The sequence below is a fragment of the Battus philenor genome, unplaced genomic scaffold (assembly GCF_028537555.1).
Source record: "Battus philenor isolate CCGP_79_NKW_IND1 unplaced genomic scaffold, ilBatPhil1.0.hap1 SCAF_9, whole genome shotgun sequence".
NCBI lineage: Eukaryota > Metazoa > Arthropoda > Insecta > Lepidoptera > Papilionidae > Battus > Battus philenor.
The window spans coordinates 9,177,315-9,297,837 of NW_027181759.1; the positions used below are offsets into that span (position 1 = coordinate 9,177,315).

At 31.5% G+C, this 120,523-nt stretch overlaps 10 protein-coding genes, 1 long non-coding RNA gene and 1 other non-coding gene across 14 annotated transcripts; 3 read left to right on the top strand and 9 right to left on the bottom strand.

The window, feature by feature from the left end:
* Nucleotides 1–687: 687 nt before the first annotated feature.
* Nucleotides 688–3,970, bottom strand: LOC137932363 (D-erythrulose reductase-like). Its single transcript, XM_068775968.1, has 5 exons — nt 3,862–3,970; nt 2,838–3,090; nt 2,584–2,698; nt 1,627–1,829; nt 688–822 (listed from the first exon to the last, which is right to left on the bottom strand). Exons 1-5 carry the CDS (start codon nt 3,911–3,913, stop codon nt 711–713), a joined length of 735 nt encoding a protein of 244 aa, XP_068632069.1. The 5' UTR covers nt 3,914–3,970; the 3' UTR covers nt 688–710.
* Nucleotides 3,971–4,450: 480 nt separating this feature from the next.
* On the bottom strand, nt 4,451–7,763 carry LOC137932364 (D-erythrulose reductase-like). The gene is made up of 5 exons (XM_068775969.1): nt 7,599–7,763; nt 7,255–7,507; nt 7,060–7,174; nt 5,916–6,118; nt 4,451–5,296 (listed from the first exon to the last, which is right to left on the bottom strand). Exons 1-5 carry the CDS (start codon nt 7,648–7,650, stop codon nt 5,185–5,187), a joined length of 735 nt encoding a protein of 244 aa, XP_068632070.1. The 5' UTR covers nt 7,651–7,763; the 3' UTR covers nt 4,451–5,184.
* On the top strand, nt 4,981–5,730 carry LOC137932365 (uncharacterized). Its single transcript, XR_011109081.1, has 3 exons — nt 4,981–5,105; nt 5,174–5,307; nt 5,582–5,730. It is a non-coding gene; the product is annotated as an uncharacterized lncRNA (long non-coding RNA).
* A 1,892-nt stretch (nt 7,764–9,655) lies between the features above and the next one.
* Nucleotides 9,656–13,486, bottom strand: LOC137932116 (L-xylulose reductase-like). Its single transcript, XM_068775691.1, has 6 exons — nt 13,410–13,486; nt 13,248–13,305; nt 11,442–11,694; nt 10,809–10,923; nt 10,291–10,493; nt 9,656–9,809 (listed from the first exon to the last, which is right to left on the bottom strand). Exons 2-6 carry the CDS (start codon nt 13,297–13,299, stop codon nt 9,698–9,700), a joined length of 735 nt encoding a protein of 244 aa, XP_068631792.1. The 5' UTR covers nt 13,300–13,305; nt 13,410–13,486; the 3' UTR covers nt 9,656–9,697.
* A 2,295-nt stretch (nt 13,487–15,781) lies between these two features.
* LOC137932174 (uncharacterized) lies at nt 15,782–36,894 on the bottom strand. The gene is made up of 5 exons (XM_068775765.1): nt 36,723–36,894; nt 19,468–19,742; nt 17,518–17,594; nt 16,356–16,515; nt 15,782–16,067 (listed from the first exon to the last, which is right to left on the bottom strand). The coding sequence occupies exons 2-5, from the start codon at nt 19,652–19,654 to the stop codon at nt 15,967–15,969; spliced, it is 525 nt and encodes a 174-aa protein (XP_068631866.1). The 5' UTR covers nt 19,655–19,742; nt 36,723–36,894; the 3' UTR covers nt 15,782–15,966.
* LOC137932517 (U1 spliceosomal RNA) lies at nt 28,325–28,481 on the bottom strand. Its single transcript, XR_011109089.1, has one exon. It is a non-coding gene; the product is annotated as a U1 spliceosomal RNA (small nuclear RNA).
* Nucleotides 36,895–37,894: 1,000 nt separating the features above from the next.
* On the top strand, nt 37,895–43,825 carry LOC137932297 (uncharacterized). Its single transcript, XM_068775902.1, has 5 exons — nt 37,895–38,020; nt 39,757–39,903; nt 41,343–41,539; nt 42,345–42,503; nt 42,955–43,825. Exons 1-5 carry the CDS (start codon nt 37,895–37,897, stop codon nt 43,823–43,825), a joined length of 1,500 nt encoding a protein of 499 aa, XP_068632003.1.
* Nucleotides 43,826–43,845: 20 nt separating this feature from the next.
* On the bottom strand, nt 43,846–46,034 carry LOC137931978 (dopaminechrome tautomerase-like). Its single transcript, XM_068775501.1, has 3 exons — nt 45,838–46,034; nt 45,090–45,268; nt 43,846–44,825 (listed from the first exon to the last, which is right to left on the bottom strand). Exons 1-3 carry the CDS (start codon nt 45,987–45,989, stop codon nt 43,930–43,932), a joined length of 1,227 nt encoding a protein of 408 aa, XP_068631602.1. The 5' UTR covers nt 45,990–46,034; the 3' UTR covers nt 43,846–43,929.
* Nucleotides 46,035–49,798: 3,764 nt separating this feature from the next.
* Nucleotides 49,799–56,055, bottom strand: LOC137932050 (dopaminechrome tautomerase-like). Its single transcript, XM_068775608.1, has 4 exons — nt 56,002–56,055; nt 52,965–53,116; nt 51,822–52,000; nt 49,799–51,067 (listed from the first exon to the last, which is right to left on the bottom strand). Exons 2-4 carry the CDS (start codon nt 53,114–53,116, stop codon nt 50,181–50,183), a joined length of 1,218 nt encoding a protein of 405 aa, XP_068631709.1. The 5' UTR covers nt 56,002–56,055; the 3' UTR covers nt 49,799–50,180.
* Nucleotides 56,056–62,743: 6,688 nt separating this feature from the next.
* LOC137932488 (dopaminechrome tautomerase-like) lies at nt 62,744–76,202 on the bottom strand. The gene is made up of 4 exons (XM_068776117.1): nt 75,962–76,202; nt 66,871–67,042; nt 64,471–64,652; nt 62,744–63,739 (listed from the first exon to the last, which is right to left on the bottom strand). Exons 1-4 carry the CDS (start codon nt 76,200–76,202, stop codon nt 62,805–62,807), a joined length of 1,530 nt encoding a protein of 509 aa, XP_068632218.1. The 3' UTR covers nt 62,744–62,804.
* Nucleotides 76,203–79,974: 3,772 nt separating this feature from the next.
* On the top strand, nt 79,975–87,918 carry LOC137932298 (UPF0764 protein C16orf89 homolog). The gene is made up of 6 exons (XM_068775903.1): nt 79,975–80,173; nt 80,898–81,047; nt 83,847–83,999; nt 85,844–86,137; nt 86,799–86,968; nt 87,755–87,918. Exons 1-6 carry the CDS (start codon nt 79,975–79,977, stop codon nt 87,899–87,901), a joined length of 1,113 nt encoding a protein of 370 aa, XP_068632004.1. The 3' UTR covers nt 87,902–87,918.
* A 3,043-nt stretch (nt 87,919–90,961) lies between these two features.
* LOC137931950 (dopaminechrome tautomerase-like) lies at nt 90,962–114,368 on the bottom strand. Of its 3 annotated transcripts, none has more exons than XM_068775443.1 (7): nt 114,187–114,368; nt 98,093–98,341; nt 97,464–97,633; nt 95,997–96,161; nt 93,380–93,548; nt 92,233–92,414; nt 90,962–91,993 (listed from the first exon to the last, which is right to left on the bottom strand). In XM_068775443.1, exons 2-7 carry the CDS (start codon nt 98,307–98,309, stop codon nt 91,556–91,558), a joined length of 1,341 nt encoding a protein of 446 aa, XP_068631544.1. In that variant the 5' UTR covers nt 98,310–98,341; nt 114,187–114,368; the 3' UTR covers nt 90,962–91,555. The 3 variants fall into 3 exon arrangements, with proteins under 3 accessions (XP_068631544.1, XP_068631545.1, XP_068631546.1); XM_068775444.1 differs by lacking the exon at nt 114,187–114,368 and adding an exon at nt 106,444–106,542; XM_068775445.1 differs by lacking the exon at nt 114,187–114,368 and adding an exon at nt 99,080–99,242.
* Between the last annotated feature and the right edge of the window lie 6,155 nt (nt 114,369–120,523).

Here is a 120,523-nt window from a genome sequence, read left to right on the forward strand (position 1 = left end):
TTTTTAGCGAAAAGGCTTGAAGTGTCGAAGTTGTGTGTCGGCGAGTGCGCGGAAGGCTCCCGACAGAGGCCGGTCACGAAGTGTCGTTACATCTAATCGACGAAAGACTTTTCGAATTTAATTTTGTATATAATAATTGTAAGTTGATTAGTTAAGCCGACACACTGTTTTTTACAATATACTAGGTAATAAATTACATACCTGTTGTAGAGTATATAGTCATTATTTGGCTAATTTCTTCGCATACTTATTTGCCTCTGTTTTATGTAGTGGAAAATCTTGTACAGATTGAATGTTTCTACGAATGGACCGTTTCAAGTGTTACTCACAACCGGGGCGGAGGGAACGAGGCATTAGTTGTAGGCTAAAGGTAAATAGAAACGATTACAGCTTTTATTGGTTTATGAACACTTGTATATTTAAGAGAGTGGAGGTGTGCTTGTTCCCTCCAAATGTTGAGTAAATTATCCTAAAAATGTGACTTATTATTCTAGTGTTGTACCTACGTTTATTTGCATTACGACGTGAAAGTGTTTCTTTGTACAACTGTCTGTGCGGGCAACTATAGCTTAGCATATAATTATGCTTCTATTATATAAATTGTTAATGCTTGCATTGTTTTCTATGTCCAGTATGTATTAATTCCTTTGGCACAATAAACCGAGTAAAACAAAAGGGTCGGATTTTTTTAAATGGTTTATTTTTTATACTCATGCAGCAAGGAATCCTCCGTCGACGGGCAGCTGCACTCCGTTTATCATGCCCGCCTTGTCACTCAGTAGAAATATTATCGAGCTCACGACTTCCTGTACTTCAGCGAATCTGTAAAGTCATTCAATTGTTAAGAAGTAACCACTACTGAAGCGAACAGTGAGACTCGCGATTTACGCCCGCAAGTCATGCGGGCGTAAATCGCGAGTTCAATTCCCGGGATACTCTCTTATATAATTCACTCTTAGTGCAGTAATCATATAGAATTGCAACTGCTCAGAAGTTTCCAGAGAAACGTTCCTATTTTGATATATCCCCCCAAAGGTACTCTTGAAGCAGGCCTTGCCAAATTCGACGATTTGGGGGTGGTTCATTAAGTTCGCAAATTGGCGAGCAGAGGACAGCTAGTTAAAGTATAAATATATACTTTCGTTATAAAGTCTGTTCGACCTGTTACACAGAAAAATCATGTCTATCGACTTTAAAAATGTCTAAAATAATAGTTGTGATGCATTAGCCGCAATTACTGAGAAAATGAAATTTATAATGTGTCTAAAAATATATAAATAAAGGTGACGAATGCACAGATGTCTTTAGAATAGAAAACTATATAGTTTATTTTTGGTAAGTCCTTTAGTATGATCAGCAACTACAATTGTGTCTTAATAAAAAAACAATTGACAAATAAGAAAGGACAAAGAAAAAAAAAACGAAATATATTGCCAAAACCGAAAAAAAAATTGTCGCTGTGCATATATAAAGTAAAAAGTAAGTATTTGGTGTTTGATTTAACCACGATACAACGGAATTCTTGATACAAACGAAGATTCTACTTACACGTATTAAAAAATAATTATATTACTAGAATTAGTTCGTTGTTAATGTATCAATTAAATATGTAAAACATATTTGTACCTGCCGAGTGGAATTTTCGACATCATTTCTTGCGCTTTTTTTTGATCCGCCCATACCTCTCGGCCTAGTTCTGTTAAAACCACTGTAGGATTGACAGTGTTAACACGAATGCCATGTGGACCCAGCTCCAACGCCATTACTCGGGTCATAGCGTCTACTGCACCTTTAGAGGCGGAGTAAGCTACATGATCTTTGAAACCTGCCTGAAATATACAAGCTGTATGAATTACAATACTACCTGTGATTAAATAAATTATTAGATTTGCTAAATTGTCTAGATAGAGGGTACTTTGCTTTGCGTAAGTAAACTTACGGATTTGTCGAAAAAAAAAACAAACATTATTCAGTTTCACAGTGCTTTGTAGTAAAAAGCTGTGCTGTTGTGCTCAAAATCTAGTAATTGCTCTCAAATAAAAATAATGATTGTTGGTGTTATAATGAGAGTCTGATGCATTATTAACCAATGTATTTGACTGAATAAATCCAAGGATAAGTAAAGAAATATTTTGATGTAACTCCAATGCGAGCGTCTTGTGTACAACACATGTGAGATCAACTTTGAAACTTCTTACATTATGCGGCATTACATAGTAACTGCAAGTGAATTCTTGAACTGTGGTGTAATCAGGAGTTCGCTGTGTTGTAGCCAGCGTTAGTCCTAGTCCTTGAATGTTCTTTCGGAACTCAGTTCACGCGCTTTGTTTTTCTACAATAATGGCGCCAAATACCTATCGCCATAAGGCATTACGTTTAACCATGATATACATAAAGTTACCATACTAGAATCTACGTCTATCATACTTCAGTTAGCCCACGGGCCCGCGACCCGCTGCCGCAACGGATTTTGATACACAATAGTGTTCCATTTCATAGTCAGTATACTTACCACAGAAACTACCTAAAGCATTGCTTTGTTAATTATGATCCACACGTATATAACGTATAGTGAATTCATACCTTCGAAGCCTGCGACGAAATGCTGACTATGGAACCTTTTAATTTATTATCAATCATTTTCTTTGCTACGACTTGACTTACGTTAAGAATAGCTTTTGTATTGATTAAAATAGATCTGTAAAGAAATTGTTTTATTTATCAGAAAACTTCAGCAAATATTCGTTGTAATAATTTTTTTGGATGCATATTTAATGTTTTTTTTTTAAGTTACTTGGACAAGTATACCAAAAAATATCATGTACATATTAACTCACTTGTCAAAAGTGGACGGCTTACATTCTAAAAATGGTTCCATCAGACCAACTCCGGCACAATTAACTAATCCATGAAATACTCCCAATGAATCTACAACGGAACGCGTCGTATCCCAGTCACAAAGGTCAACGCAAGCTGTTTCAATAGAAGGGTATTCGCTTTTCAGCTTATAAAGGTTTTCAGCCTGATTTGACAATGCGGTAACAGTCGCGCCAAGTCTCCAAAGCTCTAAAACAACGCCTCTACCAATCCCTAAAAAATCACTAAAAATTACTCCAAAAAATTATAGACTTCAGAAACTCATTAATCATGCATAAGTAGGGACAGTAATTTAAAATTATTAAAAACTTTAATATATATATTTATATATATACTGCTAATAAATGCTAAATGCTGTGAAATTATAACCGAATAAACGAGTTTTGTTGTTGGGTTTTTATTTGGTTCACTAAATTGTTGATTACAAAAGTATAAATAAGAAAAGTATACATCAAAAATTAAACTGGGTGTACGACATAGTAGTAGCGAACACTATGTACAATAAAAAGTGAAACTGATTCTATATTGCACTGATTAATTTAAAATCAAACGTTATGGAAAAGCTACTTTAATTTTTTTAAATTACTTTTTATTTAATTTAAGATATTCGAACATGGAAGCTATTATAGTAGTATTTATACATACGCCAAAACGGCTCGCCGTGTAGGAAAGTTGACTGTCATGCAGACGGTTATAGAAGGCAATATTAAGTTTCATAAGCAAATCACGTCATTTGAACATCTGCCTTTGTCGAGATTATTCAGTAGACGTAATTAAGTAACACATTTTTACTTACTATGAGTAGAATTTTTGAAAACAATCACTCTCATTAACCATCTTGGATCGTTAAGTTTATCGACAAAAAATTTAGTTTTTACTATTCCTTTATATAAAAATAACTAGTAATATCGTTAAATTATTAACTGAAAAATTTTGCATTGTCAAAGAAATGGTATAAAGAAAAAATAGATAGATTTTTTTTACCTGAACAGCCGCCTGTGACCAATATTCGTTTGTCTTCAAAATACTTGTCCATTTTATTGAACAAATTGGCGTCCACTCTGCTATGATAAGTGCACAAATGTAATGCTTATCTTAAACAACTATAAACATTCTTATCTACAATCTAACTCAGTGGACAGTAAAGTTTTTGCTTAACTATGATAATTGTTGTTTTGTTATAAATTTTTGTAGAGGTCAGTGAATATTAGCAAAGAATAATATTATAAACGTATGCAAAAAATGATAACGCGCAAAGTATTAAGTTTTTAGGATTCAAAGCATGACTGGATACCAAATGCCTGTATATTTTCATAAATTGCCATTACATTTTCCTCTGAAGGAAATACGTGAATAAATGTAGAGCTCTTTGATTACATTAAGAAAATGAGATAAGGTAGATGAGCTTTTAAAGACTTTTCTATTTAAAGGATGACATTTTATTTGAATAAACATGAAACACATACTTACGTATTCCAATCTATAATTATAACGGATTGTGGATGATAGTAAAAGAATATGGGGAATTGTTATTAACAAAATGTCTTTATTTTCAATAAATTTACCCTTTATGGCTTACATACAATGGCAAAATTATTAAATACAATTTATTGCAAGTTAATTATTAAAAGATTAATATTATATAATTATTTTTCGACAGTAATATTCCTTTTAAATTAATTACATATGATTGTTGTTGCTCTTATTCTATAAAGCACTTGTTATGAAATTATGCTTAAAAAATTGCTTAAATGAGGCTTAAAAACTAGCTTTTTTATTTAGTCTTAGTCTCAGTATCACTTTTAAAGTCCTTGATAAATAATATTACAAGTCAAATTATCAATTCTAAAATATCATTCCAATTAAAACAAGAAACAAAAGTAATATTGAAATTCAGTAATCCAAAAATTTTTTAATTGCTTAGTTTGAGAAAATATTCGTTTTGTATTTTTATTATATGAAGGTCACCGTAGCTAGTCAAATAATTTAGTTAATAATTATCATACACATTTCAATGCTTTGTATTATAAGATAAACATGTTAACAAAAACAAAAATAACGAGTTAGAGGACTGGCAACATTACAAAAAGTTTATTTCGTAAAAACAGATCAGTAATACTCATTAAATACAAAGTTAGTAAAATATTAATCACTGACATAACTATGTAATTAGATAAATTCTTTGGTACCTAAAGTAACAGATTACATACACAATTAACAGATCTTAGGTAGCTGTTGTACATCATTAAACATTTAGAATAGATGATTTAATATTGTTAATGATGTGAATTTATAGTTTTGCAGAAATTATGTAGCTAGAAATCCCCCATCAATTGGCAATTCTACACCATTGATCATACTAGAGCGCTCACTCAACAGGAACACAACAGCGTTAACAACTTCAGAAACTTCTCCAAATCTGTAAACATGGTAAGGCAAATAATAAATTTGTTTATAACAAAACACCAATATAGTCATGAACAGGTTTGACAAATACCTTTGAAATAAACAAGAAATAATTAGGTAGAGATTGATTAATTAATAAATTAATAATAGTGTTATAAATGCATCAAATTATTTGGAATGTTAATTTTTTCTTAGTATAATAAAAATAATTCACTATTAATAGGTGCAGCAAAATGCAAGATTCTAGACTTTAGTCAATTAATAAATTCTAGAAATCCTAACAATAAAGTGTTTCTAGAGATATGTGGATTCAACCAAAGGCCATGATATGGATATCAACAAAAAACTTCTACTATGACAACTTACTAACAATTACCTGGTTGTGTGTTTAAGCATGCCATAGTATGGACCATTAAACAGTAGGGTAAAAATTTGGTTTAACAAACATTATTTTAAATTAAAATTCATCTTATTTTTCATAAAAAGGTAAGGAAAAAAATATTGGTGTTTTTATAAAAACAAAATTGTTATAAATTTATTTTTTATTCCCCTAACTAAAGACGTTCACTTTTAAATATTACTCTTAATTAAACTTATGTGGTCAATTATACAGTAAACTGTTAAAGACTTACCTTCCCAAAGGTATTTTGGACTTCATCTCTGCTGCTTTAACTGGATCTGACCATCCTACTTTTGCCATTGCAGTCATGATAACCGTGGGATTAACAGCATTCACTCTAATGCCATGAGGACCTAGTTCTAATGCCATTGCACGAGTTAAAGCATCCAGAGCAGCCTTTGATGCACTATAAATAGCATGGTCTTTTAGGGCAGCCTAAAAGACAATGTACTACATTAAAGAGACTCAAAGCCTAACTATATATGTATATATTAAATCTTAGCTATATATATATCTCACTTCTTTATATATTACAAATCATCTTTCAATTTCCAAGTAAAATAATTTAGTTTAGAAATATGAACTGTCACCTGGGCCATAAATAATTAGATTCTGAATATAAGAAGAAGAAAGAATATTTGAATATAAGAGTAAAACCTTCAAAGAGGTGAATATATAGTTCATTTGCTCTCAATTAATATATAGTACACTCTATCCAACAATCAATGGTTACAAAATTGATAAAGAATGTAATGATAGTACACTTAAAAACATTTTTAAAATTCAGATTACTACATGCATTAAAATAAATAAATGAATGTAACAAATTTCATAGTAACTTAAAACAGATGATTGGAAATAGATATAAACCCTTTTTACACCTATATCCATATACATAACAGAATTTTAATTATTTATGGTCCATGTGAAAGAAAATATTATATGGTGCGAGATAATATTCATATCAAACTTTTGTGATCCAATCACCCCATACATAACCAATTAAAAATTTTGTAAACAAGTATATCAGATGTAACTGATATATTATGGATATTTAATAAAATTAAGCCATGAACATGATGGAGTTGAATTGACATATTCAGTTGTTATAATACTAGTGCAAAATAAATATATTGTGTTCAGAACAAGTTTGCTTTTAAGTAGTTTGTGATAAAAGTCAATGAACTTAAATGCAGCACAAAACTGATAACAGTACAATGGAAAATAAGTCATGGTGATAAATGTGTTTTACACATATATTTCCATTAAAATAAAATTATTGATATCACCTTTTTAATAATAATATACACACATAATGAAAATAAGTCACACTGTTCACTCACATTTCAAGTTTCACGTAAAAGAAAAAATCTTACCTTTGAAGCTTGAGAAGATATATTCACAATAACACCATGAGTTTTGTTTTCCACCATTTTTCGTGCAACTACTTGACTGATATTAAGAACAGCTTTTACATTTATATCAAATGTTCTGCGAAAATATCAACAGTTGTAATACTGATTTATCTTATTAAATAATATAACAGATTTGGTAATGTTCATAATATATACTTGTCGAAATCTCCCGGCGTGCAACTGAGAAATGGTTCGCAAATTGCAATAGCGGCATTATTTACCAAAGCATCAAAATGTCCTAATGATTCAATAACAGCCCGAGTTTTTTCCCAATCAGCTAAATCCACATCAATAATATCGATGGAAGGATATTCACTTTGCAAGGTTTCTAAGTGCGACCTAGTTCTCGAAAGCGCTACTATATTGGCACCGGCTCGCCATAGCTCCACCGCAATGCCTCGACCGATTCCTGTAAAATATCAATGAAGGAATTATATACTCAATTACTAAAATACATCATGTTTACTAAAATATATCTATTTGAAGTGATAAAAACTAACCTTGTCCGGCGCCGGTAACAAGTATTCTCTTTCCTTTAAAAGATATCTCCATTTTAATTCTTTAAAAATACTAAATAAAATTCTGACTAGTTTACAATAAATTGGATATAACAATGTGTTAGCTGTAAAATGGAGCCGTATGACAAATTAAAAATATTATCATTACAGCATATGATGATAACTTTTTTAATTTTACACTAGTGCAACACTGTCTACATGGTTTTAAGCCAAAATATTTTCACTTCAACTGGTAATGTTATTTAAATAAAAAAGTACATGATATTATATTAGTATATTAAAAACATTCATAAATATACATATTTCTACCTAGTTATACATGTTGTATACATAAATATGTTGAATAATTTTCTAACAGTAAAATTTTAGATGACATTGTGGAGTAAAAAGGGTTGAGATTAAAGATTTTGTATTCAATGTATTTTATTGTAAATAATTTGATGCCTTTAAACGGCTAAATTATTGTAAATTGGATTTTACCACAATTTAGTCCTTTCCTATACATGCAAAATTTTTTAACAACACTTTTTCACTCACACACTCGCTAATTCTTGTCTTAAATATAACGAATTTATTGAAATTAAAACGTGCATAATGAGTAGAACATAATTTTAAAACACTGTAATTCTATTAAGACATGTAACGTATTTATTGATGATGTTAACGGTCTTTTTAGTTATACTCATAATGCAGTTATGGTATTTTAAAAAGGAATTATACTTTTATGCTAATGTAACTTATACTCTTTGATACAAATAATAATTAAATTATTTTAAATTTCCCCGACTCTTTTCAAATAATTTTTTACGCTTTTTCGAAATAACTTTTATAAATAAATGGATTTTGTTTAATTAATAATATTTCTGTGGTAATTAAGCGTGTAACCGTGCGGTAGTCATTTATTTCATTTTTAAAATGATTACCCTCTATTATCATTGGTTAGTTTTAATATGATATAAGAATAAATACACTCTCCGTCTGGTATTATGCTCACACCGTCCAAAAAAGAAACGACGCCGGCCTTCTGGCGTCGCCGCCGCGAACAGCGTGGGCGATCCGAGATAGGATCAGTATCCTACCTTAGATTGCCGAGTGGTCCACGCTGCCGTTAGTACATAACTCTTCATGCATCACACTTCAGCAACATCGATTATACACGCGCACTAACCGTGCGTTCTACCGGCCAGCATGTCCGCGACCGACTGTGTCTTCGAGGGGCCGACCAGGTTGTTCCTAGGTTGTTCCCGTGTTCCTGAGCATCATCGTCGTCGCTCTCCATAAGTCTCACCACCGTCCCTGATACGAGTTCCGACACTCAAACTTTGTTAAGTTTTAAAGTTCACGGACCCCTCCGTTCCGTGAACTCATACAGATGAAGCTGTAAAAGCCGCAAGGCTAACAGCAACAACTTCTCCAGAAACAATACAACAATACAATACGTATTATGCATTACACATGCATTATCTATGTTTTCTATGTTTCCATATTGCCTATATGTAATTGAATTTAAAATAATTTATTTAAACGGTCTTCCCAGATTTCCCCATAAGAGAAATTCTCAATAATCCAGAACATACATAATGCGACCTCACCTTTGTGATATTCTGGTTGTTATCGTTTTGAACACAGACAACACTAACTTTAGTGTGGGCTCTTAGTAACCAAATAGAAATAATTTTGTCAAACATTCATAAATATTTGATTAACTAATATGTAGTATTCATAGTAGTGGTTTGTAGTCCGTGTTTGAACTTCCCAAAATCCCAAATCATTATCCTATTTTTTACAAAAAATAAGGCACAAGAAAAAAAGGAATTTTGAATGAATTTAGAAAATAGAACCAGAGCCCTAAACAAAGTTTCTTTCTATGATTGTTAAAAATTTGGAAGACTAAAATATTATTTAACTATTTTTCCTTGCGTCTCGCTACTTTTTTTACTATATATGAATTTTATAGAACTGCATCGTGAAACGTTCTTTTACCTCTGTGCGAAGTGACTAACATCTGATCAGGATATAGGGGAAATAAATAGATAATAATTAAAAAAATAATTTATTAATGTTTAACAACTTAAATCGTTTTACGTAGCAAGAAATCCTCCATCTATTGGTAGCTCTACTCCGTTAATCATACTTGCTCTGTCGCTCAGTAAATAAAGCACCGCATCTACTATTTCAGACACCTCTCCAAATCTAGGAAATTTAAAGTTAATTACATTTATTTTATGGTGTTTAGTTTTTTAGTTACTTTTTTGTTCAATACAATCAAGACGATACAATTTTTTTTTTCATTCACAAATTTTCTTTTTGAAAATTAAATGTATCGTGAACAAATAAAATAAGGCTGTCGTAACAGAGTCAGAACATGTGGGGCCAAATTTTGAGGGTTGAGACTTGATTGGTGAATTTATAGATTTCAGATATTAATATTTTTTGATAAAATCAATTTTTTTAGTAAGAAATATTTTTTTAATGTATAATCTTCTTTGTTGTGTACCTTTGATTTTAATTTTTTTTACATTGCACTAAATTGGTATACTCTTGTATGAAATGGCGCCACATTCTGTTTTGCCCTGGGCGGTCAAAAATCCAGCCATGTACAAAGATACTTTGTTCGTTTTAAAAAAAAATTTAATATTGCCTAAATTAATGTTGGTTATATAATAAACATTACCTTCCCAGTGGTATCTTGGAAAGCATCGGTTCAGCTTTCTCCGGATCTGTCCAGCTAACCCGACCCATAGTAGTCATGACTACGGTGGGGTTGACAGCATTTACTCTGATGCCGTAAGGTCCAAGCTCAAGTGCCATAGCACGCGTCACCGCGTCTAAGGCCGCTTTCGAGGCGCTATATATTGTATGGTTCTTAAGTGCTGCCTGTCAGAGAAACTTCCATTTATATATCGATTATTAATATATTTCATATTAATAATCGATTTGTGTATTAAATATATTTACTGCACAAGCAATTTATTTTATTTAATAGTCTGTAGAATCGTAGATGTGTAATAACTAAAAAAAGTACAATGGGCGGTCTTATCACTGAAGGCAAGTTTCCTTGTTCTATGTCCCTAAATGTCATTAAAAAGTATATACTAATTTCAATGTTTTAAAATTATGTAAGTACAAATGTAGTACAGAACTTAGTGCCGCCTGAAATTTGGAATAAAAATTTTATTAAAAAATATTAACCTTGGAGGCTTGTGAAGAAACGTTAACAATGGCTCCTTGCGTTTTGTTTTCAATCATTTTCCTTGCAACCACTTGACTGATGTTGATGACCGATTTCAGGTTAATATTCATTGTGCTAGATTTCAACAAAGTGTAATTAATTTGTTTGTTTTATTATAACTATTTTTTAAAGATTTGTGGATTGTATATACAGCTTGATTGGAATTAGGTTAGTATTTGTTAGCTCGTTTGCTGTCTATTAATGTGTTATACATTCTTTTCAAAAGGAAAAAAAGGTTTCAGAAATAATAAATATCGTAAATAAACATTATATAAGGTAATTTTTTTCCAAAATTCGGAGACTGTACCGCATGAAGTTATTAACCTGTCGTATTCCAATACAAAAATAAATTAGTGTAACATATTTCAATGTGATCACTTTATATAGGATGATTGCAAATAGGCGTAAAAGCTTTATTGTTCAATCGTCAGCAAATAAGATTATACTATCTATTCCTAATCATCCTGTATACATTAGATAAAGGACAGAACAAATTGCATACTTATGTTAAATTTTTATGTATGTATAGTGAATTAGTTATATGTAATTATTTAAATAAGCGTTTATTAGCCAGTATTTCAAAAAATACTTACGAATCAAAGGCTTCTGGTGTGCACTCGAGAAATGGTTGATTCGTACTAACACCAGCGTTATTAACAAGGGCGTCAAAATGGCCCAATGACTCGATGACTTCTCTTGTCTTCTCCCAGTCACCAACGTTTAATTCTACGATGTCGATGGAAGGATATTCGTTCTGTAGTGATTCTAGATGAGATCTGGTTCTCGACACGGCGACAACTTTTGCCCCGGTTCGCCATAGCAGTTCCGCTATTCCACGACCGATTCCTACAAAATGCATTTATATAATTCTAGAATGTTTGCTCTAATCAATGAATTTTCAACAAATATAATACAAAATTGAGCTTCACTTGTGGAACCTATATAATATTAACCTTTATATTATTCGATTCTCTAGAACTTCTTTATGATAGCCCAACGTTTCACGACATTCATATGTATGAAGACTAGCTGCGTACCGCCCGCTTCGCGTGTGTCCACACTTCCTTTTGTAATTGTAATTTCATAAAATTTCAATCACTTCTGGTTGGGTATAGAAATATTCCTACCGATTTTACCTAGGTGGAAATAACTTCTATATATCTTTCATATGAAAAAAAAATTAAAACTTGAATAGAAACTTCAATGAATAAAAAAATGCTTTGTTATAAAAGGTATATCAGTAATTTCTAGAAAGGTTTTTTCTACAGGGCACTATGTTGCACATTTTCTGTAGCTGATACGTAAACCTTTACATTTTATCGGCCGTTTCCCCGACCCCGATTCACAACCGTCGCCAGAAGTTACGCCTGAAGTACAACAGGACTATAACTTATGCGTCGCGCGATTGGTGATATCTGTATACTGTATACTGGTATTATTCCCGCAAATGTAAAAATAGTCATGTAACTCATGCGGATTACTTCACATCCCAGTTTTTTCTCTCAATTAGAATAAAAACTGATCTTTACTACTAAGTTTCTCGAATTTTAAACCTCTTAACCAGGAGTCGTAAATGGTAGACATTATTATTAGGTACCAATCGGTTTCCTACGGGACGAGATAAACGAAAACTTTTTTGGAAAAAAACCACCAGCGATACAAATTAGAATTAATAAAAAAAAATATCGTTGTAGTAATTTTATAAAAACTCAACAAGTAGATAATTGTGCACAATGACGATAAAAAACTCGACAAGTCAATAAGCGTAGACAGGTTCGTGCAAAATAATCTGTTCGAATATAAATCTGTGAGGCGCGTTTTGACTTTTTAAGTATTATGACACGATTTTTTGATTTATTGCTCAAAATAGTTTATCCCAATCCTGATTCCTGATCCGATCGATTTAAGTAATGAACAACTGACGTGCTTATGTACATTGATCATTTATATGAATTGAATTGCATATCAAGATCCGTATGAAACAGCGGCAATAATTCTCTCATATGTTTGCGCTTAGAAAAAACACGTAAGCAAAACACCCTAGCGTAACAGATAAGTATTAATACAAAATATATTTATTTTTTTGTGTGTATATTAGTATTAGTATATATATATATATATATATACACATGTGTGTGTGTGTGTGTGTATGTATATTTATGTACATATCGATACATGTATGTATAATATATATTATGAAAATACAGTTACTTATTTAATACAATAGTAATAACAGAACGGAAACAAAGAAATAGAAAATTAATGCGATAACCTTAAAAATTTATCACAATAAGTTTCAAAGTCAAATGAAATGGATTTAAATAAATTAATAAATATGTATACATTCATATTCTGCAGTCTACTTCACTGGTGATAACATACATGTACTCTCCTCTTACCTTGACCTGCCCCCGTAACAAGAACTCGTTTTCCTCTGAATGATATATCCATTATTATCTAAAATTAAGAGAACGTAAGTTTATTTAAAATAAATATCTTTTTTATATAATTCAAACACATTTGCCTTTAACAAATCAGATATTTAAGATAAAATATCTTGCCTTTCTTATCGCACAGACACTATTTTTCCGAATATTCTTCGCCGACTAAGCTTCGTATCTGTGTACGTGGTTAGAAATTTTATGACAATATTATAAAATATCTTATCGCTTAACCTTAAACTTTGTAAGGTTAAGTAATCTAAGTGACATAACAGTTTTATAGTAAATCTATGGTGATTTAAATGTGTAATTAATGTAATTTGTCTTGAGGCAAATTACAAAATATGTAATTCGATAGATATCTAATATAAAGAAGATAATATGTTAGACGCTACTTTGAATACAGAAGGAAAGAATTTTCTTGCGTTATTACAAAAGACGCAGTTTTCTTCAAACTGGTCCTACTGGAAATTTATGGAAGTAGCCTATATCCACTAGTGGACATGCTATTGCTGAATTGATAATAATGCTGTATAATTTTCTTTATAATCGGTACATTTTCAAAGTAATAAATTAGGTTTTAATGACATTTTAAAATTACGTATGCTCTTTAAAATGTTCTTTTTTTCAATTATAAAACTTTATGGCGATAAAGGAAAGAAATAATTGAAATATAGCACAAGTTGTTATTTTATAATCGTTATATTTTTTATACATAGACAGACAGTTAACTACTCCATTTAAATATACAACATATGGATATTTATTATTTTAATATATATACAGTGCTGACATTTTATCAGCGCTTTCATTAAATGTGATTGAAAATAAGTTTTATTGAAATAACGTATCATATAACGGTGTACACCAATGAGCTTATTGTGGAGCTTTTAGCTAAGAACGTTTGTGTGTCAGCTTTTTATTTTCTATTTTAATAATAATTTATGAATGTACCAGTTGGTTTCCTTTTAAGGTCATTGTAGCAGCTGCGTTCCTTTGGTGTATCGCCATCATGAGATGGTACTCTGTTACTCACTATAGAGAAATGGACATTGCCTTTTTGATAAATCTGCCCATCGCATCGTCATCGTCGTTTGGTATGGCGGAAAATAGCGACTACGGCATGTACGACGGTGTTATGCAATAAGACTTCTTAGTTTTTACTATTCGAACGTGATTGTAACTCTTTCCTTAGTGAATGGTTAAAATCTTTGAATCATAGCTAAGCACTAGCTAAGGGCTTACTTTTCCTCTTGTGTATATATGTACTAAAAGAGTTTGAATTGACTGCGCTTGTGAACCCAGACATTGTTAGTGACTTTAGTTCGAGTCTGTTCGAAATTTCCATTGTGTGCATCGTAATAGGCAATCGCTATGTCTTAAAGGATTTCTGTTTGCATAGCTGGTTGATGGTGGCCTACCAATCTACCACTTAGGTAATTATTATATGTGGGTTTAACACAATTTATTTGTTAAAGGACTTGTACTTGACTCAACTGTAAGTAATTTATTGGAATAATTAATTTTGTTTGCGTTACTGAAAGTAGGACCATAAGTTTTACAATAGTTTTTTTTTTGCTTGTAAATTATCATCATTTCAGTCTTAGAACGTTCACTGCCAGGTATAGGCTTTCGCCAAAGTGGATAAGACCGATTGAAAGCGGTCTACATTCCATTGTCATCCGAGGACTTTAACAAGGTCATAAGTCCATCCTATAGGTGAAGTTCTGCGCTGTACTTGCCGCTCCGTGTTCTCCATTGCCGTACCATAAGCCCATCGCTGTCTCCATGGAGTTAGATTCGTTCATAAACGAATCTCCTCATTCTAGTATATTCTAATAATAAATATAAAAAAAATGCAAAATTAGTTTAATAATTTAATCATGAAATAATTTTTAACTAAATAGTTACAAAAATAAGTAAATAACTTATATTTACAATTTGATTTGATGTTTTGTGGTTGGTAACTTATTCTTATAAAACATCAGTAGAATCATATTTATATAATACATGTTAAAAAAAATATGAAAATATTTTCATCATTTCCGTTTACACTGTATTGTGTATTTTAAATAATTAAATGCAGTAATATTATTGAAAATATCTCATCCGCTATTTATAGGACAATCCTATAACTTTTTTAAACAATCTTGTATTAGTAAAAAATTGTTAAAACATATATAATTACATTTTAACAAAATCATTTGATAATATTAGAGAACTTCGTAAATTTATGTTTATTAATTTTGTTTAGAAAATTACAATAAATGTGCTTTTTATTATAATTCTACAATATTTGTGCTTATATACTATTTAAGGCACGATTAAGCGTTGTCACGATATTTATTATGCTGTACTTTTATTTTCGTATTTGTTTTTAATCTTTGTTATTATTTTAATAGTAGTAGATTTGACTTTTAAATGTACTTAACTGTATGATACATAAAATCATTGGGCTTTTAAATGTATCATTGTTATAATGCTATTTTTAAAAATATTATTTTTCGTCAAGTACGTATGTAATTGTTCATGCAAAGTTAATTGTCATAGATATCAAACGCTACCGGAGCTCGGTTTAATTACAATTATTTTTATTCAGTCATATCAATATATTAACTTATTGCATTTGTACTGCTGACAGTGTACGATAATTATTACTATGCTAAGGTCATCCTGACTAGCGTTTGTATGGAGCCTTACTGTATCGACCTCGTTCTTCCTCATCACGTACGTCCAAGTAGTGGCTGAACACAACTGCCCACAGATATAAGTAAAGACCTGAAATGAAATAAAATAAATATTAAAATTAAATACTATAAAAACAATTATTTTCTTTTACAGATTAGCGTTGCAATGACTTAATACTGTAAAACTTTATCAAGAATGAACTTTTTCAAATTATAGATGAATGATAATGATCCCTGTGGTCTGCAGTACATCCAGAGCAAGCGATTTTAAACTGTATTTTTAAGGTGATTCGATATAATGTACTCTCTTTTATATGTGGTAATTCATAGCATGTACAATTAATCGTATTTAGATGTTAATATAAATAAAGATACTTACATAAATATAATAGTCCACCAATTAGAATGATAGTCGCAAGAATAACGTGATCCTGTTCATCGAGATAGTATGTGATAGCAGTGTGCAGGACACTAATGAGTAGTCCAATCGCGAGCACAATTCCAAGCACAACCCATGGCAGCATAAGCCACGAGCGTCTCTGCAATAAATTAAAAAGTCATATTATTTTCTAAAAACATCTTTAAAATGAAAACGACCATAGACTAAGTAAAATTGTATTATAAACTAGCTGCTCCTGAAGACTTAGTACTATTAAAATTTATTGACTTATTGCAGCCTAATAGAAAAATAAATGCATAAACCGTATCTTAGAATGATTACAAGATTAATCATAATTTTTTTTTATTTCGGACTCTGCAACTTTTTTGTACTAATGTGATTATATTTTAATTGAAATGCTTTATACGACGAAATTTTTGTTTCATTACAAGTTGACATTTAAAAAAAACTTATTCTTATTGAGCTTTTCTTGTTTTGTGTTTCTTTGTAAATGTCTGTCATTTTTTTAGTATTCTAAATTTAAAAGTCAATGCTGCATATTTTTATGTTGAGTAAAACAGATTATATGGTGGCATGGATCACTTAACATCAAATACACGTTATACATTCTAATGTTCCTTGGTTTCATAAAAATCTTGTTCACAATAACATTTTATTTATAATCTGTATTAAAGCTTCTTACCGAAAATGACTTCTGGTACAGCATGCAACAAAAAGGGTTTTTAAAGTAATTATTAGTAAGAAACCATTGGTGATTCAGAAAAAAAGTGAATAGTTTTAATTAGTGTTTTTCACAACACTTTCTATATTTTTATGCATGTAATAATAATCTCATTTACTAATGTAATGTAAGATCTTTTTACAGGAACTATGCTCCAGTACACCCTCAGCAGCCTTCGTTCGCACAGTCGGTAATAATTTGGTTGACTTATCACATTTTAAAATAGAATAAATAGAAGAGGTAGTAAATGTGTTTGATATACCTAACATTTTTATAAAAATAACCATAGTTAAAAGTGTATTAAAAACTTCAAGTGTATTTAAAAAGTTAAGACGGTATTGATGAAACACTAAAAGGTTACGATGTTTACATGTAATTTTTTACCTGAAATAAAAAATAAACGTAATAAATTAAGCTCACCTTGTGTACAGCGATGATCAGCAGAAAGCAAATTAAAATCGTAAAGCATAAGTTAATTGTCAGTATAATCCTTGGAACTGAAAAAGACAAAAAAAAATATTTAATTACTTTTATAATATAATGAGTTGGTAATTTTAATTATATCATAATATATATATATATACATATATATGTATATATTTATAAGTGATATATATAAGTGAATTTTAACGGCGAAAAATTGAAATTTATTATAAAGATATTACCTCACTCCATCATAATAACCAATTAAATATTTGGCGATTGTCGAGAATGAGAGAAAACACATAAATATTCATATAATTACGATAAATTCTAAAAATGTAAGATTATATTTTTTTATTGCGAACATTATTTATGACCAATCTAAGTGCATTGAAGTAATATAAAATTACAACTCGAAAAAGTCTATTGGCGTTTAATTTTTGTACATAAGGTGGACCTATTACTGGTTCAGACATTGCTCGTCTGAAGTGGCAGTAGGCGGGGCTCATTGCTCATGCAACCGATGGTTGTGGGGGCCGAAATGTTCTCGAATGGCGACCAGAAGCCGGTAGACGCAGCATGGGAGGTCCCCCTCTATGTATGTAGTCAAGGTCGCGGTAAGCCGCTGGATACGCTCAGCGCAAGTCATCGTGGCGATCTTTGGGGGTAGCCTATGTTTTGCAGTTGGCGCCTGTGTGTATGATGGTGTTTTTAACATTAAATATATAAGATTAATAATAGTCAACAAGCGAGATATTTTTTTGTAATGGTTTGAACGGTAAGCGTTTAATTTTCGGTTCGCCTACGCTAAGTCCTCAATCGCCAGTTTAGGTTTTATGGAACCATATAAAATCTATATTCGTAACGCCCTGAGGAGTGACATTAACTCTTAGCCGTGTCGATAAGGCGATGACGCACCGCATTTCATTCACAATATATCAGCAAGAATAACGGGAATTCTGACTGTTCACTAACCACAAAATTGTATCAATACGTAAACTATTCCGATGTTTATTCATCATAATACTAATAAATATTACGTAAGATAATAAGTAATATTATATGTGTTACTTTAAGCAAAAGGTTTTATAACCAAAGATTGGTTATTGGAATGTATATATACAGTGTACGCATGATTAATGTACACATCATATCATCATCATATCAGCCGATTGACGTCCATTGCAAGACCTGGGCCTTCCTAAAAGGTCGCCACGATTATTGGATTCGTGTAGCCTGTATCCAGCGTTTTCCTGCGACGTTGACTACGTCGTCGGTCCAGCTGGCGGTAGCCTGCTCGCGTCGCGTCTACCGGCTGGTCACTCAGACCTTTCGGCCTCAACGGCCGTCACTTCTACGTATAATGTATCCTCCTTATATATAATTATGAATTTACTAGTAACCAGATAATAATAAGTATTTTATGTATTGTATTATTTTTCTATCACATTGATATACCTGCCTATTTGTCATCTCTCCACCACTCTAGGTTGTAAAAGAGAATGCTTATAATGTATTAAGTCCGCTATTCACACAATGTGAAAAGAGAGTAAGTAAACAAATAAAATGCCTAAAATAATTTATTCTCAAGGAAGTTACATAGTTGGTTTCAATTATAATAGATAAAATCAAATTAAAGTTTTCGTTTTCCACGTTTCATATCTGCCCAAAAATGTAGTTTGACGCCTCACTTGGGTATTTAAATCCCGAGATATTTTGAAACGAGAGCGCTTTTCATAATATGTCATTAATACTACTTTTTCTTTGATTATAACCATATGCGTTATTTAATAAACACATACGAAATTATACATGTAAAGTTATCGAAAACAGTATAAACAATCGCAGATATTTATTAAAACCAATCTGTTGCGGACATAAATGTAGATATGTATGTAGTATAACTTATGACTAACAATTACTAGTTTAATACCAAAAGAAACTTACTGTCCAATGCCGCAAGTTTCTTATCAAACTCTTCGGCAAATATGAAGGTTCTGAAAGAGACTTCGTGTCGGTTCACCACCCACACAGTGATGATGGTGATGATTGACAGGATGATGCCCAGCGTCGCGGTGATAAGCGTGCCCGTTCTTGTTGAGGCACAACAGCAACATTTTTGCAATCGCCCCATTTCACCCTTTACACTGATTTCGTTTTTCTGTGGTCTGTATAACGTACAACTGATTTATTTTGTCTCGGTTCTACCGCCTCATCGCAATCTGCAAAAAAAAAGCTATTTTTAAAATAATATTATAGCGCACAGTGAACGCGACTTCTAGCTAAGACAAGCAATTAAGAATTTGAACCGGTTTTTCGTAAATATAAAAATATTATCCTTGAGAAACTAATGAATTACTTGAAAGCGAATATTCAACGAAGTATTTTATTATGAATAAAATTAAAAACTGATTCCAGTATCTACTTTAGATTTCCAAAATTTAAGAATATAGAATAACAGGCCGCTTCCAACCGATCCTGAAATGAAATCTGTTTATATATATATATATATATATATATATATATATATATATATATATATATATATATATATCAGTGGACGTCCAACGGCTGATATAATGATGACTTTAGTATAATTAATTTAATAGTACTGAATAAAAAAGTCGTGTTTTATTATTAACAGTCACCATCATCATCTAATGATGTTAACAGGTATACGCCCACTTCAAGGCAAAAGCTTCTCCCAAAAATCGTCACGATAACTGGTCTTGTGCTACCTGCATCCAGCGACTTTTCACAACCTTGACTATGACTACGTATTAGGTCCACCTAGCGAGAGTTCACGCCTCGAGACGTGGTTGCCACTCGAGAACCTTCTAGCCTCAACAGCCGTCTGACGAGCGTCTACTACCACTACAGTCGTGCAATTCTTCAAGGTACATCGGTGACCTTAGTTTTTTGGGGATCTATCTCCTCATTATTAATAATAGCATCTGAGATGAAATAGATTCCATAAAATGTCTACCAGACCTATTTTCTCACAAAATATTGGGTAGGGCTTTAATGTTATTCGGCTAATACATAAACAAATATTTCTGTAGACTGTGCCGATACCGTATATAAAGATTTTGGCAAAATGTCTTTTTTATATTAAGTGTCATCCTCTGGCTTAATTGGTTAAAATTTGCTCGGTGCCAATTACATAGTAGTTACATCATCGCGTTTACTATTGTAAATAAATAGTGACTAAAAATGAATATGTTTGTTGCTGCGCGAGCACAAGCGGCGCGTGTCGTGGGCGAGTGACATTGAACTGCTTCCGTAGCGTAAACGCGTGGCTCCCGGCCATTATCTAGTTAAGAGATGGAAGTGATTATTTTCTCGTCAAACTGGTTTTGTGTTTGCATTAGGTTAAGTTTTTTTACGTTCTATTATACAGTATTCTTTTTACTCTTAAATAAATTGTCAGAGAGATTACAATTTTAATTTTAACACAAAAAATAACTATTTTAAATAGACATTTCACACATCTTAAAGAATATAACACTACAATAAAATAACTAACATATTTATATATGTACATGTATATGTTAGTTATTACGGCTTGTTTACTGGATATTTCAATTTTGGATATATCAAAAACGACCAACTACAAACAGCGAAAAATTGGTATTAGGTTGCTAATATTTACAGTTTTATAAAGACAGGTTATTAAAATGCATAGATTAAATACATACATGGATGTAATACTAGTTTTTTCACGTTCTCGTGTTAATAACTATTGGCAATCTTCGGTTGATGTAGCCATTAAATGATTCTGTAGAAAATAAAGTAAATAAATTGAAAAATCTATAATTAAACTAAAAAATTATACTGTATGTATATTACAACTTAATTAATTGTAAACAAAATTGTTAAACGTTAATTGATAAACATTTATATTAAAACTTATTTTTAAATAATATGGGTATCTGAGATATGTAATATTCTTCTATAAAATGTTTACCAGACCTACTTTCGTACATTATTGGGTCAGACTCACTCCGCGAGTAAATTGTTATTTCTGGTAACTACAATTTCTTGGTTGATAAACGATCTTTGATATTATTTCAATTTGTTTTTGTTCATTGTTTTTATTCACCCGTCAGTTTTTAAACAATATACAGGTTGTTTGGTATAAAAGCTTTTTAAGGGTAGAATGTGTAGCACATTTGTTAGCAAAATGCTTTAATATTTTACACCAATTTTCAATCATTTTGTATAAAATGATCTCTTTGAAATATGTTATATTAATATTTTTTTTCTATTAATATTTTATATCACAGGCTAGCAACTACTCGCAATTTATTCTGCAGAGACAGAGAATAAACATTAATTAATTTGAAATTATTGTAGACCAAATTTTAATAACACTCTTTTATTATAATATAATTACGTTATCAATTATATCTGAAACCATATATTTTTGGACAGAGTGTACTGTACATCAATGGACTGCAAATGAATTACATACAGCCCTTTACACCTATAACCAGTCACACTGTATACGGATATCATACTGTGTGCAACGTAACCATAGAAACGTAAGGTAAGAGCGAATGCAATGTTAAAGGATTTTATGTCTTAAGTAACACCAACTTTATCCATAAACATAAGAGATTTCCACCCATGTACTGATTCATCATGATATCTTTGGAACTATAGGCTCAGAGGCTTTTTACGAAATCCACCCGCAAGGTGGTTTGAGCACGCGTACTTTAAGTCCGCAAAGTCAAAAATCTCTAGTACTATAGGTAGCAACTAATCAAGCCGTGGTTCGGTTCGCGCGGGCATCCTTGAATCGTAATACTAAGTGTGTTTCGAGTGACAGCCCTAACAGAGTTCTTTCCCGCGGGGAATTATTTGCCACCAGTCGCTCCATGGAATGTTCCCTTAAGCTATATACACTCTATATGGTTGAATAAGTAATGTGTAAGTAAAAAGAACCAGGTTAACTGTCTGCAGTGTTATACCATCTCAAACCCAGTGAAGATTTAAATGCTAACAAGAAAACATCATTTGTGAACGGCAATATACATCCACAATCTGGTAATAAAGTATTTCGTATCGGCAAAAGCTGAAGCTCCTTAGCGAGCCATCGAGCTTTGGTTTCCAAAAACTTCGTTTAGGTTACACGTCATTCGTGACCCGCGCGGAAACTGTATTTTTATATATGCCAACAGAGCCGCAGTGAACTTCCGTCAAGAGTCGCAAATTGTAGTATCACACCCGATGTTTAACTTTGTTACTCTTTTTTGGGGTGTGGTAATGTATTTTCTTGGTAGTAAGTGCCACCTCAAGCCGAGCTAAGCAAAAAGTGTTCATATGTGACAATAAAAGTAGCACTACATTTGTATTTTATTTTGGTATAGTTATGTACTATATATTTATAGAGAGCATGGTTTTGTGTACAATGAATTTAAAGTATCATAAGATATATTGAGATGGGTATCTGGGTCGTAAGGTAGGATATGATGAACAGATTGCCTTGTTAAGGTCGAAAAGGCTGGATGCAGGCCGCTTCCAACTTATTTTATCTGAAATCTATGAGGGAGGTGCCTGTGTCAAGCAGTGGACGTCATAAGCTGAAATTATGATAATGATGACGACTATTTATAATCTATATAATGTTCTGTGTATGAAAAATGTGATGAATATATCTGTGGCTCCATTTTCATCTAATGTCTGTCTAAGTTTGTAGCATAAATTTTAAAATCGGAGTTAGACTACTAAAGAGGTATTCCAATAAATTAATACTATTTGTGTCATTACATATAAATAGTTGTAATGTGCGTGTTATGTAATGATAATAAAAAACAATATAATAGTGAATCATTTAATTACATATATTGTATATAGTCGTAATTAAATTAGCAAAAAAAAATACTCTTGTGAATATTAAAAAGTTACTTTGGATCTATGAAAGTAAATACTGAACCAATATTTTTTGGATTAAAGTGTACAAACATTTTAATCTCAGAAAAAATATTCTTTCAACAAAATGAAAAGACAGTGTTTAGATGATAAACTGGACAGTGTTGGCAAATAAAAGAAATATACAACATATAACGTAAATTAGATTATGAAAATATTTGAATACTTTTTACAGGGTTATTTTGTGTATATGATTCATCGTACATATCCAGAGCAAGGCAATGGCAGCCAGTGACGTAACATTTAGATCCGCTATCGATCTGTATTGGCTAACGCATCTAATTCTGGAGTAACTTCTGAAGCACAGTCAATATTTATAATGCAATATTGTTGTGAAACTTATGTTTATTGTTTTCAGTTACGTTCATTTTATTACCGAGATGTCGTTTGAAAAAAAAAATTTGTAAGTTATGCTAAAAGTAACATTTTTTTATCAACAGTGTAGTACAATACCCAACGATAGACGACTGAAAAACGTCACATAGCTAGTGTGGGACAGAAATAAAACTCTACGAAGCCGAAATTAGCCGATTGTTTCTTTCCAAAGGTCGATGTGTAATATTTATCGCCGGGTACTGTAATTACATTTTTATTAAAACTCGTGAAAATTATAAAAAAAATTTTTTGGTTTCGGAGGGGTGGTCGTCTTCGGTACCTTTAGAGAGGCCGCCGGATATACTACGGAACTCATAGGTGTCCTCCACTAATGTGCCAAGACATGTCCCGTTCCATCTCGAGACCACTTAGAGTTGCTGCCAAAATATAGGGCAGTACTAAGTAGGGCGTAAAAAAATAAATTTTGTAGGGCAATAATATAAAAAATGCCGGGTTAAACTCGTCAGTAACAAAATTTTTAGTTCATTTGAAAATGAAAGAAATAAGAGTGAGTTTACGGCATGTAAAAGGGTTTATAAAGGTAGTACTAAAGCGCTGATACGTCCCCATCAGTCTCCTGACATTGACCCGACCTAGTTTGAACAGACAGTCCCCCGTTAAATGTCCCCTTCTATAGCTATTTACTTAAAGAACAACCTCGGTCACGGTGAAAGCCACACCTTAGCACTATGGAAGCCATTATCCAACCGATTCAGCGTAACACAATATGCCATATAGTGTTCACTAAAAGTTTCTGGAAGTAAATTGAGACGTTAAAATGTGGTTAACACGTTACTAATTAATTAACAAACTGAAACATGTTCGTTTTATTCAATGTGTTTACATTGTAGAAACAGTTACTTTTTAAAGATAGGTATTTGCTACTCGTATATTATTCGGCACTAACAGGTTTGCCTACAGGACGTCAATGTAATATTTGAATCTATTGTTAATAAAATCAGAGTCTTATTCGAATAATCATTTCTTATTTTATAGTGCTTCATATTGTAAACTGTTCCAAATTACTGCAAAAATTTATAAGCATTCGAATAGAAAATAAATATGTTAATTTGCGATCGATAAGTACTGAGCGGAGCAAAGAGAACTGTCAAATTTTTTTTTGTCAAGTGACAAAATTCCGGCGCACTTTACTAAATTTTTTCACGTGAAACTTATGCTACAATTATTAAGAAATTTATAAAAAAAGATGAATGCAATCGTAAAAGGCGTTCTCAAGTTATGACGTGGCTATAGAAACAGAGGATTATATTTTTTTATCAGGAGAAACATTCTTTTCTTGTCAGTATAACATGAAATGTCTCTAGATCGAAAGCGACTAGTCGATGTAATTTTTAACGCTGCTTTGTGTCTGGTATAAATGCCAATTGCATTAATCTCATCACGGGCCTTAAGAAGGCAGAGCTTTGAAAGCGCTTAGCTTAAACTTTTGTACTTTCTAGAACGCGAGGAAGAGTTCAAAATACAAGAATATATATTGCTATAAATGCTATGCTATATGCTATGCATGATAATGCTTAAGGCGTCATAGGCCATGATTGGATTATCATATTCATATTTGCTTTAATATTTCACAAAGAAACTATAGAGACGGCTTCAAAAAGTTCCTAAAATATAGTTTAAATAAATTTAGCACTTTAAATAACTACCAGTAAATAAGCTTAGTTATTCATCTCACCCGACAAATTGGAAAATGATTTTTAATAGTGCTTTCCATACTAAGTTAATATTGATACGTTAGGTAAATTGAAATATAAATGTAAAATAAAAAAATATCATTCTTAACAACAGACAGTATTTTATTATCGGGTTTTAAAAAAAAAGTATAGTTGATACTGTTTTTCGTAAAATTTAATTAATCTAAGTAAATTTGAGTAATGTTGTAAACATTGTTGTCGAGCTACTGTCAACAACAGTACACGGTATGCATATAAAATGTGGAATATAATTAAATGCGATGTCCAATCGTAATAGTACAAGACCGATGCATAATAAGACGCCATGTTTGAGTCGAGTAACACAAGCCTTTGTTCTGTATTACGTAATTGTCTATACGTCGTTAATCGTGACTGACCCAACTACTTTATAATTGTTCCTAGTTTTATCCGATGTTAGGAAACATTTTTATTTTATTATATTTATTTCAATCTACAGGGTAACCTAAACATTTATGTAAAACAATACAATAATATATATATTTCTTTGTATCACCTTTTCATTAGAAATTGTCATGGCTTCCATATTTTGTGAATTCATTAAGATAACAGATAATTTAAATATTTATCCATTTTGACCGTAATAAGGTTAAAAATTTAAAAGAAAAATATTATCAAAACTTCTTAAAAAAAGTACAGTTTGCAAATTGTATCGCTTTACACACTTTTTTCGCGGTAGTGGACTGAGATATGCGATCGTATTTACTTTGTGCATTGATTATGGAGAATTAATTATAATTCGCAATTTATTTAAATTATTATTATTAATTCAATATTATTTATATTTATTCGAAAACAAGTTTTTAGAGGATAGGCAGCAGCGTCCACTGCGTTCCACAATACCACAATGTCTTCGTTAACCCGCCTGCCAAGCATAGTGGATGAGGGTATATATCCCTCTTAGATATTTTAGAGGAGGCCTATGCCCTGTAGTGAGCATGTAGGAGGCTAAAACGAAGACAAAACACTTTTTTTGGAACCTATAACCAGATATACACTAAAAATCGCTTGTGTATATCTTGTCTCTAAGCACTTCGTATTGATATTTATATTATTTAATTAAATCTGGTCCGCCTACAGTTGTTATAATTTACAATAATATAAAAATAAACATAACTTAAAAATTAAGTAATAAATGAACGATAAAATGTGTGTCAGAAGGATATTGCAGTAATTTATTCCAGTGGTATACTGAGGATTAGGACAGACTTCAGGTAGACAATTTAAAACATTGCAACAAAAGCGATGTACAGAATAAGCAACATGTCATTATTACAACAGCGTTCGTTCTCAGCATATTCGCGAGCCGAACCTGGATCTCCAATGAGGAAGGCAAAAACAAGTGATTGGAGCACGTAGATACCGAACTTATACTCCAATATTAACACTATAATAATTGCGGACAGTCTATTTTCCTCTTAACAATCTTTCTAGAACTATCCTATCTATCTTTCCAGAGTATCCAGAACCGCTAGGCGCTTATTAAAGAATCAATTTTGAAATACGAAAACCTAGGTTAATAGGAATCAAGTTTCTTAACTAAACATTCTGAATATAAATGCCATCCATATATAAAATCTCTTTTTTGAATCCTTGAGATTCTTGAACTAAACGGAAAAGTGCTGACGCCATGTCACGCTATAATATTCCAAGAAACGTTTTATTAAAATTTTGTCCGAAAACATATTCTCAAGTCTCTAGATCTCTCTCAACTCTTAGTTCGATGCATCCAACTGCACTATTTTATTATATAATATGTGGTCAGAAAGTAAGGTGAATTTGATTATAAAATGAAATTTTTTTATTTATTCTTCCAGATCGATTACATCCTCTTCAAAGTAATCCCAGTCCGATTAAACACAGTTTACTGAGGTTTTTTCCTGTCCTGGAAGCAGACAGAATAGTCTTTTGCCGATATAGCCTTCAAGACTTTCGATTCGGTTTTAATCTCCTCGTTTGTGTTAAAACGGCGTTCTTGCGTTGGCTTTTTGAATTTGCTAAATAGTTAATATTCAATTCAGATACAGATCAAGCGATTTTTTTTTTTCAAAAAAACGTGAAGCGATTTTGGCACCAATCGAGACCTGACGAGTTTGATACACAAACCATCTTTCAAAATGATTTGGGCTGAGCCAAATGATATTCCAACTTCTAACTAACACACACTTGGCAAATGTTATGGATAGTTCTACCAACATAGGAAAAAATATTACCTACCTTTCCCGGGAGTTTTAAATGACAATTTCACCTTACTTTTTCATCACAGTAATGACTACTTTGTTTGACTGGTGAATTAAATCATTAGATTTTGTACTTAATTAAAGTATTAATGTTTAAACTGTATTTCATCATGATTCTTTCGGCCGTAAGACCTCAACTGTTGGACATAGACCTCCTCCACAGATTTCAAATAGTTCGTTTGAAATGTGCTTGGAAATTGCCTGTATCCAGTGTTTACGCTAATTATGATAATTTAATATGTAAAAATATAATTTTTAAATGTTTTTATTAATTTTATGATTAGTAGTGTCTGAATGAATAATGAAACATATATTTTTCATTTTAAGATTTAAAACTATTACAGATGAAATCTATTAAGGAAACAGCGCAAATTTATGAATGCAAAACATAACGCAGTATTTGTAAACGCTGTTCTGACAGGTATATATATCTAACACAAAATACAGTTTTCTATTTTGTTTGTACTACTTCTACTCTAAATTAATACACCGCTTACATAATTATTTGAATAATCATTTTTTTTGGAAATGGTGCGAACGCATACCCCACTACCAAAAATTACGCGTCTGAGTTATTCACATTAGAGATAATCGTAAGGCACAACCTAACCGTAGTCCACAATTTCGGTCTTAGGGATCCGCCTTCATGATCACGGTATTCCCTACGTCAGGTAAGTATAATAAACTAATATTATCGATCATGCTTTAACAACTTTTTACTGCAATGGATCTAAATACAGAGTGATGTAAAGCTCATTTGTCAGCAAAAAGCTTTTACATCTATCTCTAAGTAATATGAAACGTTTTAAAATAATTAGCTTCTGGTAGTACAATAATAATAAATAGTCTTCAGGGACAGATAGTAAACAAGAATTAAATTTAATAAGTGGCATTCCAAACTTTAAAAACTCATTTTCTAACTACGTTATTCATTTCTGAAATCATTGATTTTTGAATAAGGTGTAGTATAAATTAATCAAATTAGCTTGTGTGAATTATTCATTCATTCACTTCCTTAAAGCTTTTACGTCTATAAACAATTACACTGTGTAAGTGAAAATAGTAAAAAAAAAAAACAATTTCTCATAAATTATTTTGGCGGTAAAGACTGAACGACTTGTTTATAACAAAAGGAAACTGCATTATCCGGTGGGTTCACACATAAAGCATGCGTGAGTTAAGGCACATGTGAAGCCGTACGCATTCCTTACGCTCCGCCAGCGCATTCGTTCCCAGCGTCAGATGTTGATCGACGGCCATTGCTTTCAATTCAATGAACTGTCTCACCGATATTGAATTACGGTGCGTAAAACCTTACTACTTCAACTGTAACGATCTTATGTAAGTGTATATGAAGACAAATATAATTTAAATCTTTTTCTTTACGTACTTTTATCGCATTCAACTATGCTTAGTAGACGAGTACTGCGACTAAGACAACGCTCGACAAAAAGACCTTAGCCGACTTTCGTCATAAATTTTACTCTTTTGCTCGATGTGCCATATTAATTGAATGCAGTGAATTATCACAAGTACCAAAAGATGATGATACCAATTGGAACAGTATAAATAATGGGAATATTATGTAAAAATTTATGGGTATATGTAAAATTTTGTGTAAATGTTTAAGCGAGATGAATGAAATGAAAGTTCAAAAACTCTAATTGCAGTATTCTTTTTATTTGCTGTCATTTTTTAAAATAACAATTACTTAAACAGCGATCTGTGCCGATTGCCCCACGTTTCCCTATTTTGACGTCACTGTTCCGAAATAACGATGTGTATTCATAACATTCCATTACATTGCAAGCATGTTGGATAAAAATAATCTTATTTACAAATGCTGAGATTCGCATAATGGCATTGTTAACGTTTCGGACATTTGCCTTATTCGTTACGTTTCATTATGAGTCTCACATGACGACTTAAAGGCAACATATTTTGAATGTGGAGGCTTAGACGGGCCCTCCGCCACTACCGGCTTACTGTGTAGCATAGGACACCCCTGCCTAATTCGTTAGTTTATTAAGCACTTAGTACATATGTCGCTTTCTCTGGTCTTATTGGAAAGCTCACAGATGCGCATCGTGCAATAGAGGGGCTATGTTATAGATTTATCTACAAAGTCTAATCAGCAATTAATAGATCTGTAGAACGGTGAAAATAACCGATAAGTTGACGTAACAAAGAGCTCAGATCAGATAGCCAGCCAGCTAGATAGTAGTTGAGAATACAGACCCTCAAGCGGAGTGAAGGACGTCCATTCACAAGCTAGAGAGGCGACCTTGAAAAGGTATTCAGACCACGCTGGATCCAACTAGTCTTATAGGAAAGTTACAGGGTAATGTCCAGCCGTGGACAACTTACGAATGAAATTATGATGATAATTTTGGCGACGATTTTGTTAAATCAAGTCTACATCAATTAAATAAACATGCATTATGATTAAAAATTACTGCGAGTAACATAAACATTTAGTTAAAAAAAGTTTTAATAATAATTGCGCAAAGTCAAACATATTTCGTTGTTGACTGTTTTGTTAGGTCACACTCGTTCTAAAACAATTAATGCATAATGACGATAGAGGTTAAATACGTGTAACGTCATTGTCACCATTCATTAAACGCTGGCAGACCTTACAACTTCCATGTATGACATTATTGCTTATTCAATTGATTATGGAAATGTTCTACACTGACAAATGTTATTACGAAATCGGTATTTTTAAAAATAATATGATCAAACCCATCAATTAAATTAACTGTCTGAGAATAAGAAGGAAAGAGAAACAGTAATTTTAAAACTAAACTTAACTTTGAGGGAGGCTATGATTTGCATTAGGCATCTATAGACAGAATCGACGATATCAAACATCTCGGATATGTCGGTAATGTTTATTTGAACGTACAATCCATTTTCATGCTATGTTGTGTTAAAAGATATTAATTAGCCCCTGTCGATGGATTAAAAAAATAGTGTTTAAATTTTTTCAGTTCACTTATTTAATGTCGCAGTAATAAAATATATGACTTCAATAACATGATTATGTTTTGGTGTAATGTTTTGACATACATGATATTGAAGTAACGCACCTTTCTTGGTTTTGATCAGTGCCAACAGATGTTTTTAATTTACTCTGTGTGTTTGTAATGGATATAAAAATATGTGTTTTTGGTATTTTACGAAAAGAGACTATAAAAATTGGCCTTAGCAACCTTTGGTGTGTAGTATATATTTATACAGACCATAACTCATATTATTGATATTTCATTACGGATGACTTTGTTACCATTTCGTTACAGATTAATTTGCTACAAGATCTATTACTTCTTACCGGCTCAACCTTACATTGATAACCTAAGGTCGTTCCGGCCGTGGTATGACGTCACCACGACTGGACGAACGCACTTACAGCTTTAAACGATGTATTTAAATGGCAAACATAACGTCGCCAGTGATAACAAAGAACATTCCGCGATGCTTTCTGCTAACGACCAGTGCAATATAAAAAATACAAACCCATACACCAAAATTTAAAGTCATTTTACTAAAGTTTCTTAGTTAAATAAATAGATATATAAATAAGACATTTTCATCTGTATACTGACTCATAAAAATATCTTAGAAATTATAAGACTTAGGGACCTGAAATTTGCCGTGTGGAGATCAGCAAAAAATTACAGATTTTGCGAAATTCCACTTGTAAGAGAGGTTAAGTAGGTATTCAATAATAATCAGAAATAGTTTTCTGTCTTATATAGTGGCGAGTGTAATTAATTCTTAACAAAAATATAATGACAACAAGGAAACGTTTAGTATATTGCTATTACTTTTCTCATATCCATATTTTCTATTAAAACACTTTTTTTTTCTTACCGTTTCAATTCGATTCTTTTGGCCCATATCACTGGCTAAATAGCTCCATTTTTATTTAATTAAAACCCGCAAAGGGCGAGAATGACTAACACATGACTTAATCCGTGTAACCTCGTGCGCGTAAGCAGAACTATGACAATGACATTGAAAATTAACCGTTCGCAGTTACTTGTACAGCGCATGTCTGTTTATAGGCAATCAAACCTCAAGAACATAACATTGGCCGAGGTGATCGTGTTGTTCTCGGTAGTGGACAAGGATTTCGTCCTATACGATAAAAATATTGATTTATTATTTTTTTCATTGTCATGTTGGAAAAAAAGAATGTAATTCACGTACAACAAGAATACAAAACGTTTAAACAAGATTGTTTGAGATAAACGACTTATATGGGTAATTAACTTATCAGCAACAAAACTACGCTTTTACACATATTTATAGTCACCTTGTATAAAGTGAAAAACACTCTTAAATATGTTACATTAATTTTTTGCTCTTGGGTCGCGGCAAGCTAATGTCTGGCGGTACATTCTTGCACTCCTTGCACTTTTGAAAACTGATTGAAAAGTATAATACATTACATAGTGATAAGGATTTTTAAAAAGCTTTTTCTTATTATATTGTCACTAGGTAATTTATTATTTATGAAACCGTTATTGAATAGGGTGTACAATAATAGTAGCAAATGAGCTATACTTTCACCCCTTAAAGCTTTCACACCTATGACTAAACACCTTGTATAAACTATCTCGTTAGTATAGTTAATTTGAAAATACATTATTAAATTATAAAAAAGAATCAATTTTGTCCAGTCATTGAAGATTCAAATATATTAACAAAAACTAAAAAATCAAAAGTAATTAATTTAGTCACGAACGTGTATTCGTGCAAATAAAATGAAAATAAATAAAACACCTTCACGTAAATTTTATGCCCATGATGGTAATGTTATTTTTTTAATGGTTTGTCAATAAAATGTATGATATTTATAAATGTCTTGCATGTTCGTATCTATAGTCATTCTCTATTATTATATATAAATTTTTTTCCAATATTATATTACGTATAAAGTTCCACAACATAACTATATACATCAAACATTGTTCAATTTCATTTTATAACAAAACAACTGTTAACTTAATACATACAATATTAAAATAATCGACTATTCAAAAGTGTGTGTAAATGTCCACACGGATAACGATATTTTGAATTTGATTTTACAGAATTCAGTGATAACCGGCACACATAGCGATTGATATCTATAAATAAAATAAAAAATACTGATTTTTTATCGGTTTGCCGAAAAATTAAACGAGAATGCGCCAAAGTAACAATACACAAGCGAAAGAAACCCGGTTAATTAATTGTAATGACATCATCATTACTTTTGGCGTGTAATCCTATAGGCCAGAACTGAGTCACGAGTGCAACGAATCGCTACGCCATGGCATATTGCAGTACGTGGGTTTAATTCATTGAAGATCCAAGATCCAATGAGTCACCCTATAAATGACAAGATAAACTTAATCCAACTAAGGTTTTTGACACTGACAGCGCAATACAAGTGTTACAAGTATTATATTTTATGAACTGATAGATATTCACAACAATTTAAAAAGTTGAGAAATTAAATTAAATAACTTTGACACGAGACTCAAACGTATGTTCCAATGAGATAAACATGTCAAATACATCAAAAAAATATTTGAATCAATTTAGTATTATGTATAATAAATAAATCTAAATTTATAAGTCATCGATCTTGGTTAAGACATTTTAGGTTTATTATTACTTTAAGTTATGGATTGCCAACACGTTATAACAGAAGAACTTTTATGTAATAGATAATAATTAATTTAAAACTAACGTGATTCGTATTTTTCCCGAAAGTTTTTTTACGGGTCTCATCGGAAAGCACACATTTAACGGGATACAGAGAGAGCTTTGCTTGGAATTTCTCTACAAACGATGTGGCAGTGGGCGAGCCACTAATGCCTTTAGGTTCTGGAGTGGAGACCACGGACTGGCAAGGGTATTGTAGAACACCCCTCCCCAAGATAGACAGACCACTGTGCTTAAGTCGTCGGAAGACGCTCGATGTAGCCCGGGATAAATCTAAGGAGTAGGCTTTTGTTACTTACGCTTACGTTACATAGCAGTTGACATCTTGCGCGTTGAAATTATTTCTCCCGTAAGGCATCGATCGAGTCAAGGTTCAGAAATAACAAATTCAGAACATTCAAATAATAGAAAAGACGAGGTCCGGACAAGAAGGTTTTGGGTCGAGCAACTTCGTAGAATGACATTAATTTCTTAATATGATATATTTGATATATATTTCATATACACCGTTCGTTAAAATGAAGACTTTCAAAATCAATAAAATAATTAGTATAGTCATTAGTTCAAAGATAAAACCTTTACTTGTTTAGTAATCAGAACGAGTGAACTCTTTAAAGAATGCTAATTAGAAATACAAACTTGAAAATATGTTTAGTGTTCGTTAACCCAGTTTCTAAGTTTTCTTATTGCATTAGCAAACGTGGTGAAAACTCGAAACACTTGCGAGAACCCCTAAATGGTAACAATGGTGTATAGACAAGGTGTTCATCTACTTATACTGCTATGTAGAAAGTTCGGGAAATCGTACGGTAGTTAGTCCTATTACCACTTCGCTCACATACCAGTGGTACCGCATCTTGTCATACCATGTAAGGAGAACATAAAGGGTAGACGTGTTCTCACGTATCTCATGTCGTAATAAAAAAAAACATTGACCAGCACTGTTATACGGACCATACCGGTACTGGCGTGTCTATATGTTCCTTGAGATGTTTAAAAATCTTTTTTAAATATTCTTAACCTTATTTATTATTAGTTAGAGAACACACATTGGTAATTTAATTATTGCGTTATTATTTATAGCAAATCACGTTTATAGATAAGTGTTAAAAAAACAAACGTAATAAAAAACCGAAACACTTCTAAAATTGTAGATACTAAGTGAAAGCTTATTCCGATTATGTTACTTTCATTAATTTACTATCACTGAATATATGTAAAGAGAAATGTGATTTTACTTTTCTATTATCACACATGACTATTTACGTGAACAAATTTAAAAAAAATTCAAAGGCACAGTTTGTTGGCGTACTACAAAATAGGTAAATCAGTTTTTGGCATCAGTATCTTAAACGCTAATTTGTTCAATATTAACAAAAATTCATTGCTATAATGATTCTTTACTTTAAACTATAGCTACTGCATTATTCTACATAGACGGCAGAGAGCAAAGATAATAGTTATCAAGTACATAAGACAATAAAATTGTATTTAATCTTCTATCTATAGATTTTTTAATTTTCGTACCATGTATTTTATTATTTATTTATTAAAACATACAATGATAATGTTCATATTGTAATTCGCTTAAAATACTGAAAGAAATCGATCCGGTTTGTAAATATTTGATATAAAAAATACATTGATTACTAGATATAAACATACAAAATAATTTGACCTAATATGTAACTCACTAAAAAATTACTCAAAAAACTCGTTGGCCTTCTATCAAACATAATATTGGAGACATAATAATACAGAGAATCTATTTACAGACTTTTGGCCTATTTGTCAAAATAAATCTATCAATACGTTAATCTCTGCACCAGATGATTCGAAACAAATCCAAGACTTTTAAATATACGTGATTGACCTAAAAACTAATTTTCAAACGAAAAGAGGAAGTTAACGGTTTGTTTATTTTGTATACTAGCGTTACAGATGTGTCTTTCGGATTCTTACAAGTAAATAAAACAGAACGGCGCGACGCCAATAAGATAACGATGCCAAAAATTCAATGTGTACATTTAGATTGTTTTTAATAATAATAACAGCATTGTATGTATTGTGGGCACAACACACATTATTTTAATTAAATCGTAAATTTAAGTAAAATATTATAACATAACTGTGAAATCTCACTAGGAACTTTAATTTCTATGCATGTTTCATTTTAAAAGATAATATCCGAATTACAATCAAGATATATAATATGATTTATGTTCACTAAATTGAAATCTGAATTGAACTATGCGACGAATTAATTAGTTTGATCGTTAATTGCAACGAAAAAATATTATTTATAACATATCCTATATAAACAAAAGAAACGAAAGCAGTGGGACATCAAAAATTTTAGTCACATAAGCATCGGTTCACTTGAATTTAAATTATGGTAATGTAGTAACATCTTGTATTATAAATAAAATTTCACACTATACGTGGGATTCCGATATTGGTTAACACGTTATTAATATTGGAGGAATAAAAGTAAACCTAGAGACTAGAAACGGAGTAATGATGCGAACATGTTTCTAGAAATGAAATAAAAACAAAATATCTCATCGTCTTAATTGGCTAATAGTTTACAGTTAGTTGCGTGGGATGCTGATCTATCGTATCACTTAGGACATATGTTTCAAGCCAATATTTAACAAATGTTAAAACAATAAAGTAAAACAAAAATAGAAAGCTAAAACAATTCCGTTGTCAATATTAAACTGAATATATGTTTTATTTTTAATACATACGTAGCTAAATAACGAAATAATTACAATTTACGCATTAAAATTTTATAGCAATGACGTAAAACAACAAAGATCATTATAAGAGCAGTGATGATTATATTCATAGATAACAGAATATGTTTTTATTTCTGTACTTATATCAATATTATAAATACAAATAATTCCTATCCAGTAAAAACCGAAAATAGAAAACATACGGAGCTCTGGAAAACATATACATGTTTTTTTTTTTTTAATTTACTCTTAGTATAAAGGAACGTTATGACGAGATCTGTTTATAAAATTAACGAAAATAACTTCGTCTCATGCGGTCATACTGTCCAAGGTAAGGACGCAGCCTACATTATACTAAAACAGAACCAAGGTCTATCGTACAGATGATCCTAAAACTATAATTAACTAATTATCAACACATTAAAACTATTTTATTAAAGTAAATATTAAACGTTTACCTCAGTTTTCATGAATGAAACACTGTAATTGTTTGTGCACGGCTTCTAACACAAATAAGCGAGAAAGTATTTATTATAAAAAGAAAATAGTAAAGAGTACTTTTGAAAATAACACAAATTCGAAACTGAGTTTGGGAGCGCAGTCAGCCACACGACACACTCGCACGTCGAATCCCACCAGTATGATGTAGACATGGCCGTCTATGTTACACTACATTTGCGCGGGCTATTACGCGGTAATGCGTCATGGTGCATTTTTTAGAACTAAGTTTAAAATTTTTGTGAAAAAAGAGCAATCACAAATTATAATTCCTTAGTGTAAATACACCCATGTTAGGTTTGTCTTTTATGAAACTCAGATTTATTAATAGAAAACATATGTACAATAGGTAAAGTACAAAAAATAAGATAACACTGGAAATTCTGTATTGTAAAAGTTATGGTTTGAACTTTAAAAGTGTTAATTTAACTTTTTTTTAAAGTAATAAAATCTGTAATTTTTTAAAGTAAAAAAAATATTAAATTCAGTTAAGTTTAGTAAATTCAGTCAACTATGGACATATTTGATACATTAGTTCCGTTAAAAGAACATTTGGCATAGTAAATAGTTTTTAATAGGTACCATCCATTTCTCTTTATCAAAAATACGTTTAATAAATAAAAGTAACATGCTAGCGATGGATATACCTTTACGAAAATGCATGATAAATTAGTCTAGTCATGATTAATCTCCAAATATAAGAAGTTATATCTAAACTGGTCTTTTGTTTTGCGGTTTATTGTCAAAATCGATCGTTCAGCGTGAAAAGTGACAAAGTGATGTACGCAAGAGACGTTGAAAGAACGTCAAATTTTTTACAAAAGCGTTTCTTATTTTGGGTCCGCATGGTGACAGACACGGCTGTTAGTCACTTTTTGCAACTCAGTCACGCCTCCAGCGTAGAAACAGATAACAAAAATAAACTTTATTGTCTATGAACGTTTTGACTTTGTGGTAATTAATTTTTAAATTAACACGTCAAAATTAAAATGTTATGACATATTCATGTAAATTATAACTGTGTCCAAAAATGTGGTAGAAAAAGACGATTCAACTGGGAAAAAAAATAAGTGATTATACTAGATATGACTGTGCATTAAGAAAAAAATTAATAACCAAAAAAAAATTAAATATGATAAATATTATGTCTTACGTCGGCATGAGTATGCAGGCGGAAGTATGCATGTGGACTTTACTGGGGCTTATGCGAACGATCTTTGACGCTACACTCTTCAAAGTGAACGCTAATTTAAAACAGGTGCCTTAACTGACTCGTGAAAATTTGTGCGACGATAGATTAGGATTTCGTAAATTTAGCATATCGCGTATAATACATTTCCAAACACTGGAAAAAATTCTAAAACAATTTTAATAGTATTTCATATATTTGATTTTTTTGATAACAATTGTAACAACACGATTTTGCTGAATTTGCATAAAAGTAGTTAGACAAACTCTGCCGCCTAATTGTGGTTACCTTTATTACTATGTTAATATAATTCCCAAAAAAAGTACAAATGCTGTGCTTATACACCGTATTTGATTTTTCAAAACATTAGGAAACTACAGTATGGCTATTATATATATGGATGTCGCGCCGTCGTGGTTTTTACAATATATAATAAATCTCACGTGATATATTTTTGGATATTTATAGTATTTAAACTATAATCTACTAATGTACAGTTGTGTGGTCATACTGTGCTTGTTTATTATTCAAATATTTCTGTGGTTTGCGTTAGTTTATTTTGGTTAAATTACAGTTGGTCTGATTTGCGACAACTTAACTGTCATTACTTTCCTCGAAGGTCCCATATACGATTTCATATCTCTTTTCTGTTTGTATAATAATTACGTGGCTATATTTGAAAATCGGCTTATGGTATTCATCAGCAATTGCTTCGTTTAAACAGGAAGGAGAGAATAACAATATCTTTAGCCGGCGCAGAGCAACATAAATAGTACGCCTTAAGGCCTTTCTTATTTATGATAACTTTCAGAGCTAAATAATGTATTTGTACTCTTTATAAAATTTTGTTACTATTTCGTCGTTTCAGTCCATTGACGCCAACTCCAACGCATAGGCCTCCCACAAAAATATCTAAGGGGGATATACAGTAATTGCCATGCGTGGCAAGCGGGTTGGTTGTCGATTGCAGTGTAGTATTTTGGTACGCAGAAGATGCTGCTGCTCATTCTCTGGAAACTTGTTTGTGAGCAGCGGTAATCCTAAATAATTAATGCACATAGTGTCAATTTGTATCGCGGTTATTAAATTATAAATTGATTATTAATTTATAATCTTGACTTATAATTAAATTACGTTTTACAATTTTAAAGTGCAATGTAAAACAATATTTTTTTGTTAGCGTTTTAGCTTCACCGAATTTAATGTGACAGAGCTGTAAATGCGATTAGCTTAGACCTCTTTATGGTTAATTCGTGGGCTCCGTGGATAGGTTAGGTAGTAGCCCCCATGAGGGGACTTCGGCTTGGGGTGTGTCTTAAAACTTGTTTAGCCTTTCAATTCTAGTGTGCTTGGGTTTTAATAGTATTTTTATTAGTTGGGTTTTAAAAAGAAATGTACTAAGACTTAAATAGAACAATATAGTAATGCTGCAACATTACTATATTGTTAGGTTTAACTCTTAGTATATTTCTTCTTCTTCTTTTCTGACGATAGTATTGAAAATGCAGTAAAGCGCGACGGGACAGAAGGGAGTATTAGCCGCTCTGTTCCATCAGTTCATCGTCAACGCTCACGCTTCACGCATGCATGTTTCCTTGCCCACACTTCCGCGGACTTTTCTATGGCGCGGTACAGCGGTTTTGGCATTACTATAATACAGAAATAGGCCCATCGATGGTACATTCCTTTATAAACTCCGCAGAGGCCTGTTGGATCACCTATCGTTTCATAGGATAGTAGTAAATTGTCTACAGAATATAGCAGACACAAGAAAATAATAGTAATGTTCTGTTTTGTTTGTTTAGGTATGGAAGATGAAGATGCCGCCACAACTATCGATACCAGTACAGCGCGTACTGCGGACTATGGTGTCTGGCGTCATGTTGGTGCAATGCTTCACACTCTACGTATACCTGGCGGTGTACATAGTCCTGCTTTATCCTGTTTTCTTGGTTCGATTAACTATTAGAAATATGATGTAGTAAGTAGGTTTTGATAGACAATGTCTGGAATAAATCAGGATAATTGGTTATAGGTGTGAAAGCTTTAAAGAAGTGAATGTATAGCTCATTGGCTCTCAATTGATGTACACCCTTTTCAAAGTCAGTGGTTTCATAAATATTAAATAACATAATGATAATATATTAAGCAAAATCGTTTTCGAAATTCAAATCTGTCCCGGCGGACTTTGAAGAAGTAATTGGCTTCTTGCATTACTATCTAAAATTTTAACGTAGTATTTTAAAAAGTGATCACTTTGTGCAGATGATTGAATATATATGTAAAAGGCTGTGAAAGGATTTTTGTGCATAAATAACCTACACATTCACTTTATATTATCATTATGTTATTAGGTGTAATTTAAAGTACTTGATTGCTGTTATGTCTAACAAAACATACGTATCAAATGTAAGCAATATTTAGTTTAGGATTATTGCTGCTATCTATTGTGCAGGCATTTTATATAAACATAAAAATGTTATACTCGACAACAGTAGAAGTCTTTTTATGAATTAATTTCTTTCTTTTTTTGTGAGAAGGTTTATGTAGCATTAAGGAGAACCATGTAAAATAATTACAATGCCTACGAGAGCTCAGAGCTTGTACTGTTTTATCAGCATCATTGCAGCCGTAGAACTTCCACTACTGGACATTGGCCTACCTCATATATTTATAATAGGTTTGGATAGAAACAATCTTAACAAAGTTTTCTAGCTTCGCTTAATTCAGCGTTTGTAAAATGCAAGCTCACACATGTAATTATTTATTGTGGGACTAAATTATCGTTTAACAATACGCTGCTGTAAACAAATGATATTGTTTATAATTTATGTAGTCTCTAACAAAGATTATACTGGTTGAGTTTAATATGTGAACGTACGTATTAAAATGATATTGTATTTTAAAAATATATTCTGAAATGTAACAAAATAAGTAAATGATTACAATAAATACGCACACCCTAATAATTAATAAATAGTTTTAAGACTTGCAGCAGTGAAACTGGTCCTAAAAAATACACCGGTTTATATTTGTAAATATTAAATTCAGTGTAATTCCAAGTTGGTGTTTTACCTTTATCGTCACCTTTAGTCTTGAGTCAGTAGGACAATTACGCCATTGTTTGGCGTCAGATATAGACGTTACAATTATTGATTTTAATACGCTTGTTCTTACTAATATATTTATTATTTCTGTTATTTATCAAAAGGTTATTTATTATTTCTGAATCCGTTGATTTTAGATAGGGTATACTATAAAATAATTAAGACAAAATAAGCTACACATATACTCTTGTAAAGCTTTTACACCTATAATTAAGCCAAATAGCTCCAAGGGATAGATCAATTATCGGTATTTTTAATATATGAAATTAATATGTATTTTCTAGGAGGAACGTCCAACTCTAGTGTTGCCATGGCTGTTGCTTGCTGCAATAAGGAAACTGTTATGTGAACTAATAAGTCTCGCACTTGGGCTTGGTACTTGTGTATTACTTGGGCCTGCAAAACCGCCGTGTGTCAGATTTCTAATAACCAAAGTCATCACGATTGCCATTGCTTCATACATGTGGATATTAGTTTTGAAGTATGTATAATGTTTTTTTTTATAATGTTTCAAAATTATAAAAAATGAAATTGATACCATTTTGAGTTCTGGATCTAATTTATCAAAGATTGTATTAAAAATGTGTCTCGTAATTACTTTTAGTAATATAACATTTATATACATTTTTCCTTTCCAAAATAAGTAATAATATGCATAAAGTGGTAACAATAAATACCATATAAATTAGAAAACCAATATAAACTACACTTGGTATTTCATCTGAAATGTCCAAAAATTTTGTTTTACGTGCATTACGATTTCCGTAACTGACTACGATATTGCTCAGTGCGTATATGTAAATTTGTTTCCATCAAGAATTGAAGTCTTTGATGCTCTGATTTATGACAAGTATAAAAGGATATTCTAGATGGTGTTTTCCATACCTATAAAGTATTAGGTGGCTCCCGCCTGCTTCGCGAGACCAGCTCTGTCTTTTAACTTAAAATTTATTTTTGGTTATTTTTAAAATGCCAAAAAAAATTTTACCCAGATTTATACGTATAGGAGCTATAGTTTGAAAATATGCTTTTTGGGAAGTTTTGTAAAATCCGTTTACAGCTCATCATTAATGATCAAAAGAAATATTCTTACAAAATTTCAAGTATCTGAACTTTGTTTCCGTAGATATCTCGATGAGTGTACTCATAGGTGGTAATCTCTTTTATAGGTTGAAATTATTTGCTGAATTGTACTATAAATTATATTTATAAATTTATAGTACAATAAATTTATAATATATAATATAATAATACATAATGTAGTTATAACAGTCGTTGTTGTACAGCTATTACCACACGCTCAAAATGGCAACAGCTTTCAAAACGTTCCCAGCTGTTGTGCCCCCAGTCGACCGAGACTTCGGCTTGGAGTTAGCTGTACGAAGACGTCGCACCAAGTCTTTGTTTGATGAAGATCAACTGCGGCGCAAAATATTAGCTGGGCTGTGAGTTTTTATTTTGTAAAAAATAATCAATAAAATTATTTCTGTCTCAGCATTGTATAGCTAAAGTGTCAAGTCATTTTATTTCATTTATTTAATAAGTCACTTTTTATTTTTGCCTTGTTATAGAAAATTAAGTAAATTAGGTTGATGATGGTCATCGTCATCATTCTAGCTGTAAGACGTAGGCTGGACATATACCTCTCCACAGACTTCCAATATAAGTCTTATAAAGGTTAAATGCTATACCTTTGGTCCGTGAATATTTTTCGCTTAGCCGGCTCTTACGACAATCAGGGAAGAGGGAATTATTGTATACTCCATGGTTGTACATGATAAACATACAGTTAACAGCTACGTTAGTTTTTATAATGCATTGACTTGGTGTAACAGACTTGTATCGCACTATTTTCAGACGTATAATTAATATTCATCATTATTATTGCAATTTCAGATATACAGACAGGCCATCATCAGTTAAACCTACAGCCCGTCTTAAATTCGATGATATACCTCACATGGAACCTTCTCGCGAAAGCACTGAAAATGTAGAAGATAACGCACAGGTTTTACGCAATTTGTCGAATACTTCAAATAGAACATTGTCGGATGTTGTAACTTTTGAAGATTGTTTATCCAAAGAACCTGTAGTTCCACGTGACACTGACCGAATATTAGAACAGTTTGTGATTATGTCGCTAAGAATAGCAACGTATCTAGCTAAAGATGGGTCTACATCCACACAATACTTAGATACCTTTCCTACATTAATACAAAGCAATGCAATGACACTAGATTGTAACGCCTTATCAAGCGAACATACAGAGCCATCTTCTTTAGTTGGGAGTACTAAAGGAAAAGTTGCATCTTACTTGACAAATTACCCACAGATATTTATGAAGAAAACTTCTGATATTATACAATGTTCAAAAGCAGACGTAAATAAAATACCAGATAAGGAAACTGAAAGCAGAGCGGTCGGCAATTTAGATCCATTATATATTAATGACCAAACAGATTTTCATACCGAAAACACTTTTGTGGATTTAAACGATCAAATGGGTAAAAAAGAATTAAAGGTTATTTCTAAAAATAAAACAGATATTCAAAACAAAAAGGAAACTAGCCTTGAAAAGGTAATTGAATTGAAAATAAATAAATCAGACATTAGTATGAATACGAGGCCAGGATCAAAAGAAAGTTTAGAGTACGTTGTCAACAAAAAGAGAAAACAAAACTCTAACGAATCTATTTTAACGGATGACAATCAATCATCTTCAGACTGTTATGATGACGATAAGAGTCACTTTAGTAAAGAGACGTAAATTTAAAGAAACAAATCAAATATACACGTAAAATTTTAATAAAAAGATTGTTTTCAATTACATTTTATTTAAGATGTATCAATAAAAGACATAACTAATATCATTTAAAATGGAGATTGACATACTGTGTTTTTAACAGCTTTCACAGGATCAAAATAAAGAACACGATAATTGTCCTCATTCGGGTCTATCAGATTAAATTGATACATCGGTAGTTTATTTGTAATTACCCATACATTCTGCTGTACTTCTTGATCAATCCGTAAATCATTTGGGTACACCAATATTCTGTCACTTTTAGCTACTATGCCCAAATTTTTATTCGCATATTCCGTAGATGTATGCCAACATCCAATACTATCCTGAGATATTAGGCTGTAGAACATAACACCGTTGCGGTCTATTGCCGCAGCAGACAATTGACTCTCAGGGCCTCGGCTTTCTCCCAAAAGCTTAAATTCATTCACTGCGTTATTAATGCGAGTAGGATCGCGTATTATTGACGTGCTAACAACAAATTCTAAGGAACTGGACATGGCATGGTAGTACAATGATCGGTCGCCCGAATTTATTTTACCCAATGACATGCCAAATATTCCATCAGTCACCTGGTAATTTAGTCCATGCAAAGTATAATTTGAAAGTAAAGGTTCAGGGAAGAACGTGAAGTGATCGAATCTCCAAAATGCTGCATCTGATTTCCTAAATACAATGAGTCCAAATCGCCAGGCATCGGCAACATATAAATGCAGATCTTTACAGTCATCATCTCTTGAATCAACCACTATGTTTGTTATTAGTGAATTTTGAAGAACAAATTGGTCAGGAATTGGATATCTACCAAGGACAGTGTCTGTTTCTAAATCAATAGCAATGATTGTGGGAGGACACAGTTGCCGTGGAGTCTCAAATGCCTCAATGGTTCCAGAGTCTAATACCCACATCACGCCACAATGGTCTACACTCATCCGAAATACAGATGTTAATCCAGTACAGTTATCTGAAATATTAAGTTAGGTTGAATTAAAAGTTTACGTACTGGATTTGTCGAAAAGCTTAAACACGCTGGGAACGAAGCTACTATCTTACTGTTATTAATATATTACATTTTATTCTAATTTTTTAAAAACGGTATCACAGACAAGTTATCGTCGTTTAATGTATTTAATTAATACTTACGACTTAAAAAGAAAGAAATAAAAATTACAAAGATACTTAGAAGAGATCTGTGCAGACTTTATAGAAACATTAAAATAAAAATTACCTGCGTTATGCCAGTCCCAGCTAGGATACGGTTTCAGTGGTGGTGAGTCCTGTACCGCTACTGTTGGCAAGGACGATAGCGTAGCCGGTGTACCCTTTTTCCATCTAGGAGTGCTAATAAAAACGCGATCTCTCCATCTTTCGATACCAAGAGGTATCACGTTTGCTTGGTTGAAGTCTCTGAAATAATAAGTAGACTATATAACAACGAGGACAATTATTGGTGGATATTATGGATTAGACATTGTAGGCAGAGAGCTCTGTTTAGGTTTCTTCAAGAGAATACAATAAATAATTTAATTAACTTGTAATAAGTTAGTAATTTAATTAAAAATATTGCAAAAGAAAGTTCACTTTGTAGGTTATGCATGTAATTAAATCATTGTTATACTATTCTTGCTATAACTAACATTTTTTTTTAAATAAACGAAAAGTGATTTTCTTTGACTCCTGTAGCACCTTTCTATAGGGTGATTTAGTTTTGGTCTCCATGTCTTGCGGACGGAGTCAAATAACTCCTGATGAATGTTAATACTTAGCTGTGTTGGGTTGAAATTAAGCAATTTTGGGTACGAAATTTGCACTGACCCGTCCCATACTTAAATTAATGGTAAAAATCAAATGAGACAAGGCAATTGATACATTTAGGTCCTCAGCAACTTCTCTTAGATGATTTGTCAATTTGCCGAAACTTTATATATAAGACGGCTCTCTGTACGCTTTAAGGATGTTAAGTAATGTAGTTTTACCCATTTGCTATAGCCTCCAGTTTTTCCCTTTCACTAGGGTATTTAAAATCCATTTGCTTCCATTTATATAGAGTGTTTACAACCTCCGATCGTGAATATCCTCTACCTGATACCGCAAGGGCGATATTGACTATCAGAAATAATCGTAGCATGTCAAAGGCATAAGCTTACCGCCTATTACAATGAGATACTAATAAAAATTGATTCACTTTCTGCAATATAATTGTTTTCTGTATCTTATCATTGTGTTGATCGTTTTGATAATTTAAATGAAACTGCTGGAGTCGAGATATGATCGACTGATACATCATCAGTTTTTAAATGGTAATTATTTCATTTTTCCTGTTGATGCGTACTAAGCAGTTTTGGACATTCTTTGGAAGATAAAATACGTAGACGGATGTGAATAACTTTGTCAACATTTTATTATGCATGTAATATAAAGTCTAGTAAATTTAAATCTATAATGTTCTTTCTTCTGTTTTAGACTTAGTTTTATTTCGAAACTATCAGACCCTTTAGACATGGTTCCGTAAAAAAGTTATTTGCCTGTTCAATGGGAAAATCAATAAAACGTGATTCCAAGTCAACTCTTTATTTATTGATGTAATATTTAACAATTACTTAAAATCAATTTTCTTTTTCTTACAGTACAAGATTTTGTAATATTTATAATGAGATTATTTTCCGCGCAACCGTATGGAGATTATTCTGCAATAATACAAGAGCATCCGCAATAATTAATAATAATGTGATGTAAGGTAAGTAGTTGTCAGTTGTAACCATTGATATGATTCATTTTGTCTGGAAAATGGGCCATTTTGTGAATACGTCATCATGAACAATAAGTTAAAAAACTTCAAATATTAACTTTTACATATTAACTTTTACTTAACATTTAAAGTTAACTAAGAAAAATATTAAATAATAATTAATTTGATTACCCTTACAACTATTACACAGCGAAATTATTTTAGAATTTGTTTGAAATTAAATACACAGATAAGAAATAGCGATAGGGATACTGCGTGATGATAACCAGTATAACCTTTAAACGTCTTTAAAATTGGGGGTGTTAAATACACTTTGATGACATTTAAGGATAAGATCCTCTGTGGGGATTTCCATTTTAGCACCACGATATATTTTGCTGATACATGGCTATACTAAGAAGTTTATTTGTAAGCATCGTTATTACGTTTATTGGTAAAATTTTTCTGAGAAATTTATATTCATGCCAGAAAGCACTGAGAAAGGATTTCATAACCCACGAAGATAGATAAGGTCACTTTAGACATGGTAAGCACAAAAATTTAACCACCAGCTACAATACACTGTATTGCACCTGCTGCAAAATAAAGAACTGCACTCTGCAAATGTTTATTGTCTTTGGGCGTCCACCTTTTCTTAATAACGTAGCAATAGTCGGTGGAGGGTACTCTAAATCTCTTTTCTTGTAGCCGTCTCTTACCTAAACACCCATACATTACACTAAACAGTTGTTCATAGCGTAATTAATCCGTTGATATATCTGGACGAGTCATGCGAGAACTACGTATTAGTTTTTCTACCCTTGTTGCGCAAGCTTGCAATGAAATTATAAGGGCCACTAAGCTAACAGCAGTAATATCATTCGAAATAATAGAATACTGAGGACGCTGAGCCTAAATATCTTATTCATTGACTAAACTACTATCTTAGGAACATTAGCTCGGACTCCTCTATTATATATATTTATATTAAGGGTTAGCATAGCTTTCAAGTTCCTTGGCCTTAGAGTGAGCAGACGTGAGAGTCCCCAATAGAGAACATCAGTTTAAGAGTATGCAAATACGCTTTTTGCATTCCCACTTAGGGGTCACCGAGTGGTCTGAACCTCGACTTGATCGGTTGTAATCGGTGAATTGAACAAAGCTGAGTAATTGGACGTTGATTTATCTTATTGAGACCATTGTAGATATTAAACAATAGCGTTAAGTTATTTTAATAATATAACTATTTTGCAATCACGTGGGACAAATATAACAAGAATCTAAAAGCTATTGTGTTGTAAGCGAAAAATTAATAAATTGAAAAGTGAAAGTTAGTTTAAAACAATACTTATAAGGTAAGAATGTACACAATAACAGTTTCTAACAAAAAACGAGCACGATTGTTGATAATCAAACTAATTCTGTGTTATTCTACCAATTAGCTTACTTAGGTTCAAGGCGTTGTGTAATAGTTATGTACACATCATTCACAGTTAGTAGCTTTGTAGATTATTGAACATTATGTTTTGTGTTCAGTTTGACTGATGTTGTGAAAGATTTATATGTATTTTACTAACAGTCATCTAATTATAAATACCTCTGTTACTATAAAAGTATAATGCTCTTTTGTAAATACGGAAACATATTGGTAGTGTGATATACATATATATAAAAAGGTAATAAAAACATATTTAAACGTTAATCTAGGTATTTTTATTAAAAAGTGACGGTTTTATTCGTATCATTATATATATATATATATATATATACTTATATATACTTCATCCGGTTTCATTAATCAGATGTTTACATTCATATTATTCCGTGTCTTTAAAACCTGATTATACATTTGTATTTGTTTTCGTCTCTGGTTTCGTCTACATCAATATTTTATATGAAGCACTAGTTGGTAGTGTCAAAAAAATTGAGACATCCATTTCGACGGTCACGGGTGTTGGAGTGGCGACCACGAGGCAATAGACGCGGCATAGGTAGATCCTCCATTTGGTGGCCCGACGACTTAAACGAGGTCGCGTCACTAGATGCCGGCAGCACAATGCCGGTCTTTGTTTCGGTCTTTGGGAAGGATCTATGCCTTACAGTGGAGGTGTATCGGCGGGATGAATGAATGAATGAACTTGTATTTAATAAATCAGTTATAATAATTTTACAGTATCCTAGACAAAAGCTTTAAGTTATATTAGAGAACTTAATAAACGGAAAGTCTCTTACAAAGAAATTGAAATATTAAGTATGTTATTACGTAAAAATAGATTAAAGTTGTTTATAATGGTTATTCCCTTTATCACTTATGTACTGAGATCTTTAACTTGCGTGATTAAAGTGTCACGATAAATTTCTAATTTGATATTATAAAGATGTTAATAAAATTTAATGATTTCTACATGTTTTTTCGGTGAAAATAAATGAAACTGTTTAGGAGATTTACTCGGGAAGGAACCCAAAAAGTTGTTATTTTTAAAACATTAAGCAAATATACCTAGGACGTTGATATTTAACGTCATAATTCGTGTTTTTCCATAAGCAATTATAATTTTGTCTATGCATTCGAAAGGATGTTTAGTAGAACAGACTAATTTTGTGAATGAATGGTACGCTAAAAATAATTAAAAAGAATTAGCCAGACGTGAAAAGTGCGGAAAATAATTTTTGATAACATAGCGCAATGTTATTGTACGATGACATAATTACGGTATGTGATATAAAAAAATTCTAACCAGTGTTTCAACTAAAGATGTAAGATATCTCTCTCTTTAACCAGAGTCATTAGGCTTTTGAACTGTCACGTGAATATGCACACAGCCTAAAAACGTTCTTGAGCGAAAGGAATAATTATTGCACATCACGTTGTCATTCAGCCATAGGACGTCCACTGCAAGACATAGGTCTCCCGACTGCATCCGGCCGGATGCATGCATCGTTCGTTAATTACACGAAATAATTAAATCTGTTCGAGAACGTTCCTTATTTCATTTTTAATTCTTTCATTACCAAAGATTTGAATCGTTGAATTTGGAGACGGCAAATACATAGTTTTTTACAGTACACGATTATACTTTCGCCTGTTGATAATAACCCTTATATCAATATACACAATCGTTTCACGCCTGATATAGGCTCAAATGTGTTTCCCAAAAATTTCAAATATTATATAGGATTGCTTATATATGTAAAAGATTTAAAGGGGTGAATATTCAGTTTATTAGTCAGGAACAAACTTTAAAGCCTTTACATCTATTTGAATCAACTTGTATAAAGTGATCACTATGCATTATGTTAGAATAATTTATTGTTACATTTCAATGCGTTAGTCTAATAACTTATGGCGGTACAAAATCCGCAGAGACAAATAGTATACAATTATTAATTTTAATACGTAGTAATCTAAATTACGTCATAACTCTAGTTTCAGAATTTTTTGGAAAGGATATTTTACCTGGTGGTTTTTATTGGGACAATTATGGATAGTAATATTAAAAAGTATGTATTATAAACAATACAGTTAAAAACATAAAGAAAACTTATCTTGTATTTTTAAATATTAACATTAGCTTTAAGTTTTTTAAACCACTATTCACAAACTGTATTTTCCACAGCTTTCACAGGATCTAAATACAGAACTCGATAATTGTATTCATTCGGGTCAATCAGATTGAATTGATACATAGGAAGCCTGTTGGTAATTATCCAAGCATACTGTGGTACTTCGTGATCTATTCGTAAATCATTAGGAAAGACTAATATTTTATCGCTTTGCGCTACTATACCCAGATTTCTATTTTGATAGTCGGTACAGGTATTCCAACATCCGATACTGTCTTGAGATATTAAATTGAAGAACATAACACCGTTACGGTCTATCGCCGCTGCAGACACTTGACCTCCAGGTCCTCGGCTTTCACCTAAAAGTTTAAACTCGTCCACTGCGTTATTAACACGAGTAGGATCTCGTATTACTGATGTACTCACAACGAATTCCAAAGAGCTGGACATTGAATGATAATATAATGGTCGATCGCCTTGGTGGACTTTACCTAATGACATGCCAAACAAGCCATCGCTCCACTGATAGTTCAGGCCGTGCAATGTGTAATTCGAAAGGAGCGGTTCTGGGTAGAACGAGTAGTGATTGAATCTCCAGAACGCTGCATCAGAACTTCTAAAAACTATGAGTCCAAACCGCCAAGCATCAGCTATATACACGTGAAGATCTCTACATCTGGCGTCTCTTGAATCAACTATTATGTTCGTAATTAATGAGTTTTGAAGAACAAATTCACTTGGAATAGGAAATCGGCCGAGTACAGTGTCTGTGTCTAAATCAATTGCGTATAGTGTTGGAGGGCAAAGCTGTTGTGGGGTCTCAAATGCTTCAACTTGTCCTGAATCCAATACCCACATTACACCGCAGTGATCCACACTCATGCGAAATACTGATGTAAATCCGGTACAGTTTGCTGAAATATAATAAACTCAATTTTAGGTAAAATACAAGACATTTACAATAAAAACTTATCTATACATTATTTATCAACACGTAAAAATAATTTTAGTGTATGAATAATGTTAGTAATGTATAATAGAAGAATAGATTATTGTAATAAATTAAAAAAATCGTAGTAGGTTTTCCTAATAAAATACCCAAAATCTAATAAAACACCTTTATCGATAGAACATATGTTTCGGCAGTCTTAAAAATATTCTTTGAGAGGACGACAGAAAACAACCACAAGTACAAACCTTCGTAAAAAATATGGCAAAAATAGCTAAATAAATCTAATGTGATGTGTGATTAACACAAGTTAAATTCTGTTTTGTACTAACATTTTCGTGAAGGAATATCACAGTTTTCTTATAAGCTACATATAGGAATAAAACTAAAAGAGAATAATCTATCATAATTTGAACTAAAGTTCATCATATATCTTATGTGACACATGATTGACGACGAAATAAGATTCAAATGTTAACACATTGTCTATTCTACCCGTATACAAAGTTTATCATATATCATAATAAATCCAGTATAATATTAACCCTTTCCGTCAATATACTCGAAAAAAGTGAACACATACGTGTTTTTACGCTATTACGTTATTACGAATTTGATACGAAAGAGTAATATAGTACAGATATTTTTTTAAGAAATGGTTTCGTAAAGTCTGACATGATATACACAAAACTTCAAATATTGAAGGTTTTTAAAATTACCTGCATTGTGCCAGTCCCAGCTAGGATAGGGTGAAAGTGGTGGTGACTCTTGACCTCCCAATGTTGGCAAAGAGGACAATGTTGCAGGAGTACCCTTTTTCCATCTGGGAGTGCTGATAAAAATGCGATCCTTCCACCTCTCGATGCCGAGAGGTATTACATTTATTTGATTGAATTCCCTGCGAACAATCCGTTCATATCTCTATTTAATTTCACTGGTATGGAATACTGTGACAATATAAACGTACAAATGTATTTTAATATTATAACTATGACTTGCTTGTGGTTATGGCATAGGCAAATTTAAGCTAACCTTTTGAACTTAAATTTAATTGTGTTTCAACTAATGATGGACCTAATTAAGATGTAACTTGTGATAAGAGATTCTAATTCTATATATAAAATAATAAGAGGTACTTAGGCTTGAATAATTGACCCGAGACACTCGTTAAAAGAAAAAGTGGCTAGCATCATCATGTTAGCTGATAGACGCTTACTCAATGGCATAAGCCTGTCCCAAAGATCGCTACGATGGCCGGTCTTGCGATCTTGACTATGTCGCCAGTTTACTTAGTGGGAGACCTACACAGGCCACGGTGGTCGACATTCGACAATCTCTAGACTCAGTTGCACATCCGATGTGTCCCGCTCACAGTTTTGATGACTTATTTCTACGGGTCAAAAGTAACTTCACGAAATTTTTATTTATTTCGTCACACAGATATAATATATGCCGCTTGTTATAAAACAAGATACTATCAAACATCAAATTATTTAAAACAGAGAACAAGGTTACCTTTTAAATATTTTTGTTTAAATTCCTAAAAAGAGCTTTCAAACATTGTATCTGATTTATTCTAAAATAACATATTTAGGTCGTCTAAAGAACGTAGCTTAGATTATTGCAGGCTATTACTTAAAAGAGTGATCGATCAATTTTGTTAAGCCAAACACGTTTCTAAATTAGTATATTCAACGTTAAGTATCTCTTTCGATTTGCCTATACATACAAGGTATAAATCCCAAGACCAACATCTCTATGTCAATCTTTTCCTCCTAGTTAATTTTATGCATAGAATATTATTAGATAGAAGCACCAAAATAAAATAATTTATGGAGAAAAAAAAAAGTGTAAAATATTACCCGTTTGCTATTGCCGTCATTTTTTCCAGTTCACTCGGGTATTCAAAATCGATCTGCTTCCATCTGTATAGAGTGTTCAGGGCTGGACTGCGCATATAGTTTCCATAAGCAGCGACAAGCGCGATATTGAGGATCAAACATAATGCTCGCATCTTTAAACAAGACAAAGTTTAGTATTGCAATACAAAAGATCTTAATCAATAATAAAGTAAAATGTCTATATATGTGTTAAAAATTAAAAGCCATGTACATATTAAAAAAGATTAATATTTTCTTCGAAAGATATTTAATGTACACTGTGTTTAGTTATAAATGTTAAAGCCTAATAGGGGTCAAAGTACGTCTTATATATAAGTAAAAAGCTTGAAAGTATATAGAAATTTCTTGCATCTTTCAATTATTTCCTTTGGAAAGCGACAAGCCCATCAAATTCAGACAGTAAAAAGTCTACGTGGACAGATACTAAACAATAATTATTTTTAATTTGTGATAATTCCAATTTTTAAAAGTTGTTACTTACTGTACTATCATTACATAATTTATTAATTCAGAACCATAGATTTTTGGATATGGTGTACCAGATGTTAATTGATAACAAATGGTCTATACATTCATCCCTAAGCTTTTTATACAAATAACCAATCACCTTGTATATTAAATCAAATGCCGGTTATTACAAGCTATTAAGTATTTACACAGACGAATTAAAAATACATATGTTTTAAAAATGAATTGAACGCTGTTGTAAATTTGACTCGTAACATGTAGTCGATAGATAAAAGTGTTATTCTTAATTCGATAGTTTCAGATCTTACATATCTGTTTGCGAATATGTCTATTAGTTAATATGAAATAGTTAATGTAAAACATGTTTATTAATTGTGAAAATTTTATGTGCTAATTGCACAGTCTACGCCGCAGGAAAATCTAGTTTTAAATGTATGAAATCAGAAACCGATTGATTGCCTGGCCACTTCGATAACGCGGAACTTTATATTTCTCTTCATTGAAATTAAGTCTATGTAGAATGTTAAGTATTACTTGTTGATTTTTTTTATGATTATGACATATACGCTTGAATCAAAGGAATTTCACTTAAGGGCTGATAACATTATTTCCGTGCAGATAAAATTCAGAAAATTGCGTGAAAATTTGACGAATTGAAAAAGTGAAAAATGACGAATCCGCTACGATTTCAGTTTATAATAAACTGGTGTATTATTCTACCAATTATTGATTCTAATTAGTACAGGGCGTTGTTCAACAATTATCTACACGATAATCATTATACATTTTTAAAAATAACAGAGAATAATACTCTTTGTTTTAATCATTTATGATTCGTTTGTTAAAACCGGTAAATAGTTTAAGTAACCGAGTACAGTTAAAAATAATAACATAAATTTCGATTTGGGTTTTATATTACATTTGAAGATTTAGTATTAAAAAAATCAGAATGAAGATTTCGCGTTGGTTAATTTATAAAGGTTATTTATAATATCAAAATATTTATAAATGTTTTAGACAAAAAAGAATTTTAGAAAATGTTTATTTATGTAATTATTAAATATTGATGATTTTTAATAGACTTTGTTTTAAGGAAATATTTTTGAAATTTCATTAACATTCGTAAGCAGTTACATTAAAATTTCACATTAAAAAACCAACCAATAATGTGTACTAATTTTCAAAGTTAACGTAATAGTGAATTTTGAATTAGTATTGTAACACAAATTACATAATACTTGTTTAATGAATTCAGATTTTTAGATCATGTGAAAGTATTTTGAAAATTCATTCAACATTATAAATACATTCTGTAAGAACCATAATTAAAAATATAACATGTTGTTATTGATCACCAGCAGCCTTCAGAGTATCACCTATTTTACTTCATTTTAAAATTTTATTTTAACTAGACCACTATTATGATCGGAATAGGCGAATTCTTTTTTGGTACTCTATCCTTGAATTCATATGTCAAAAATATTCCTTTTGAATATTCATTTATTTTAAAGGGATAAAGAACTGAAATCGAAACGAGGAATTTTTAATAGGAGACGTAAATTAAATGTGAAGGCTTTTTTATTTAATTTTAAAAACGAGTATTCAAGGAGGATAAAAATACAAAAAACCGCCTTTTTTTAAAATTTCTATAATTGTCTTATGTTTTGACTACGCACAGTAAACTAGTAATGATTTTCAAGCCATTATATAAAAAAAATATATACTGGATACTTTGTATTTCAGAATTCCAGTATCAGAATACACACACGTTAAACATTATTTTCTATAAATAGTTTAAGCGACAAGGATCTCATTAATATTGATTGTCAAAAAATAAACAATGATTTATTCGCATATTATTTATCCTCTTTGTTTTTTAGATTAAATTCGACCATGGAATGCGGATAAACAAAGCATGGACAAGGGCATTTAATAAATTAAAAATTCATATTAATTTATTGAATACAACCGCCTCTAGCTCGTATGCGTGCCCTTGTAACATTTGACCATAAACTTTAAATCAGCGCGCAAACTGACAAGACCACATTTCGAAAAGACTCAAAAACTAAACCTTTAAAGTCATGATAACATTTTATTGATAATTTTCTTGTCATACAGAAGTAAGTTTATCAATTGAGGTGTATCAGTATTGTATGAATAGTTACTTAGTCGTTAAATATATATTTTTACGTAACCATTACTTAGTATTCCTTACAACAAAGACTATATTTACGTCTGTTCATTCACGAAGTAAAACAAAGTTTGGAAAGTGCTTTACATTAATAGTTCTTTTTTACAGAACGTTTAAAGATAGCTAGTTGTTAATTTACAATTTATTTTATGACAAAAAAAAATTAAATTTAAAAAGGTAACGACTTAATTTTAATGAGCACAAAGAAAACGATTATTGAGACGGACAGAAAAATATTAATGAAGGTTATATTTTCCGATAACCTTATAATTATTTTAAAATATAAATAAATTGAATATTTTTAAGTATTGGACATAATACATCTGTAAAAACACATACCTTGGCGAGGAGTGTAGTTTTATTGAAATTAACCGCGTCTGCTCTCTACCTTGGTCAACTATGTAATGTAACTTCGCCCACAACTTAGTTATCGTATGCACGAGATTTTTAGAAACCGGTTTAAAATGTTGCATAATTATGTTACATTAAACCAAAACATTTCTATTTCGTTATCCCTAAAACATGCTTCAATTCTTTTTTGAAAATTATAAACATCAAAAAATAAATCATGGTGATCTCAAAACGATTATTTTACATGATTGATTCTAATAAATTTCATATGGTTTTTTTGTATGCGAAGAATAATAATTGAACTGATAAGATTTTATGATAGCGCTTTCTATTTTTTTTATCATTGAATAACAACTTGTACTTATATTATACCAGAAGCTGTCAGCAATAGGTTACGCAGCATCTGCTATATAACAACAAATTAGCCCAACAGCTTAAATGATGTACAAGAAATAGTTCACTGATGTAGATATTACTTGACCGCTCGATTTAATATTTTCCGGCAGTTATTTCGCTACCGCTGCTGTGAATATTTCTATTATCAAGTAATAACGGTGATATTTTCTGTCTCGATCTGAACTGCATTAGTGCTGATTAACTTCATCATCATTATTATCGCAGCTGTAGGATGTCCACTGGTGGACATCCTACAGCTGGTCCACTGGTGGCCTTTCCTTCCGATTTATAATAGTTACAGGTGGGCGCCTCCCAAGAATTGTTAAACTTGGTGAAATTATATGTGCCACCTTAAGTCTAGAAAGTTAAACTTTTGGTTCATATCCATGGGTCTTTCTATCTTTATCAACGCGTAATTTTATGTAATAAAAACATGACGGAAACGATCGGACCACATTTCTATAGTTGCAAGTTCTAAGTACAAAAACTTGTTCGTGTATTGAATAATGATTTTTAGAAAGCGCCAGATAATCATAGTGTACTGTATGTTATCTTTACGTATCAGGTTAACACGTATGTTATATGTATACAGCAATTACCAAGATGTTAATCTTACAATTACGTTATTATTCATTTTATTCAGATACTTAGCGTACCTAATAGTTTAGGCGTATTTCTATTGATTTCTTAAAATTGGTAATGAACCCGTTTAGTTTTATATATGAATTCTGGAGTCTGAAAAGTAGGACTAGTAATTTTGAAAATAAACTCAAAGCCAATCAACCAACCTTTATTCAAATTCATATTAGTTTTTTTTTAATATGGGACGCATTACAATTGTTGACGTCATTATCTCAAAAATATTGACTTGCTCTTGATTGAATAATAAGTTTGATAAAAAACAAGTCTAGCTCCGCTTCAGGTAATAAATGCCTCAGACTTGAGAAGAGCAGGCGTAAGAAACTCATTGGGACTATCTTTTTAAAGAATACGTAATTATATATTTGATTAACATTGAAATAGGCTGGAGTTTATCTTCTATAAAGTAATTTTCAGTGTAGTAAAGCTTAGCATACAAACGTCCTGTGACATTTTTTTAATCTAGCAAGAATAACTTTTTCAACATTATCTTTGAACTCGATGAAGTCGAATCTTAAATATATAAAATTCGCAAAATAAAAAGGAAAACATGCATACAGATAGACATAATGACAAAAAAGAGGCATATTTTACAGCCATATTTTACAACAAATTTTATAGCCTTTGTAAGATATCCATACTCTAGCAATAGAGCGTTGGATGTTATGTGATAGCTGTAGTGGACCGGTCTACTGCAAATTCTTAACAAGGTTTCTGCAAGGTTAACATTAAAGCCATTCAACCCAAGAATTAACAATTTAATTTTGAAAATTATAATGACTGTCATGATCTATGTATAACATTGTACTTATAAAAGTTAAATTAATTTTAATAAAAAATATTTTTATGTCTCGTGTTATTTCATTCGCATGTTACATAAAGGGTTGTCAGCCTCAATAATGACGTGATTACATAGAGTGACAGCCCTATGAATATAATCATCGAAAGCCGTAGCTTAACGGGTTTGTGTCGTAATAATAAGGCATTTTTCCAAATATAATGTTTAATTCAAAAATACAAGTGTCCTTTGCACAAATATGATCGTACAATTCGAAACATCAAGGTTAAGCAAAATGGAGATTTTGCTATTATATGTCAATGTATTATTTTTACATTTTTTTAAACTTTCTAATAATTTCGTTAAAATAGAAATTGTTAATTTATGGCTATGATTATTAGTTGGTGAATTTAAAAATGAAGATCATTTATCATTTCATTCATCTGTCATGATTTTTTTCATCATTAAAACATTCATTTTCATTTCATTCATCTATCAGATCTTTTATCAGCCAATAAAAGCCCACTGAAAGGCATAGGTCTCCTCCAAAGATGGCCGCAATGACCGGTCGTGCGCTGCCAGCATTCAGCGACTTCCCGTAACCTTGATTATGTCGTCAGTCCAACTCGTAGTCTGGCTCAGTGGCCGTCGTTAATTTTATATTCGTTTTATAATACAAGCATCTATTTAAAAAAATGTACATTAAAAGAGAAGAAATGGGTAACTTTCATTTTTTAAATTATACTTGATGTCCAGAGATGGTTAATCGCAAAATTAAAAAAAAAAATAATCGATCTGTTGATCGACCGATCAAAATGGCGATTAAGACGGATTGTTTTATTTATAATAATATCAATTTAGAATCATTTGCAGTGACTACTTGTGTACGTCATGAGAAGAATACTAGGAGAATCCAAACTTTCCAAAAAGGGAATTCTTCAACTTAAAGCTGCGAAGGTTCCAAAGGCACCCTAATCTGAGGACTTTGTAACTATCACAATTTCCGCAATTGATTTTCAGTAAGTAAATAAAAGTGACATTAAAAAAATCCATATCTATTTTGTAAGCGTTTATGAACAAAAACAAACAGAAAATTCTGTGATCTTTATCAATATCATTTCAACCGAACAACGTCCTCCGCTGAACAATGCCTCCTGCATAGATTTTCAATATGTTTCCACTTGTCCACCTTTTGGGTGGATGTTTTACGCTCAGCTTGCCGGTCCTAAGTCTCCATTCCAGAATCTTAAGTTAAGGCATAGACTTCCCACAAAGATATCTATGAGCTGATATACCATAATCGCCACGTTTGGCAGGCGGGTAGACGATCGCAGTGTGGTATTATAGTACGTAAACGTTAGTATTGCTCACCTTATAGAAACTACTTTTCAAGTAGTGGCAATCCTATATAATTAATACATGAAGCGTGAATTATAAAAACTTCGATCGCAAGACTCATTCCTCTACCGCTGGACTACCACTGCTCGACTATAAGGCTTACAAATTTGAAATTTGACTTAGGAATATCTCTTCTGTCAGGTCAGCTAAGAACTTAAAAACACAATTTAAATGTAACATCTGCAAGAGAATGGATGGAGTGTTCATTAAAAAACATGGATTCAAACTACAGCAATTACAAGTTTTTTCTTCCCTGTACAAGTTATCGTTTGAAATTTAGCTTTTATGGGTATCAAATTTAGACAAAAAATTTTTGCCCTGTTGAAAATACTAATAACGGATTTTATGCAATTATCTTCACAAAAGGCAGTGCGAGTCACGCGAAGCGGGCGTGGTACGGTTATACAAAAAATAATTCTTATGTTATACCAAAAAAATGTTTACTCCAGTGACATTTAATGGTACACAGCTGTTACAAAAAAACAACAAATAATAAACAGATGTCCATGTTGCAGGTTTTTACAATTAACAGGTAAACAAAAGAAACACTCATTTTAAATAAAATTCATATAACAACTGCAAATTCATCACTTAACATCTGTAAAAATGAAAGAATTGTTAAATATGCAAATATTATAATAAATGAAAACAATATTAGTCAATGGATTGGACCTTTCAGTGAGTGATACTTACTACTATTGTTTTTGGCTTCCACCTGAGTCTTGTCATAGCCACGCTCTTTTTCTCTCCTTGCGTCATACTTATTGAAGAACGTGATCCTTTTGGGAAATTTTGATAGATCGCTCTACTCACTTCACATTTGACACTTCCTCGCTATTTCTCAAGAGAGATTTTTTTTAATGATTCAGGGGCGATTAGTGTGAACCCCCACTTAATCCGTCCATCGAAAAAGTAGGTAAACTTCGAAAATTGAATTATTCACTCTAGTCTGAACAATCCTTTATAGCGTCATACTTTAGCAAAAAAGTGGCAAAATTATTTTAAAATTTGAGGGTGGACGTTTCACGACAGGTAGGTACAGACGGTAGGTAAAGACGTCGATCCTGAGATTTAAAGAATGAACATGTTAACGCGGCACTGTTTCCATGATATATATTGCTATAATATAATTTTACAGAATCTCCTTTACATTGCATTAAAGCGTTATTCGTGACGAATTGATTCCATGGATTCATTCAAGTTTTAGTGATATGTGCTTTTAACTTCTAATCGATTAATTATTAAAATAAATGTCGTTGGGACCTTAAGGTTCTGGAGTGAAGACGGACTGTCAAGCGTAACGTCCTACCGAGAAGGTAGACGCTGGATGCAGGCTGCTTAGAACAAGTCCTATTAGAAATCTATAGAGAAGGCCTATTTCCAATAATGGGCGTCCTACAGCTAATATGGTGACGATGATAATGAGGTTAAATTTTAACTCATTGTCTCTAGGGGTAGCTAATGTCTGTATTGGGAGATATGCATTCACAGACCAGCTCCCGCGGAAGCAACAACGGGTGTTGTTGGACCTAGTCTGGGCTCTGGTGATTAAATTATTTATTTCGGTGTATTGGGATGGCAACAAGCTTAGCTCAAGACCCTGGGTGTTGTGCACAAATTTTTAATTATTGTTTTAATTTGGAGTTTTTCGTCAGTGATGTTAATGTGTAAAGTGAATGTTTAAGACACTTCAACCCCATTCCACAACCACTGAGGGACAAGACATTAATCTGCAAAATAATCTTGCCGCTTCTGACTTTAGTTCTAACACAATAGTTTTGGGCGGTATTGACAAAATTGCAATTGCTTCGACAATGCCAGTCTCTGTTAATTCGATTCTTGGCACATTCCATCAACACAAGTTATATTTTTTATCGCCATAATATATTGAGCACTTTAATCTAAAACGTTGATTTTGTTACATATTTTTACGAGTCATTGGTGTTAACATCGCCGAAATAGAATAACTGTTTTAATTTACCTTAAGTTTATCTCTATTAAGATCGTGATAATATATTCAAAATCTAACATTTCATCGTCATTATTTTGTATTTGTGATACTTCCTAAGTTATCTTATCTGTAGATCATCATAGCAATAATTAAATGACAAACAATTTTTATGCCTTTAATCCATTATATTATATGAACACTTAAATTTCTAGTCATCGGTGTGAATAATCTTATCCATATGTTTTTCCATTTTAATACAAAGATATTAAAATGCACATTCACAGTTTGGTTTTCCTTGTAGAAAATAAAGAAACTATTTTGTTTTGATCACAGCAGCAAATATTTGTTTCGCGACCCACTGAAATTCCAGTTTAGTTATTAAGGTTTTGTAGGAAAGCGCCGGGGAATAGCATTAGATAATGTTAGCGATGTTTTTAAACTGAATGTATCCACATTCGCAAGATCGCTAACACTTAATCGTTTTTCTAAACCATGGAGAAAATTCACCAGACAAGAACTAGTCATTGGTGCTTTTTTTTCAAGAGCAGATGTCTGTGACCACATCCTGTTTTTTTTAGTTTCGCACGAGAAGTACCAATAATCCTTGACCTTGTGCAGGACAAGATTGTGAAGGATTTTATTCCATTAAAAGCCCCTAAATGGTTGACCTGGCAAAACCGACTAAATTCCTCATTTGTCGGTTTATGGTAGCGATTTACTTTTTCGTAAAATGTTAGTGTACCTTGATACATATTTATATTGTATTTGTATAAAGCTGTTAATAGAGCATATTTCAATAGTTAAGAGTTCCTGATTAAAAATTATAGCAAAGTTAAATTCGGTCTTCGTTAAAGTTTTTTTTTTCGTAAGGTAGGAGAGGACAGAAGAATTATATAGTTTTTACTTGGCAGAGTAAAACGATTTTAATTTTAACCTTCTATGCATACCTATCTCCATCAATAAGAATTGTCTAGAGAAAAAATGGACATTCAATAGAGCCATTCAATCAAATTATTATTGTGTAATGAGATGTGCTACCATAATTGTTATAAGTATTTAAATCAGAAGAGATAGTAAAACAATAGGAAATTAAAAAAAATGCTGGAACTAAAACAAAACTGACCTTGTTACAATTTTGAGATAAAATCTTTTGAATGAAAAATGAAATCAACGTTTAAAATTACTTTTATGAATTTGGTACAAGTCTTATTAAAACAGTGCATAAAAACTAATAATCACGTTTATTTTGTATAGATAGTACACTACTATTTTTATAACAATAGAATAATTTTAATACGTGAATGTATAATATTTCCGACTAATCGACATAATATTAAATTTGCTACAGATAATTCATCAGGCGCTTTTGTTTAAAATTAAGCGATGCTTTTTCTTAAATTGCTTTTTAAATAATAATAATAATAAAATAGTAAGATATCTTTTTCTTCATGGTTAAAGCAATTAAAACAGATTAGTACTAAAATTCTTACGGTTTATAATTTTATTATGTTTAAATGTAAGAAGGTTAAAATAAATTACAACTCTAAATCTAGGGTACAAAACATTTATTAAAAAAATACTTTAAAGAGATTCATAGCGTAATTTATAATATTATGGCAACAGAAGGCGTTACACGACTGTGGATGGATACGATAATTTTAGTAGAGGATCACAAATTGTGCTTTGCACGGCTTCAATGGTATCAACGAACATAATACGGTAGTTGTAGTCGTCGTCGGTCAGGCTTTCGTCTTGAAACATTGGTAATTTGTTCGATATCACCCAAACACTTTGTCGTTTCTCCTGATCGATTTTTATATCGTTCGGGAATACAATTGTATCGGTGTTCATAGCAACAATTCCCGTAGTTTTTTTATGATACGGTTTCTTAGTATCCCAGCAACCAACACTATCTCTCGTAACTAAACCGTAGAACATAACCCCGCGTCTGTCTATTGCGGAAGCCGAGGACTGTCCAAATAAACCTCTGCTTTCGCCAACAAGGCTGAATGCAGTCGCGCTGTCGTTGACTCGGGATGGGTCGCGTAAAACTTCCGTAGATACGGAAAATTCTCTGTAACTTGACATGGGATGAAAATACAGTATTCGCTCTTCCAAATAATCAATAGGGGTTAGCGCTAGTCCAAAAATACCATCGGACCATTGGAAGTTGAGGCCGTGTAGAGTGTAATTTGAAGCCAATGGATCAGGATAGAATAAATGATGAGAAAACCTCCAGAATTCATTGTCACGTTCTCTAAAAACTAAAAGACCAAATCGCCAAGTGTCAGCTATATACAGATGTAGATCTGAACAATTTTCTGATCTACTATCGACAATTATGTTAGAGAATAAAGAATCTTGCAGAACGTATTTATCCGGAATAGGATATCTAGCAATCATTGAATCGGTTAAGAGATCAAAGACAATTATTGTTGGCGGACATATTTGTTTTGGGTTGTCTTGGGAATCAATTTGTCCGGAGTCCAATACCCAAAGTCTGCCACATTGATCCGCATTCACACGGAATACTGAAGTTAAGCCAGAACAGTTATTCTCGTCGCCTGTAATGAGAAACGAACAATACATTACTTTTAATTGAAATCTAAATGTTCCCAAATCTCTCTCTCACCGTTACACTTAACTATCAGGGTTTATTGAATTTCCTCAATTAATCTTAAAGTTTATCAACGCACAAGTATGTTATTAAAAAAAAAAAATAAGAAGAACAATTTCGTAATAGTTTAAACTTTAAGTATTTTCAAAATAAACTAGGCCACGGTTAACGTGGTCTCTCACTCTGAGTCATACCGGCAAGCTCACAGTCATTTATCAAAGCGTGGAGAGGGTTATGTTTGCGATATTTCTTCGATAAAGAATTAGGATTGAGAGAAGATCCGTAAATAAACGAAAATAATCGATAAATGCAGCAGAATGGCAAGTTGCAGTGACAGTGGATAGGTCACGAAGCGCACAGAGCAGAAGATGGCTGGGGAATCTCCACACCATTAACATATACGAAATGCACGCGACAGAACAACAAGCGCAGCACAAGATATCCATCCACCGACAAGTTGAATAGATAATCTTATACACGTGTATTGGATACGCTGGATGCAGGCCGCTCCTAACCGGTTCTATTGGCAATCTAATGAACAGTCGTATTCCCTGCAGTGGACTTCCTTAGGATGAGAGATGAATGTGGATGATGATTTATCCTAACACATTTATCCAAACCGAACATAAAATTAAAAATTAAAAATTTACAAGTTAAAATTTATGAATCAAAACTTACTGTAGGCTCTATGATAGCTCCAATCTGGGTAGGGCTTAAGAAGCGGAGATGTAAAACCTCCATCACGAGACACCGTTGCAAGAGTTGCCGGTACACCTTTTCTCCAGCTCGGCAGCGTTACCCATATTCTTGAGCCCCAGACTTCCAAACCAAGAGGCAGTACATTAGCGGGTACATACGTCCTGAAATTCAAGTTAAGGTATTCTATACAAGAGTAATACGAGCCTTTTTGGTCATTAACATGACGAGTCGTGTGTTAGCCCTTTGACATTTAGTTTTTACTTTCGAAGACGCTTAGCATAGGCTTCCTTACTCTGGCTAAGTTCGAGGATTTTCTTGAAATCGTCGGCTCGGGTCCTTACATTATATATGATTATATATTATGATTAATGTATTACTTATTACTTAAAAACGTAACAAAAGTTTAATGATACTATCTTTATGTATGACAATACTGTTTAAAATAAAAGTAATCTTGTTTAGTACGAACATATACATAACAATATGTACAGTTCATTATTGCTAACTGCGTTAAACAGAATGACTGTGGAAGTAACAATGGTGGGGCAGGAACATATCTGTTAAATAAGTATGAACAAATAAAAAAATTAATAACTGTAAAAACTTCAAACATAAATTTAAAAGGAAAAAGTTATAACAAAGTTAACTTGAATTTGTGAGTGTTTTTATGAGTTTGTGTGCGAGCGTGCGTACGTGTGTTTGTGTTTGTTCCTACTGCGTTTATAATCGTTGCAAGATTAATTTTTCTTTATTAAATATATTATTACCACCACCTACATGGTACATATCTTTAAACAGAACTCGTTAAGTACAAAACATTAATTAATTTGTAATTAGTGTAGGTAAAGATTAAGAAAACAAAATCAATTTATACAATTCATTGCATATGTGTGGAGCTCGTAAAAAGGAGTTTACAGACATTATCAAAGTATTGACATCCTATGTTTACTCTTCATAATTCAATGTTGTTTAAAGTAATGAACCGTGGTTCCCCAGGAGCTCGTAAGGTCTAGATCTCCTACCCGTTGAAGATGTAAATACTTACAGAAAAACAACATTTGCACAAGACAGAAAAAATGTATAGCTCGGGTGAAATATATATTGGGTTAGTCGATAACTAGTGTATTTTTTCATATTATTGTTATATGTTAGCAAAAATGTTTTGTACTATACAGCGTGAACATAAAAAATTGCGTAAATACATTTGTACATTACGAAGTTTAGGTAAATCTAACAGTTCATCTATATTTTGGCAGAAATGTAGTAATGTAACGTCTTCCATTGCACATTTAAATAACCAATGCTACTGCGTCGTCACGTAATCAAAGACAATGATGTTGTTTTCGCAAATGAATGTTAATAGAAAAAAAAACTTTTTATGCACTTTCACTTTTTTAGTATAACGTGATAATTTTTTTAATATCTGTTAGACATCTGTTATTTCAATAGATGATGACACTTAGTGGAATCCAAGATAAATACTGGCATTGACTGGTCAGTTTGTAAAGTTAGATTTTTTTGGAGGATTAGCTTTAATTTTATTAATTTATTTGCTTTAGACACGGTGGTGGTGAATCCTCACAAAATGGACCGACAACATACATAGTTATAGCTGCGGAAAGCCAATGAATACGGGCAGCGCAATACTGTGCACGTCTATCGACTAAAATGCCGCTTTTTTAAAAAACTTTATTGAGAGATACACGATATACGATGAGTAATGAGAATTACATTACTTTTGAATACACAGTAAGTTACTGAATTTGTTTCCTATGTTTCTAAAAAATGTCTTGTCTTCACTGTAATTTGATATTCGTGTGTTTGAAAAACTGATATTGACAGTCCATAATAATAATAATAGCAATGAATAGTAATCATATTTTAGAGTATTGATAAAAAAAATTTGAGTCGTAGTTTAGTGATTAACTGCGGCATATAATCATAATTCGTGGGATTCCTAGGAAATGGCATATGGTGAGACCGTCACACTAATGGTGGACAGATGATCTTGTTAATTTAGTCAGAAGAGGCAGGATAGTGGTCGGGGGAAGATATACGGGGAATAGACCTCTAGCAGTTGAAGTCCTACGGCTGCAATAATGAAGATGATCTAAGAGATGAGCTTAAAGATTACGTCATGACTTTCATAAACCCACTCTGGCCTCGTGTGTTTAATAACGAACCGTACATGCGCTTTAAGAAGTCTTACCGTAAAACGTCCACTAATCAGCCGGTTGAAAGCAGCCTGTATCCAGAGTTTTCCAACGACCTTAACAATGTCGTCTCTCTACCTGTGGTGTTTATTCCAGAACCTTGAAGCCCCAGCGGTTAATACAGTAAAATATAGACTAATATCAAATTTAATTATTTATTAAATACCCAGAATGAAGAGCCTGCCGTCGATGTTGCGTGCTGGGGAACTCAAAGTCAATGCTCTTCCACTTGTAGAGCGTACTGAATGGCGGAGTATCCATATCAGCGGGTATGGACTGCGGCTGCGTTAACCCCATCATGGCTAGCCATAGCGTTACTGCAGCTGACCTTGTCCGGTCTGTGAATTTTGGAAAGTTTTATCATTCATAACGAAATCATGTATAGAAGAAAGAGCCAATAAAATCGAATCACGAAGTGTAACATATCTATTGTGACTATGTGTTAAAAAATACGTTGTACCATAATGGAATTTTTACCTTTCTGTACTGTGATGAAACTTAGGTGTTAATTTAGTATAGTTTATCGTAAAATCGAGCTAACGTGACGGATTTTGTTAATTTATATAAAATAAGAACTTTTTATTTATTTATTTCTAAAATGTTGTTGGTGGTTGTATTAGTTACAAAATGTGTTACAGCATCTTCCTCTTTAAATAGCGAAATAATAAAAGATACATTCAAAGATGCGAACAGAATGATGGGTTTATAGGTGTAAAAGCTTTAAATGGGTGAATGTATAGCTAGTTTGCTGTCAAGTTATGTACTATGTACTTTATCGTAAAATCGATGTTTTCAGAAATAATAAATAGTTTTTAAAATTTGGATAACCAAGTGTTCATATATTTTTGCTACATATTAAGGTTTTTAGTATCTGACCCTGAAGACTTAGTATTGCCAAAAGTTACTCGCTTGACGCATTTTAAAATAATTGCATAGTGTTCATTTTAAACAGAGTGATTTTAAAGGTAAAGTATTACCAAACACTGCACAAACTAAAATGTATGTTACAGATTAAAATGGTTTTTAAATAACCACATATGCAACTATTATTTTGCAATTATCTTTTTCATAAGCTTGTATCTTTAGGTTTTAGAACCTTTGGAAAAACTTTTCGTAGTCCAGCAAAAAACCTCTTGTATTTTGACGACCTTTCGTTATGCTATTTTTAAAAAACCGAGTTAACAGATGTCCTCGTCTATCAAATATTGTCTGATCTTTAATTATGGCAAAAATATTAAATATATACATTAGGCTTAAACGGTAAAAATGTTATGCAATTTTTCTAGCAACTTACGTTATAAAATCTTCATTTTTCAAGGTATTCAGGGAAATAGACTGTGACAATTTATTATTGACCCGAATGAACTAGATTTCATGAAGTTTGCTTTCTAACCACAAGTATTTTTTTAAATTAAAACTTTACTATACATGTATTTGAGCACGAGCTCTAAAGTCGATGATGCTATTAAAGTGGGTATAAGTAAATATTGAGAAAAACTATTTAGTCGATAGAGTGACAACCGCAAACGTAACATGACGCGTGTTTCGTGTAAGAAGGAGCGACCTGTACAGGTTAGGCTAACTTCCCGATACGACTTTTTGTTACAGACGACTTTAACTTGATATCGCAATGATTCGACCCAGTTTACAACCAGAATGCACGCAGTCCTCGTTTACAAAGAATTTTTTTAACCAACTTGCTATACCATCACGAATAAGAATCTGTTAATCTGAGACACATGGCTGATTCTTCTGAAACGACTGGAACTAAAGCTTTAACTTTCGAAAGTTATGGACTATATATTTTTTAAACGAATAAAGATTGAATTACATATTTAATTAGCATTTAAATTGCTTGGCGAATACTTCATTCCCAAGGTGTGTTATTTTCTTTGAAGTCATTTACAATGTAGAAACCCTTGGCATACAAAGTTTCTGTGACATTTATAAAAGTATTTTTTGAAAATTATTTGAAACTCAATAAAAATAATACTCGCTGTAGTATATGACGTCTCGAAACAAAATGGATGCAGACCGCTTCTAGCCAAGTGTATTGAAAATCTATGGTAGAGGATTTTGTCCATCAGTGCACGTCTTACGGCTGACATAATGATGATAACGACGGTAGCTCATGAGCTTAATTACTGTAAAGAGATATAGGTCCAATGTCAGATGGCACCTCTGACCCTGCGGCAGAGTTTTGTTGAGAAACAGTTGTAACAGCCAAATAGTTTTATTCAGCAACAATAAACAAGCACTTCGTCTGGTAATTTGAAAGTATAACACAGTAAAACTACTACACAACAACTAAAATTCTAGCTGCGCATCAAACGAGAATGCAAATTATAGTAGTAATCTGTTATCCTAGACTGAAAGTTACTTCTGCTTTTGAATTGAATCTCATTGTGTAAACATTCCATTGTATTACCGGAGATGTACCGGGGATTGAATGACAATTGATTCTCTGAGCAGACGTTTACATCATCCAGGCTCATAATTAATATTGCATCGAGGTATAAATTTATTTAATGCCACATATGATAAGACTAACATGCCGTATAAAACATGATGTGACAAATTATTTAACTATTCAAAAATTATCTTTAAAATATCAGAGTTGTTCATGTACTGTGAATTGTTTTACGTCATTTATATTGCTCATAAAGACATAACTTAAATAAGCATAGTTTCGAAATCCACTCCGAGCCTTTCATGTGTTTTACCAACGAAAACAGATTTACAAAAAGAAACACATTTGTACGATAGCAATAAATTACATATAATTTTACGTTATAGATATAACATGTGTTTAAATTATATAGACCTACATAAAAGATTGTTTTTTTTTACAGATTTCAGTCTTCGCATATTATACTGTGAATTGCCGAATGATTGACAGGTAAGCAAAAGCACTTTGACAACTGTGATTATTTCGCTACAATACAACGAAAGTGAGAATAAAACACATGACTAAAACATGTAGACGCTTGTTCTCTTATCAGTCAGATTAAATAAATGATAAATCAACTAATTATTCTTTAAAAAGGATATTTTATCTATGTATGACTTAGAAAGAATGTACAAAAAAGGTAAACTTGATTTGAAAGTATTTTTGTTTAAATTTTTACAGACGTTGCTGCACATCTAAACGAAAAACTCTACCGTTAATAAATATTTTTATCCACAGAATTTAAATGTTACCAGGCCTTAGATCTTCGTTTTCATTTTTCCTCATACTCTCCACCACGAACAATTGCACTATATAGCAGTTATACTAGCAGTAAGGCGCGTATGAACTAAAATTCAATTACAGATTTCAAGTTTAAAAAATGATACGATTGATGATTTACCGTCAATGGATGACTCTGCACTAATAATAATGAAATTTACTTCTTCCTTAAATTAGTACTCACACATTCTCAAAAGATGTAATAACACATAACACTGGAGTCAGCACAGCGCCGAGGAAGTCAAGTGTAGGCCGGTAGTATAATGGCAACTGATTGTTTCAGGTTTCGTATGTACGACAACTACTTTATAAAGATGTTTAATTTACGTTCTCATGAAACGATAACATTTTAATTTATGGTAACCGTCGTACGGATATGATTTCTAACGGCACGTGAAAGAAAAACGACGGCACGAAACGGAATGTGGTAAAAGACATTACGCGACATACTATTTATAGTGTTAGGTTTAATAAGAGGGCATTAACAAAATGTCTTACAAATGTAAGCGCAGTATGTATAACTATCCGTGTGTTATTTGGTGCGCCCTGGTGTTAATTTTATCGGAAACAAAATTATGTTTACGAAAATCATGAGCTATAATTCACTTATATTATAATTTATTTTCCAAATTTTCGTTTTATACTGTAGAAGGTGATCGTCTTTCTTATGCAATCAGATAAATTTTAACAAAAGGCCGGTGTACGAAAACAATAATTTATTTTAAAAGTAAATCCATAATCTGCGAAGGTTAGGTTTAAAGTTTTTAAAGACGTTAGTTGCAAATCATTCACCGCATCAGATGTTATTAGCTGTATAATCAACATTACAACTTTTATACAAATACATCGGAAGTAACCTTAGGTGGTGATTTCATCATTGTTATATTATTATACCTGTACGATTTTAACCATTGGACTTCGTTGAATAAATCCCTCACCAAAACAACAGATTCCTGAGAATATAATACTTATAAATTTATTTGTATTACTAAATATTTCTTTTAATAACAACATAGATAGTTTATAGGTCTCTTCAGAAAAAGGCTACCTAGATGAATACGATCGTACACAATACAATTAAAAGCAATCATAGTCAAATCTTGTAACTCGTAAATAAGCTTATAATCTAGAAAACGAATTAATGTGAGTATATGCCAGGTTCCGTAATTTTACATGTTCTTTTAAAGCCTCTACAAGTTAGAAACATATCTCCTATGTAAGAGACTGTAATTCTTCATACTTGAAGTTAGATTTCTACTTGCCTAAGCCTCTATAAGCGACAATTAAATTTTGATATTTTATGGCTCATTCAAATTTTAAAGGACTCTTATTTAATTACCGTATTAAATGTGTAATAGTCTGTAATAGTTTTTTTTTATAGTTTTGAGAACTTACTCGAACTTATTCGAATATACTTACAATTATTTTGTTTCTTATAACGTATATATTTTCAGTATTTTATAGACCTATATAAGTGAGACAAATTCTTTCAGTAGCTCTATGAGCTAGAGACTCGGCATTGTGACAAATCTCCATAAGAGAAAAACAAATAAAAGTTCGTTGATCTCTCACTTATCCAGCTTTATAGCTACTCTTCTTAGCCAAGAAAACAGAAAAAATATAGTAATAGTAATTTATTTCTATTAAACTTGTTTAATTGTGGAAATAGACATTATTTAATTTACCACGTGACTCATCAAATTTTTTTTTGTCATAATATGTTTTGTTTCAAAATTATATTTTAATACATATGTTAACCTCAACCTGTACATTACTTTAGTAACACACATGTGGTTTTTTCACGGGCAGTGGTAACAACAGAGGACTGAGACTTGCTATCGTAGGTCGCGGGTCTATTCTCGGGATACTATTTAATATAATTCACATTTGTGCGTTATTTATATGGGATTGCCACTGCCCACAATTAAATTTTTAGTAATTAAAAATGCGGTATTTAGAGAAGCCTTGCAGTGGGCGTCTATGGGTTAGAACGACAACGGCGGGGACTGCCGCCGATGGCTATAATTATTATCAAAAACTTAAAATTAAAAACGTATTTTTAATTTTTCAACATGTCCTTTATTAAATTATAAAACACTACACGATATTTAAAAAAAACTTTTACTATAAAAGAAACAGTTTAAGAGTTTTTATTTTAAGAAAATCTTTTTAATAATAATAACAAAATAATGTTTTAAATACGCGTTTATATAAATAAGTCACAAATATTGATAAATAAATAATACTATAAATAATTGTAATATTTGTTAATTGGTAAAATACCTTATCAGGCAATTCGTGTTTTAATAACATTTTGAAAAGGTTTATAGTACACACGTGATCATATATAGAACAAAACATCTTCCGTAAGGAGTTACCGGTCTTTATAGAAAGTCGTGTTACTTGTTTATTTCACGTCGTATAACACGATAGATACATCTACAGAAGAGCGGAAAATTACAATAATAGATAATACAAATAACAACAAATTATATAGACCGTAAATTTCCCAATTACATTCTTCCATATAATTTTTCTACGACTTTCAGACATAATTTTATGTATAAAAAAAAGTTTCACTTGTAAAACAGTTTATAATTTATGTAAAAGAAGATATGTATGTTTATAGATTACGTGAAGATTTTTTTTGTTTCAATTACAATTAACAAATTTGAAATTAAGATTACTGTTCTTTTTTCAAATCAATAGTTTAAAAAATAATTTTGACGATAGTAGTTTTTCATTTTCATTCTTTTAGTTTATGATTTATAAATTTCATATTTTTTTAATGGTTTTATTTAATCTATGTCTATACAATAATAGCTTTAATATAGTTATAGCTAATAGTTTATAGCTCTTGCTTCGACTTTTTAATATTGCATGCCTAATGAAAATGTTAGTAAGAAGAATATTTTTTATTCTTTATACATATATATATATTTAAACTGGCCTTACAGTTTCATAAAATTCCTTATCTGGGAGTATGGCAAGAATTTCGGTTACAAAAGCATGTCGACCTTGCACGTTGCAAATTAAGTGGAGCAAAAATAATGCATGCGTTCAAGTTAATTGAATATTTACTTTCTCATTTTCAAAAAAATATATATTTGGAAGTCATATGTAATTGGTATCGTATCACGTTATTATCTGAATGTTAATGAGAGACTTTTTTATTACAAGTAGGTCAAATATTTAACGCGGACTGGGTTTACCAAACCAATAAAAATACATATAAAATAATTACGATTATGCAACTTCGACGTCATTTCATGGTTATCAGTAAAATTAAATTATAGAAAATAAAGACTTTTTAACTTAAAATAAATATTTTAAGAAGAGCCAGAAGACGGTTGCGTAATATTTTGCTATGAGTGGAATACGTTAAATGACGTAAAAGGTGCAATAACCAATGGTACAATAGCCATATTTATACTACATTTATACTATTAGTCTTGCACATTTCGTTTTATAGCTTCCGCACGAGTCGCTGATTCATTTTTGCGTTGGTGCTACACTGCAATAAACAATTTAATTCACATGGTACATTTAAAGCTTTGTTCCACGATGAGATTTTTTGGAACCAAAAACCATACATTTGAAATATAAGTTATGACTACTGTAATTTTTTCACGAATTCTTGTATGTAATTGTAAAGATATTTGGTCTGATAATAAACTTATTATGAATGAATATAACGATGAACTCAGAAAATCGTAGAGCACACTTGACACATAAATGTTAAGTAGCTATGAAATAAATTCTGAGCGACATGACATTAAGTGTTCTTATAGACATATACGATAGCACGTCTCATTAGTTACGTTCCGTTCGAAACGTAACTAAGCGTTTTTAATAACGAGACTTTTAAAGAACGTTACGATTTTCGTTAAATTTTTGGCTTAAATAACATCAAAGATTACATGGCATGGATTTTTAAAGCAATGCACTTGGTGAACAGCAACTCATAATTTATTTGAGTGTGTGCTCTTTAGAAACACCGTGGATAAGTCCCTTAACGCCTCGGTGTAGACCTGGTGCTCCCCACTCTACCCTCAAAGTTATTTCATGGATGTTGGAGAGGAGCTCGTTGTAATCTCCTTCTTCTTTCAAATCATACTACCAGTTTGTTCTCTTGTTCAAACACAACGAATAGTTATTAAAAAAGAAATATTATGATGCGGCTAGAACAATTATTTTGTTATAAATAGTACACCATGTCTGTTAACATGAGTTCATGGTGCGTTTCAGACTTTCGAAATAAAATTTCTTGAGATTTAAGATGTTAGGTCTGATGCTTGGTTATTATTAGCTACGACACCATAAACCAAAACTACAACTTATAATTTTATCATCAATTTTCTACTTTCTATCAAACAGAGTGGCCACGTTTGTATGACAAGAGAAGAATGCTGGGAATGCATTTTGGTCAAAAGTAGAATCTAATTGAGATCTTCTATAATTATAAACATCAAATTAAAATTACTAGAATTCTAAAAGCTTCCCCACTTGAGAAAACTACAAAGATTTTAGTCATAAAAACACACACAATACTGAATAAGCTTTTAATAATATACAGACAATTTTTCTATTCTTTCCTCATTTCAAATCAAATAACCGCAATCATCACAGTGTATCACTGGCCTTATTCAACGTCACTTTCACTAATGTACCTCAATAGTTGTACGCGTGGACCAAACATCGATGCCTATATCGTTAAAACTCCGTAATCGAAGTCGTGTAGGAATGTAGGAAAAATATTATTTTTTTTTGTTTTGATCTCTATGCATTATTTTTAAACTTTCGTCTATTGTTTCAGTAATGCTTATTTTTGTGGTTTAATTTTTAATATCTTTATTTAAAAAAAAAATGAAAGTGTAAACCATTAAAAACAATATTACCAGAACCAAATATTTATTCCTACTCGAGGACCCATATTTCGTAACCCTGGAGATCAAAGATGTTATAGACGGAATACATTAGTTAAAGGCGCCAAATATAATGCAGATACCGCACTCACGGAGTCTGAAATTCCCGCTTGGGAAGCAGTGCAAGCTTGATTACTTGGTTCGAACGATCCAACGCCCATATTACAATCTATTCTAATCGTATCAATGAGCTAAACCCATAAAAGATAAGTATAGTGTAAGAAAACAGTTATTATAAATATGTCATGCCAAAGAAAATAACTTTTACAATATAATACGTACAATATATTGATTAATATTTATGGGCGGGATGCAAAAATATGTTATGATATTGAACTAAGACAAAAGAACTATGGCTTAAATTTGAATAATAATAAGTTAGAAATAACGTGACCGTCGGACATACCGCAGTGCCTCGCCTTAGCACAATTTGAGTGCAAAATACCAGAACACAAACATTATAGATTTAAGCTAAATTCATTTTATTATACTTCATGTTACTACTTAATTTAAATGTAGAAAAACAAACATTACCTGGCATGTAGTAAAAGTATAATGAGTTTTTCTATTTTTTAATTAACTTAATTTAATTTTAAACTGCTGCTAATAATTAAGATTCATTTACAAGACATATTTAAATTTCTTACCTTCGTTTTGCGATTTTTTAAAATTCAGTAAATTAATTACATACTTTAGTCTGATTTATTTACAAGAGTAATTTTTTTTTTAAATTAACTAAATTATTATTTAAGGTTATTTATTGGTTACGTAATAGTTATAGCAGTAATTGATTTATTTCTAAGATCATCTATTACGGAGCATGGGTGTGGTAATAATTGTACGCGTAATTAGTTAAATAATACTTGATAACGACGTAACTAGACAACAAATTTTCTAAGGAATTAAAATAACATTTTTTGATTGTTTACTTGTAATACTTGATATTTGGGAATGTAAAGGGCTAATACTAATTAAAAATTATTACCTAACTAATTTAAATTGGTATGTATGTATACCGTACATCCGACATGTTTTTTTAACTCCAAAAAGTTTAGTAAAAAACTTGTGAAAGCAAAACATTGTATTCAAATAGTTATATTTACCATTGACATTAAGAGCACGTTGCTTTGCCAAGTTTTCTCTGGTCATTATTCTCTGCTGATTGTATATTTGGCCCTGGTCACGATAACCTTTGCGGAATCTGGCCTGAGATTCCAAAGGATTAATTCGATTAGCTTCATAATAATTCCAGCCGTGGTTCACCTTCTGATACTGTCTGGCAATATCCGTGAAGATCACAGTTGGTGATGACCACTGAATGAACCATTGATGAGACACTGCCATTTTGTAAATATATACACACTGCACTGGGTTGTTAATAAAATAATATTACTTCATTTTTAATTATATTTATATTTATGAATATTTATAATGTAAACTACTATTTCCGACGCTAGCGTGTCAGCGCTGTTCTTAACTTCATCTGGCTTTAAAGTTAGCACGCCGATTCGCAAGAACAACGGTCCGACCCCTCTTACATCGATTACGATATATAACACGCGAAGTAAAGATAGGTCTGCAGTAAAATATCATTGGTATAGTCCAACTTTCAATTGTGGAGGGCCATGGCGCATAAATGCCAACTAAGCATTTTAAATTATACAAGGACTCTTTATTGATTCTTATTAAGGCTACATTCAAACCAGATCACTAATAATTGCATAACTAAATAGATATAATAGTATCTAATTATTAAAGTACATACTAGAGAAATATAAGTGTATTAAAGTTTCATCATATATTTATAAGTCTCTTAAACATTTTTAGATTACGTTAATGTCGGGAAGATGTAAGTGTAACATTTATTGGTCAATAATGATCATTAATCATACATTTGATGTGGTCACCTCCTATAATCCGTGTGTGATTGTAAAATTTCTTAAGGTTTACGTAAGTGTACATTAATAACTAGAAATATAGATGCGAAAAACTAGGATATTTTTTCTAGTTACATTACTTTTGAAAGAATTTGGAATAAAAATATGAACATTCGTTCAATTTTATGCCTCTTTTAAAAGTTATTATGAATTTCGGCTTACATTTAATTGTTTTTTTTGTTCTCAAGTAATATCTTATAATCAGTTATAAAGATTAGATTGCAATACATAGGTTACAGAAAAATACTGCTTACACTGCTGTGCATGTTCGGATTACAGATTGCGTGTGCAAGGGTGCAGGGCGTTGAGGGTGCTTAGCCTAAAACCTCTTTTCAGATAATGAAAATCAAGAGCTTTCTGGGGAGCCTTGGATCGGGCCGATATATATCGCTATATTCAATTTCACCGGATTGAGAGGATGTCGAACTCGACATTGGGGAACGCTCCATTAAGTGACTAGGCCCCTCGCGAGTGGACCTCGCCTTGGGCTGTCACTAGTCAATAATACCCGTTTTATATTCCATTTCAATGGCACAGAAGAGTGTCGAAGTTCGACTCAATTGCTATTACCTGGATATAATTTGATGATTACAATACACTTCCTATAAAAATCAGTTTCGTAGAATATTCTTATATTCTACTAACATCATAATAACGTCTTCAGAGAACAACAAGACAACTTCTCTTGTACCGTCGGTACATCGTAACTACTAACAAGCAACTTGCTTATATTCGTCTGCCATCGGTGGATCCGTCGTATATATAAATATAAGAGCCATGTGCGAAAATATTAAATAATACAGTTAAATACTAAAAAAAGGGTTTTTTAAAAAAATAAAAAGGCAACATTGTAAACAAAGAAAACACTTGTTCTCCATAGCCTAAAAATAGTGAGCTGTGGTAGCCTAGTGGTAAGGGCAGATATGCGATCTTAGGTTGCGGGTTCGATTACCGGTATACAATGTAATATAATTCACACAATGTGCATTCATTATATAGGATAGCCACTGCACATAAACAAGTTTCCAGAGGATTTGCAGCAGCGTCCTTTGCTAGACGTAGCGATTATGGTCTGTTCGTCTATAAATATTTTTGAGGGAGACTTATAAGTAAATAAAGTAATAACTTTGAAATACGTTTGATTAATACTTTTTTATTGGACTGTGACACGTCAATTACAGTACGAAGTCTGTCAGAATAGTTACAAAAGCTACCAATTTGATTATAATAATTATATCATAATCAAATTAGTAGCTTTTTCAAATGTACTGTGCTATTATCTTTTTTTATTTTAGCAGAAAATGACTAACTGAACAGTGCTTCTTTTTCAAAACAGTTTAGTTTTAAAACATTGTTTATGATTTCGTAAAACAATATTATGCATAACACCACGTTTACGCTTGCAACCTTTAGCAATCAGATGACTTGCATATATTAACGGACTAGTAACTTTATTAGTAGGCCCTGTGCTAATAGTTTATTTAAACACGCTAAATAGATTTTTAAAAATTTACTTGTGAAAAGGCACTAACTACTATTTTGTTTCATTTATCCTGAAATAAAAATTATACGACAGAAGCACATAAGAAACTTAAAAGATTTTAGTCAAAACATGAATTATATAGCATTTAAAAAATATCTGCAATATCTTTATTGCAACCTGAGCGAATTTAACAAAATGAATAACAACGATGCGCACTAAATGAAAACAAACTTCATTATGAATTGGATACCAATTCAATTTCTTTTGTTAACATGGCATTCCAAATATTAATCTCAATTTATGTAGTTATTTTTAACATCTAAAATCAATGGCGTGTAAACCTTATCCGTTCAAATATTGTATATTCCAAAAATTCAATATAAGATGTACTTTCGATTATAAATCAAGTAATATAGATTTACACAATCGATATTTTTAACTTGTTGAATATTAAAATCATTTTAATTATAGGAACTTATCAAAAACTCTCATCACCATTTCAGCCCAAGATCTTCAACTGCTGGGTTCTTCTCTTCGTTTTTTAGAAGGCCCGTTTGGAAGCGGCCTGTATCCAGTGACTTCCGGAGGCCTTATCACGTTCATCTTACCATCTGCTGGCCACTTTGTGGATGGATGTCCATTTGTGGATGGATGATTGCGGTGGCCGATCCTATTCAGAATCTTAAGGCTCGAGCGGCTGTATTTTCTGCTCGGTATTTGTCCTGCTCATTCCCAATACTTTCGTTCATTTATGGATCCCCTCATTCCTGATTCGATTTCGTAGTGAAATCCCGCGTATAGTCTTCTCCATGGCTCGTTGAGGGACTGTGAGGCTATGATTAAGAGGAATTTTAAACTAATTCTTGTTTTATTTTAGGTTGTTACACTTAAAAAGTAAAAACTTCTTATCTTCAAATGCACACTCGGTCGTGGGTGTATTACTTACAGATAATTTAAGCTTGAGCCTTGAACATTCGTAAGTTTAATTACTATTAAATATAGTTAAGAAATTAAAGTAATGTATGTGTATTGCAGTACTTAAGTTTTTTTATAAAATAAGACGACATGATTGTTGTATGATCGGACTGTGAAGTATAAAAGTATACTTTTTGGTAACAAAAGCGATGGCGATATTTTTAAATAAAACGTTCACTAACGTGCTCTTTAAGGAAGCAAAGAACAAATCTATCATAGTGGTTATAGAAAGTGCAGTATCGGAACAAAAATTCGATGTCACAAAGGAGGAGGCTAGCTGGCAAGCTTGGGCTAAGGCTAATACTTTTTGATCTATACATACGACGCGATAGCTTGCACAGGAAAGAAAAGAAGATCTGGAACCTGGAATATGAAACATCATCATCTTTTCTGCTATAGGATATTCTCTGCTGGATATCGGTATGGTATCTGTATACTCCAATAGATTTCCAAAGGGACCCGTTGAAAGCGGCTTGCATTCATTAAATTAATAAAACTAAATTTATGTATTATTTTAAAAAATACACTATGAATATTTACAATAAACTTATTTATTGTATAAAAAATAATAACAAAGTCCATTAAAATACATTCTAGCAAGTTACACAAGCCACTAGGTTTGTTTTAATTGGTACAACACAGTGTGCCAATCAATAGGTAACGTGTGGCCTATTTCAATTTTACTATATTTTAACACGTTTCCTTTGCAGTATTTTTCAATATGTTTTTGTGGGAGATTGTGTTGTTAACGGCGGTAACCACTGCATCGGCGATTTATCCGTATTTTGATACTCAAGATTTCATCTACAATGTTCCTAAGGTGTATAGGATATCCCTTACTTTGGATAAACTGTTGGAATATTATGAAAAAAACCAATCGAAGGATCCCGAATGGTACATCGCTTTAGGAATGGCTAGAGGTAATGTAAGTCTACGTTGCGATCTATCTATAACGTTACGATATTGTAGTTTTTATTACAATTAATCTTACATAAAAAATTAAGACGTATCTAGAAAGAAACAAATCTGTTGTAAATTCTAAGATTTGCAATAGAAAAAAACTAACTAAGAATTTAAAATCTTATCTGAAGATGAGAGTGTGGGAAGTTCCTTACGAAACATATTGGACAGTACTAGATTTTTGGTAAGAAGTGTGTTGTAATCTAGTACAATGAATCTCTGCTATTGCGACGTAGTATATTGCGTAGATAGGTAAGGGTGTGGAAATATGAAAAGCTGTGCAATCCTTTTAGATTTTAACCTCTTTTTTTGTAGTTCAAATCAAATTCACTTTACAATATGTTCAATGGCAATATTAACAATAGATTTTTTGCTAAAATTGCACCATAAATAATGTTAAAATATTTTTAAAGCATTTCATTGTTAAAATTATTTGGTTTTTATTGACTACCAAGTTTTAAAGGAAACTGATTTCGATAAAATAATAATGAAACAAATATAACGCTATCTACTGTGAAAAACGAAATCACTTTATTGCCACCCCAGTAATGTGTTAACAATTAAGTATCTTTGGAGAAGTTCTGTGCTTTAACGCGGATGCCTATCGACTGACATGATGGTACATATGTTAATATCGTTTTATAATCGTATATGTAGTACGTTTCAAAATACATAATTGCACAGGTCAACTGGAGTATACAATAAACGAATTGGACAAGTCTGTGCCACCGAAGTTGAAAGAAAATTTACAGAACATTACGAGGAAAATGGATCGCATTCGAAATAATACGGATGTATCCAAATTTGTCTACCGTAGTAAAGATTACGAATATGGTTTGTATTAAAGTAATATATTCTTTTTCGTCCGTCGTAATATTAAATAATTATTTAACAAATAATACAACAGAAAAGAAAAGGGTTAATCTATATCTTATTTTCTGTCAATTAAAATATGACGCATCCTATACAAAAAATTGTTTTATCAGAAATAATAATTAATCTAATGATACTAAAACAAGTAAAAGAATTTTCAAATTTCAAATTTCTACATATTAAAATAATTCATTGTTTACTTTTGTACCTGTAGACTTTGTTCTTCCAGAATTTATTGGCCTACCGTATTTCGATAGTTTTAGAGTGATTACTTTATGCAAAGTGATTCCAAATAAGTTTAAAGCTTTAAAGCTTTTTGCGGACATTTAAGATATATATCAGCTGAACGCTTTTACATATTATAATTGTAATAACCCATAATTATAATAATAAATGTTGCGTATTCTCATCGTTCAGTTGTTATGAATACGACACGATCAACGTAAATCAAACGTTAATTATTTCAAAAAATAAATTACAAAGTAGAAAGTTCGCAAATAGAAAGTAGGCTCAACCATTGATATAGATTAGTAACGCCGTAGTAACTATTGTTCCGTTAAATGTGAGAAACAAATAGTACTTGATTATAGTAAGAACTAAAAAAAATACCACTATAAACTTAACACAAAGTATAAATATTGTTATTTTTTATTTTGCAATTTTCAACGAAAGCTATATATTGAAAATTGCATTGAAACCATACCTTTTGCACGTACTTAGATTGTAATATCGTTTATTCTTACCTATGTCTTGTAGTCTTGAAAAACTGTTTTGTTAAAGATAAATACAGTAGTTTTTGTCTTGTTTTGCATCGTAAGTTACTTAGACGCCATTTCTGGTTTTACTATCATTTGGCATAAACGTATTGGTATTATTTGTATGCTACACGTGTCACGTTATTCATCCATAGAAGAATAAGTTGCATTGTAGGTTGAGGCTGCAATTCTACGTACATGAAATTTAATGGCAGCTAGAGAAAGGCAAAATAACGATTAAAGAGCTACTCACGTTCAATTTACAAGCGCACGGCAACATGCAGTTCGCACACTATAGTTATGTTAACGAAATCAGGTCACTGTACACATCTGTAATTAAACTTTAGTTATTTGAATTAGATTCTAGTGATTTTTATAACATTAAGAAGAGACGAGCTGGGTTTTCAGTCAGTACCCAAGGTTTTAAAAAACAAAATCCATCGCAATGTTTCTTTTAATAGTAACCTACGTTACATTATCACATTTTAATATGGTATATCGATGATGCCCACTTACAAATGGTTGGTCGCTAGGGCATTAAAGTTCTGGAGACCACAGACCGGCAAAAGTGCACGTAAACCCATAAAATAAAGTGACAACCTTGTTAAAGTCGTTGGAAGATGCTGGGTGAAACCTGTTTCCAACAGATCGTAATAGAGGTTTATGCGAGAGATCTATGTCCAGAATTAAACGTCTAACGGCTAAAATGACGATGATGGTGTAGATAATGGACGTGGTAAATGAAATTTACCACAGAGCACTATTAACAATAAACTAGAATATAACAATACGACGGTCAAAGACAATGTGAAATGCTGTGAGTCATAAATTTGTACATTCCGTCAGTGTTATATATTTTCTAAATTTCTCCTCTTCCCTCTACCTAAGATCGCCATGATGACTGGTATTAAGCTACCTGTATCCAGCGGATTCCCACAACTTTAGGTATATCTTCAGTCCACCTATTGTCTATTGACTTGTGGTCACCACTCGAGAACCGCCCACAACAGTCATCGTTCGCACAAGTAAAGTGCCCACTATAATTTTACACGAGCAATTCTTCGGGCTAAGTCAGTGACCTTGATGCTTTGCGTGTCTCCTCATTTCTGAGAATAGTCTTAAGCCTTCTTAAAACGCCCACCATATGTGACTACGTCTCGGATCGGTAGATTTCGGACCTGTTCGGACATATATCAAAGTCAAAGATCTTTGTCTTCATTTATTGCGGTACTTTGGAGGAGATCTTTCGGAACTTCCAGAACACCCCCACTCCGAATTCAATTCGACGAGTGAACTTTTTCTCTAATATGACCTTACATAAAAGAAATAAGAATTAAAAATGTAAACAAAATAAAAATAATTGAAAGTAATAGTAACATGTACACAAATTAAATTCCGTAAAAAATGAAAATTATTATTCTAAAAAAGGAGGAATGAGGTAATGGATGAAAGGCTAAGACAGATGAAATGTAGGAAGTAAGGAAAAGAAGGAAATATCTTAAGACGCATGGTAGAAGAGCGCGAAAATAAAATATGTGAAAAAATTAGTTAAAAGAAAAATGAAAGTCTATATCCCAAACTAGTTAGGGGTACGAGAGACCTCCAATAGCGAGGACCATAAAAAAATATGTATCCACAACTTGCGTAGCATCTTCGACAACTATTTGCATAGGTACGATATGGACATTAGACATTAATTTAGTTATTTCTATATTTATTTTAAAGCCTATATATCCGGACGCTTTTCTGAGATCATAGAGCATTGAACCCAGGTGTTCCATGCCTATTATGACTAAATGACTACATTGACTTTTAATCTTTTTTGACAATTTCGAAATAGTAAGGAGAAATAGACACTAATTATGCTCTTGGTGAGGCTTGCACGATTTTAGAACAGTATCACGCAATTTTGGTTTCTCCTGCATAAAAACTTCGTTATTTTGACACAGCTTAGGTTTGTAACAGATTAGCAATTATTGATAATTTCTTATTCATTTCGTTCTAGTTGTCAAAGCAATATTGGAAAATATGGACATACTTTCATCGCTAATGGAACCTTTGACTCTGGGTACAATGGGGACGCAAAAACCGTTTAGATTTACTTTTGAGCAATACGTAAAAGAAGCTAGAACGAAGATGCCTACCAGAAAAGCTGCAGGTAAAATATATGTAATGTGTTACGTTTTAACTACATTGACAATGAGTCGTTGAATTAAATAATCTTTTTATAAAATTCGAAACTATTGAAATCATTTAGGAAAAGATAAATTTAATGTTGAAAATGATAAAATGCTGTAATAAAATTTGTTGTAAAAATATTGAACAGAAGTTCTGTTCCTATTACTCACAGTATTAAATATAGTAATAAAATAAAATCGAAAACGGAAATTATGAGGATGTTTAAAATTAATTAATACGTGTTGTAGTAATAATTAAAATATTTATATACTTTTAAATTATTAAATTATTGATAACCATATAAAGAACATATACTTTTATTTAAAAATTTAGTTTTTGTTAACAATTTTATATAGTTTTAAAAACAATTATAAAAGATTATGGAATCAGAATGTTTAAAATAAAAACGAAAATCCTTCGTCAATACAGATGTAATATAAAGCGCCCTCTGTCGGCAGTACTGAGAGGACGTAACCTCAACGTAACGTAAAAACGTATTTGTGATTTTTGCTAAAGTGTGTTTGTGTAAATTCTAAATGAACATCATAAAGGTAAGTGTCATATGTAAGTGGTTACAGACATGCTTGAGTTGCCGTGTGGTTAAAGTTACTTAATGCGGTAATTGTTCGTATAAAGAGTTTGATAATTATATAAATATCACAAATATTACAAGACAGAGTTAAATGTTAAAAAATATAGTAGGGTTTATTGTTTTATTTATTTTTTCTTTACTATAATCGCTGTTTGGTTGATGGCATTTTTACTTAGGGTCTCTTGTTTTGGATATCTTTTACTCGTACATAGCAAAATAATTACATAATTTTCCATACACAGTGATTTATTTGATTTAAATATTTTTCTTTCAAAACTTAGGAATGTATATAAAAATAGTTTTCTATTCTTCCATAAATTATTTTATAACGTTCAATATTACGCTTAGGTGTGAGCATTAAATACTTTTATTGTCTTAAGTAAGGAAGCAATTTATTACATGTATATTTTATTTTCTTAATCACTTGCTTTTTGTTTACGCGATGTTTTTTTATTTTCTTTATTTATAAATAAAGTAGGTGCTTTCTTTCAAGACTTACGATTTCATTATAACAACGCATTTAACAATTCTTTCGAGCTAGCTAGCAAATGCTAATTTATACGTCGATTTAAGCTAGAAATAGTAGCTCCTATTTAAATAAATAAGACTTAACGGAAATTATAATTCATTTTAGTCAGATTTTCCAAAATCGTTTACTATAGCTTCTAAGCAGTAATAAATATTGGATAGTCTCCGAAGAAAACATAAATGTAAGTGTATATACTACAAGAATGCATACAAAGTTGCGTTTCTCACACATCCACATTATGGTTTTAGCATATATTTCCTTAATACGTTGTACAAGAGATAGCTCGTATAAAAACCGTATTGTACGCTATTATCATTATAAAGTGATAAACATAATTATCTTTTACGCTACGTTTCTGAACTATTCTGACGCCTTGAACGATCGCAATTGTGTTATTATCAGTTCATATTATTTTATTATGAGTTAGTAATGACAATTTAAACTGTGAGACATCTTCACGTAAAACATCCCTCGGTGCTATCAGACGAAGGTCTACGACCTAATAATACGGAAGTCCAGACGACCTTTTTAAGCTTCCCGGAATACATCCGATGCTTTCTATAGGATAGTCTTAAGTCTATCAGCGGACCTTCTGTGGCTTAAACGTTAATTATGATGATTTTATAAATGAAGATTTGATATTAATTTTTAATAGTTGGTTTTGCAGAGTAATCAATTGTAAAATTTTATGTTATACTTTCAGACGCATGCACGATGCAATTACTTATATCAGCAATGGAAATTCAAACAACTCAGTCTGAGGGCGCTTGTGAATTGACCCCTGAATGTCAAGCTCAGGTGATGAAGGGGTCCGCTCTTGCGTTTCAACAGACGAGCAGAGTTCGTGCAGCAATATTGACTAGACTCTTTGACTGTATGGAGGGCTTCGACATCTCTGCTCATATTTACAAACTTTGCATACAAATATACAAAGAAACCAAATCGCTAGAAGCATGGAATCATCCGCCTGGAACAAGAACATTGTTTTTGCAACAAAGTATGTTCAAATTCTTTAGTCAGGAATTTTATTTTTTAATGAGTCATACTCGTGACATTACATTATTATCAGACTAATTCATTTTGCGATGGGACATACTTTACAATTATGCTCAATGATAACTGTGAGAAATTAAAATTATATAACAATAAGATAACTATGTCTCCACAAGATGCTCATTTTCCAATAAATCGTAAATCTGGTGAGGTCCTTAACCAACAATGGATCCGATGGCTAAAATGATGATCATCGTTTACAAGTATTTTAGTAAAATTATAGTACTAATATTATTTTACATTTAATTTTATAATTGATATATATTTCACTCATTAAGGAAAAGGATCATCGGACACAGTTTATTATTAATACAATAGTCATCTGCAAAATAATCGAAATAGGTTACCCTGTAGTTTTATATAAAATAAAAGCAAATGATGTCATTAAAAAAATATTATAAGTATGCATTAAGTTTTGTTTTCGTTCATCATATTTGGTGAGGTTCAAAATTACTTTGTTGCAAGATCTCAGTACTCGCGAATCTGGAATACGGATTTAAAAAAAATTGTGGAAATATTTAATTTGCTATTCCAAATTCAAAATTGCAATCGTTGACAATTCTGATATCATTTCAATAATTGATGTTTATTTACATTGTTTTCAGTTCTTTACTGCGCATCTCAAGGTTACGGGGAATTCATAAAGCCACGATGGATGAATAAAATCATAGCCTGGCAGGAGCCTAAGGGTTGCTATGCGGATGATCGACAGCCATTTCTTAAACTCACTGGTTTTGTTGGTCCCTCTAATTCTCCTCCACCGAAAGAGAGGGAGGTAAACAATTTTATATGCATACGTTGTTATTTTGCTAAACTGAAACCCTTCCAACCGTCTCAAAAGAGCTGTAGTTCGGGTTCCTCGAATTTAAATGATGAATGCGAGCTTGGTTACAATTCGTTTACCTCACACCTTATGAAACTGTAAATGCAAATAGGCAAACAGCAGTAAGCCGAGACAAAAAAATTTAATAAAGGTGTCTAGATAACTTTCTGAGGTTTGTCGGATAAATTGTGCGATTTGTGATATGTCCACTTAAATATTCAAGACCCAACCACACTTGCTAACCCAAAAAAATGCATATTGTAATAGCAATATATTTTTTTAATACAAGGAAGAAGTACGAACCTTACAATACGGCATTTTATAACAACAGACACCCCGGTAGTAGAATCCATTGACAAAGGTCCAAGAAAGCATTCATTGTTGCACGCTCTTTCAGCCACTACTTGATTTTAATTTTTTCTTGTCTGAAATCCGAAAAACCGAGACAATTAATTTTTGAAAAATAACGAAATTTTCTGAAAGAAGTTACGTATAAAATAAGTTTTTAATTAGAAGTTTATTGTACATTATGTACTAAATTTGTCTTTTTGTTAATTATTTGCGCTTAACTAATATAAGTAAAAAAGTAAAACAACGTTATAAGTAACGTTAGGACATACATTTAAAAAAACAGACAGTGAGAAGTTTTTTTAAATTATTCTAGAACAAATTTTCGTCAATTCCATTTAAATATATTTGGTAGTGTAAGGAATTAATATTAATTCATATTTGTATTAGGAGAAGCATCGTGTGAAGAAGATAGCGACATCTGAAGGCGGTTCATGTAACTCTCTTACCTCAGCAATGGCTTTGGGATCCCTAGCAATGTACGTGCGTGCTCTGTTGGAAACAGACCAGGCTTTTCAGTATGATATCTTAAAGTAAACCTTTTGGTTGAAAAATAAATAATAAAGGAAAATGTTTTATTTTTTAAAAGGTTGCCTCAACAGATTTTGTACTGTCAAAATTTATCTGCTTGTGACAGTTCAATAGATTTTTTTTTTAAATAATAAACCTCGTAACGTTGATTTAGTGTCTTAATTACAAATAAAGATTACTATCATAATTATTCATCTTTTACGTACACTGCTAGACTCTATTAACAATGTGATATTTTTTGTAATTGCTAGAACGCCTCTAATTGGAAACACGACTGATTTCATTCATCGACGTCTTATGATTAGCAGTAGGAGAAAGGTATTTGAAATTCAATGTATGGTTTTTAAGGAAAAAAAAATATTATGTTAACTATTCTCCCTGCACCTATCCTCTTTTTTCTCTTTTTAAAAAAATTGCGCGAGTTGTTACGAATAAATTAATAAACGAATCAAAAGTTTAGCAGTAAGCAATTTATTTGGCGTTATGATTTTAATTACATAGATAGAGAGATTAAACAAAATTCTGATTATTTGATTTTGGTGAATTCTGATTTTTTTTCTGAATAATGAATGACGAAACTATTTTATACTTCTCCTTTACAAATGACAGTAATTAGACAAAAATAACGTTTGTTTTAATTCTCACAGATAAGAGGTGAGGCAACGTTTATATAATTATTAGCAAATAGATATTAATAACATTACCCTTACCAGAGGTCAAGGTAAAACGAATTATGCACGGTCTTTAAAACTCTAACCACAAAATAGCAAAAAAATCCTACAAATTTTTTCCTGTTTGATAGGTCAATCGATTTTAATTTTGATATTCCAAAATTATGCTAATTCCAATTTTTTTACTTTTAAAGCACCTAAAAGCTGTCAGCGTAATATGAAATAAATTACTTTTTTTTACATGTGTGATACTATACTCTTTTTCGTATAAAATCATAAATAATTACTGGTAAACATTTACTACATAATATTACTGCTAGGTAAAGAACAGTTTCGGACTTTTTAATAAATGTACATATATATACATAGGAAATCCAAAGAGACAATATTTATTTTTTAAACATCGTTAAAACTTTCTTTGCAGTGATTGAATTTTAATTTAATCCCAAGAGATAGTTTACTACAAAAATAACGATAAATTGTATAAAAAGCCTTATCCTACGTTTTTTTTTAATTTCGAGCAATGATCAAAATGTTCGTACTGGTTTTGAATAAAGATCTTATGCGCCGGCTTGCATTATAAAAAACAATCGTGGTTGTTCTGTATTCAAAATTGCGTGGGTGCATGTGTGTGCAGTTATTGCGGTGAATCGCAGCGGTTATGTTCTTATTAGGTTTTTACATTTACCAAATATGTAAATACTACTAAGATTCTGAAGTTTTGCTATTGGACCTAAAAACCGCAAAAATCGCGGTCTACAAACAGATCATCATCTTTGTAAACGTCTGACGATTTAAAACTCGAGTGTCCTGGACAGTTTTATGATACATTTGTTAAGACTTAATTGTTAAGTGAGGAAGATACTGCGACTAAAACCGTAGTTATTGTGTTATTGTGCCTGATTGGCCATCACGTCTGTATCACGTCGTCATCACGTGGGGTTCAAAACTTTTGAAATACGGTATAAAACCCAATTGTTATATTATTGTGTGAAGTATGCAAAGTATTTGTTTCATATCGAATTGTATTGTCTTTGTATTGCGGAAATGATATCATAAAGGGTTCCGAAAGTCGCGCAGCGGAGCGAATGGCATGTCATTCGTTGTGGCGATGTATGTTAACACATTGTCTTGTGGTGCAAGGAAATATTTCCGGGACACAACGTCAAACATCAAACATTTGCGGTTGTTAAAAAAGTTGACTTTGCCCAAAGGTAGGGGACCGCGGTTTAAGTTGTGCGATAGGAAGGTTGCTTCTAGTATAGCAAAAAAATCACTTTTACGGCAGAAATATTAGTTGTAGACGGATTGACAATTAAACATTATCGTATGATTCAATCCGATTTATCGCCCTTAGATTTTGACTTCTGCTATAATAGGATAATCGAATTTACCTTCAAGTATAAATGCTATTAAGTCTTCAAAGGTTTAAATCGGATAATTATTAAGTTTTAATTGTGTTCAGTCGTTTTACTGTAACATTGTATTGACACTGACTGTAATGAAAAAAAAAATAATATAAAAGACGTTTTAAAGTGTTTACTATATTTACATCATTCAGTATACACTTACTTTAATTTTAATTATTTACTCGTTATTGTATACAAATACAAGATTTAAAAAGAAATCAGATGAAAAAGGCAACAAACCGATTGACGATCTTTTGCAAACAACTATTGAATAGACTTGGTTAATAAGGAAAAATTTAATTATTTTTTTAATTACGCTTTATTGATAAAAAGGTTTTAAATTGAAATATCATTAAGTAAAGATTTTAATACTTTTTTCACAAAATTTTTACCTATACTCCTACTTTCCGTTCTATCTAATCGATGGTATCTGAATGGAAGCAGCAAGAACGTATAACAGAGAGTATATAGTGTAACAGAGAATGTGGAATAACGATGTATTTGCAGGTCATTTTTAAAAAGTTTTAAGATTTTGCATAACTAGTATTCTATTTCCTAAAGTTCGTGCTGATGCGGTACCTGACATCTATAGCTGATCAAAGGATTTTTTTATAATATTCATAATCGTCATCATCATTTCTGAAGCAAGATGTCCATCCACAGCTAAGCATAGGCCACCCCCAATCTTATAGTCTGCATTCGGTGTCTTCCGACGATATTTACATTTGTAAGAAACGGAATCAGATTTTTTAATAAAATTCCGTAAAACATTATTGGAGTACCGTTGACAAAATTCAAAACGCATATTAAAAGTAAATTAACAAAAAGGTTATTAATCAATAAATGATTAATTAAATGATAAGAATCCATGGCAGTGATGTAGTATTTTGATTTCATTTAGACTATACTGTATACGTATAAATTTCTATAATACTTTATTAAAGGATGTTTTGTTGTGGAGCATATTGTTGCTTCTTCTCTACAACTATGACACCATGCGTAGCAGAGTAGAATGAAAAATAAAAAAAAAGATTTTAAACATTAATTAATAATAAGTTGATAATCAATAACAGTTCTGTTAAAAATCCCGACGTTGTATAAATGAATTTTATCTTTATCTTAATCTTTGCCGCTGTCCATTTTGTAGGTGGACGTCCAACGCTGGGCTGCCGGTCCATGTCATTATCTACAAAATATCCATCTGGCCATCTGCTCTATGCGTTACCTGGCCTACCCAATGCCACTTCTATTTGCAAATCCGCCGGACTATGTTACTTTTGTCAATCGACGCTACGAATTCTTGTTCCTATTTCGATCTCCCGGTAAAACTCCGAGCATAGCCATTTCGGCGACTCGTTTAGCGACTTTGAGCTTGCCACTGAGGCGAAGAGGAAGTAGCAACTTTTTCTCCTCGTAAAAAATAACATCCATAATAATACAACAAAAATTAGTTTATTAAAATAATTTATTAGTTTAAATTCTACTATAATACAAATTACTTGCAGTAGCTAATATTTAATACGGCCAATAATTATAAAACAAAAAATTGCTGACCAAATTTTCTGACATCGTGCGTATTTCTAGAGATATGATACAGCGCCATATCTGTAGGTTATAAAGGGTTCTTCCTTTGACGAAATTAGGTTCGCATGGTAGCCATGGTTCTGGTCCTTTGGGGGAGTAGCGCATGGGGAGTTTTTAAGTAACTTTGGTATCTTCTCTGCGAGAACTCTAAAGTTGATCTCGCTGCGGTCAATCGACCCGGTCATGACTTTTTGGAACCTGCAAGTCAAGATCCAGAGCTCTTGTTCTCCTTTCAAATTGTTAACTACTTTGACGCCGCTAGCGAACTGTAGTGTTTCTCTGTTAATATCAATTTCGTGGAAGTTACGCGGTGAGAACTCTGTTGCTGAATTCCAACACCATATGCTGGGTGGGTCCATCAGGCCGAAGTACATGATGCCATCGCGGTCCATAGCTTCCGCGGCTGACTGGTTCGGTCGTTCGTCCGGGAATACCTGTCGATTTGAATAATAATCATTATTATATCTATCTTATTTCATTCTGTTTTTTTTTTTTATAAATTCACACATTATATGTCAAAATATATACTCGTTTATACGTATATGTATGAAATGATATGTTTAATTTATTTATACATTCTATACCAGTAGTATTAAATGAACAAATACAAAAAGTCAGTACGAAGTTAGTCATGGCAGAAAGTAAAACATAATTTAAAGAAAAAAATACATACTTTCATTGATTGTGGCGGAGCATTCGGGTCGTTCAAGAAACTCGAATTCCTTAAGACGCTGGTACGAACGACGTTCTCAGTAGTGGAAGCTAAGGAGTGGAAGTATAGATAACGATCTTCTCCTTCGCGATAGGGGGATAATGCCATCCCTAATACACCGTCCATTAGATCGAAACTCTCTCCTGTTTAAAAAATAATCTCTGTTTTAGTCGTAATAATTGAAAAAAAAAAACAATTTAAGATTGGTTGGTAAAATCATTCTGAGATATGTTATATACTCAATGATTTACTAGGAGTGGAGTAGGCAAAAAATTAGCTTAAGATTGATCAATTTCATTCACGTGTTGATATAATAATTCATTTACGATCATTTAAAGTAATTCCGTACATATCATGAGAACAAAGCTAAAAAAAACTTGACACTACAGGGGTTCCTAATGCGATCTGATCTGAAGGGCTCCGCAACAAATTTAGAAGGATTTTTTTTACAATATCTTAACAACCATGGTAGAACAAATCCCCAAAGCCTACCATAAATTCAAAAATTCTTCATACAAGCAATAGACTTTTCTTATAAGTTATCGTTCAATAAACTTTTTAAATTTATTACATGATAATTGAGACTCGTTACATGGAATAAATGCATACAAAGTATAAAGAGGCTTCACTATAAACGTAACAATTTCACAAATACAAATAAGTTTAATAAGCCCGATACTTATCCACCGATAAATAAAATACGAGAATTAGGAGCTTCGGTACAAAAGTATGAATTATATGTCTCAGTGCATCAATTATCAAAGATGAGCAATAAAAAGTATTTACATTCAAATAAATAATTCTTTTTCATAAGGTCAGGCAATTGGTTGTATTTGAAATATTATTAATAATAATTATCATTAGTTATGACTTCTTATTAATTTATTTTCTGAATGCAATAATTATAAATGTATAAATAAATGAACTACTTAAATACGTTTTACATTTGACGCGTAGATTTTATTTTGGTTTGATTTTTTTAAATATATGAAATAAATTTACAGTTATTGTGTCCCTCAAATAATATAATCATTAAATAAAAATTAGCACTTTCTGTATATCGCAACATATATAGTTCTCGAATATTTCTTACATACAGTTCTCTCACCTTCAATAGTAAAGGTTCCTTTGGATGGGAATGGAAATGCTAAACGGTGCGTAACTCGCCAGCTTTTGTCGTTGGCAACGTCTAGGACTAAGAAACCAGGGCCGGAGACATCAGCTGCGTATATAAAGGTGTCGCTGCAGTCATTACCATTCTTTTTGACATCTACTACCTGCGAATCAAAATAAATTTAAATAACAAAAGTAACAAGTAACAATATGCGGTAATTTTTAAACAATCTAGTAAATCATCACTGCAACCTGTGGACTGTGGCCTCGTGTGTAAAATACATTCAACGCTATGTATATACGGTGTCCACTGGTGCACTGACTCATCACGATATCTCTGGAAACTTAATGTTTAAAGAAAATTTAACAGGACTGTTTTTTATGTCAAGTAAACGTCAGTTAAGAAATAATTTTGCGAAATTGTTTCTACAAGAGGTTTAGGGAGCGTACAATAAAGAAATGCATGTTTTCAAACTATAGCTCTCTTAGGTTTTTTTCGCATATTAAAAGTACCATAAATAGATTTTGTAAATTACACCCACAAAAGGATGGGCCGACTACGCGAAGTAGGTGGAAGACAACTGGTATTTTTTATAATCATTCCTTTTGAGTGTCAGTTGACACTACTCTTTTAAAATACATGTCTATTCTAAATCATGCAAAGATTATCCGTGATAATAACGCTTTGATAATAATATGTTCACAATCGTTTTATTTTAATAAAAAGATTGTAAACATATTATCAACGCAAGTTTACTGAACTTCACTATCTGTCCTTTTTCCTCCTCACTGTTGGTCATATTAGCATTAATTATTGTTTATTGTTGCGGAGATGGCAAAGCATGATTGGGGTTTGCCCTGAACAGTTTGAGAGTTCCGCGAGGTTCGTCGGCGTGGATTGACACTAAATAGGCGTAAAACGTTCCGATTCGAGGGTTCATGTTAGAAAATCCTCAGACCGATAGCTTATTATACGTATTAGTATACTTGTCTATCTACCTCATATTCAAATGACACACTGACGCTATAAATGCCACTATCATGGCGCATTCTTCCGGTTTTGATATTACTTGTGGGTAATGTTATTGCTCAATTACGCTAACTTATTTAACATCAACTTAAGTTGTTGGTGTTTTAATTGATGATACGTTAACTAACGAAAATGTTACTTGTGATTAGATTCTTTCATTGTCAACTTGTATAGCTTTGTGTGAAAACTTAAAGGTCCGTCTCATATTTACTTATCTAACCTGTATGTAAGTGTTCCGAAAAAAAATGCTTAAGTCAAGAAAAAAGACGAAAACATCCATAATATATCACTAGCAACCTTTGTAGATTAGCGAATTAGAATCCCTCACAAGTTTTCTAATTACTCGAACAGTTAGCTCCTTTATTTGTATTTCCTGTCATATTCGTGCGGAATAAAGGAATAAAATATTGCACACACATTGAGTTAAATTTAAACTGCGCTGCAACAAAAAATGTAAATGAATTGGCTTAAGTTTTATCTCTGCCCTTGACCACAACACTTTAGGGAGTACTTTTCCACAAATTAATACTAAACAACTTTCAACCTTTAACACCTTGAAACTTTCAGTTTAATTTTACTTTAATCGGAATTTGTGTGGAAAATTTCCAAAATAATTTTAAGTTGAAAGTAAGCTTACGTAATTACCAAAAACAAGTCTTATTAATCCGACATATTTATTTGTATTCAGATTGGCAAATGGCAAATATTTATTTTTACAATATCCTTCTTTATCCTATCTTCCTTCTATATCCGGTCTTTGATTGATATGGAGACATGACGCCAATTTGTAAAATCGCTTAGCCTCTTCTGACTTAGGTTCCGACCGAACCTATCCGAAATAGATTGCGCGGTGCCAACATTGTACGAACTAAATTTATTCGTTACTCTTACTTCAGTTCTTGGCACTTTCTCTTTTACAGTTGATTTAAGAATTATTAAACGTTTATGTTTATATAGCTATACATTCACCTCTTGAAAACTTATATACCTATAACCAATCACCTTGTGCATAAGAAATACATTTGTTTTATTAATTAGTTCCCAATGGCACGGGGATTACGTATCCTTTGATTTATTTTCTTCTTTCATATTAATTTTGTGCCATGTCATTTCCTTCTTTACATCTACCTCTACATCCATCAATTCCTTTTTTACAGTCCAATTTATTATAATAACAGATTACTTATTTTACAATGTTTGCCTGTTTTATCTACAACTAGCTGTCACTGGCTCGCTTCATGTGGCCCGCACTGACTTTTAGGGATGTGATTTAAAAAAATATATTATTAGTCATTTTATAAATTCCATAAAAATATTCTGACAAAATGAGGTTTAGTTTACTTTAACAGATATAGCTTAAAAATATGATTTTTTGCCTACACCTCAACCCTTCGATCGCGAGGGTTTCGTAAAAGTCCTTCATATCTGACCTTTACTCGATGAAAGGAATAATCCTACGAAATTGTTAAGTCTTAAAATAGAAATAATATTTAAGTGATAACGTAATGAGTCATTACATAGGTGGAAATCTTTTATAAATATATGTAGACTATACTCTTAACTTTGAGTATGTTATACATACCGGCGTAATAAAGAGTGATGCAGCTACATAACTTGACTCTTTGACTTTGTGTCGGTAGATCAACTGGTCGTTTCTTAAATCGAACGCTAAGATTTGTGGCGGGCACACTTGCTTATCGCCTATCTTACCAGCGTCCAATACCCACAGGCGGTTGCATTCGTCTATCTGCAAATTTAATATTTAAATTGAATATTTTAATTCCAGGTTACTAGAACAAGAATACATTAGTACAGATAAATAATATGACAATTAAAAATCGCTCGATGCTTAAGTTAAACTTCGTCATTTTAGTCGTAAGATATCAACTGCTGGACATAAGCCGCTGAACACATTTCTAAGAGGTCTGATTGAAAGCTTCCTACACCCAGCGTTTTCTGACTTCCTTTACAATGTCGTCTGTTAAACTTGTGGGTACGTACGTCCTACATTGCATTGCCCTGCCTTGTTTCCACTGCAGGACCTTAGTATGTAGATACCGAATGAAAACCTGATCTCCTTTATATTTAAAGAAACTTAGCAATGATATATAATGCTATTAAATTACTTTAAATTAATTTACATACATTATTCAATATCATAACAGGAACATATAAATTAAAGCTATGGGACGTTTAGACTTTGTTAAAACGATACCGTTCATGCTGACAAAACTACTAGTAATAAGCTGATTTAAATATTTAATCGCAATGACTACAAAACTGACGAACCATGAAATATTAATTCCCGTTCATAACTCGTTTTAGAAGGAAAATCGAAACAGAACATGTATCTAATCACGTTATTGACGATTTTATGAATATCTGAAGTACCTAAAATAAGAAAATTTTATAACTAATTTGTACGATGCGATTTATTGGCGTAAAGTTTTATTTCATATCCGAGTAAAATTTAAAAAATGTTGAAATGATAATCAATACAATAAACATGAAACAATCGTAAATAGCGATGAATTTCCAAGTTAAAAAAAAATTAAAATATCCGAAAAATGTATCGTTAATAATATAAGTGTAGCTAAGTTCCTAATATTTATTTTAATTCTAATATTTCGCAAGAAATAATTTTGAATCTATATGTATTACTTTTTTACTGAAACTTCGGGCCCCACTGTCGAGCTCACTGTCATTCAACTAGCCACGGAAAGAGCTATGCTCGGGACTTCGCATAATAGATCTACGGTTAATTGAAATAGCAATCGGCAGGTCATATAAGGTGTAGAAGTAGTAGGTGGCAGCTGGAGCCTTTAAGTTCTGAAGTGGAAACCATGGACGGGCAAGCGCAAGCGTATACAGAATATAGGTAGTATATACATATAGTATATAGGTAGATAGTGTATAGTTATTTCACAATTGGTTTACTCACATATTTCATAGTTATACCTCTTTTTTCTTTAGTGGACTTAATCTTAGATCCAAAATATTCTTGATAACTTTGTTTATATAAACATAATTAAAACTAGTCATAACTTACGGCGACTCTGAAGACTGACGTCATCCCGTCGCAGTTCAGTCCTTGGTTATCGTGCCAAGAATAATCAGGGTAAGGTTGTACGCGACCATCATCTGCCACGACCCCGAATGTTACAGGTCTTCCTCCGTCAAACCGAGGAATCGAGATGAAAATACGTGATCCTTTCATACCTTTCGAAAGAATATGAAGTGAAAAATTTATTATTAAACAGTGTTCGTCTTTCCAGTTCATTGAATAAACATTATAGTTATCGCTGACTCATTACATTATTTGAATACCATACTATTTCTATATATAGCAAGACTCGTAGAATGTACTCTCATATTAGGAAAGTATCAACTGGTTTACTAATTAGGCGATGCTTTAACAAAAGAAGGTCGTTAATAAAAATATATTTTATTCAATAAATTTAGAAAGATTGTAAATAATTAGATTTTCCCCCTGTTAATTCTTATTGTATCTTCCAACATTAAGATTATTTTTCTAAAAAATACATAGTTCTCTGTTTTTTTCAATTTCCAAAATTAATATTCAAATTCAAAATTGATCTAACTTTCGTAATATATTAAATGTCAGAGTAGGTAACAAAAAAAATATTCAATGTATGAAATTTTAATGAACAGCTTTACCTCTTCTGTGATGAACTTCAACGTCGATAGGGACCGCATTGCCAGGTACGTAGTACTGTTTTTCGACAGCTGTTTGTCTAGCCTCGTCGTTGGGGAAGACATAATCTAGCTCAGACCATTGTCTCACTACTCGCAATTGTGCTTTAGCTCCTAACCCTGACCAGCAACACGCAATGCAGTAGGCCAAAAGGAAGAACCGCTCAATGCCGTGCGCCATCTCCCTCTTATACGCTTGTAAGGTTAAGGGATCTGTAATGAAATTTATTATTACGCAACATTATTCACTTAATATCTTTTCCAAAAATTTAGTATATTTTTTTAATATTTATATTCTGATAAATTATATTTAAGTTAACCTTAATTTTTTTTTAAATTTTACAATTAATCGTGTCTTTTTTTAACTAGTCTCAAGTTTCAAAATAAAATATTTAGTTTTATCTTATATTACTGAATTGAATGATGAAAAATTACAAAAGTAAAGAATGCCTGTTCATCTAAATTAATTTATACTTAAAAATACAAAATCCAGGCACGTATTTATCTGATATATTTTCTTTTATCTTTTTTATCCTATCAAGAAATACAATAGGTATTTACAGACAGGATGGATAAATGAAAAAAAAAAACTTTTCTTAGCTAATAGGCCGTTAATGTGCTCATGTACTTCATTTTTCATTTTAACAATTATGGGACCAATTTGAATAAAAAAATATGTTATAAATTAATGAAATTCATACCACAATTAAAATAATAAAAATTAATATATAAGATTAAAGATGTTATTGCAGTTTGGATCGAAAATTATTGATTTCGAGGCAGCAATAACTTTTTGTAATAAATCAATTTTAATATTACTTATTCATAATTTGTTATATTTATAGTAAATATTTTTTCTGCACTATATGTTATCGAACACCCTTTAAATTTTTATAGATGCTTTGAAGAACTTTAAAATATGAAAAAAATGTCAATCGTTTCTTTTCTTACCATATCTACTTAGCAGCTGTCCACATAACCTATACTGCTCTGCCGTTGCGGGTAACATCTTGACTTTTAACACTGATAATTCTATTACTTTACAATATTTGTGCGAAACTTTGTTTGGTATAAAACAATACGTTCTTTTGAAAATGTTTTTCAAACTATTAACATTGTACAGTCCACATAAAGTATGTATCGATACCTAATTTACTGTACATATATAAAACTTACAACATCTTAGAGTGAGAACAACTCAGAGAAATTAATGTATAAATACTTTTTTACAAATACGTAATTAGACTTTATACGTAAAAAAAAAACCATGCGTGTGAACTGTCCAACTTTAATATAAAAACTAGTTTCTTTTTAGTATTTCGCATATTCGATAACGGTCCCCACCAGGCCAAGTACGTATCTAAGTAAATAATAAAACCAAAATGTTTAATATGTTCCTAGACATTATGCTCTTCACATATTGCCCTATTATATTCTAAAGACGTTTTCACACGTTCAACAAAATTAATGCAAAAAATATTTGTAATTAAAAAAAAATTGTCTAGACCTTCGTCTTGTAGACCGTAAACCACCCACTTAAAATCAATAAAACTTTTAAAAACGCATTTAAATATTTGTTTTTTTTTTTAATTGAAATGTCACTCTAATTTTGTTTATTTTCGATTTTTTTTTTAAATCACACTCCATTATGCCAGTTTATAGCAATTACATACCACTCATAAACTTAGCAAACTACTTTGTAAACTTAGACGTTAACAATATAACAATAACGTTATGGAATAGAATTTGCGTTAACAGAAATTTTTAAAACGCATCTCTTAATGTTAAAAGAGATGTACTCTAAAAAAATTACACTATTGATACCACAAATTATATTTTTCAATCATATTGCTATTTAACCTGAAAAACTACTCTATTAAAACTAAAGGATCCGCACTGGAAATAGTTTTCTTTCCGATAGATCTTGATAGACTAAACTGTAATCGTGAAAGGGGTTATTTATAAACGAAGCCTTATAATATAAGGAAAACTATTGCGACCATTGTTTATTGTTATGGGAAATAAAATCAGTAATTATACATTGCCTTATCACTTAAATACAGTCGTGACTTCGCTCAGAAACACCGACGCGCAGTTTTTGTTATTTAACTTGTGTTGCTGTCGTTTTGCTAGGCTATTACGTCAAATGATTGGATCATCTCGTGGAGGAATTTAAAATCGATTTATAGTAACATTGAACTTGTAAGTTTATTGTAACTTAAAAAATAATAGTTTACTGAAAGATTATTTTTTAGCTTTCTTTCGATTTGATTGTAAAAGTTAAAATTAATCTAAGATTGAAGACATCGCAAATCTATACATATTTTCGTTTACTTTCGTTACTTTGAATCACGCTGGCGAGTAAGCCGCATTAGAATAGTAATTTTACATCTGACGTCGTCTTTGAAACTGGAATGCATTAGTAAATTTAATTGATATAAAATAAAGGCTTTATAATACTTGTATGAAAATGTACATTATTAACTTTATGGAATTTACATTATGGAATTTCCCAAGAAGTGTAAATAACATAAGCCAAAACAAATTTTGTACACCTAAGGCTCGACTTTATTCAGTTAGTCAATCATTCCAGAGGTCATTTATACATTTTCACAAGAGCAACAAAATATTTTTAAAAAATGTCAAAAAACGTTTGTGTGTTAAGGGTTTCTACATAGTAACTTTTGAGAAAATGACACACATCTGAGATGATATTTTTGCAGGCTTTTCAGAGTTAATTAAATACTTAGTTATATATTAAAAAATGTTCCCGCTGAGTTTCTTTTATTTGTTCTCCTGACGTCTGGGACATTTTATTTAGACAGATGGTAGACTAATCTTGACGTCAATAAGAGATGTAATCCATACAATGTTTAATTAAGAATTTCCGCAATACATTTTGCCAGAAATAGTCACTGCGCAGAATTTTTAAATACATATTTACTTTGTGACCCATACCTAAATTTCAACAATATCCTTTTTCACCAGAATACCATTTGTTCGACTTTTTCGCGTTCGACTTTAAAGTTTACTCTTATTTTCCATTACCGAAACGCTTTACTAGTTTTGAAAATTCCCAGATTTTTAACTTTGAGCTGTACGTATTTATTTTACAACAATTAACAATTAAATTTTCAGATAATAATCACAACGCGTAATACTAAGAAAATAACTTTCAATATTCAGCTCAGATGAAATTTTAATAACCCTATAAATTTTAACAAAACGTATGTCAACTAAAAACCGGTTTCATCATCATCATTTTTTTAGAACCTTCACTGCTAAAAATAGGTCCCCCCCTCCACAGATTTTTCATAAGATCGGTAGGAAGCGCCCTGCATCCAGAGTCTTCCACCCCAAGTCTTCAGCAGCCCAGCAGTTCTGCGTTTTATGTGGCTTGCCCGCTGACATTTCAACTTGCCAATCTATAGACATAACTGTAACCAAAAGTCGGCTATTTACAGTCCCCCTCATTTGATCTAGTGGAGAAATCCCGCGTATATCCATCTCTATGACTTGTTGATTGACTGTATGTGAAACCTATTGCGTACACTAATAAAGTGAAATAAGTTTCCCATAAATTTCACCAAACTAACACGATTGATTATTTAAGTAGAAAATCTGTACCCACTTCGCTATTTTTTTTGTTGTCATAATCTACACAACGAAAATTTTCTATTGAATTTTATTAAATAATGACTCTCTGCGACATTATTTACTAAATGACTACACGCTAAACATTGCCTTAGTACCGTTAGTTTAAGCCGAGTTAACAGACGTAGCTAGTTAAGCGGGAAATCCTTCATCTTATTTGGACCATTAAAAGGTCAAGAGCCTTAAAGATTCTTAAAATACTTTTTATGTTACTTTAAACACAATGACGTAGAAACGATATTTTTTTTTGAAAAGTAAGAATGCATCATATATAAGTTATTGCCGGATATTGATTTTTTAAGAGTTGCAGTTGAATAAACAGACGAGTAAATAGAGGAAACAGTTGCAGTTCCTACAGATATTACTTGAGATTAATGAAGGATCATTGGATGTAAACATTATAAACTTCACGTCAATTCTTTTAATCAATTTTAAAAACACATTAAATTTAATTAAATAAAAAAGCATTGATACCAATGAACATTCATACGTGATGTAAATAACGTGACGCGTACAATAAGTGAAGCATAGAAAAAGGCGTATTGTATAGGTTTAGAAATAAATTTAGCCATGTCAAATTCGTACCTATGTATGTCGACACCCATGTAATTGTGACCACAGACAATGCCTGAGTGATAACGCTTAAAGCAAACAAACATTTTAACTCGTATATGTCAAAAGATATCTAATTTAGAAACCAGGTATAATTAATGCTTTCCTACTTTTTGAATATAAATATTAAAATGTTATCGAAATCGGCACTATTAATAAAATTATAAAAGACAATAGCAATCCGGTACATTTTATTAATGATAAAAATAAACAAAGCAAATAACCATAATTCTGCAATAACATACTAAATGTTAAAAGAAGAAAAGAAAGTGAATTCTGATAATATTTAATCTGCCAATTGAAATTTCTTGTTATCAAAGCTGGCAATCTTGGCATGGGTGGACGGAATAATCTAGGAATAAGATGTGCCATGGCTGCACAGGAAGGACAGACCGCCTTGTTAAGGTCATTGGAATACGCTGGATGCGGGCCGCTTCCTACTGATTTTATTGTAAATCTATGGAAGTGGCATATGTCCAGTATTGAACGTCCAACAATCGAAATATTGTATCTTGCATATTAGATACCAGAAATAAGTATTATAATTACATTTCTCCGATACATGCTTTTGGCCATAAGCCTTTGAATCTTTTTTATAAAATTCGGGTTGAGATACGCTTCTATTTTCAATCCTTTTTAACAACTGTGTACTAGAAATAAAAATAACGACTTACATTCCGCTTATTTCTATACTTAGTATCTGGTTTGACCCAGTACAGGTCATACATGATACCGAACAATATTAATGATAGCCATACTTAAAATAAAAGATAATCTAAATTGTAAATAAGCAATAATTGCATTATCTATATCCTAAAACATATATAGACATATAAGACTAAAAAACCAGTTTTTCTTTTTGTTATTACTTGCAATAAAACACTTGATTTGAATGGATATGCTTTTCGTAACAAATCTGTCAAGACTTAATAAAATACTTTATGATCTCATGCGTATATAATAAAATAGTTTTATTTGTACCGATAAACGTGCTCGATACTACGAGTTCTACTAAATCTAATCTTTAGTCAAGAACAATATACCACAAAAATCTATTGTTTTATAGAGTTGAATAGTAATAAAAGTAAATATTAAAAAGGCGATCTACCATATTCCTTTTGAAGAACTAACATTAAGAATTAAATCACAAATAATAATTCTGAACTTCCAGATACCATTGTCTTATATTAGTTCTATGATTTACTTAATTTACCTTTTAAATAGAATATAACTAATTATTTTAACAACTTATTATTTGTACTCGATAGAGAAAGACGAATATAGAAATAATTTTAAAAAAGTTACATTTTATTGCCACCAGTATTCTTATTATACCGCATGCGGCCCGCCGACAGCAAATATAATACTCTCGTACATTCGAAAAATATTGAATTCTATTCCAGAATAAAACCAAAAAAATTTAATGTACTTCTGGCGGCCGGCCCGCCATCACTTCATGATTTGCCCAAGTGGCCCCTAGTCTTAATAAGTCTGTTTGCACAGATGGTCTAAATGAATACAAAATATTCAATTGCCAAACATTCTTGTCATTTAAATATGTATTTTTCTACAAATTACTTTTAATATGAGTTTTGAATTTTATGAATAACTACCATTTATAAAATTCAAATTAATAATGTTATGCGGAATTTTACTGAAAAATTTGATTTAAACAGGAAGTATCAAAAATTAAGTAATATAAGAGAAGCACAAAATTCAATTAAAGTTATTTTAATTCGTTTAAGTTGAGATTTCAAAGTAGCTAAATGTTTTTTTCCGGCCATTTATCTTGGTACACTACAATTAGGTTCATAACCAAAAAGACTTCGTGCCAAATTAATTTTACCGAAAATTTAATAGCGTCTTCTATAAGAAACACGCTTAAAACGAGGACAAACAAATTTAGAAAAGTAGATCACAAGAAAGTGAACCACCATCGTTAAACAACCGAAGCGTGACTAAGAGGTTTCAAAGGAAATAACCTTCAAAACAAATCGAAGGGTTAGAAAGTAAACCAATATAAAAACAAATGTTACCGTTCGCATTATAAACCAATGTTACTTTGTTTATCTTATAGCAACATTTCGTAGACGCTACTTGATAAAAATAAAAATAAAGCTTAATCTTATATCGTTCACTTTTCTACTAAGCTTTTTCATGTGGTAACTCGTAACTTTTATTATTTACACTACTTTTATCCGCATCGGATCTGTCAAATTAAAAGAATACATACATGAATAAGTAATAAAAAGTAATAGTATTCAAACCGATAATAAATATAAAAATCAACACTGTTATATTTTAAAAATAGGCATTAAATAATGCTCGTATTTTGAAATGCAAATACTGTAGTACATTACCATTTAAACATAGGTATACACGGAGTAAGAATAAAAATTTGCGATTGATTAAGAAATATAATAAACATTCGAATTTACTAGGACCGTAAACTCCTTTAAATATTAAACGCCAGTTACGGGAATTTAATGAATATAAACAACGAAAGTTGTACCGATATACTATATCTTACATATGTATGTACAACCTCATTATATTTTGACATGGTCATATTTTAATCATACTTGGCTTTGTTTTTCAATTGTCAAAAATTAACATTATGAAAAAAATATAAGGAGTCCTTAGCGTGTATACTAACTCCACATGCAGTTGTAACTATACTTTATTCGTTGTAAGCCGCATTTTTGTAAACGAGTAAAAGATTCTATATATATAAAGCTTTATTCTAAATATATAAATAAATATAAATATATAATATATTTAACTTCACATTAATTTAAGTAATAAGTATATATAGTAATTTCAAATTACAATTTAGTATTATGCCTTCCATAATTAAAATTTATTCAGTAGTAAGTGTTTCACTGTCATTTTGTTGGTATTATATTGTAAATTACTTCGCATTAATTGAAATATTACCTATAATTTTATAGACGCCTTTCATTTAAACAACTATAAACGTATTTGTGTGATATGGTATAAATATAAAATATAAATTCTACAATGCAAAAAAATATAAATGCAATCAGCATCAACAACAATAAAGTAATTTAAAGATGAGATTAAATGTTTACTTATGTGACTTCGTTTTTATAAAATCTGGTTTTTAATCATCGTCTTCTTGGTTGTCCACTGCGGTAATATTTCATGTTATGTAACATCCCGAGGCAAGATTCCCGAGGGAGCCCTCGAGCTAAGTTACATAAACGAGATTTAAACTCCAAGTCCGCGGAATGATTAAATGCCAATAATGTACAATCAAGATGATAAAAAATCTTGATCTACGAAAAATTCTAACCCCGATATGTTTATTAAAGGGTGTGCCGATGTACTACTAATCGTTGTCTGAGCATCACTCTAAGTCACAAATCAAACAGTAGCAGCTGGAACACGCAGAATACGTCCTATATTTGATCGTGTACATACGTACAAGATTTTAAGGAGTATAAGTAGAGGAAACAATTGCACATTTTCTTTAGATATTACTTAATAAATAAAGGCGAATCACACCACACTTTGCACACTTAACGGCAATTCTTTCCACGAAAGCACCTTAGAATTGGTTAAAAAAAAACTTTGTCGCCCGGGAGCATTTATACGTGATACAAACCGCATGTAACTTATAATGAGTAATATGTGTGTGTATAAAAGAGTGCATTGTGTGAAAGGTTTGGAAATAAGGTGATGTCTTGTCTCGTCAATTATGTATCTATGTATGTATGTCGACAACCATATAATTGCAATCGCGGACAATACGCAGCGAATGATAAAGGTTAAAGTAAACATAAATTTTCAACTCATGTCAAATTATTTCAAATTTTGAAACCTAGTAAAGAGGATGCTTTACAAGTTTTTTGTGTATTTCAAATCTATTCTATTTTATAAGCTGAGCTATTAAAATCACAGGTAATTAATTAAAAGAAAAGTAAGTAGTAAATTAAATAATGAACAATAGAGAACGAAAACGCTTTCGCGTCATGCAAACATCATTAGTAGATTTATATTTTTCCATCGTGTGAACGTACCCTTACCTCGTTATATGTAACAATCGAAATAAGTTTTCCTTTTCTTAATATAAACACCAGGCGCCGAATACAATATAGTACGAATTTTTTTAATCGTATTTTTAATTAACGCTGATGATTCTGCAAAAGAATGTAAATTGTTTTATTGCATTGCATTTATTCGTTTAACAAAGTAGTTGATAACTTGTGCTTCTAGAATAATCATACTTGACTTTTTGTATCCAGAAAGCAATGAAATCCAATTTTACATTTTTTTAAATTAGAATTAAAAGAAAGTATGTAACAGTGAATTATTTTAATGTAATTTGAAAAAGGTGTGTCATTCCTGATGACAGTTTATCCTTATTCTTTAATCAAATTAATTGAAAAGATACCACAATAAAGAAATTACCACATTTTCTCAAGGAGGTCACTACAACGAGGTAAATAACCGCGGTAATATCTAATAGTATCACCAGTAATAAAAAAATACTAATTGAGCAGGTTTTTGGAGATAAACAAAGTACATTTACGCGTTTACAGAATAAATTTATAGTTTCAGAAATAATTTGTGAAACTTTAAATTTATTTGTAGCGATAACATAACGATAATACATTAACGAGAAAAGCGTTTTCAAAATTTAGATTAGTAAATATAAAAATTAAATATTATTTACTATTTGTTTCTTTAGATTTTTTACTGACAAAAGTTATTCGTCTGTCGCTTTCCAATATAAAATATTTACAATAATAAACACATTATAACTTTGATAAGAGGTATCACTTTATACACGGTGATTAAAAATAGGTGTAAAAGCTTTAAATCTTTTTGCTGACAAATGATCAAATAAAATGATACATTCCTCCCTTTTAAAACTTTTACACTTATATCCAATCCATTTCATTACGACCCATACAGGACGACCTAATAGCAACTTATTCAGATGGTGGAGGCTTAGATCGGCTCTCCGCCATAACCAGTTTGCTGCGTAGGACTCTTCGACTCTTATAATCAATCATCCTGTAAATAAGCTCGACATAATGCTTTTTTTTAATACGTTTAAAGACTAGAACAACAAAGCGCATCAAAACGCCTGAAATGATAAAAGTGTTCATTCTACAAATGAAAATGTTTTAATCTCTTTATTTTATTTAAGTAGTTCACATAATATACGCTTACGATACAATATCTAGCAGACTCTATCCTATAAATATTCATACAAAATTAATACCGCGTCTTGGTCTATACAGGTACTATACAGGCAGGTTTTCGCGTTTAGGCCATAATATAAAAATATTATGGCCTAAACGCGAAAACTATGTTTTATATTTTAAATCTTAAGACCTACAATTTTTTTATTTTGGCCTTATATTGAAGTCAAAATTTCAAGATACGTATTATGTATTAGTTTAACAAATTTATTAAAAACCACATGAGTAATGTTTCCCGTAATTTGACGAGAAAGCCACTGTTAGACTAAAATGTACAATCTATGTAAACGTAGTACCTTAATCTATTTCTTGAAGTCCGTTATGTTTTAATATTATTGTGTTCTGAAGGTATTCTTCCCTAGTAAATTACTGAGCTACCGAGACATGGGTAGTATCAGCGGCGGCGGCGCTCATGTCCTAAACCTCATCTTGTTTTCTTGAGGTGCGATACTCTACTAACGCTACCGAAACCTTACGATACATACGATACTAGAGCGTATTGGGGCACAGGTTTTATTACTTCAAAATCTTGATTTTTTATGACAGGGTCTAACGCTACTGATTAAAAAAAACTTAAATTTCTTTTCTATTTATGAGACTAATACATTTAATAATCACTGAAACACTTTTAATTAATTTAAAGTATATATTAGCTTTTAAACTTTATACTATCTAAATGTAGATGATGGACATTTTAAGCCGTCTTGTATTTGCTCTATTATTATTAAAGCACTGGTATAAATTACTATAAACTTATAACAAAACATTACTTAAGCGTTTTTATATATACGTAGTAGATGTGTGGAGATCTAGTCCGCTGTTTCGCGAACTCAATGAACGCATCTTCAACTCCTCTTGAGGGTAAAATTATGCAAAAACCATTTTGACAGATTTTTATTCGGCGAAAGAAATGTACATAAATGTAGATGTAATGTGTTGTAATGAGTCAATGCATAGTTGGACTTATTTTATATATGTCAATGTTTAGATATACGTGTATGTATATAAACATGTTCTTTCCATAATAACTTATGTAATAACATACATGAGAGCTTGGTACATACAAAATTATACATGCGCATAAGTTTTACATAATTTATAAAAAACATTGTGCCATGAGTCATCCGATGCGATAATACCATCATATATGGTTACATATATTGCATTAATCAAATTAAACGTGTTGCTTTTAAATTGGATGTTTATACAATTATGTTATTATTATAAAGAGAAATTATTTTTGATACGATAATCACCAAAGCTGTTTATTGTTTTTAAAGAAATTATTAAGTGTACAAACTGTTTTGTTTTATCAGCAATTAACTTACAATTATAAACCATTGATCTAAAGTTCCGTATCGAACAAACAAAACCGTTTGGACAAAAGATTAGAGGAAAGCTCTGTAAACGCTGATTTAAATAAAACATGCATATAGTAACATACAACGCTAGTTAGTCTTTGTCACTGATAAATAATTTGCCGATATAATCTGCTTCCACACTACAAATCAAGGGACTCTGGGGACAGACTAAGTGCTGTATACCTCGGCTTGGTTAAATTCAATATTCCGAGTCGACTGAGGCCAGCAGGGCTCAATTGGTTGCTCATGGTTAAAATAGAAGATTTATTTAAAAAACTTTTATATCCTATTAAAGAGTAAAGATTTTTTTAGTGTTAATTAAGCTTGGGAATGAATTGTACTACTAAATTAAGTATATTGTGTAAGTGACTACAAAATAATCAAACTCCGTCGGACTTTTTTGTGGACTCTTCTCAGATCAGGGTGCGTTTGGAACCGTCGCAGCTTTAAGTTCAAAGATGCCATTATATGGCAGCCACCACAAATTAATCTAATTTGATTCAATTATATGTTTGTATGATTATATATACAAAAGAGGTCACTATATTCGATCGTAAGAATATTATAACATGAACAAATGAATAATTAATGATATCGTCAGATTAAACTATGCAAGTTAAATAAATTCTTGAGTTTTTTATAGACATTGAGAAAGTCATCAACATCATGCCTGTTTTAACCGTAGAACTTCCAAAGTTGGGCCCATTCACGCTAGATTTTCCAGGACCGCTTGGAAGCAGACTGCATCCAGCGTCATCCAGTTCCGTGTTAATATACTGGTTGCTTTAAAAAAACTTTACGAACCCAGTTTTATAAAAAACATTTTACAAAGTCTTTGCCTAAATATAGTTTGAATGAAATACTGTTAACCTTCACAATAATTTTAAACTAGTTTATGTTATTTAATGGATTATTAATATTTCCAATTAAAAAATTCGAATATGTTAACAAAATATTCATATGAAATAAATTATGTTACTATTTGGCATTGATGTGTGGTAACATCTTTTGACTATTTAATCAACTAAAGTCTTTAGTACGTAATAAGTTTATTTTCTACTCCGGATATTCTTGCGATTTTTACTTGTACTTATGTCCCGTTTAATTATTTTTTTGCAAGACAAACTGCTTAAAAATATTTTAGGTCAAAAAACGTTCATTTTTATAAAAACGTTACTCATTGAATTCCGCCAAAATTGATTTTGATGTTTTAAATATTTAAATTTTTACGGTTCTAACTGCCAAAAAATATTCTTTTTACATGTGTAAAAATAGAATAATAATAAAAAAAAAACACTTTTGTAGTTGATTAAAAAGTTTCCTATAAAAATTTACATGTATTTCTAATTAGCCTGTATACATACATAAATATTTACATATATTCCACGTGTTAGTAAAGTGTAGAATAAAACAATTAATTTAAAATTTAACAATTAATGAATTACACAAAAAGTAGCCCAGAGGCATTTTTCAAAGACTGAATAATGGTTGTATTTAACCTGTAACAACAATGACTTGTTGCTATTAAATGTCTATAAAAACTAATATTTTACTAAATTGCGACACAAAAACGATTATGTGGTCAATGCTTTTGTAATATGTTAACTACTTCATAAACCGCATTTTTCTAACTATATGGTTATTTATATGATAGAACTTTGCATTGCAGGTGTTTATCTAACATTAACATATTGATGTTAATTAGCGAGTAATATTACCATTATTTAATTACAAATGTCAATGGCAACATTAATAACGTTTAAAAACACTTTTTCGTGTTTTGTTCAAATGAAGTCAAATTTTTAAAGATCGTTTCTGTTCTAAGGGTTACTACACTGTTAATGTCGCGATAAAAAATAGCATACCTTGGGAATGATGTGTTCGCTTCCAAAGTATTTCAATGTTTATTAAATTTTGTAATTTTATATTATTTACAGAAAACACAATTTAGCAGCAGTGGTAGCCAAGTGGTAGAGCACTGAGACTTGCGATCGTAGGTGGAGTGTTCGATTGCCGGAATACAATCTTATAATTTATACACACTTTATGCATGACTAAATAATTAATGCCTGACTGCCAATGCTCACAAACAAATTTCTAGAGGATGGGCAGCATCGGTACCATAATACTGTTTCGAATATATAATATCTACCCATAGGTATCTTAGAAGTCAGCCTATGCGTTACTGTGGGCTTTTATGGGCTGAAACTTCGTAAGAAAATATATAGACCCGCTGAGTTTCTTTCGCCTGTTCTTCTCGATTTTTAGGCTTTTTATCTGAATAGATGGTAGACTCAACTTGACGTCAACGTCACATGTAATCTATCATATGTTGTATAAAGAATTTTTGAAGTTGAATTTAAAAATAAGCTCCAACTTTTACTAGCTTAGATACTTAAGCTAAGTAACCTCTGCATTTTTCTACCTCAAATACACCGAATATGTTATACCAATAACGTAACAATAACCTTCCATCAAAAACAAAAACTTTTGTTTTAGCCCAACACAATTCAATAGTAACCAGCAACGCCAAAAACATGGGGCCGTAGTCAAAAGTATTGGTCAGCGTTTATTTTTTATTGCCTATGTCTGAATATATAGGCACTCTTTTGTACGAAATAACGTGCATGTCAAAAGTTAACAATTGATGACCAGTCATGGTAAATTTGTTTCGCGGCTCTTACTTTTTGCACCCATCTGCCAAGTTAAAGCCGTAACATCCTGTTTGTTAAATGAAAAAAACGGTCATCTTGATGCTATCATAAAATATGAACATATAACAAAGCATTTATAATAAGTGTTCATCTTGGCTTCAAAAGAGTCCAGTAAAAAAATTAAGACATATGAAGAAGATAAAAATGGACCATTTTGGTAAACATAAGAAAAAAAACACATATATTACGTGTTTTTTTAGGTAAAAACTCAGTTTTGAGCAGTGCTAGTCTAGTGATAGAGGACTCTGAGACATGATCGTAGGTCGCGTGTTCGTTTCCAGGGATACAATCTTATATAATTTACACTTTGTGCATTCATTACATAGTATTGCCACTGCTTACGAACAATACAAAAACAACTTCAACCATATGGAATTATGATGTTTTGCGTCCAGAAATATTTACAAAGAAGAAGATGGACAAACGTTAACAGTTTTACAATATACTCCCACGAAAAGTCTCTGAATTATCATATAAATAATATCATTAAATAAATTTCAGAAACCTACAGCGAGAGCTATGTTTCATACAATAATAAATCGTATGAATAAATTTCTCTACCACTATCCTAAGTATATTGTAAAAGACCTTTAAAGAATTAATAAATAAACAATTGTTAAAACAATTTAATACAAGTGATTAACTCGGAAAAACCGTCGACCTCTGTGGTTAAGGTTTATTTTTGCTGTAGAAATTATGCGTAGAAAACCTACTTCCAGACGGACTTAATAGACATGTACGTCTACACTGAATACGTAATTAGTCACTGTACGTGTTTTTGTTTACTATGTTTACGACTTGACACAACATTTGTTTCACTAAAAATTATGAATTGACAAAAAAAATTACATATAACATGTATTATAAATAAATTATGATCGACATTCATGTTGACTGTCCTTAAAATGACTTAGCTGAACGTAACCTGTACAAGGAATTTTATAAACGACTTCATAGAATATTAAGAGTAAAAAATTCACTATGTATAATAAAATAATATACAAATAAAATAATATACAAATTCCCATAAATGAACGTCAAACCGAAATCGAGGTGATAAGAGCAGTTGTGGCTAACCCTATAAAATAACTTTAAAAAAGCTATGGCTATTAATTCCATTCGAAAGGTAAATAAATAATACAAATATATACATAACAATAGAAATAACATCGTAAGTTACACTACACCTACAAAGTGCGAATAACCATTCTACAAATATCACACCGAAATTCAAATTGCATTGACCTATTTTAAGAGAAAATAGTACTTTTTTAAACTATGGACGCACATTCCCAACATTAACTCACCGTAAAAATGTGTGCAATAGATTAATCTAATTATTTTTAAGGTTAGCCGGTACCTGCCCTGTCATCTAAATTCGGTGACTCTTGACTTAGACTTTATGAACATCCTATATCATACCAAACATTTTTTAGTATCTATCTTGCTAAGTTCTTGATGTCTGTAAACACTATAATTACAAAATGTTGAACTAAAAGTGACAAAACATAGAGAGCGATCATCAGACGAAAAGTAATAAGATAAGCTCCTAATGATGTTCGGATTCGGAATTTGTAAAAAAAAATATAAACACCCCCTTGGTGCATAGGAAAATATCTTATCACCTACAAACTTCTAAACCGAAACGCAGCGAATATTAAAATAAAAATTATCATATGTAAAATTAAATACAATAGCAATTTAAAATAAATTAGTAAACTTTACTATCTAAAACTTGATACCAATGAATAAATTAACCATTATTACATTGTTTTCCGGTAACGAGCACAACCAATTAAATGTATCAAGAATTTCTATATATACTTTCATAGATAAAAGCGAATTTTAATAACTATCTACGTTTTTATACCTTTCTGCTAAAAAAACTCGGTAATTCTGTTATATCCCTAATAACTCTAAGAATTCAAAGAAAAGACCTTCATCCATATCTTATCAAACAAACTAAATGTCAAACTGCATCATAACGGGTCCTACAAAAATATATAAACACTTAAAGCAACGCGTAATGTATAATGAGCAATCACAAAAAAATTTGAAAAAAATCTACGAAATAAAATTTTAGAACAACAAAAAACCATTTTATTTTTAACGCATAAGTCGATTTCATAGTTAGTCAATTAATAATTAGCTGTATATTATAAACCAAAAACATTTACAGTTAACACGCTAATTACTAAAAAATTAAAATATTCTAATTCTATGCATACATATTTAACATTAACTAATGTTACTTGTACTAATGTCAATTTTTTAAATAACGGATAATTATAATACGTTCATATCTGAGTATGATTTTCCAAGCAAAAACTATATTAATTTACATTTTTCGTAAATTGAAAAAACGGCCTACTATTGTTATGCAATAGCAAAACCGTAAGAGCTACAAAAACTTAGTTTATTTTACTAAAATTAATGCTTTGTTTTCTTATTTCAAAATTTAAAAAAAAAAAAACTTTACGTACCTCAAAAAAACTTATAAATATCTCTCCTTGCCACTAGTGATGATTAAGTTTTTAAAATTTAATATTAAAAAATTCTAATTTGTACGAGTGCAGACGACGAGAGACCGAAGTGTACTGTTGCGAAATCAGTTTGAGCACATTAAATAATAACTCTACCGGTATTTATTTGACCCAAACCGGCATTGGAACATCTTCAATTGATAAGCGCACGTCACATTCCTCCCACGAAATTCCTGTTTGTGACTGATATTTTCCTTCAATTACTTTGGAATCCCCGTATATTGTATAGTGTACACAATTCATTGATAAAGTAAACAACAAATAGCAATATAACAATGACGATAACAACTATTTGCATTCAATTCGGTTACATTATTTTTATCAACTTGTTATTTTTATTCTTATTAAAAATTTATGAATAATAATGTTTAAAAATTGACTTTATAATTCAATTAAGCTGTTTTGAAAATGCAAATAGCCTGCGAATACAAGTAATACATACTTGTAGATAGCGCTTCCGTGACTAAAAGAAAAAATAACTAAAAATACGGATAGTTTTTTTCAACTGATTTTAAGTATTGGCCATATACATGCCCTTAAAACAAACTTAAAATATATAGCTAACCCACATTCACCGCCTATCATTATCGGATCAAATCAATATAAAATGAAAATAATGTATTTGATTTGTGTTTTTTTAGTTTATGGAGAAAAACAAATAAATTACTTCGTATGTTAATATAAACCAAAGCAATATTAATTTTACCATTTTATTACAGCTGGACCAATTTTTATGATTTTTGTGTTTTTGGATTTCTTTAGTGTCTTCGTTCGAAATAGGCAAGTATTAAAACATGATATGCACCAATAAAATAATCATTAAGAAAATCTTCAATCTTCTCGTGTAAAAAACTTTACCGTATTGTTAATTTGAAAATCTGAAATCTGTTCATTAATTGAATGATTTTTACTACGAACTACTACTTCTGGATACACAAAAGGTCATTGATCTAAATTTTATTGCAGAACTAGGTTACGAAAGTTTGCTCTGCTCTTATATCTGATATTTAATAGTAAATAATATCTTAATTATCCTGGGTATATAGCATATATGTAAATATAATATATTTGTTATAGCTTACTTTAAATTACTTATTTGTTTGTCTTAATAACTTTATTTGCTAAGTACATACATAATTTTATAAATCAATCATTCGAGCCTTTATTTATTTCGCGATATTGAGTGACTTACCTGAGGCTCGCAGCCCACAGTTGTTTGAAGGATATTAATAGGTCTCGATAAATGTACCCGTTTTAGCTATTTATTTTTGTGTCAATAAATTTTTAAACTTTAAGTAACCAGCGTCTGTATGATGTATGTATATATATATATATATATATATATATATATATATATATATATATTTATATTTATATTTATATTTATATATAAATGTATATACATATATATTATATATATACATAAATATACACATATATATAAAATATTGTACTTTTATTCATATGTTGACAATATAATATCTGTATTTTTAAATCATTATCGCATAACATTTAAATTTTTTATTCATTAACAAAACGAAAAAATGTACATTATTTTGAAAAATGTAAGTAAATGTAAATAAATGTTATTGTTTTATACGCAATAATTCCAACTTTGTATTATTTTAAATCTCTCCGAAATGTTCTCATAAATGTTTTTGGCAATAATTTAATAGTTAAGTTACTCTGAATTTCGTTTTTTTTATTTTATTACTTTACTTAAACTGTATATGTTGTATATTTTGAATTGCTCTAATTGTTTTCGTGTCGTGTGTATTATATATTTAACTCAGAAAGGTAAAATCACTGCTTTAGCATTAAAATAATAACATGACATTAAAAAAAAAATTAGTACCGACTCCTATTTTACTCGTTTACAAAAATTTATGATTATTTACCTAGATTTAGTTATTATACAAATCATCTTTTAATGCTTATTCATCGAACGGGTGCTACTTAGTTTTTTTGTTCTTTGTTTTAATAATACAGAGATACCTACCGTGTCTAATTAAAATGAGTAATGAAGCATCAAGAACCTAAAAATCTTTGATTACTCAATCATTTCAAACCAAACTAGTATTATTATAACGAAATTGTTAATAATTACTACAATTAACGCTATTATGATGATTTTTGCTTGAAAATTGTGCACGGGACAGTACTGGGAAAAAATAATGCACAGTTCTATGTAATCGTTACGAAAATAAAGGTATTTTACAAAATCGAAAAGGGGTCAAAAGTATTTATTATTAAAAGTACTAATCGTTGTTAATTAATTTTAAAATATTGTACTAAATTAATAAAAACCTGTAACAGTTTATTTTATTTAATTTTTTTAATAAGTACTGAACACAGACGAATTGCTTCTCACTTATTTATGGAAGGATTGAATTTCACAAACCGTATTTTAATATTTATCGCGCTTTATCAAAGTATTGCAAACCCTAACGTGCACATAACACTGGTTGGTTAGAATATAAATAAAATATCCACGTTTGACAAACAAGTGCGTCCACAAACAACTAATTCGAAAAAGTAGCAACGTACTAACAAAACAATTCACAATGACCGGATGAAATGAATGAACTCTAGAATACCCTATTTATTCCAAAAATATGCCTGTTACTACATTTTTTGTTAGATAAGTAACATTGAGTTTTTATACAGATCGATTTTTTGTTTACATTCATAGGTTAATACTCTTGTTTTAAATAGAAACGATCAATCACTAATTGTGAAGTTACCAATTAAATAGCTCTTTTATTTATTTAACTCACTTCTTTAATTCAAGATGCATGTACAATTTTATTCAAATATAACATGTGCAAGCAGCCGGTCTTATTGGAAATCTTCCTTCGGGGAGGTAAAGTCAAGCTGTGAACTTTCTACGGCTTATAATTATGAATATATTGTCCATCTAATTTTTTAATTTTACTTTGATCAGTTTTATTATAATAACTGTACAGTTAGTTATAGTTACGTCCTCTGCGGTACGCATAACATACTGCGATCGACAACCCGCCTGCCAAGCGTGGCAAATGCGTTATATTCCCCCTTGTACATCTATTTCTTAGGTTAATTAGATGCTATGGGATAGGACTAATTTCGTAATTTCCTGAACGTTGCCCAGCCGAATTACATCTCTCTCAATTCTGTCTGAAAGTGAGAAGGAGATCGATTCAAAAATTCGGGACATCCTGGAAAATTAAAAGTTTTTCATATTAATTTTTTTATTTATTGCATTATTTTGCAATAATCAATGGATAAGTAATTATTTTAAATTTAAACCTGCGCTGATAATAAAATAAACACCGATGAAAACCGAGTGTCATGATTTTGTTAAAAACTTTAAATCATTTAACTTTGCGAAATTTTGATTTTGTTCAAATATTTATAACTTTTATGAGTCGTTCACGAACATTTGTCGGCTTGAAACCGCAAACGAGAAGGAAATTAATATAAATAAAATCATTGTGCTATAAACGGGCGCATCCATTCACATCGGCAGCGTCATCACAGTTTTAAATAGCTTTTAGATCTCTCTCTACATTATTAAATATTTACAGACATACAGGTAAAATAAAAAAAAAACTTTGGAGAGTACATGTCTAATAAAATAAGTAAGATAAATGTATATAACAAAAGATATTTTGCTTAATCTTTGCTAAGCGCAAATATCGAGTGGGTTTTCCCATATTAAGGAAAGGCGTATAGTGTATCTTCCCTGGAATTTCTTCTTCTACTTCCTAACTAATTACTAATTAACGCTGGCGCTTTTTTAATTGTAAATATGTTTAGCGTTAAACATTTTCCTAAATGTAAAAGTGTGTCAAAACATAATAACCTAAACCTTAGAAAGTATTTATTTCTTGCTTCCGCTTAGGTGATATAACGTGGCTTCACAATTCGGTGAAATCCAATACGAGGGTCAAACTGAAAGTTCTTAGAAAATCAAAAACTAAGCATTCTAGCAAGTTATTAGTTTTATTATAACTTTTCAAAATAGCGTCCATTTACATCAATACATCGCTGCATTCGATGGAACCATTGAGAAAAGCACCTTGCCCACTCGGCCTTAGGGGTCTCTTCGACGGCGTTTTGAAACGCAGCCACTGCTTCTTCGGCGTCCATAAAATGTTTTCCTCGAAGTTTTTCTTTTATTTTCGGGAATAAATAAAAATCGCAGGGTGCGAGGTCGGGGCTATACGGCGGGTGACCCAGTAATTCCACGTCTGAGGTCGCCAAATAGTCGATCGTTTGCCTGGCGGTGTGCGACGAGGCATTGTCGTGATGAAGGAGGATCCTGCTGCGAGGTCGTTTCTCTCGAACTTTTTCCAAGACAAGTGGCAAACAGTTGTTAGTGTACCACTCTGCATTAACCGTTTTCTGATCCTCTAAGACAACTGTCGCGTAATGACCTGTCTTTCCGAAGAACGAGGCCACCATCTTTTTTCCAACACTTCGACCTCTCTTCACTTTAGTTGGCAACTCTTCGGAAGGAAACACCCACTGAGCAGACTGTCTTTTGGTTTCCGGATCATAACAGTAAATCCAGCTTTCGTCACCCGTTAGTATGTCGAACACAGCATTTGAGTCACCTCCGTTAAATTTTTGGATCATTTCTCGGCACCAATCAACACGGCGGAGTTTTTGAGCCTCGGTCAAATTATGCGGTATCCAGCGGGCACAAAGCTTCCTGACCGCTAAATGTTCATGGAGGATTTTGTGCACTTGACTCATACCTATGCCTAGACTTGTCCGAATCTGCTGATAGGTCACTCTTTTGTCAGTCTCTATCATACGCCGCACAACACTGATATTGTCTTCAGTCGTCGCTGTAGAAGGCCGTCCCTCACGCAAATCATCGGTGAGATTAGTTCGACCACGTTTGAATTCATTAAACCAGTTGTAAACTGTGGCACGAGATGGGGCTTCATCGTGAAAAGCCAATCGAAGTCTATCATAACTTTCTTGTTGACTTATATGACATCGAAAGTCATAAAAAATCATTGCACGAAAATTTTCTCGGCTTAAATTCATTCTGACGTGCACAGACAATTTTCAATTTGCCGCCAAATCGTAAAACAAATGACAAATGAATGAAATGTATACTCAATATTATTGGTAAAGAGTTCTATTTTGAAAATTTAAACTTATTTTTTTAATATAATGCTTTTAAGTTGCCAGTTCTAAAAACTTTCAGTTTGGCCCTCGTATTTAGATCAGAATTTAGATTTCTATGGGAACACATAAGCTGACCTGAAGTTTGTTTGTTCCGAGGTTTTCGGGGAAGCTTTCGAGCCTCGCTATCTATAAAACGAGGTTAGGCTAAGTGCCGCCTGCGGCTTATATTTAAAACTATAAATGACACTTGAGCATAGTCACTTGAACATAGTCCATATCAAAAAAGTGTGTTAACTACGTTGACAAAGTAACGTCTGAAAGTACTGACTCACAGGTAAGTCCCGAGCAAAGCAAATTTGTGCTAAAACATAATGAGGATGCAATGTTTTACGACAATTATTTGTCTACTCCAGTATGAACCCCAATCAAGCATTAACCTAGATTAGTTATATCGAGGGAATAACCGCTGGGCTCTGTAAAGAATTTCACTAAGCATGCTGATACATCGATGAATATATTAAATCAGGAAAGTAGTCTTTTCGCACATAGTATATTAAAACAAGTAATATAATCTCTCTGGCTGTATTTTTGTATCTGGCTGGTTTTGATGACTAGAAAGATTTAATTAAAAATAAGACATAAATTTTTATAATTTTACTTACTTAATAGGTTTCTTTATTTTTTTTTTTCAGGTAAACCAACGAAGGCTGTACGTTATTACTTATGCATTAAAATATTAAAAATAGGCAGGAAAAATAAAAATATTTATCACAAAAATATTTTAAACTCAAATGAGAACTAGGGTAAGTCGATAAAAGAATACATTACTCAAACAAAACCGATAAAGAGAACTTTGTAATAGTGAAAATAACGAAAGAAAAACCCAAGTATGTCTATTCAATTTTATTTCAATACAGATTATTTTTACACATTATCCTTACAAATGGTGGTTTATCGAGAGCTAATATATAGCTTGCTATTACATTGACTATATCTATAATTAATGAATAGCATTTCTTTTGATGAACATAATTGCGAAGTACTTGAAAATTAAGATTATAATAAGTATAAAACATAAGATTATATATTGTAACTGGACATTGAAATGTAGTTTAAAATAACACTTTAATACGCTATAAATATTTTATTGTGT

Excerpts from the sequence above, each read along its gene's own strand:
- LOC137932298 (XM_068775903.1), top strand. The coding sequence starts at position 79,975 with ATGTTTTTGTGGGAGATTGTGTTGTTAACGGCGGTAACCACTGCATCG. Across the intron at positions 81,048-83,846 it reads TAGTAAAGATTACGAATATG|TTGTCAAAGCAATATTGGAA; the intron begins GTTTGTATTAAA and ends ATTTCGTTCTAG. Across the intron at positions 86,969-87,754 it reads CTCCACCGAAAGAGAGGGAG|GAGAAGCATCGTGTGAAGAA; the intron begins GTAAACAATTTT and ends TATTTGTATTAG.
- LOC137931950 (XM_068775445.1), bottom strand. The coding sequence starts at position 99,137 with ATGTTACCCGCAACGGCAGAGCAGTATAGGTTATGTGGACAGCTGCTA. Across the intron at positions 98,342-99,079 it reads ACAGCTGCTAAGTAGATATG|ATCCCTTAACCTTACAAGCG; the intron begins GTAAGAAAAGAA and ends ATTTCATTACAG. Across the intron at positions 92,415-93,379 it reads AGGAACCTTTACTATTGAAG|GAGAGAGTTTCGATCTAATG; the intron begins GTGAGAGAACTG and ends TTTTTTAAACAG.
- LOC137932174 (XM_068775765.1), bottom strand. The coding sequence starts at position 19,654 with ATGGGGCGATTGCAAAAATGTTGCTGTTGTGCCTCAACAAGAACGGGC. Across the intron at positions 17,595-19,467 it reads GAAACTTGCGGCATTGGACA|TTCCAAGGATTATACTGACA; the intron begins GTAAGTTTCTTT and ends TGTCTTTTTCAG. Across the intron at positions 16,068-16,355 it reads TGGTGGACTATTATATTTAT|GTCTTTACTTATATCTGTGG; the intron begins GTAAGTATCTTT and ends ATTTCATTTCAG.
- LOC137932363 (XM_068775968.1), bottom strand. The coding sequence starts at position 3,913 with ATGGACAAGTATTTTGAAGACAAACGAATATTGGTCACAGGCGGCTGT. Across the intron at positions 3,091-3,861 it reads GGTCACAGGCGGCTGTTCAG|GGATTGGTAGAGGCGTTGTT; the intron begins GTAAAAAAAATC and ends GTGATTTTTTAG. Across the intron at positions 823-1,626 it reads TCGAAAATTCCACTCGGCAG|ATTCGCTGAAGTACAGGAAG; the intron begins GTACAAATATGT and ends ATGACTTTACAG.
- LOC137932050 (XM_068775608.1), bottom strand. The coding sequence starts at position 53,116 with ATGCGAGCATTATGTTTGATCCTCAATATCGCGCTTGTCGCTGCTTAT. Across the intron at positions 52,001-52,964 it reads ATGACGGCAATAGCAAACGG|GGAATTCAATCAAATAAATG; the intron begins GTAATATTTTAC and ends GATTGTTCGCAG. Across the intron at positions 51,068-51,821 it reads CTGGGACTGGCACAATGCAG|CAAACTGTACCGGATTTACA; the intron begins GTAATTTTAAAA and ends ATTATATTTCAG.
- LOC137932116 (XM_068775691.1), bottom strand. The coding sequence starts at position 13,299 with ATGGATATATCATTCAGAGGAAAACGAGTTCTTGTTACGGGGGCAGGT. Across the intron at positions 10,494-10,808 it reads TTTCTTCACAAGCCTCCAAG|GCAGCACTTAAGAACCATAC; the intron begins GTTAATATTTTT and ends TTTCTCTGACAG. Across the intron at positions 9,810-10,290 it reads TCCAAGATACCACTGGGAAG|ATTTGGAGAGGTGTCTGAAA; the intron begins GTAATGTTTATT and ends TAAATTTCCTAG.
- LOC137932364 (XM_068775969.1), bottom strand. The coding sequence starts at position 7,650 with ATGGAGATATCTTTTAAAGGAAAGAGAATACTTGTTACCGGCGCCGGA. Across the intron at positions 7,508-7,598 it reads TGTTACCGGCGCCGGACAAG|GAATCGGTCGAGGCATTGCG; the intron begins GTTAGTTTTTAT and ends GATATTTTACAG. Across the intron at positions 5,297-5,915 it reads TCCAAAATACCTTTGGGAAG|ATTTGGAGAAGTTTCTGAAG; the intron begins GTAAGTCTTTAA and ends CCATGTTTACAG.
- LOC137931978 (XM_068775501.1), bottom strand. The coding sequence starts at position 45,989 with ATGCTACGATTATTTCTGATAGTCAATATCGCCCTTGCGGTATCAGGT. Across the intron at positions 45,269-45,837 it reads CTGGAGGCTATAGCAAATGG|AGACTTCAACCAAGCAAACG; the intron begins GTAAAACTACAT and ends TTATTATTTCAG. Across the intron at positions 44,826-45,089 it reads CTGGGACTGGCATAACGCAG|ATAACTGTACTGGATTAACA; the intron begins GTAATTTTTATT and ends TTAATATTTCAG.
- LOC137932488 (XM_068776117.1), bottom strand. The coding sequence starts at position 76,202 with ATGGCAGTGTCTCATCAATGGTTCATTCAGTGGTCATCACCAACTGTG. Across the intron at positions 64,653-66,870 it reads CGGCAGGCTCTTCATTCTGG|GACGTATGTACCCGCTAATG; the intron begins GTATTTAATAAA and ends CTTGAATTTCAG. Across the intron at positions 63,740-64,470 it reads GAGCTATCATAGAGCCTACA|GCGACGAGAATAACTGTTCT; the intron begins GTAAGTTTTGAT and ends TTCTCATTACAG.
- LOC137932297 (XM_068775902.1), top strand. The coding sequence starts at position 37,895 with ATGATAAATATTATGTCTTACGTCGGCATGAGTATGCAGGCGGAAGTA. Across the intron at positions 41,540-42,344 it reads ATGTGGATATTAGTTTTGAA|CTATTACCACACGCTCAAAA; the intron begins GTATGTATAATG and ends GTTGTTGTACAG. Across the intron at positions 42,504-42,954 it reads CGCAAAATATTAGCTGGGCT|ATATACAGACAGGCCATCAT; the intron begins GTGAGTTTTTAT and ends TTGCAATTTCAG.